This window comes from Apteryx rowi, unplaced genomic scaffold (assembly GCF_003343035.1).
Source record: "Apteryx rowi isolate R43461 unplaced genomic scaffold, aptRow1 scaffold_5, whole genome shotgun sequence".
NCBI lineage: Eukaryota > Metazoa > Chordata > Aves > Apterygiformes > Apterygidae > Apteryx > Apteryx rowi.
In genome coordinates, this window is record NW_020450760.1 from 4,230,461 (window position 1) to 4,374,639 (window position 144,179).

The 144,179-nt window shown below is 38.2% G+C and overlaps 1 long non-coding RNA gene across 2 annotated transcripts; it reads right to left on the minus strand.

Moving 5' to 3' along the window:
- Positions 1-31,869: 31,869 nt before the first annotated feature.
- Positions 31,870-98,894, minus strand: LOC112972728. 2 transcript variants are annotated; one of them, XR_003255768.1, is made up of 5 exons: positions 98,733-98,894; positions 80,400-80,442; positions 49,965-50,090; positions 45,794-48,740; positions 31,870-33,495 (listed from the first exon to the last, which is right to left on the minus strand). It is a non-coding gene; the product is annotated as an uncharacterized LOC112972728 (long non-coding RNA). The 2 variants fall into 2 exon arrangements; XR_003255767.1 differs by lacking the exon at positions 80,400-80,442.
- Positions 98,895-144,179: the final 45,285 nt, after the last annotated feature.

A 144,179-nucleotide genomic window follows, 5' to 3' on the forward strand; every position in this document is an offset into this window, starting at 1 on the left:
AAATATCATTTGGTGGCTAGAAGGCCATCAAGCATGAGGCCTTGACAGATGCTAGGAGGTAGGATTCAGAGCACTTGAGGAACTGTCGTCTGTTAGGTGATGTGGTGATGTCTGATGATTGAACATATAAAAATCATTGTCAAATCATTTTGCATTCACAACTTCCTTTTACTCCTCTTTTGCTACAGAGGTGGTAAATAAACATACATGGAATACAAGAGAAATTCTTAGAAATCTTTCTGTAAAGACAGCATTGGTCCTATGGACCTACATTTCAGCATATTTTCAGGCCTCTTGTGGGAGGATGTAAGGCTCCAAATGCTATCTGCAGGCCAACGGCCACATTGCCATTTGGATAGGCAAGAATTCCTCGGTAACCATTATCAATGAGGGTGAATAACTCATTTTCTGTCATTTGAGATGGGTTGCCTCTGTTATTCTATTATTGCCTCTTTGGTTTATATAATCATATAATTTTCTTTCCAGACTAGGATGATCACATAACTCATAAATAAGGCCCAGTTAGGTCATCTCCCACTATCTCTAATGAAATATATGTATTTAAATACATGTAATACTAGGACTGTTTTGTATGTACTTATATCTATATATGTATATATAAATATAAGCATTTGCATATACACGTGTGTGTACATATGCATACATCTACATATATACATTAGTATAGATACATATGTAAATATATAAAATCTACAAGGTAGTATATCTGGCTTTGTGCAGCTATTCATATCACTTCAAGAACATCACTTACATAATTATTGTCTTTATCATTGTCAGTAGCTGTATCAGTCAGAATTTTCAAAAAACTGAATGTAAATTTTGAAAAATTATTCTTCATAGTATGAGGCAAACAAGATGGTACGTGTTCAGTCTGTGACACATTGTAGACTGTAATATGAATCAAAATGTGAGTCAAATGGTTTCCATTTTAAACTTATCTGACCATGGATTCTATGATTCTAGTCTATGATTCCATGATTGCCTCTGTGTAAATTAAAGTCAAATGGATATTCGCTGAGATATTTCTGGTAAGGCAGTTTGGCCATAGACTAAAAATATAAGATAAACTTGACATTAAAAATATGTGTGTGATTGCCACTTAAGATAAAAATGCTGTAAATAACAACTAAATCAGGAACAAACAGTGCCGAGGAAGGAATCTTAGGACTTACTGCTTCAAAAACGCAGACTCCTAGCACATAACTAAAGAAAAATCTCCATTAACATGTAGTAGCATTTATGAAAAGAGAAACATACTTCAAGAGGTATAATTATATGAGATATTTTATCTTCTTGGGTGGCTGGCCTTTGAGCTGATTTTTTTTAACATATTATGAGATATAGGCATAATTGGTCTAACTACACTATTTTTTCAGTCAAAAGCCCTGTAAAAAAGGATGCTAGTCTAATTCCTTAATTAGGCCCACATTGTGGACCAAAACTACATGGCTATGCTAGGGCATGAGGAGGAGTGATCTCTCTCCCAGTTCCCTTATCCCTCCATCTCTAAGCTGTAGATATGGGAGGAGTGCCCTGTACATTTACTTCTCCATATTCCAGAGTGTGACAATAAAGGTGGTCTAGTGATAAGGAAGTACTAGCTCCATCCCCTCCACAGTCAGGAAAAGAATCTGCTATTTGCAAAGCTCTATAAATTAGATTATATTTTCCAGCAAAGGAAGAACAGTGCAATGCTTGGAATTAGCCTGGGGTTCTAGTCTGATTCCTTTCCATCACACAATCTTCAACAAGTTATTTAGATCCAGATACTTAGAGAAACCTTACTCCTCTTTAAACTGATGGGACTTAGGTTCCAAATAGGTAATATAAGCATGAAGAGCTTAAGGTCCGTACTTTAGTCTCACTATATCTTTGTCCATAAAATGAAGATTGAAGTTTTTCCTACTTCCTTAGTTTGCTGTGAAAATAGATACAGCAGACAAAACTTTGAAATGCTCCAGGTACACTGTCATTAGAAAACTGCATTGAGTAAATTAGTTTTATAGATAAAAGGGGCTGAGTTTTGAGAAACAAACTAGCCTTTCCATTTTTTAGGTGTCCATGGAAATGCATAGGATGATTTTTGATTTACTAGTAAGACAAAAGAACATACAATGCACTCTAATCTGTACACTACTCATTTGTCTTTTCTTGATTGAACTCTGAATGATGGATCCATCATTGGTTCTTGCTGTTAAATGTGGTGTCTCTTTTTCAAAATATCAATGATCATAATGCAGTAGAGCTCTTGGGCCTGTTGAAAATTTTACACTAACTTTGCATTATATCTAAGGTTTTATCTTAAATTGGCATCATTTTATTGCATTGATAACTGGAAGTAGTAAATCAGAAATTAGAAAGAAAGAAAACTGACACTGATTGATGTCCAAGTCTTTCTCCTGATTCGCTGATTAAACTCATCAATCTATATGCAGAAGAGATGTCCAATGCAAATGGAACCAACCAACCTTAACAAAGTGGTGTTGTCAGCATACTAAAGGGAAAAGGGAAAAGGGAGTCCTCATGGCAGACAGGAAAAATAAAACTAAACTAGAGATTTTCTGCTACAAATGATATTTATTTTAAGAGCTTGTAAATCACTATTTAAAACACATTCTAGACATGACAGTAAAACTTGTTGGCTATACCAGATTAGATTGTAGTATACAGATTGTGAAGGAAAAAAAATCAGGATACTTTGTGAGCCCACTGGGCTGTGAAAATACTGCCCTCTGAGCTATGTCTAAGCTCAGTAATCCCCTCGCTTCTTTGGAGAATAGATGTCAGCAGCTCTAGCTAAAGTATCACACTCCCCAGACATACTGTAGTTTTATCAGATTGCTCGTTTCTCTTCCACTCCTACTTAGGCAGAGGTGCTACAGTCTGATCCTTTCTTTGTAATTCTGAGATCATCAAACTGAAGCTGCAACTTAGTTTTCATTAACAGTGAAGTATTTTTATAGGGTTTTATTGTATTTACACTATTTTCATCTAGATTAGAAGAATCAGTCAAAGTTAACTGAAGGAAATGACCCAAAAGCAAAGGTGTTCACATGAGAAAATCAGCTTTTACATCCTTCTTGATAAATGGTGCAAACCGCAAGGTGCATGGAATAGACAGACTTTTGCATCTAGGCATGGCTGAACTGATGAAGGATCAAAGCAAATTAATATACAAGAATTTTATAGAAACTTAGCTGAAAATATTTGGCCAGGATCAGGTTAGCCAGTTTAAAGGAGAATAGGTGCAAAAAGAACTCCTTCACAATATTTTAATTAGAATTAGTTGGAAAAAAAAAATTCCTTGGAGAAGAACTTGATTTTTGATTTTTTTTTTTTATCTTAATGGAAGGAATGAAAGGTTTGCTGGAAATATTTTTCCTTTTTTGATTCTTATGTTCTATAGTTACTATTGCCAGCACAGTCATGTGATGTGTAATTTCTTTTCAACTGTGTGACTTCTGAGATGCCTTGACCTAATTTTCCTTATCATTTCTCAAGATTGTCAAGAATCAGGTGAAGGCTTAGATCATGCTGGATTCTGGACAAAAAAAAAAAAAAAGGAAATGAGTTTAGGATGTTTCAGTGCCTCCATATTTAGAGTAGTCATCAAAATGTCATTATGATTTATAAATCAGTGTTTCCCAAACCATCACTCAGAAGCAACATGCTACCTGCAAGACTCTGTGATGTTAATTGCAGCCACAGGAACCTAAAAAGTTAAGTGTGAGGTCACCACTTGACTTTTGGTTGACTGCAATAGTAAAGTGTAAAATTTTCTCAGGGTACTCTTTGCTCTCTGTGGTTGCTAGTGGGCAGTGATCTCTGTCAGCTGGAGAGAGGGATTCAGAACCCAGTATAAAACAAAGTCCTTGTCCCTGATGCTTTGAAATGTTACATATTGTATAAAAGTACACTACATATTGTATAAAAGTGCACTATCTTCATTATCCCCCTTTTGAATCTATGCTAACTACATTCACATAACTGATAAGAAATTTATTTCAATGAACCACAAAGAAAAAGAAATTTAGTGTTATAAATCAGTCTATCATTCCTCCTTCACCTTTATGCTCCCACCTCCAAACAATTTATTAAAATAACTGCAATGACACAGAATATTTTAATGGATCTTTTCTGTCCTGCCCTGACCGAAAATAAATACCAATAAATATCAAATGTCTGGAAAAAAATGTGTTCCTGAAGAAGAAAATAATTCTAAAAAATATGGAAATGAACACATCCCCCTCTGACTAGACTAAGATGCAATAGGTTTAATTGGATCAAAGAACATTCAGACTGTATGAAATGTCTTCTAACACAAAGCCTAAGGAAACAGCTAGAAAAAGATTATCTGGGAGCTGCGGAATCTCCATCATTAGAGGTGTTTAAGAACAGATTAGACAAGCAACTGTCAGGAATGAAATAGGTATAGTTGATTTTGCCTTAGGAGGGATGGACTAGCTGACCTCTTGAGGTCATTTTCAGCCTTGTGATTCTATGAATGAAAACATGCATCCTCTCCTAACTGCAATATAATCCGTCATCACTCAGCACCATTTCCTTTCAGTGTCATGTATTCAACCTTAACTTTGTCCTTTGTTTTCCTCTATTAAGGAAGTATGCCCTCAGATGTATTCTCTTGATATAATGTAATATTTATTAAGTGCTTTCTAAAGAATTTGAAAAAGACGTATAGTCATGAGGTTCATGGAGTAATCACAAACTTTTACACATTCATATTGCATGATGGAGAAAAAGCTATAATTAATAAATAAAAATGGAATGATAGATCTGCTTGGCTTTATTTACTTCATTTCTCTTACACTATTATGTCTTCTTTATAACCTTGTTCTAATAAATCCCTGTTTAATTATGATCTGACTTATACCACTAAAAAGTCCTAGAAAGCTCTTCATAGGCCCCCAGGTTGATGCAACAAAGTTGAAGTCATTTTCTCTTTATGAACTAGTTGACCACGCATCTCCTTTATGTAGAGAGGTCATCAAAACCCATCTGTCTGAATAAAACTGAAAAGCAATTAAAAATCCTGTCCAAGATTCCTTATCAGGCAATAACCTTGTCATTAAGTTCTGATTTAATACTGGGATAACTCTATGATTTTCCTTTATTGATTTCTCTCTTCCTTCTTCCATAAGTTTTTATTGATTACCTTTTCCCAGTGAATCATTTTATTTTTGTCATTCTGTTCTCCCTGATTTTCTCCCACTCCCCTCAATACACAAACATGACTTAAATTTTCTCATCTTAAAAAGTCCATACCTCTTGCTTCTCCAGTACTGATCTAGGTATTTATTTCTTTTTTTCTTTCAGATTTTTAAAGAGATTACCACAGCATGTGTCTGGGATTCCTCTATTCTCATTCCTACTTACATCTTCATTGGATAATCTTCTTCCTCTCAGCTGAAACAATTGTCACCAAAGATTTTAAGGATTCTCAGTCAAATATCAGAATTATTACTCCATCATTGTCTTATCAGCATAATCAATCATATGCTTGAAGTCCTGTCTTCCCTGGGCTTCCATTTTGCTTGTTTTCTTGTTTCCTCTAATCCTCTCTTTCATCTGTTCTTTGGACCACTGCTTCATGCTCGCTTTCAGCTTATTATTGTGGTCCCACATCCAAATACTTTGTACATAATTTATCTGAGACACAACCTTTCTTATCCATCCACAGTTAAAATTGTTGTCAATGTTCATGTTATCCTATCCCAATTTCTGCAATATCCTTTTCTAAGGCTTTGAAAATTACCATTCTCCCCTGCCAATAACTATTGAGGATACTGTTAAAACGTGTATTTGTATAGCCCATAAATTTGACTTTGATAACCTAACTTACAAATCTATTCCTACCCTATTTATTTTCTTTAATTTACCATTAATACCATTTATTGGCCTTCAGGCCTACTACTTTTCAAACAGTATTCTGGTGATGTGCCATGATTGAAGCATAGCATATCGACTAAAAATTGTCTCATTGTTTTCTTGTTTTCCCCTTCCATATATGACCAACATCCTTATCTTTGACTTGTAACTCCATTCAACATTTTGCCCTGGTTTTGTACAGTGCTAGTGTATCAGGAGTTTGTGTTCATGATAAGAATCTTGACATTTAACAATGCTAATTCTTTGAAATTGTACCAGAGCTACCTGGCTTTAAGAAAGATCAGAATTAGTCCCACTCCACCTGTTTACATTCATGTGGTTCAGAGGAGAGAATTGCTCAACTGTATACCAATTGCTCAACTGTACCTTTAATCTTAAGGTATGGGTAGGGAAAATACCAGTAACACATCATCTCCTAAACTGAATCAGAGAGGACAGTCAGCTACAGAAGAATGTTAAAACAGTTCCAGAAGAGAAAAGTTTCTTGCTTGGAATGCGAAGTTAATCATTACAGAAGGATTTTGAAGCATTCATCCTCAGTGTAATAATAGTCATTAATCTTGAAGAGAAAAGTATGCCCCCATCCTTTTATTCTTTTGGAGGGACTGAGAAGGGTAATAAGTGATGACAAACTACTGAAAACAGTGTGTCATATTTATAAATTCCTGCTTTAACTTTGCCCTGAAACATTTGAATAAAGAAGGAGAACAATATAAAACTTTGACATCCATTAGTTGTGGCTAAGCCAAGTTAAAAAGCATTTTTATTGGCTACTTAACAAACCTACTAAGATAGGAATGGACAGTGTCTAGTAAGTATCTGCTCACTTTGCCTGAGGGCAGCTAGCATAATTGATCAGGCTGGGCAGTCAGATGGTTTGTCTGTGTGATTCACCCTCAGACTGACCTAAGCCCTTGCCTTGTTAAACTGGCCATGACAGTGAAGGACTCAGGTTCAGCAATGTGGCCAGCCTCATACAGCTGCTTCTCAACCGTAAGGCCTGTTTCCAGGACCATACCTATCACTGAATGCAGTGAGCTTTCATACAAATGCTTCTGTGTTTATGCTGTAGAAGAAGATGCGGTAATGAAACTGTATGCTTTAAACCTAATGCCATTCTCCATCTCAGTGCCCCAGATCTCCACACAGCAGTGGGTGATACGTGCAGGTTCTTCAACTACTAAATTTGTGCGTTTACTAATCCCCTGGTATTTGCTTTAGTTCGTGATCTCTGAAGGCCAAATACACTTAGGAAGGAATCAAAGTATTTACAGTGTTGCCAACTTTTCCTTTTTAAAGGGCTGAAAAATGCAGAAATGTTTGTTCCTCTCATCTGGAGAGAAATCCCTACCCTTTCTTACAACAATACTTTAGCTGGATGATGCTGATTGCTGTTGATGACTCAAATACAAGTGTTAAATGATGCAAGAGGTGAGGCATTGCCCCTCTGCCCGCTACACTGATTTTTTTTTTTTTTTCAAATTAGTTTGTTTCTGGCTTCTTTTACATGACTTTTCAGCTTCTTCTGTTTGCCTATCCAATATGTGGTCTGGTCATATCACACACTGTTTCAGATTTATGTGTATGTATCCTTTGAATCTGCTTTTACTGCATACTTCCTCTCCACTTTAATTCCTTTAGGCTTTTCTATTATTAACATTGATATCTATGTTTCAGATTTTTTTCCCTCCAATAATCTATTGTTTCAGTCAGGCTTAGAAAAATACAAGAGAAATACATTGAAAGCCAAACACTAGAACTCATCAGAATTTGTTTTGCTCCTAAAAGTCTATTTTATCCTCCAGTCACAGTTCCACAAAAAAAGAAAGAAAATTATAATAAGAGTTAATGAAAAAATACTTGAAAATCAGCTTTAAGAAATACTTTCTCGTATGTCAATTTTAGCTGGTCAGACTTGAAGCCTAATGTTGATGTGTGTGGCTGACGTTTTAACAGTGATTCTGAGCTCTGAACTTTTGACAATGACTTAATTTTTCCTCTGCAGTTTCCTCCTCTGTATAATAAAGATGTCAGTTTCTATTATTAATTCTGCTGTAACAATGAGAAGGACAATATGACATTTCTACAGGATTTTTGAAGAAGAAATCACTGTATAAGCATAATACATATGATGCATAATATTTACCAGAGAGAAAACATCAAAGTATTTGGAACTTTCCTTTGCATTGCTGTAAATCAGGTTTCAAAATTTCTAAGTTTTCTGAAAAAGATTTAAGGAGAAAAATGCTTTGTATGAATTCATTCAGAGGTGTGTAGGATCATCTTTGCTCTTTTTGCTAGTGGTACATATGTAAATATTTCCTCTCTCCTTTAAATGATTTATATTTCCAGAAGCTTCTGAACAAAGACAAACTTTCAAAACAAGTGCATTAAAAAGTGAGACTTTGCTAATAAAGTCTAAAGAAATAAAAATCTACTTCAGAGAGATTCAGTGGGCTGTCTGCATATTCTAATGATAGCAGTGTGAATTACAGATAGCACACAAGCAATGTAGCAAGGCCACACAGCACCTTGTAATTTAGAATTTGTCAACATTTTGCAGTTCCCCATGTGAGTCACCACTTGGTTGATGTTTCCCATTTATTGTTTACACAGACTTAAGCTTTGGAATATCCATGCAAAACAGCACATTCTAGCTTTAAATCAGTCGCACATAATGAGAAATCTCAAATCATTCCAAGCAATTCATTTAATATTTTATAAGGAAAAGTTGTGCAGTTAAATTTGCAAGAAGATCGGGAAGGACAGCAACAGCAGCCACCCATATATTACCGGCTGATAAAATAGAGATAAACTGGAAAACTGTGAGATTGCATATCTGAAGTCTGCAACAGCTGTACTCTTACTAAATGGGTAGGTTTCATTCATTAAATATATGTAAGATATAAATATGTTAATCTTGTGTCTCTGTCAGTCTGCAAAGAGCATAAGAAGGGTAGAAAACATAATTAAAAAGTGTGTAGGTGTTTCTGTTAAAAGAAATTTACCAGTAGTGTGAAATCTGAATTTCGAGCTTGCCTTATTTTAATTCTGTGATGCCTCGGCCCTAAGTATCAAGAGATGGGATTTCCCTCCCTCCCCCAAGCCAGGCAAAGCCATATATTATGGTGAACACCGAGACTCCCAAGGTACTGGTCAAAATGTCAGTTGAGTAGAAATAGGCAGAATGTCAAGAATTTCCATTCCTATCTTTACCCAACATAATCCGACTTCTCTTCCTTTTTCCCTCTGAAATTGTGCAATCTCCAGTGACACTGTAACACTGTTCCACAATCCGTTGCTAAAGAGCAGTGCATTCCCTTCTTACAGTAGCAGAGCATTAATCAGGAAATTGGAGCAGCCTGTTTTTTTTCACTGAGAGATGTCATTTAAAACATTTTTTTTTGACCGTTGCTAAATATGTCCAAAGTACTCTAAAAATTTGAAAAAGAAATGAAAATCTTGAGTAAGGCTGGCCAGAGTGATCTTAGGACTTGATTGTGGATTTCACCCTGACATTGTTGATTTTAGGGAATACTACATCAAAGCATGAATGGTTAGCTGCAAGCTCATGTTTACTACTTCACACAACACACTTGTTTCCCCGAAAGCCAATTCTGATTCAAATCAATTTAATTAAGTAACAAAGCTGGTTGTCATGGTAACAACGCTACTAATTTGTCATGGCAAATACTCTGTGAGATTGGCCAGTTGCTAAGCAACAGCCAATGGGCTTGAAGACAGAAGATGACAAATTCTATCTGGTGCAGATGTTGTGATCCAGTCTTGAATTAGGCCTCTGTTCAGAGTGGATTCCCAAGAGAGCATCACCTGGATAGCTTAATAGCAACACAGGGAGTAGCATGCCACAACAAATTACATTGTTTTGCACATTTTAAAATGTGTTTGAGGGAGAAGCTAGTAAAATAAGTTAATTTGATGCTCACTATTTTCCTGTTACAGAATATACAGTGATGATTCAATCTTAGTGTATTTGGCTTTGCATATGCAAATTTATATCTCAGAAATACTTTTATCCATCTTTGTATGTATGATACATAAAATTTAGGCATGCAAGCACCAAACAAGCAGATGATGGCTAAATCACCTTGACAAAATCTGTTTGGAATAATGTAAATAACTCACTTCACCACAAACAATGAAGAACAATATTTTTATTTCTAGTTTATTTTTCTTTCTCTCGGGATAGCCTACAAATCCACAGTTTAAAGCTGATGTTTTTATTTGTGAGAATAATTCCATTATTTTTTCACTGAAAGTACTACAAATATTTCCTGCTGTTGGTATCTTCTTATCTGTGCCTGCATTTGATTTGCACAGCTATTATATTAGCTGTAAAGGAATATTGTTTTGTCAATGCATGACTTTCTTAAATTCATCTTACCAGACAACTTATCCTTGCCTAAATGTCTTCCAACTCAAAACACAACTTTAATTGGGAAATAATGAATGCATTCTGTTTGCTGCTATGTCCAGGCCTAATTCTAAAACATAATTGTTAGGCTTAGTCCTTTGTGTCCAAAATGAACTGAATTGGCAACTAACAATGAAGAGTATGGAAATCTGTCAGAATAAAACTAGAAGTGTTCAGAGGAATTCTGTTGGATTTACAGTTCACTGGAAAATAATTCTATCAAAACAGAAAAGCTTTGTGAAATGTGATAGATATTGCTAGGATTTCATTTGAAAATGTAGGAAAACTGTACCAATTTTGAAATGGCTGTTTTTTACATTATTTTAGACATTTCAGTTTTTCATTAAAAGTGACTTTCAATTAGAAATAATTTGTCATATTATAATCATAACAGAGTGATAAGTGCTCTAATGTAACAAAGAATGAAACACTGAAATCAAAACAAATCCTTCTAATTTTCTGAAGCAATATATCTGAATGACCCAAAATTCTCCTCTTTGCTTTACCATCATTTTTTTCTGTGCAATCACTCCCGTCACAAGAAAAAATTTAAAATTCCTAAAAATTCTTTATATATATTCCACCCTCTGTGTATTTCTAATACAGATAGTACATTAGTTTCTTACTAGATTCATTACAACTAATGGATTGCTGACTGGAAGATCCAGCCAAGAATCTTGTGTTATGCTCTACAATATTCACTTGAATATATGCAGCAGTGATTTAGTAGTTTACATAAAACGATATCTAGAAACAAAATAGTCTCTTTGGGTTTTGTTTGTTATATTGGTTTGATTGCAAATGCAGTTGTGAAACAAATGAAATAAAACCGGGATCACTCATTCTGTCGGCAGGGGAGATAAAATAAACCAAATGAATGTTCCAAACAAATTTTGATTTTATAAAATTAAACCAGATCTTTTTAATTAGTGTTTCAATGTTAACATGTACATAGTGGGAGAATCATACCCTTCATGTTTGGTTGTAAGGGGATTTTTTTCTCCTGCAGAAATTTAGACAGGGTAGTTCCCACAAATTAATAGAAAATACACGAGCAACAAAAACATGCAAGTTACTTCACCATTTCAAACCACCTGTTAGACTAGCATTTTTTTATAGTATATAAAATCCCAATACTGAAAAAAGTCAGTACTTGTCACATGTGGCAAGTACATAGGCAAATGGAGCCAAGGGTTCATGTTCAACAGGAGTACATACCCGCTTCAGAGCATGGAAATTATTTTAACACAGGGTAAAGTAATGGCCGACATGATTTTTCTTCTGATTTTTCTTCTTGCCTGAAAGCCGCTCATAAATTCTTTGTTCTGTCAGGAGAAAGGAGAAAAGAAAACAAATGAAAAAATCTTTGAAATATCACATACAAATGACAGCAATTCATACAGAAGTGCTCAGAAGATGCTGTCTCCATTTGCCTTTGGCCCTCAAATTGGCATTGAGGTACCCTAAGAGCACCTTTGGAGCATTCTTAGTGCTTAAATTGAGTCTCTCAGTTTGCGCTGTCAATTTTGCTTATGAAACCCATAGGCAGTCACATATTTTTAATTTCTTTTGAGGGAGCTGACAATAGTTAATGTCTTTTCAGTCTGGCATGAATTCAGAGGTTATTTGAACTCAACAGTGGAGGAAACAGTTATGACTCCAAGTGTTTCTTGCACAAGGTTTGTAGCTTTTTGGTAAGGCAGAACGTATCTTTTGAAAGGTATCCATTTTGAGTTAAACTTCCAGAGCTGGAGAAGCCATCAGATTCTTAAGTAAATTATTCCACTGGTTAATCATCCACTTCTTATTCTTTACTGCCCACAGATCTGAGGACTGATATTCTCTGTCTTATTTTCCAGATCATATGTGTTGCTAGATCATATGTATCCTGTGCAATTTCTAACTCCTTTTGAAAGATACTCCTTTTCAAAGTACGTTTCTCCTCCACAGAGAAATTGTGACTTGCAGTCTTGCCTCCTAGGTATACAGATTTGCTGTTAGCAATAAACATTAAAATAAATCTGACTTATGTAAGTCCAGTTTATTGTAAGATCCAGGTTGTTCTTCATATCTATCTTTCTCATTGCTTACCGTATTGTTTTTATCTGTGTGTGTGTGTCTGTAAACTTCAACAAGACTGATTTTATGTTGTTTTCTCATTACTGGTCAGGATGTGACTTTAATCAGAACAGAAGGAAACCAATTGGAAAAACTTGGCTGGATTATTATTTTTTTGTTAGAGTTCCTTTTAAAAATTATCTGTTAGACAGGTTTTTATAAATTTACTATCTGTAGTATTTCAAATGACTTAGAGAAATCTTTGTCAATGCAATCATAAACTCCATCAAAAAGAATAACAAGTTTACCTGAAAAAGATTATTTTCCATCAAGCCGTGCAGATTGACAGTATGTATATTGCCATAATAATTTTAATTCTTTATCAGTTTCACCCCACAACACCTTGATTTACTTGCTCTATATCCATTTAACTGGCTTATAGTTTACTGAAGTCAAAGTACTCATTCTTCCTAAACAGTGGCGCAACAAAAAGACTCACATTTTTTTCACTCTTCCAAGACCCACCAGCCTGCCAATCCTTTGAATATTTTTGCAACTTATCTAGTCCTATATATTTCAGAATAATTAAGTTTAACTCATTTTTCTTAAAACTGTTTATTTTTCTTCTCCTATTGGTACTACTGGAATAAAAAATGTTTCATTATTGTTGTAAACAGCAGCCTTCTTTCTAAGAAGAGATGCAAAGTATGCACTGAAGAATTCTTCCATTTCTGCTTCATTACTGACACTATATTGTCCCTATTTGATAAATTTACCTCCAGGACAGACTTGCTGGGAGTGGAGAGAGGCTGAAAGTTTGAGGGAGGAAATTAAGAGGATTGCAGCTGTTCGTTCACTTCTTGTGGTACAGGACTGAGGCCTCTCTGCTGTGCAGTATCCTCCTCTCTCTTTTTCTCCTTTATGTTTCAACTGCCCCGGGCCAGTCCATCACCAGGAACCCCTTAGGTGTCTAAGCAATAGCAAGGCTTAATTGTCCTCTTTGCATTCACTCTTGACTTCCTTGATCTCAAGAACCACCAAATATCTGAAACTGGCCCACAGTGGAGAACAGTCTTTTATTTTATTTTTTTTCTTAATAGATCTGACACTGAACAGCATTTGTTTCAAAAGTTCAAAATCTGTTCCTATAACTAATCTTATCTTCTCTGAAGCCCCTTTTCTCTAGTGAATGGCTGTTCTAGCCTCTTTCTGACCTTCTGTCTTCACAAATTTCTCTAAAACTCACCATCTTTCCACCTTTCGTTTCAGTGAGGGTCCCTGGGAAGACTCCTACAAATCCATCATTGAGAATGGCAGTTGGGGAAACCAGCCATTTCCCAGTTCTCCAGAAGCAAACTGTTCTGCCACATTCTCTTAAAGTATATTCTCCTCCCAAGGCAAGCACTGAGCTCCCATCAACACTAATGCACACACAGAGGTGAATATTCCCATTTGTGAGGGATTGTAATTGAATCACCATTAGCTTCAGCTCCTGGCATTGTTTAGAATGAGTCGAGTCCTATTGTCTTTTGTTGCTAGAATGCAATAAACAATGGTTAAACTATTTAAAGGCAGCTTTGTTCTGTCAGACACCTGCTGTACGTTTGTTTAAAATACAGTAACTCCAAAGAGGTATAAGAACGTGGCAAAGACAAAAGGCCTGAATTAACCTTAGCTATAGAGCAGCTATCAATGCCTCTGTCAGAACCACTTCAAAATCGCCTTTTGAGGTTATCTGTGGAATAGTTCTGTTACTAATCCAAATTTACCTCTAAACTGTGTGAATGTACATTTTACCAGTGTTTGAGTGGAAGAAGCTGTAAAGAAAGCCAGAATGTTACTTCGCTTCCTATAAACTTTTTCACAGATCGCAATGGTACAAGAATGCTCCATGGACTAAGTAGTGTTTCGTTGGTTTTTTTTTTTTTTTCCTTTCCATTCCAGAAAACAGAGGCTTCCTGAGAAAACTTTACAGACTTACACACAAAAAAAGTACTTTTATGAAAGCTATCCATCAAATGTCAAGGATAATAATCAATTTTTTGTCACAATGAACCGATAAAAGCTTTCAGTAATAATGTCATGGGGAAAAAAATTTGTGTTGGAACTCGTAACGCTCAGCCCTGATATCAAACGAATTCATAAAAGCTCAATACCACTGTAGCCCTCGGAGGCATGACAAAACACAATTTCTCATCCACAGGATATGGAATAATTCCCTCTTTTTATTTTTTTTTTTCATGGAGAGAGAAGCAAAAGGAAAAATCTGAATTTCAAAAAAAAAAAAATTACACAATCCTGCTTATGCAGGTGAACATTAGCGATCATTTTGGTCACCGATATCACAAACCGTTATGGTGATTTCTCTCACATCATGCAAATGGCTGCATAATGTCTACTCCTCTTGGAATGTAAAATCAAATCAGCATTCTAATGCTACAAGCCCGTGATGAGCTTGGAAATAAATATGCAGAAGCGCATAAAAAAAAAAAATCAAGGCAATCAAGGAGACCCAGCGTCCTAGCTCGGACTATAAATCTTTGTCTGTTTCAATCGTAGAGCTGGCCGAATCAGTGTAAAATTTGAGCAGGGATGTCATCAATTTCTGTTAACCTCTCTATTCTTCTTTGTGTTGGTGGTGCAGTGATGGATTGGTTTTGTCACTTGTGCTCAGTTCACAGTATGTTAACATGGAAGGGTGCAGTCAGGTTATGAAGAAGGGTTATTACTGTCCCAGCTCTGACCTGGACTTACTATCTTTTCTAGTATCACCAAACCTTACTGTCTTTGGGACTGAGAAGTAGCATCCTTGGAGCTGCCTAATACTAAAGAGAGCAGCCACAATTTTTTTCCTCCAGTTCCTTTGCTCTAGTTAATAGGCCTTTTCTTTCTTATTATTTTTAATTAATAAATTAATGTAAGAGATGTTTATTAATCCAACTACCAGTGCAGGAAGAAAAGCAATGAATTACTGGATTACATTAAGAAGACCTATGATTTGCAAACACAAAAAGTTTCATAATTTTACAGTCTCCAGATAATAAGGCACTGGTAATAAAACACAGAGGTAATAATATAAACTTAATGGCATGTAGTGAATATGTAAATGTTTCAATCACTGGACTAACAACTCTTTTCTCATGTTGTCTTGATCACGTGTTCAATAAAGGTGTTTTCACCGGGCTGCTGAATCTTGTCAGTGGATCTGGCAGGCAAGAGTGTTCTTCCTTAGTTCTTGTCTTCTGCTTCACTGCATTGTTTCAATGCACTTGCTGCAATCTGTACTGCAAAGCGCTAAGACACCTGGCCCTGCTTCAGAAACTCACATACTCAACTTTAAGCATCTTAAAGTTCTATAAATGTCAATTGAACTGCTCAAGTGCTTAAGTTAAGCATGTTACTAAATGTTTAACTGGAAGAGTGTAATAAATCCTAATCCAGAGACCACTGAAATCTTTAGGAGTCTTTATATTGACTTCAGTGGGCATTGTATCAGGCTAATAGAGCTCAACACCTTGCAGAACTGAGCCCTTAAACAGTTGGTTCATTTCACCACATAAGTGGTTGTTTCAGTGGTGGGTGAAGTGATCCCTATGTGTAGTATTTAATATAGTGTGTTTCAGCTTGTTAAGTTAGTAAAGTGCTTTGGGATCACTTGAGATGAAAGGTACAATATGAATGCAAGTTATTATTACAGTGCCATAAGTACCATTTTCTGTCAGTGAAAAATCATATTAAAATAAATGCTTTAAAGTGAAGGAAATAATAGAACATTAATCTGTGAAAATTCTGTATCTATTTATTTTTTAAAGAAGGGCCAAGTTGAATGAAACAACTCCAGCAATAGGTAGCCCAAGTTCTGCAAAAAAACTGAACAATTAAGGGTCAATGGCATTTTGTAAGTGATGCTTTTGCTCTTGACAAATTGGACCCAGTATGTAGGAGTAAATCTGGTCACAAATGTCTGCCACTTCTCAGAGCTGTGTTGGCTGCTCAAAAGCAATTAAGTGAAGTGGGTGCTCAAGTTCCATGGAATGTCCCAATTAACAATTAGCAGGACTTGTGCTCATAAGAGTTTTTGGAGATCTTACACAATACAGTACTGAGAAAGTCACATGAAGGAGACCTCAGTTTCCATATTCTTTCTATATGAGTTATTTTTAAAGTCATACAAAAAAAGAATCTGAATTAAAAATAGTAAAGAGCCAAGAAAGAAGCAATTGTTATGTCGTAACTTATGTTGCTTTTTATCACTGAGTTTAGGAATTTAGAATGCACCTTGCCAGACAGCAGGCCAGGCAGTTTGACCAAATCCAAACTGATAGCAGTTACACAAGCAATTTCTTCCATTAACATATTCCTATCTCCTGGCATTTTTAGGATATCTTGAGAAACTGAACTGCTGTATAGTAACAATGAAACCAAAAATGGCAATGCACTTCAACATAAGGTTTTTCTACTTGTCCAGTTATGCTTTTTTCCCCCCAGGTTTGGGGAAAGGGGGGAAAGTTGCCATGAATTTAAACAAAATGACAGATTCAGTGCTAATTATAGAGGCCCCAATATAGGTAGTCAAGTTATTCTGAATTTGACTTCCCTGTCTGTGATCTTTCCTTCCTATGCCATCTGTTACACTTCAGCCTCTTTGGGGGCAGAAGCTACGGTGTGGCTAGCACAATGGGGCTGGCTTACCTGAAGAATTACCTCTATGCTGCAAGATATACACGATAACTCCAGTTAGCCCTAACTCCAGTCTAGCAAGATAAAGCACGAGACAGAAACATCATTTGAAGCTGGAAGGAAGGGCTTATACTGAACTGATGTCTCTGATTTTGGTACTACCTCTGTACCTCTGTACCACCAGTGATGAAATGACATGGTGTAGACATACAGTCAGTGCTTGCATGGTAAAGTGTCAAAATATACTGACTTTGCAACAAAACAAATATAAGTAGCAGGCTCAGTGTTGAATTCTTTTTATTTCCAATCTTGTCTGATGGTTTATAGTGATTACTACCCATTGCAGACAGTTCTCATATGTCTGTGTCAACATTTTGAAACACACAAGTAACTGACCCTGAAGTCAAAGTATTTAGGTGGGAGCAACACAGGGACCTTACAATTGCTCATGCTGCCCCTCTCCCTTAGAAAGGAACCCCATCTCCAGAACTGTGCATTTGCTGACTTTCACCAGCTTGCATGTGCCCTCACACAACTGCCTCCCTCTTACACATGTAAACAGAACAAATACATCCGTCGTGAAAAGACCTTGTGATATCTACAAAGATATGAATCCCATTAAATTAGTTATTGTACTGAAAATATTTTTGGCAGGGTGCCCATTTCCTGGTATATTTGCTTTAAAGGTCCATGTTCTCAGTTACATAATGACATACAAATTAAATGCAATTTCAAATTGTAAACCTGTATGTGCCAGTTAGTTATCAAGTTCCCCTGTTAGGCCCACAAGGCTGCCCATAGCAGCGCTGGAAAGTGCACTGCTCTGCAGAGTTTACATTAGTTAGTCCAAGAAACTTCTATTGAAGGAATAAACTCTAATGATTCTTATTTATTACTGATATTATTGCTTTGTTCAGTGGACTCAGACATGGGAATGGGGCCTGATTTAATAGGTGTTGTGCCAACAGAAAGAACTACCAGGGTTGCATGTCTTTGCCAGATTTTAAGGATAGATGGAAGAATTTTTATCATCTAGTCTAACCTACAAAGTAATGAATCCTGCTCTGCTGCATCATCTGCTGTAGGTAGGAGGTGTGACAATGGATTCCCTAAACTCCATGAAACTTTGATTATTGTAACGGGCACTTTGTGTTATCAGTAAAGCTCAACCTAGATCAAGTAGCTTGATGTTCTAAGCACCTTGCTAATAAAATTTGCTAATACAATAATAAAATTTCATCCACTCATGAAAAGAGAATGCAAATTAATTAGGAGCATGGTCAAAATAATTTAGTTTAAAAAATCCTAAGAACCTTTTTGAAAACATTTCTCTATTTTTCTCCTATTTTCTTAGGTTTTGTTTCATGTCTAGCATTGTTTGAAAGAAAGTGTTAGAGTGAAATCCTTGACTTGTTGAAGAGTTATTTTGCACAAGTTAAGCTAATGAAGGTTTGTTATTTTCTAAGATCCAATCCTGAGACACCTGAAGAGGATCCAGATGATCTAGATGTCTTGATAATTTATGAGGATGTCCTTGGACTATGGGACTTTGGGTTTGGACCCACATACAGCTCAAATATGGACTAATTTCAAATATGGACAAATTAGCAAATGACCACTTTGCAAACTTCATTGACAGTTATTTAAAGCAAATCCACCAAAAGCACAGACAAAAAGGCATACACACAAATGAACGTAAACACACACGCTAACACACAAATGCAAACACAAATAGACACACAGATTCTCTAATGAGAGGAAGAAAAGTTATTTCCTAAAAATACAGAGTAACTTCAAAATATAGTTTTGTGCATGCAAAATTGAATCCTCACCCTTAAGTTTTCCTTTTTTTTTTAAAGCCATATTGATCTTGAGCCCATACTGTAATCAAGGTGTTTGATAAGTCAGCTCCTTCAGAGATATAAGTAAAAGGCACTTTTTAGAATGTTAAACTGGAAACACTCAGGGTACAGTTATTGCTTTAGAGAAATGTCATAGATGTCCTCTAACCCTTTTTTTTAGGAATGTATTTCTTGGAGGATTTTTTCAAGGACTCAGGTCAGGAAGAATCTACCCCAAGGGTAGTTGGAGGGAAGAAAAAATAACAAGGCATGGTGGCACCTGGGGACCACAACATTGTTCACATCCTCTGTAATCATCAGTGCACTGCTCAGCTGCTTTGGTAATTTACATAATACCATCCTGACACGTTCACTTCAGCTATCCATCACCACTGGGATGGTGTTTTCTGTTTTCCTGCTTTATTTTCTTTCTCCCTGTCTTACTCTCTCTCTGCTTTTCTTTCTCTCATTGTGTCTTATGTTTATCTGGCCAAGCAAAAAAAGATTGATTTCACATTGTTTCTGCCCTCCTTGTTCAACAAATATGAATTTGGCAAATGATGAGGCACCGAGCACAGCTAATAAGCAAAAATGCACATATAGAGATTTTATTCTCTACATTTTAATGAATAGTATCTTTGGGGAAGCTGGGGAGGAGAAGAAGAGCAATAATTTAATGGGTACAGAGCTAGGGGAGAGAGTCAATTTGATAAAGCTAAATATTAAGGATATGATGGAATATATTCACACGTAATCAGGACTAAATCTGCGAGACACTAAGTTTAAAGCTTGTGCCTGTTTAGTTACATTTCTTCAAGAATGAACAAATGAAATTGTTCAGTTTTGAAATTTTCATATTGATTTCTCCTAATGTATTTTTGGTTGTCACATGACAGCTGAAAATGAAAATATCACTTTGGCCATCTGAAAATGAGACATTGGCTTGACTGGTTTATTCCTTGTAATCCTACCTACTGAGACCAGACTCCAGGCTTGTTCTCCCCGGTTTTATACCTCTAACCCCTTTGATTTTACTGGACTTATTCTTGATGTATACTTCACTGTAACTGGTATCAGGAGCAGACCTGTGTACACCGAGGGTGAAAAAGACACTTTCCCCTGACAGCAAAGGAAGACTTTAAAACATAAAAAAAGGACCATGGAAATGGGTAACCTGGATGACCCATTTCTTGTTACTTGCTTAGCCTTCTGGGGTGAATTCTTTCCACCGATAGTCCCCAATTCCCTGGCAGTGTGAGCCCCAAGTACCCTGGCTATCAGGATTTCTCACCAGCCCTGGAGGCTGAGACAACTTTCAAGCCAAAACCAGGATTCTTGGGGCAGCGTAGGACAATAGGGCATTCATACTGCGCACTTATAGTAGTGTCTCTGAAAAAGTACGCAAAATGATTCCTCTCCTCCCAAAAGTGATATTCCCTACCAAATAAGGAATTGTTTGGCAGAAAAGACCAAACCCTGCTGAAGTAAAAGAAATTTTCTGTACCTGTGAGAATGACGGTGATCAAAACCAGAGCCTCCAACACCCCCAAAGCCAGTTTCAGACACTTAGGGTTTCCAGAATCTTCCTTTCTTCAAGAAACTGGGCCTATCTGTACAAAAGCATGAATAACCCTGTTTTTAAACTGTTTTCCATCATTATGGTAGATATTTAGCACTTAGTCAATCTAATTCTTTTCCTCTAAGCCTCAAACAGTTAGATTCAGAGTAGCTGTGGCAGTAGGCTTTTTAGGTGGAGAATAGCCAAGAAATCATTCCAGCAAATAACATCTGAGAAGAAGTGTCTGGTGTGTGATGAATCCAACTCATTTATATTGCTGTATCTCAGTAAGTATTCATTATGAATAATTCCTTAGCATCCTTGCTGCTTGTAGCCTCATTCCTCAAGGAAAGGGGACATATGAATTGCGTGTTTATTTCTCACAAATAACTTTTAAATCTTTCTGCCTGATTTTAACATAAAATGATAAGAAGTACAAAGGCCCCAAATACTATGCTCCTATAATTTTCATGAAATTAGATAGCTAGACTGAGGAGAGAGTCTCTTTTAGTGCCTCCACCAAAAACAGAAGTGTCAAATCATTGTGAAGAAGTTAGAGGATCTGCAAGAGGGACAGCAAAGAATTTGGGATGATACAGACGCATATTAAGCTTCCTACATAGTCAGTAGGGAAGAAATCTAAATGTCTAGAGAAGATACAGATTTTAGATCATTGAATCTTCATGCAAATGCCTCTCATTCCTACTTAACTGTAAAAGGAGTTTAAAGCAACTTGTGTCTCTTGTGGGCTCCTCAGTTAAACAGCTAAAGTTAGGTGCGAAGAACCTAAGCATCAGTCTCCACTGTATGGCAGCTTTGGGTTCAGTCCCTATTATGCTAAGATACTGGGACATGTAGGTCAGCTGCATATTTTTGGAAGGACAGATGGGAACATACCAGAAAGGTTACCTTTAGATGAATCTCCATGATTTGTGTTCTAATACGCTGTGTTATTTCAGCAGGAATGGTCCTTAATTTGCCTGGGGATAGCGCTCTGGAAAAGTTGATCCTCTGTAAGTTTAGGGTCCTCTGCAGCCATAGTCTTTGCATAAATTTGTGGCTTGGCTGCATCAAATCCATGTTATGAATATTATTTCTAAAATCCAACACGTAATACAAAATAAACATTATTTTTAATGAGCAAGACTTTCCTTTCAGAACACTTCCCAAGAAAAATGCAAAAGTGTTTATTACAGACTATAGTTGCATTTTATATCAAGATCTCTGCTAAAGGCTCCTTATACTCCTTGATTCTTCTTTCATAAAAAGTTTATTTTGATAAAGAAATACAGGACTTACTGAAGACTCCTTAGAGATATTTCAATTAAATCTCCTCTTCTTATATATAAACTTCATGTGGCAGAAACAAATTCAAGGCCCTATCCTGCAAAAGCTGATACAATGAGACTGCTCAAGAGAGCACTCGAATGATCTCAAGTATAGGATCCACTAGAGGAATTCAGCCTTGGCAAAATCAATTTTTTCCATGTGTATTAACATTGCTTTATGCCAGGGCTGATTTTTTTTTTTTATTTGAGAGGAAGAAGGACTTCTTTTTGACGCAAAAAGTATGTCACCCAAACCACCCTGTATATTAAAAGCCAGCCTTTGACTAGGCAGACCAAATACATAGGGTATTTAAGCACCACAGGCAGACTGGAAAAATGCAAGAACATGGAAAGACTCTTTTGGGGCCTCATAGAAAGACTGTGAATATCAATAATCTCTGGGGGTCTTGACTCAAGATCCTGCAGCAGCTGGTCAGAATACCTTGAGCTACCTACAGACAGTGTAATCCTTTAACTTTTGCAATCTTCAATATTCTGTTGTTATCTGATGTGTTACAGCATTTTTTTTGATATAGAAGACAAAGATGGTATAATGAGATATGATTAATGATCATAGTTTTGATATTCTGATCTGTTCATGATAGTAGCTAAAGTTACAGGGTTATAGCTAAACCTTTAGCAAACTACTGCTATTCACTTGCTTTTATTCTTGTTACAGTTTACTGCTCTATGTGAGACTCATCCATATCTTTACATGAAGCTAAAAATCTTTCAGTCTGCTAAGATGACTATTTTAAACTAGCCCTACTATATATATGTTTTGTGTAAGTGATACTAATTATGAAAAAACTAGCTATGAGACATGATAGCGAGGTGCTCTTATTTTGGCTTCCCCAACGCTGGGCTTCAGCTCACTGTTTCAGGAGCCGTTAATGTGGCTGTCATAGTTCCTTCTGGAATAGCTTCCGAGGGGCTCAGTTCAGGCAGCAATTATGGTGGTGCAGAGGGTACTGCCAGCACAGTTAAAGGAGACCACCTGAGCTCTGGAGCTCTAAATCTCCAGTCACTTGACATTAGTGAACAACATCAACTCTGTTTCCATTTTCCACAAGAAGAAAAAAAAAAGAAACTTTTTGTAATTTTCCTTTTTTTTTTTAACCTGGGAGAGAGGCATGCTGGCAACTGATACCAATGTGACCTTTGTCTGACTGACAGAAGGTTCATCACTGAGCACTATACCTGTCACCTCAGTAATGTATGTAGTCTCAGCTGCCCAGTGATTGCACAGTGAAAATTCCCATCCCTGACCTGTAAGTTGTAACCTTTGGGTACATTGCATGAAATGCAGATTCACTGGTGAGCTATGCAGATGTTGACAAGGTAGGGAAAATGAATAGGAAAAAAGATGAGTGTTTTCCAATCTCCGTTCAACAATGGCCTCTGACCAAGGTTCATTTAGCAAAAATCTGCACAGACACCATAAAGAGATATAGATGTCCTTTTTTTCCAGAAGATGGTCTGCAAAGAATACAGTACTAAGATGAATCTATTCTGGGTCTGGATACAAAAGGTTTCAGAACCCCTTTTGTGTCTTATAAATTATTATATGATAGCTAAAATTATGTGAAAATGTCTTTATTTTCTAGATGGTTTCACATTCCAAATAAATTACTTACTTACTCTCTTAACATTCATGGTCTAATTGTGTATAGAATATATTATTTTTTAATAAATTTACAAAGCCTGGGAAAATCCACATGGGATTTATATCCATGGAGGAGTTCTCATCAAACAACTAATATTGTACTTTTGTCAGCTGAAAGTTGGAAAGGTTCCTACCTATTATCACTTGATTAAAGCACACAGATACTGAATTCCCAAAGAAATTCGGAAATCACATGAGCATTTGGTACTATTTCATACTGTGTTGACAAGGATACAGGTAATGAAGCCAATGAACTACAGATTTACTGGGACTGGATGCCCATATATTAAAAACAAACAACAAACAAAAAAAATCAAAGCTCAACTCTGGATATGTCTTATATTATAAAGTTACTTTATTTGGCCTGGAGTTTATGACACAAATTGAATTAAGGCACACATACTTACAGTCCATTTTTGTCTTTTGGAGGAGCACCTTTCTAACTTTCTACTGTGATAAAGAAAAACATTAGATCCTGTCAGGACCAGAAGGAGGGAAATCATTTTTATTGAAATAACAAAATGATAGTGTCAAATACTGAGTCCAAGAGATAAAATATTGCATCTAATAAACATGTTACATATGGGATTAGACATGAGCCCCTAGAATTACAGAACAACAGGAGTTATAGGAAAACAATAAAGTTAGTATTGAAAAATAATGACTAGAGCTGCTATCATGGTTAAGAAAAAAAATCTGCATTTTTTATTAAAGGAACTTAATCAGGAGGAAACCACATGCTGTTCTGGAGTGCTGGAGTTTCTGTTTTAGGCCTAAGTCTGCCAGTTGTGCTCCTGCCTATCATCTCATCAACCTAAATACAATTATTTCTGTGAGTGACTGGATCACTTAGTGAGATCATGATCTTAACTGACGATATACAGTATTTGAAGGCAAAAAGTAGGTAACTATTCAGCTCTCCTGAATAGTCAACATTTATGTTTTTGAAAATATCTCCCCCTCACTGTCCATTCACAGGAGGGTAGCCAATATGTTGCCTGGGACTAAAAGCATGCTACAAATATATATACACTTCACTACAATTTGATGTGGCCAGCATTGTTTAATTAAGCAAATAAACAAGCACTCATGTCTGCTCCTCCCTCTTGCATCTTTCCTTATCACCTTGTAATTTTCTTATCCCTGGCAACATGGGGTGAAGCAGCAACATATAAACATCCACCCCTTCTTTAGTCAGTCCAGCATTGGGGTGGTTGTTTGTATGACTGTTTTAAAATTATGTGTGTATGGAGGATACCTTGAAATGTTACTTGAAATGAAACTTCCTTTCAGTTCAAAAGAGTCCTTCCACCACAGATTGAAAGAATACTTGTTTTATTTTTCCAAGAAGTTACTGCTGTAATTCCAGCAACTTTTACTTTAGAGGAATGATGAACTTTTGGATGCTGAACTGGAACCAGATACCTGATTCCTAGCTCCACTCCAATTTTCTGATGACCTTAAGGAAAATATGTGGTTTTCCCAATGAGAGAGGAAAAAAAAGAGTTTTCTGAACAGCCCTTCAGTTGTCTCTCACTGACTTTGGCATTCCTATCACTTGCCTGCCTGTGCATCTTATGGTTCAGGGCTGTAGGTGGTGTCAAGTCCTTATGGGAAGGACTCGTGCAAACTTGTCTGACCAGCACTGACAGCATGGTGTCCCAAGACAGCATGACAGGATACGCGGTGTTTGCCTCAGGCTGAGTAAGCCAAGCCACCCTTGTTCCCAGCTGCCCATGCTGCAGGAAGATGTGTTGCCGGGAAAGGCAAACTCATGCTTTCTCTCCCGCTGTTATCAGCACTCCCACAAAGCCGATGCCTGAGCATGGGCTTGTGTCCAAACTGTTTGGATACGAGGTGAAGTTGGACTCAAACACTGCTTTGTGCCTATGCTTAGAATATAAATAAAATATAACCTCCACATCTCAGTTCTCTACAAAATGATGATAACAATCCTTTATTTCTCCCGCCTTTTGCCTGTAATTATCTATTTAGCATTTAAAACTTTTGTCTTTTCCCACATTTTCCAAAGCCTAGCACAATTTGAACCTGATCATAGACAGGATCTCTGGACACTACTCTAATGCAAATAATTTTAATGATAAGAGTAATGCCCCAAGGGTGTTACAAAGCTATCCTAATATCCAAACCTGATTGTAATTTTATTTAGATTTTATATTACTGACTAAGAGCATTTATCTTCTTGTCATGTGTGGACATGTAGTTAGTGCACATTGGTTATGGGTTTCCAAGATAATGTAATGCAAACAAATCATATATCGTCTGAGAATGAGTCAGACCCACATTTCAACTTGATTTGATTTACCCTCACCTGTGTTGCAATGACTATTACTCTGTTGAAATAATAAAAGAAAGAGAATAAGGGTTTTTAAGGCCAGTGTGGGAAAGTACCTGTTATATAAGCATCTTTAAAATACAGGAGGAATAAAAAAAAATGGCTAGAAGAATTAGAGCAGTAGGAATTAAATACATGATGCATCCTCTGAAAATGGACTATATCTTGCCTTGGCACCAAGATGGATTCAGCTAATAAATCTGGTCTGTCGCTAACTTTATTCTTGTCCATACTCAAGACTGACTCAGATGGGGCAGAAACAAAAGGAATTCCAGTCTATGCAGATCTTATACTGGCTTCAGATTAGTGTACACTGTAGGGCAGCACAGGAGAAACTGCAAATTCAGATCTTGATCTGTTTCTCAGCAGTTGCCACTGAAGGCTAAACTGAAAAGAACGATCCAGATCCTCCTGACTAGTGGAGGGACTGACATGCTAATCTGTCTCAGGTGGTCTGGTTTTGATCCAGGCTGCAACATTAGCAAAGTTTTGTAACGTTCCATATAGAGGCATTTTGTGAGCATATATGAGGAAAGAGTGTATTAGATGGCTTTCTAGGATGGATAATCAATGTCTGTTTTCCTAAATCACTGCTTTGGCAAAAACTCTCCTTTCATCCCCACACAAGACCCAACCCTGCTATCACTCCCTTTTGTGCACCAGTATGTGTTTTGCCTACTGGATTTGGAACCGAAAGGTGTCTACTGGCATTCTATTTTGCTGGGTGTTTCTGCTGTGGATACACTCTGAACTACTGGAATACCTGCTGCTCTTGAGCACAGATAACAAGGTAATGTAAGAAAAGATTTCAAAAGAGACGCACAGACATGTTGTCTCATACCTTTTCTGCTGCTCATTATTTAAAGTCTGAGAGAGAGATGTGGGGGAAAAAAGAGCTCTTCACAGGTCCCATGGGGCTGCAAAGACATCAGCTCGTGAATATTTCACAAGTGTATCTCTGTCCTGTAACATTGCTATACAGTTATCTGCAGTTCAAAGGTAAGGACAACAAGGAATACTGTATATTTCATTATTGTGCCAAGCATGAAAGCTTAATTTTTGCATTTATAAAATCTTTTTTTTTTCTTTTGAGCGATTAACATTTCAGTGACAATGAAATACATTTAAAACCTAAATATAAAATCAATTTATGCTCTCAGTATGCTGCATTTTCTCCACATCTAGAGAATCTCTAACCTGTCAGCTACACTGAAAAGTCGAAGACTTTGTTTATTTTAAACTGCCTCTAAATGGCAAATGGTAATCTTCCTTCCTCTTGTTCTATTTTACAGTCCCAGGTTCAACATATCTGAATTGATTGTGCTTGCCATAACATTAGCTATTGAAACAAGTTTCAGATATGCAGCCCTGTTGCAACCTATTCTACAGTCATATCTTTGAAATGTTTTTTAATGGGATGGTCCAAGACTTATTCAGGACATGTTTGCTGTGGTGACTATGACTGCGTAATCTCCAAATTTTGGGAAGCCTTGCTTCTTTCTGTTGACAAGAGTGTTTTTTCCATCTCTTTCTCCTTAGAATTCCCTTCCTTTTTCCTTCTGCCCCTTTGCACATCCCAGAAGGATTTGCCTTCCTCCCTTCAGCTGACAGTGACCTCATTGAACTGGTTCTGATATAGTGAAAAAATCATAAGAAATGGGGCTTTCAGTACTTGCCCTCATAAAAGAGAAAGGAAAGCAAGAGGAACCCTAAGTGCAATAATGACCAAAATGAAAAATACAAATTGCTCTTTCCCATCTTGACTAGCAAACAAAGCAAAACTGCATCAGCATGCATTGGATTGCTTTGTAAGATAGATGTTGTTAAAGAGCCTTGTGTTTTCAGTTAGCTGATTCTGTAATAAAAATTGTTGGTACTGGCAGCATTGCATCATTGTTTTTAGCAAGAAAAAGCAATTTGGCCTATTGTTTCCAGAAACAGTTTTCTCTTATAAAAGCAATATAGTTGTTTAACCTAAATATAAACACACATGATGTTAATAACTTTATATACCATGATGTTAATAACTTTATATACATTACAGACTGTTACATGGTCTTTAACAACTGTTGGTGCTAACAGATAAATCCTGCACAGCTGGTTTTACTCATTTATTACCAAATTTGAAAGGCACTATGGCTGATTTTGGCTTTGTGTAATAGTACATGGTGCCTTCTCCACACACCAGTCTCATCTTTGGGATGTGGAAACTTATTTCTATAGAACTAAATGCACTGTTGCTGCTACTACCTTCCTCCAGTCTGATTGCCTGCAGATCAGTAATTTCTGGGGTACACAGCGAGTGTTTTGAGGAGTGAAATAAACTGTAAAACAAAAAGGGACTCTTTCTCATCTGGGATCTGGAAGTGATGGACTGAGTAAAGTTGCTTCATTGTTCTGCCATAATTTCTCATCTGTCGAACAGTGATGTTAATTTTTTCTCAGTTGCAAGGAAGACTGATAATGAATTTGTTAATGCTAAAGCCATACAGTTTACCATGCTAGTTGTCAGCTGGAGGTCAGTATCCTCCGGATCAGCAGATTATTTGGATGGTTGTCTCCTGACTTTTTTTTTTTTTTAAATAATGATTACTCATGCACAAGCACCTCAGATTTTCTTCTCATAAAGCAGCAGGATGGTAATGCCCTGATGACCCTGTATCACACCCACAGCGTTACTCCAAATGTGACTAAACAAGCTGTAGGAAATCTTCCTCCTTAGCATCCCTGCATTCCTCCCATCTGCCCTGTACCCTGCTGCACGGTCAGCACGGACCACGCAGACATTGGCTATATCTGGGGAAGTGAGGTGAAAAACGCTTTAGCAGGCTGAGTGAAATAAGCTCTGGAAAAGCTGTGTTGCCTATGAAGAGGAAAGCGTTCTCTGTGCACACTGCAGATTTATTCATTCTGTTGGCTGCAAGCAAGCTGGAGCTTATAAACAGTAATAGAGGGGGCTGTACAAATTCTAGAGCCCTGGGACGGAAAAGGGAAACCCTATTAGGGTTAAAGCATAGGTACAGACTTATATAAGTGCTGTGGCAACCTGCTTTTGGACCATGAAGCTAGCATTAGCATCGCAGTTTTCCTTGAAACCTGACCAGAAGGAAACAAAACAAAGCATCATCCTGTACTTTGCCAGTCAATATGTTGAGCTGTTTCTTGTGTCCGAGTGTGGAGGCAGTTCCAACACGCATCTGCATGGATCATCACTCACTGGCCACGCTGGGACACCCAACAGCCGCCTCCCCTTTCGGAGGTTCACTCTGGCTGATAGGACAATGTCAAAAGGCACTTCTGATGTCACCTCAGTGTTTTCGATAGAAAATGGAGCCCCTGAGATGAAAGGGGATCTGGCCACACCTGCACCTGCCCAGCACTACCATGCTGAATGGTGGTTGGAGTCATGTAATTAATGAGACCATGGAAGATGAGCCGTGGTTTGATCAAAGTGTTCCCAATGCATCTCATAGCTTTAGTACAAATTTACTGGAGGCTGTTAATCATTGTAATAGAATATCATGGGACCTGAATACTGTTACTTACAGAGGTGAGTGAGTGCTCATGTGATTAGACCTCCAAGAATAAGAGCACATTGTTCTAGTAAAAGTGGAAGGATTCAGTATTAAATCACTTCAAAGTACACTCATAAGCATCAGACACACAGTTCAATCTCCTCCTCCTTCTTCTCCCAGCCAACTTTTCCTCAGGTCACTTTCACGTGTGTTTTAACAGCAAATCATAAAATGATGTGAATGTATCAAACACACCAAAACTTCAGCTCACTTTCTTTATTATAAAGATAAATGTTAAATAGATAGATAAATTATATAAAGATGACTGGATTTTCCTTGTGATTTCCACTTAGCATTAGTAAGGCTAAAATTAGCGAATAAAAGAACAGTTCCCATAAGTATAACTAAAATAGGCTTACTGCCTCCTGGTTTAAATCAGGAAAACGTGCTCCTGAGTAGAGACAAATACCTTGCAGCTTCTTTAAAATACCTCATTTACATATGACATAACAGCAAGGCATGGTAGGAGTTAAAATGACATTAATTTTATAGAAGAGAGATAGGAGTTGACTGTTTAATAGTTTCTGTTTAATGCTAGGCCACACAGACAAATGCTTCTGTGAATTATCTAGAGAGCTGTTAGGGAAGGAAAGATATTAATTGGTCTGATGCAAACCGGGAGGGACACATAAGAAAGGGAAAATGAAGGGGAATATAGAAAACCGCAGTTGTAACTATCTGGTTGATCTGAGCATTATTTTGGACTACTCATCATTGCAAAATCTTACTTCATTGGTTGAAACATGTTTGGGCATGCTATTGATTTTTGGGAAAAAGGATCATTAGTCTTTTATTATAAACTCTTGATTTATACTACTCTCGGTTCATTGGTTCCTGGGGGAGAAAGTTCAATTGATTGGTTGAGCTCTAGGTTTTGGCTGGTTTTATTTTTTTCTCTCACTCTTCTTTTTAGCTCTTTCTTTTCTTTTTTCTTTTTCTTTTTCTTTTTGTGTCTTGTTTGTCTGATGTGATCAATGCAGGGATTTTGAGAACTCCTATTCAAAAGTATCTCAGTGTTATCTAGCTTTTATTCTTATAATTTAAAGAAAAAATATGTTTTTATCTGCAGTCAATACTTTATTTGAGAAGCTGAGTCTCTGTCTCAAGCACGATTATAATTGGCCAAATCCTAACCACTATTAAGAAGTAACTCCACGTTTACAACAGTGCTAATGCTCTAGTGGAAATACTTCCAATGACCTTACTGAGGACAGGATTTGACACAATGTCAGAGATTTAGGTGTGAAGATACCCGCAAGTTCATACAACTTATATCCCACCATTAGACAATTGTTTCTAAAAGTAAATTTCCCAATGTTTTACACAAAACAATTTTAAACATGGCACAAATGCCAAGGGACTTACCTTTGTTGTTAACATATTTTTCACCCTCAACATAAATTTTTCCTCTCTGATGCTTAACAACTTATTTCATACTGAGATTCACTGCTGTAATGTGGAGGAAAAGTTCATCCCCCCATTGTGAACTCTCATTACTGTGCATTTCATAAAAAAGGGGTGAATTTCTATTGCTGCTTATTAAAGCACAGGCCTTTGCATAAAGATGGCCAAAAGTATGATGCAAATGTCATAAGGCTTAGTAACTGCTCAGTGTGCTATGTTGTGCTCCATTCAGGGATCACAAAGAACAGTGGCTACAAACACATGATAACTGAAAACTGACAGAAATTCAGCTGTTGAGTTGCGATGGAGTAAAGATGATTGTTCATGCATGAGTTTAGCAAAATACCTTGCAAAAAGGACCAGAGCAACTGTCCTTTGGACTGTAGGACTATGCATCTTTTAAGGCACAGGCTATTCCTGGAATTTTATTCCTCTTTTAGTTCGCATTCTTAATCTAGAGGAGCTGTGGAGAGAAGGGGGCAGAAACATGTCTTGCCAACAATACCATAAACAAATCATGCAGAATAATTCTGTAGGCTCTTCTTAGATGCATCACCCTGCTTCCTTTGATTCTGATAGTCCCATTAGTAATGTTGCCATTGTTGTGTGATTTATTTAGGGCCTTTGTTTTTGCAATTGAGCTGTACAGTATGTGGCTTGCTATGATCTGTACTAAGGGATACGGTTGAGTACATCTGAATAGTGTAACCATATGGAATGTGGAGGCAATGTGTTATAACTTACGTATCTTCTTTTCTGGAGAATTATATTACAACTTGATTTAATTTTTACCTGATGTTTCACCTATTAAAATGAGACATTTAAGAAGGGGGGGGGAAATTTGCAGCTGCTTGCTTCTCAGAAAAGATCAACTGTTTCTGTAATTAATATGGAAGATAACAATTTAAAATAATGAAACACACATAATATGTTTGAAGAAAGCAGCTTGTTGCTATAATTAGAACTAGAATCAAATTGTTCTGATGGCAAACACCATTTATTGAACTCCATGAATGGAGCAGCTTCAGCAAGCAAATAACACAAGAGGGAAAATATCAGAAACAAGTACATGACATGGAAAAATGAGGCTGACAGGAAAATCCTTAAGTTGAGCTTCCTGAGGCTCGCTCTCCAAGAAGAAGAATAAAACACTCAGAGCAGGGAGCTTATAAACTGAGGGAGGCCAGTGTTTATGGCATAGAACATGGACCTGTGATCAAGTCCTGACAAAGTCACAGATTTCATGCAGTGATATAAGGACAATAGACTTGTCAGTATATTGTATTATGTCCTTTCCACTGCAGTACCGATATACAAGGTGAAAATTCATCTCCCATTCCTCTGAGTCTTTTGCTATTGTTTCAGTCTGCCCTGTAGAGTTAAGACAACTGGTCTGCCCTCCCAGTGATTTCTCTTGTGTGCCTTTACTAACATTGGCTCTCTACTGTGAGAAAGCCTCATGTGAGAATCTCTGTGTTGGCCCAAACTTGGCCTTCTGCTTCTGGTGGATTTGAGCTGTTGATTGGTGATTTCTCAAATCTTTATTCTGATGATGAAGTCTGAAAACGTTGTCTACAGGACCTTGGGGTCTCAGTCGGGTTTGTTCTTCCCTGGGCTTTACATTCTATGCTATGTTGTACTGCAGAAGACACAAGAGAGAGAAGTGTGTCTCCTCCTCTATCATTCCAATATGCAAAATATTTGCTTATTCTGAAAATGAAGCTGTGTTTCACTGGTCAAGAAATATGTGAGCATAGGGGTAGAATAAAGTTTGAGATTCTGTCCCTGACTGAGCTATGTCACTAGCTGAGGAATTACCAGACTAAAATGAAGTGTTTAACCACTGCTGGGGAGCAAATCAAGGCACAAAACAAAACAAAAAAATATTTTGATACTGTTCCCTTGGTTCAGTTTCTGCTAATTAAGAGTGAAACTCTTGTCTGAGATTGATAATGGAGCTGTCAGTATTTTAGGCTATGTATTGTGGAGCATATCCAACCATATTGCTATTGGGAGGCTGGGCAGCTTCTCCCTCCTGTCATGCTGTGGAACGCTTACACGCTGGGCAGTGCAAGCAGGGTGGAGAGACCCCATCCCTTAGCCCTCTGCCTCCTCCTCCTCCAAATAAAACTACGAGGGAAGAGCCAGGGAAAATGTGCTGCATTTGCCTTACATTGTGCTGGTGGCTTAACTGAGATGAATCACTTCATTGTAAATTTGGAGTAGCAAAAGGATTTTACTGATTAATTTCTTCATAATTTAAAAAATAGTTTTTAGCATCATGTCTGCTTTGGGCTGGAACATTGCAACCAATATACAGTGTTCATTACTGGTAAGCATTTGCTTTATTAACAAGAGCATATCTGCATTAGTACTACAGAAGAGAAATAACTGCCATTAGTTAGAGCAGATTACTTTTTTTAATGTAGTTGCTTGTTTTAACTACATTTTCCACATACAGCTTAGACTCTTCAATACTCTTTTATATTTGTAAAAGGTTTAGAACATATCATTTTTTTAATGAAATTGTTGTGTGTTGTTACAGTTTTGCTGTAAGTTTCAATCTGTCCTTGGGCACGTCAGCATCTGATATAAGGGGATCCTGTTCGAAAGGAGACAGCACCATTCCTAGACCTCCATCTTGCTGGCTGTCATTATCACTGAATCTGAAACACACAAGTGAAGATTTAAAACCCAGGATCAGTGAGCAAAAGCAAGGTGCTTAAACCATAGTGCAGAGCAAGTGTATTGCAATGCTTAGGAAAACAAACCAAATAGGTAGAAACTTCATCTCTGAAATAGCTCCCCAGCTTCCTGGAGTGCAGAACAGCTACATGATAACATCTGAGCATATGATAAACTTATCAAACTTCCCCTGTTTGTCTTTTTCCAGTAACCTATTTTTTATTGATGTAAAGTGGTATCAGTAGCTGAATTCCTCCTACTCCATCCAGATATGTACTCACTAAATGGCCCTTGTCATCATGGTATGTGAATGCCTCACACACGTTAATGGATTGTATCCATAAGCTCTCCAGTGAGGGCAGCAAAATATTAGCCCCATTTCTACAGATGGAAAAAAAGGTAGAAGTGATACTCTTGTCTAGTCTGTGAAAACATCTCAAAGGAATAACAGAAACTTCTGAATTAGACTTCACACCCGGACAGGAACTCAGAAGGGAGTGTTGTCACAACCATCTCTTTAAGGGATAAATAGCCCTCATTGTACATAGGGTAGAAATGACTTTCCTGAGCTTATACTGGAAATCTGTGACTGAAGACAGAATTGAACCAAGGTCCCTTGAGTACCACTACAGTACTGTATTCAGTGAGGTTATCTTTCCATTATAATTTCTCTGTAACAGTTATTTAGTTAATAACATGGAGAATTTTCTGTTGTTTTTATTTTTAAATGCATTTCATGCTCCAGGTTCACTGTAGTTCAAGAAAGTCTAACATACATTTTTAAAGCCAGACAATATATAATGATCCTGGAGACAATATTGTTGTCCATGATGTATGAAGCAGAAAAAACAGAGTTTGATTTTCATAAGCTCTAATGACCCTCCTGGGCAGTTGGAAATGTACATTGTTTGAGATAATCAGACAAACTGATTCCATTATAAAAAGATGTATTGTTTCCATTTTATGTTTTCACAAGCATTTTGCCTAATTATTGCTGACATTTCCAACCATATTGTGAAGTTTTTCAGGAGGAAAAGGAGTTTATCTCCATTAAAACTGGAAACAAACTGATGCTAACTGTTTTTATAAACTGAAAACACTAAAATAAAATGAAATGCATTAGAGCAATTAGGAAGAATTATAGCAAAGTCTGTCTCGCCTATATTTTCCTTGTGAAAATAAGATACACCAAAGATTACTATTTTACAGTATGAATCTGTTGTTCTAGAAAAGCCCCCTGAATGTTTTGCATTAAGTTATCTACCACAGGAAATCTGTTATTGTTTAACCCTTTCATATTCCTAGGTATTGAAATATGTTCAAATGTTGAAATACGAATACAGAGAAATAATACACAATCATTTTGAATTCAGTTATTCTTCATGCTCCTAGTTATTTTTTATAGATGTAGATGTACCTATGTAAACTTCTTCTTGGGCTAAAGTACTGTGCAACATTTCTCTACAGTGTGCTTTGTTTAGTTGCAGTGGTTTGAACCCAGTGGTGCAAGATTTTCCAAGTTGTATGCAATGATACTTTTCTGAAGTGAAAGATGATTCAGTAGTTGTTACTGGTTAATCAGCATATCATTGGCTAATCCTATCGTGCTTGTAAGTCATGYTGAGAGCTTGATCACAGTGATATTATGGTAGGGAAAGCACTGTTACTGATTTGTATTACTTGGAAGCAAATTCAGTCTTAACCAAAACAAGACACCAAAATTTTTTTGTTTCCTGTAGAAGGTTGTATGTCTAATACCTGGTTAAAACCAAGGATGGTTCTGCAGATCCTACTTTATTCTAAATAATTTTGGATATAGAAAATTTCAGGAATCAAAACAGGGTCATTTTCCAGGCTTAGCTGCAGCAATGACCAGGTGAGGGAAAGCCTGTGGGATATCTGATATTTCCTATCACACATCCTAGAGCACACTTACATTCCTGCTGGTGCTAATGGGTGAGCCTTAGCTCTTTTACTGTACCAGTCTCCTCTGTCAGTTGCAGAAATAGGCTGCTCACTAAAAAAGGGACGTTCTGGCTGCAAAAATAAACAAATAAGTAAATCCTCCACAGTAACCACAGGCTAGACTTAAACAAATGCTCAGGAGTTGTGTTAATCGCAAAAGCTGACCACTTCTGAAGTTGTCCTCAGATATCAGATTATGTCCTCAGACATTTCTGGTTGTTTGCATCGCCTGGTCCCTGATCTTCTCTGGAGATCAGATCTGTTTATCAATGCATATTTTTCTCATAACAAATTTTCCTAGATTTTCTACTGTTTTTCTAGAACTAAATTTGTTAACAAGAGTTGATACAAGTGTAATGTACTGCCTGCTCAAATGTAACAGCTGCCATTCTGACTAGAGTAAATCAGCTGAAATACCTATTGAAACTAATTACTAGTCTTGATGTTAACTATTACAATGCTCATCTCCCTCAAAGAGGCTCGCAGAGCTCATTTATCCTATTTTTTTTGTAGCTCATGTAGTCAAATGCAGTTGTGGGAAAAGGACATAATCTGAGTGTCTTGATATACCATATACCTTTAAATCTTGCGAAATTTCTATATAACTGGGTTACACAGGACACGCCAGACTGGGAGCTAACACAATTAAATATATGCTGTTAACACAGTCTTGTTTAAAAGTAGGGKTTTTTTTTTAATCAAAATGTGTTTTTTCTTTTCAAAGTAAAAAACTGGCTGTGGTTTATTTTTCCACCAGGCCAAATTGAAACAAGGTAGTATAATTTTAATTAGGATTATTAATCTTAGCATTTACTCAATGTATTTCAGAGACTTTTGACAACTCTATTTTGAGGTCCTGGACAGTCTGTCAGGTTCCTCTGTGGGGGGCTGTAAAGGATAATTCCTCTGTAAGTCCAGGCTGTAGAGTAACTGTGGCTGGTACATTACTGGAGCATTTAAAGTTGAAATGTTCTCATTTGATAAGATCCCAAAGATTTCTTTTTACCATTTCTGAATTGGAATTGAGGAAAAATTTCCGTTTGACAAAATGTTTGTCATTTTGATTTTTTTCTCGATTTAGTACCAAAGCAAATTTAAAAATACTGACATCATTTGGGATGGATATTCAATTTTTTGATCAGCTGAGTAGTGAAAAACTGCAAATTGGTCCTGATTGCTGAGAGTGTTATTGATTTTTTTTTCTGTATCCTTCCTGAATTATATTAAAAAAAACCACCAAGAGTTAGGAAAGAAAAGTAGCAGAATGTAAAATTACAGAAGTAGAAGGCTAATATTTTGTTCCATGTTTTTGTTTTCTGCCTCAGGAAATGTACTGTGTATGAAGCATAGTTTAAAAAAAAAAGATTGTTTCTTTGAAGACAGCAGACAACACAATTTTAGTAAATATAATATTTATAGGACCTTGCAATTAATTTACAAAAATTTTACATCAAAAATGCGTGCTGATGATTTTAGTCTTTAGGGAYGACAATTGTCTCCTCAGTCATGTTTTCATACACTAAAGGCAATTATTGTTGCTTCTAGCTGTAATAAAAAAATAACCGAAACAGATAGAAGTGTCTTGGTAGAAACTGAGCTGAAACTCCCACTGTGGAAATAATCAGAAAATTAAAAGCTCTGCAATCTTGCAAATAACATTGCAACTTAATATTATTGGAACATAACATTATTATCTCTTTTTATAGGGAAAACAAACATAAATATGTTTTCAAACAACACTGATGTTATGGTTTCACTTTATTGGCTAAGAGAAAAGAAAAAAATTGGGGGAAAAAAATAACTTTTTGGAGTTGCATATCAAATGACCAACTGGGAATTTGTGGAAAATGATCAACAGTGGCAGGATTATATTTCTGTCACTGTTGGGTCAGCATCTTCTCCACCAATATCAGTCTCCATGACACCTATGAGACATGGCACATCTGCTATCTTATGGGCTCTAAACTAAATATTATTTAAGTTTGGTTCATTTATCCTCTTATTAGCTACTGTTAGCTTCACAACTGGAACCGGACCATTGAAAACTCAAAAAAGGAAGACATCAAATCATTTCTGTGCCCCACTTTGCTTTAGTACTTTGTCTTTATTTCATGAGCAGGGGTACCTGTTTGCCCTGTTTTTCCTAACAATGATCTTGTAGGACTGATGAGCAGCTGTCTATGATTTATCCTCAAATGAAGAGAAACTTATATCACTAAAATTTTTTTTTCTTCCTTAATGACAAGTCTACTCTTAGATCTCTTTCTGCATTCATGCCCGCTGAAATACTCCACCACCCATAGCGGACAGACTCCTGATCTCATGAGTGTACCAAAGAGAGAAGTGGTACGGCACAGTGAGCTCTGGGTCGCTGCAGCCGCTCAGCATGAGTTACAGCACTTAGCACGACTCCAGGGTGCTTGGGCCACGTGCTGGGGCAGGGGTGCAGGAAGCTGATTGCAGTGGCTGACTGCATGCATGCTTTCACTTTTTGGTTCGTGATGGTTTGCTTTACTGTCGTGAAGGAAATGTGTGCCCACGTGGTTATCTTATCGCAGCTTACAGGAGTGTAATTTCTAGTGCAGGGGTGGTAATTGCGAACTTGATTGTTGATGATCATATGAGCATTTTCCAAGAATCAGAAACAGAATTGAAATTCCTCTTATGGAGGGAGGGGGGGGAGGAGGAGAGGAGGTTCACTGACTCTTTTCCCTAGAGGAACATCAACATTTTATGAAATATTTTAGGAGAAAAATGCAGTGCTTTGGCTATTTTTGTTGACTCTAACCTTGAAAAGAAGAGGGGAGTCTAATCAAAAACCAGCAGCATAAGTCTAAACCTACTGCTTCTGGAGTGGGAGGATCTGGATTTGAGATGAAGATGAGGAGGTAGGCGAAGTAAAAGGTGCAGATGGGATGCTGCTATGAGACTATGGACAGAGTGAGGGGGTAAAAAAAAAAGACCAGGTGCAAGTGGTGAATCACAAAAATATAATCCTGTCACCTTTGCCTGGACATCAACATTTTTTGAAGGCTGTCCAAATCTACTCCTACCATAAAGTCAGTTTTGGAATGGAAAGGAGTATCTTCTATTCCAGGTTTAATTTCCCAGTAACTGGCAATACCTACAGGCACTGCTATCTAATATCTGACAGCATCTAGCATCTAAATATGATAGATAAGAGCCTGGCAGACAGGCAGGGGACTCCCTCCCTCTGTTTATTCATGTGAAATTGGGAGGAGAGAAAAACCTCCACAGGATTTCTGACCCCCTCTTTCAGCTCCACCCCTGTCAAAAGCTGAAACTAATGAGCTGGAAATAGGAAATGTGCAAAATAACTGACACTTCCCTATCTGAACTGCATTCCTTAAGAGTTGTTTTTTTTATTACTAGATAAATGCTTTGACATGTGTATTTATGTGAAGTCTGAATGTGATTTAGATACCAACTACCTGCTGAGCTAGGAATATTTGCTTCCTGCTTAAACCAATATTTTTATTTAAAGGATCTTTAAGTTTTAAAATGCTCTTGGCTTCTAGCTCCATAAATGGGTAACCTTTGTATATGGAATGCATTGTGCACTCCATTTGTTATTAATATAAAGTAATATTTTCCTTTTGCTCTTCTCCATTCTTTCCTTTGTGAGTCCTTTTACTGTAGCAGACTCATGTGAAAAATGTGCATATGCATGTTTGGAAGTGGATGGAAAAGGCTGATTCTCAGAGCCACTGCTTAAAGATGATGTCCACCCATTTGCGTAAAGTAGCAAAGGGTCTTTGTTACTCTTGCAACAAATTATTTGGAGAGGTAGGATATTTCCTTTGTTCTGTGTTTTTTGTATAGCACAACTGAGCTAGAAGTTGTGGATACTGCTTTGATATAAAGAATAAATGTCAATGGCAATGTACAGACAAAACCAATATAATTCAACATTTTTGTTAAAAATAGTCTCATAACTAAGTTCTGTGCTTCCATGGGTGAATTCCTTGACTTTCCACTCGTTGGTTATTCATGCTTAGCTCGGGGAAGGCTTTACTCAGGTGAAGCTTGCTTTAAAATCAGTGGAAAAATCTGAGTAAGAATATCCAGATTTGGCTCCAAATGCAAAAATTATTTATTTTTACATTGCAAAAGAAAGTACTATTTTGGGATCTTCTGATCTGGAAATGTTTGGGAAGCAGCCAGCAGTTAAAAGGCATGGTCCTAATTTGAAATTTCCAACCGAAATCAGGACACCTTTTTCAAGAAAATTCATCTTGTAAACAAAACCATCAGTATAACGCAGGCTAATCCCTTCTAGAATGAAGTCCTCTGAATGCAGATGCATACAACAGGATATTTAGGTTCCTGTCAGCAACACCACTGACACATGTGCTCTAAGGCTTTCACTTAATGTATAGAAGAGGCCAGCAATCTGCAATGCAAAGTTTTGGAGGCAATTACTCTTTCTTTTTAATTTGAGTCCACATTCAATTAAGTGGAGCTGAACTACTCACATCCTTTCAGCCAATTAGTCACAGGCTTCAGATTTTGTTTTGTTTGTGCTTCTTTCCTTCCCCCCCCTCCCCGCCCCAAAGAAATTTTCAGTTCTCRGATTCCCTAACGAACATAACCAAAACTGTCAAAACAAGTTTCTGGGTGTTGATGCTTCAGACAGCAAGCTCTAAGCACCAGATCCACAGCAAAGCAGGTGCGCTCTTTGGAAAACCCGTGGCATTTCGGGTCGGGATCCATTCCTGTGGGCGAGCATCACTGCAGCCACGGCAGTGACAGACCGTACAGCGGCAGGGAGTGGGATCTTTGTGCCGGGGACACAAAGGCATTCACAGCTGGGCTGAATCAGATTGAAAGGGAACTGTCAAGTGTTGTGCGTCCCATAATTAACCTTTTTCAGGTTTCCTTCCCATCTTTTAACCAACCCTCCTCACAGGCTATTGTGCCCTAAAGCCTATAATGATATAAAGCTGCGATGATAGAGCATTGACCTCTCCACTCTGCTAGGATCTGACCATAATATTTTGAGTAGTGGGGATCTGAACATTTGCTAATATTTTCATACCTTTGTGAGATGTAAAAAAGAAAAACCCTCTTGACTTGTCTGTTACATATTTCCACAACAATGAAAGTTAAATGTTATTTATTGGGGTGGGGGTAGAATTCCAAGGTTCATTTTTAATATAATGGTTAGTCTAATAATTCCTTGAAACTGTTCCCCTGTGGTGAAATAATGAAAAGTAACTGAAAAGAGCTGCAAGTACAACTTCTGAGTGAAGCATTATTTTGAAGTATTCCTCTTCTTATGATAGCTTCAAATATTTGTATAAGAGAATTTGTTGTCCTGTCTAGAGTTATAAATTATAAACATAGCTATAGCAGTATCCCTGAATAAGACCCCTTAGGCTTTATGTACTGAGTCCACAGAAACAGCATGATATTGAGCAGGACATTAGTAAGAGATACTTATTCCAGAGCAAATATTTCACTGGTATCTGATATCTGCAGACTGATTAAAAAGATTATTTGCAAAGATATTATACAGAGGGATTAAAAAAACAGGTGGAAGGGGAGTCAATTTTAGGGTTTTTTGTTCTTAAGTTTTTTTTAAGGAAAAAAAACAATGACCTAGATGAGGTTGTAACATGCCTACGTCCTTAGGCACATACATGATTATAAGCCACTAAGCCCAATGAAACAAATCTCATACTTAAAGTTACCTCAAGGGCCGTACTGAATTGGACCTAGAAAGCTAGAACAGTTTAAAAACTCAAGGTATGCCCAGAAATAACACTATAGGAATGGTCTTTCATAGAGAACAGAGATCTAAGCTGCCAATGGGAGTTTTGCTGTTGTTTAAAATGTAATAGTTCATAATAGTTGATTAGAAAAATCAGCATTTTTCATTATAGTCATGAATTTTGCGTAATTTTTTTACTGAAACCATTACTGCAATCCTATAATAAACCCTACTAGTTTTTTAACAATTCCATTCTTTAAGTCTTTTCTGTAAGGCCAATTCAGAAAAAGAGTGCTGTAATCACATCACTTCACTTTTTAAATTCCTTCTCTGACTCCTTTTACCACTACATCAAATAAAACTACCAGCTCTTATCCTGAGCTTGAGCAAACGCTGAACTTCACACATGTGAGTAATCCGACACAAAGGACTGTTCACATCCACATGGTATTGCAAGCCCAGGGTGTCAGCTATTCATTAGCTCCTGCCCTCACGATTCCCCCAGCCTTCCTCTCAGTTCATGAATGCAGGCTGTCCACCCAAAATCAGCTGGGAAAACCACTGTCCTAAAACTGAACCCCCTCCTAACACGATCCCTATATGAAACAGCCAGCTAATAATGTCTAAATAAATGGCCTGGAGGAATTCTGCAATGAAATCTTAGTTCCACTTAATTTAACAGGGTATCCACATCGCTGGCCCAAAGATTTTCCGCTTGATTTTATTGTTTAGTGTATGTGTATTTTACTACTCTTTCCCCYGCTACACAACTTTTCTTCTTCTTTTCCTTTTAATTGTTTTTACACCCACTTGTTATATCTGCATGCATTCAGCATGGCTGAAACTGACTGTATTAGTTCCTTTCATGTCTTCCTCTTTCCCTGATGGATTTAATCATAAATAGCTTTTTCAGAGAATATTTTCCCTAAGAAAGGCACATGTCTAAGGATAACTTTGTGGCTTCTGATAAAGGGACATTGCTGCAAACTGTAAAGACTTCATGAAATCAGGAGGGCTGACAGCAAAGTCCTTTGTTTTTTTGCAAATATCTAAGACCACATAACTGATATATGGCTGGCTTCACATATGGCTTGTCTTTCTTGCCAAGTCTACTGGAAGACAAGAAGACTGATCCAAGAGTTATTTTTTGCATGTGCTTGGAAGTCCTGATCGCAGATTTCTCCTACAGTAGGGGGACACTATTTTAGTATCAGTTTTATTGCACCATTCAGAGATTTAACCCTATGTGCAGTGGCTGGTTTTAAAATAAAAATAATAAAAAAGCCAACAAAAAAACAGTTAAAAACATCTATTTTACTCTTATTGTTAGAGACAAAACTTCCGTTTATTAAAAAGGGAGTGAGGTTCAGCTAAAGTCCCAGAAGGGAAGTTAAAAATAACTTTTTTTGTTTAATATAATATTCTCTTTAAACTGTGTATGTCATAGCCTTCTGTGCTTTGCCTTCCCTTTTGCCCCTGTGAGCACACCTTCTGGTTTGGTCCACTAATGAAGCACTGGGTGATGTGAAAGATCTGACAGACATTAATTCTCACTGGCAGCTCATGTTCTGAGTACAGCATACTGTTCTAAAAAGTGCTTTTCTATATTAGCTACCATGTGATAGCTGTTCGCTGCATCTCCATGTCTGCACTGCATGATAATAATTTGGGAAACAAAGCAGTTCTGTCATGTTTTTTCCTCCTCTTTTTTTGTTGTTTTCATTTTCATTTTTGTTTTACTGCACCTGCACTGCTGAGTGAGTTTTGTTAATGTAATCTTGGTAGCAATTGCTTTGAGGCTGTCATGCCAAAGTGTGAGGTGTGAGAAAGAAAAAGAAAGATCTGTGAGCCAACAAATAACACAGAACTGTAAAAAAAATCCAAACGAATAATAAGTTATTCCTTATAGTCAGACTCAAAAGCAGAGTCTGATACATTTGCATCCTTTTGTCTTGACTGCTGTATGAATATGGGACAGACTGGGAAAGACTTGATCAGTTTTCCTTGAACTGATGGAAATCTCACTGATGTGCAATGGCTCCTCAGCCATTTTTTTAAGTAATTCAAACATCCCAAATGGGTCCAGTGATCCTAAAATGCTGAGCACCCTTCCTAGGGCCAGCTTATTAGAACGGCTATCCAGACAAATGCACAAAATATCCTTTCTTGCCTTCTTTCACTGATGGAAAAGTGAGATTTGTTCTACATCATCTTCTAGTTCCCATAAGTCACTCACTCTAGTGCACTACTCTCCTGACACTACTATCACCAGTAGTGAGCTCTAGCGGGCTGCTATGTCGCACACCTGAAGGAAATGGCACAGACGCATTGCGACTCAGACTGCTTCATAGCATTTCTTTCCTTCGCTATTGGTTGCACATTAATTCAGGAGGAGAAAGGTCTACAAAATATATGACTATTAAGTATAGTGCCTGCTTGCCCRTTTGGGGAGTGAGAGCATCAAAACCTTTTATGACCACTTCTTTCAAGGCACATGTAATTCAGGCCTGTACAGCACTGTGCCACCAACAGCGTTCCTACAGGGTGACCTAAAGACTTTGTGCGACTGGTTGAAAACGCCATAATGTCAGTGGCAGTGCTGGAAGCACAGATCCAGAATGTAAAATCTCATTCATCAAATCAAACCCAGGATAAGCACAGAAATACGAATGAAAATAGAGATTTGTTTCATTCTTTTTAATGGATAAAGATATGAAGAGCCACACATACAAGAGGAAATGAAGAGATAGTGAAGCTGACACTAACTGCTATCACATGTGAACAGGAGCAGCAGGAAATGCAGAAGACACTTAATGTCAACTGCTGTGGAAAAAAGAAAACTACAGCCACTCTAGAAGAGGAGGACATACAGCTATACTTGGCAACTGCTGTGAGAATTGCTAATATGTGTAGCTGGCTGAGACAAGAATGAACCATCTTGTTGGCACCTTTTATGTCAGGGAAGGCAACACAAGCCAATATAAAATGGATTAAGAGGACTTAAATTACAAAAAATATCCAACAACCCTACAACAAGCTTTTTTTTGAATGCACAAACAGTAATTCAGAGAAGCATTAATTGAAATTTCTCATTTAAAGGCTAGTGTCTCAGTGAAAGAAGAGTAAAGGGCGAGATTCTTGACTGTGCATCCCAGCAGACAGGAAAACCAACAGTGGTCTGTCAGACTGGACACCTGGATCTCTGCCTTCACATCCTCATCTCTGAGAAAGAGTTAATAATTTCCGTACCAGCATTTCATTGAAAACAGCTGTATTGAGAATATGTTCTGTATATTGGCTGCTTAGGAAGGACAGAGCACCTTCATGAGATTACCTTGTACATCATTTATTAATTATTATTATTACTACAGAATTAGATCCAGGAGTTCTTGGCAAAGGTGGGAATGGGACTCACAGCAAAATAAAACTGATGGAGTAGAGAGGAAAAGGTTGTATGCGGATAAAATTAAGTGTTTGGCTTGGTCTTGAAAGGCAAAGGTATTATATTTGGTCAAATACATCTATGAGTTACTGATGAAGAATTCAGCTACCCATATATTCATATATTCTAAAGATTTGTGTTGATTCCACTTCCCAAGCATTGATACTGAAATAAACTTTTACTACCTCACCAAAGAAGTTCGGTGCAAACAGCCTGCATTAAATAAGGACAGGTTGTTAGTATGTTAATATGATCTTAAAGGAATTTTGGCTTGATCCTGCCTTTTTTTTTCCTCCTCATCCCAAATGCAATATATTTTTGGAGGATGGTGCTTATTTCGTTTGGTTAGAATTGGAATAAGTAAACTGATATTACATCGTTGTTGGKTTTTTTTCCCCTTTTAATTTGAATGTCTTATAAAGTATTACATGTTATAGTTCATTAGGTTCTCATTGATTGGACACTTATTAGCTTCCTAAGCCTGTTTCATTGTTCTGCTGCTGTGCTTTCACCATTTGGTATTCGGCACTCTGCATAATGAATAAATTACAGTTCAGAGAACGGACATCACCATATGGGGGTAATTTGTACTTTGACAGAAGGACAGGGCTCCTGGACTGGTCCTAAAGGGAAGCTCTGCAATCTTCGAAAATCCCTCTAATTTTTTCAATTATTTACATTCAAAAAGCCTTTTCCATCCCCAGTGTATGCAGATAGGGCTTTTGAATAGCAGCAAGCTGGGGACCAGGCATAAAAGTTCTGATTTTAATTGCAGGGCCTCTAAGATGCAGATGAGACAGTATATACACTGATTAACACCTTCACGGCTAAGGGTRCTTGTAAGCACTTTGGGTTTTTGGAATCCTATGATGATGTAGGCTATTTTAAACCTCAGAAATTTCATGTTCCCTGCATAATATCAGGGAATATGAAAAATAAAGTTTGGAAACAACTTAAATTTAACATTGGCACTGACATTTAGCTGCTATCTGGTCATGCAATCACACATTTTTGCCCACAAGACAAGAGTAATGCAATCCTAATAAATAAAATCATTGATTTATACAGAGAAATGACATACTCCATACCAGCACTGTAGTTACATCCTTAAGTCAATTTTATAGATAAAAATCCTTACCTTTAAAAAGGTTGAAGGAAAATTATGGTCAAGCTTGGAATTCGTAGCACAGCCCCAGAAATGATCACGCACAGTCAGTCTAAGCAAACATCATGCTTTCATCCATCCTCTAGCTCATTTTTCCATAGCACATGCTGCCAGGTCCCTTGAATCTGTCTGTTCAGTCCTGATTAGATCTGCTTGAGTTCTAGAACAATGACTTAGAAAGGGGGATTAGCAATATTTTAAGCAAAACTTTCTCATAATAATTTCTAAACTAGTCTGAAATGTTTTTTCTTACCCGTGTCCTATTTTTGATGTCTTTCTTAGTCAACATCCTGAGGATAAAAATAAATACAGAGCCAAAATATCCAAGCTATTATATATCAAGTAAGTTTTTACACAAACTACTTTATGACATCAGAGAGGTATATTTTAGAAGAACATCTTCTTTACCTATAGGAGGATCTCATGTTTTCATCTAATCTCCTTGACATGCTAAAGACAGCTTTCTGTTTGTGGTTTTTCTCTCATCTTGGAAGTGGGTCCCAAGTTCCTGTTAACTTGGTGGTATCCCAGAACATCTCACATTCAGCCACCCTCACCTCCTGCAAGGAGAAACTAGATTCTTTCCTGAACACACAAGTGGTAAAATTCAGACTGCAGACTTTGCTTTAGGAATGCATCTTAACTAACTTTGATTACTGAGTCCCAACATAATTACTTAGAAGAAGAAAAAGTCACTGAAGAGTGAAGTCACCAATTCATCCTTTAAATTCTTTGCAGATTGTTCACATTGGTTGCCTCGTCAAGGAAGAATACTTGTGCAACAATCATTTCTTCCTTTTTTCCCCTCACCACCACCAGGACCACCTGCAACATGATATCAGCTAAGTCTGTTCAAGCAATTGCTTTAGCTCTTCTTATAAACAAGAGGAAATTCTCAGAAATTAAGAACTGAAGTGTTTAATTGACATCTTTTAAACATGGGATAATCCAGATTGACCCCAAGTGTTAATACCACTGGAGCATGATCAGAGAGAGCAAAGCAAGCAACCTATATTCACATCCATAAGCTCTGGGTGTAATCCACTGCATAGTGAAATAGAATGTATTCAAGACTGACATAAATGACAGCAGAGAAAAAAAAGGGATACATATTTCCAGCCAGACTAGCCACTCTCCAGATGTTCTGTGGCTAATACCTTATTTACTGCCCTTTGCTTATTGACAAACATCAATGATGATTACTTGTATTTCATGGTTCTGACTGAATTCTCTTCCCAGGTAAACAGCAAGCTTCTCTAAAATCACAATAAATAGGACAAAAAATACGGAAGATAGTACTGAAGGCATGGAGTCCTCAAGTACTAAAGGAGTGTTCTGATCCAGACTCATTGTTGGTGCGGTTTCTTAATCACTCTTTGAAGATCTCCCATTTGCTGCCTAACACCATTAAGGGCCAGTTCTGCTCTCATTTAGCAACCTCACAAAAAGCTGTGGATATAAAGTCACAGAAGGTAAATCCACACTGAAGAATAGAGATATTCTTTGATAAACTGATAACTCGCCTGCTGGCCACAACTGAAGGCTAACTAACCAGCAGTCAGAACAGCACAACTACAGTTGCCACGGAAGTCGATGAGCATTTTAACTACATTCAAAGTGGCAGGTTTAACTTTTTAGGTGAAATTAAAGAAACTATAAACGTTCCCTTTCTATCTTTAAATGTCAAAGTAAGGCTAATAGAAAATATTTGACCTTTTTTTTTTTAACACTGTAGCCATTTTAGTTAAAAATGCAGCAAACTGAAGAATTTGATAATTTCTGTAAAATATATTTTAAGGAAAAATAAAAGACCTGACATAGCCTTATGGACATACTTTTTGTAACTTTTCAGAGATCTATTTCTCATAATGTGAAGTGTTCTTTTACATTCTGTCTGTCTCTGTGGAGTTCACAACTCTCTGAAGCTTTACGTAATGGGAGTAARAGAGATGTAAGCCCCTTGCCTGTTGGCTTTTTTACTCAGAAAGCTAAGTTTTAATCTAAAATGCAAGCCACGTGAAGTGTGTCTAGGTGGTTAAATGCAAAGATGCACCAAGGTCTCATTTTTGAACACCTCATAGTAGGTACCAGCATGAAGCTACCAGAAGAATATGCAGGGACAATATCATTTATACAAGAGAAGATGAGAGGGTGTGAATTGCAAAGGCGTTGTGAATAAAGAAAAAAATTAAGTATGAGAAATGAATTTGGGAGACCAGTCACCCACATTGGACAGGTCTCCCCCATAACAATCTTATCTCATACTTTAAGACTCTGATCCAGCTGTCTGCATTAATATGTTCTTCGCTGGAAGCATAGAAAGTTAAAATTAAATGAATATCCCAAGTCTCTAATGCTCAGAAATAATAATAATTAAAAAAAACAAACCTCATTTCATATTCTTTCAATTGCTTGCTGCTGGAACAGTTTTACTAAGTTAAAGTATTGCATAGAAAAAGGATGATGGATAAAAAAGGGTCTGTCCACAAAGGAAATACCTAATTTTTCTGGAATGGGATGAGAAATTTCTTTTGATTCTTGTATTCTTTCATCTTAATATTCAACTTTATTTATATGATCTTGCGGATATTGATTATTTATCTGTCACAGCTCTATCCTCTCAGTTACTAGGTGCATTACAAACAAGAACAACATAAGACACTGCTCACTTAAAATGAGCATACTCCCACACCACAACTATCTTTAAACTATACTTTAAGTTTATCCCAAATATTAAAATAATATGAAGCTTTTTCTTTCTTTTTGTCTCCACAAGTGGCTAGTGGGGCATCACCCCTTCCTGCCCCAAGGGTTTGCCTAGGACGGGCTAGGGTAACACAGAAAGTGAGTCGTTTTATACAGACCAGAGTGGAAACTAATGTTATTATGACAGGACTCTCTCTTCTGGACATACTTCACCCTGCAGAAGAACAGTGTTTACTGATACAGCATTCCTTGTCACATCATTGTTTTAAAATCAACTTAATTTGTGTGTGGACAAGTGGAGTAGATATTATTACTGGTGCAATTAGTGACATTAGGYTGGTTAAATCCAGAGTTCAAATGCAAATTCCCCCAAATGTGGGAATGTTAAGGTTGGGAATTTTGTTTCAAGCTAATTTCCACATTTATGGGTGACTGGTATCTCAACCAATTGAAACCTCATGTTATATCTGTAATAAGAATATAAAACCTCAATTACACTATCATGTGTTATGATAACTTGTAATGAATTAGGCAATATATACAGCCCTATATAGTTATTTTTAAAATAGAGGACATCTTGGTGAATCTATTAGCTACTTGATCTGAGCAACATGCCTCATCATGCGACAAAAATTTGTATCACTTGCTAATCCAGGTACCAAGTGTGGCATTTGAAGAGATCATGTTGCATTAAAAAAAAGTATGAATATTTTACTGCAACACCGAATGTCCTGGGTAACCAATAATTAAACTGTTAATGGAATTTTTGGTTTTACAGGAATAAAATATAGAATCTTATTTGCAAATTATGAGTAAACTATTAATTACAATATGAATATGAACACACAAATATAGCTGATAGCCATGCAGTGGTTTTCACTGAGAAACAGTGTGTTTAGTTTCCCTTGGTGCAATAAACTCAGATCAGACTAGACAATGAAAAACGTGACCTCCTCCGCTAAAGCGGCCCATTTCTCTCTTACAGATTATGCAGCATTTTATCAAAGATTGTTATCAATTCTTCCAAGGCAGAGACCTGACTTTGTCAAAGACTGGATTGCATTAACTGAAGCCCTCACAAGTGCCTCTTCTGTAGCAAACTCTACATTTTAGGGTCAGGGGTGAGCTCTTATTTGAGTAGGAGGAAAATTGTTAATGAAATTTTGCTCAGTGAGCTGTGTCATCCTTTATTCTTCCTGTGCTCCAGGCAGGTCCATACTGTCAAATATCAGAAGAGGCTGGAAATGAGTGACACGTCTTCAAGACCAGAAACAACAGTAACCTTCCAGCTCCTTTTTGTGAAGGAGCAGGGGTGTTGTACATTGCTGTTAAGACCAGAAGTGAACTCTGACATTTTAATACTGTTCTGTTTTGTTCTTCACTGCTTCTTATGGCAGTGGTTCAAACTCTATTTTTAGTTTCCCCAGTGCACACTCACCCCAATCCCTTTAAATTCCAGGACACAAATCCAGATTTATGTTGGAGGGCAGAAGTCCTCTGGTTAGCTCCGTGATTTGTGTTCTGTATGTGCTGAATACTTGAACAGAAGTAAGGATTTCATCTCCTGAGGAAGGGAAAAGAAGTTGCCATTTTATCACTATGTTTGAGATCAGAGATCATCACAGTTTATCACTGTGTTGTTTTTGCTTGTTTTCTATTGCTATTTTGTCTTTTCTCTGTGACAGTTTAATTTTTATAGTACTGCATTCAACTCTGCATAATATCATCCATGCAGAAATGAAGAGACATTTAATGGAGGTCCCAGACATTGCACCRGGAGTAGGAATAGGAGGAAGAAGGTGAAGTGTGTGTCCCTGCTCATTTACATAGACAGAAAGACAAACAGAAGTGCTTATATCTTCCCTGTCTTCAGCTCCTCAGGTCAGCATGGTTTAAAGAACATTTGCAGAAGTCAAACTGAGGGGAAGATAGCCAGAACAGCCCAGGTAAAAATCTCAGGCTGAGCTTGATGCATCAAGACAAAGAATATTTTATATTTTAAGATACAACGAGGCTGAAACTAGAGGAAATGTTCCTTATTTATAAGCCTCGCTTGAGTATGGCCAGCCATTGTTGGTTTGGATAGCAGCCTCCGTGAAGTTATTTTTTCACTCACATTTAGAATTGGTGCAGACATTTCTGCTATGTGTGAGCTTTACTGCAGTTACTCTTGCTTTGATTACATTAAAAATGAGGCTCACGAAGAGTGGTGTGCATGAAGCTGTACCTAGAGAGATCCTAGGAATTGAAAACTAGTGCAGAAGGTAGTAACCATCTGGGAAGTCACATATCAAAATATGAAACAGTGAGGATAAAATGTCTGTGCCCATTTGTCTTACAGTTTCTCAGCAGCTCTGAGTGGCTTACCCAGCCACTCAAGCTGTTTGGCCCTTGGAAATCCCTCTAGAGTTGCAACAGGGAGGAGGGGCAATCCTGCCTAGTGTGACTGGAGACTACCCAAACATATACAACAAGGCCACATGGCATGGAGCATGCCAACATGCACTCATGCTATGGGCTGGCTCTCTCCCTCTCACAGAATCCACCTCAGACAAGAGACCCAGACATACCCTTTACAATTAGAGGGTCCCTCCACATCTACATCATCTACGTCATCTACCTGGGAGTTAGGAGTTGGTCCCGTATGGAAGCACATATCCTCATATGGCCAAAATACAGAAAGCATGATCTGTCACTTATTTGAGGAATTTCCTCTCTGACTGGCTTTGTAGTTTGGTATTCATGTCTGTATTAAGACAAAGGTGCTAAGGGGATACTACAGCAGGAAAACAAAAAGTTTGGCTTCCAGAAGATCTCCTGGAAACTCCTTTTTTTAATAAGCTGATATTTGGGAGTATAGAGTGAAATGCAAATTTAGCCTTGCAAATGTAAATTTTATCCAAGTAACATCTTTCTGAAAAGTAAATTTATGTTCTGTTGATTTGTTCTTTGGTATTTGGCAAGATTGTAAATAGAACCTCTGTGAGACATGACCAGAGGGAAGTTGTAACATAAATAAAATATTAACCTAATTAAAGCGTATCTTTTTTAATCTTGATAAACCTTGTGAGGTCTTACACGTAAGTGCAAAGAAGATCCAAAATAGACCCCTTTCACAGAAGGAATGGATGTTAAGAGTTCCAAAATGGTCATTTTCTCATGCATCAAAAATATCTGATTATTCTTTAGTAAATATCTAGGACCAAATCAAACATGCATCAAATCTGAATTCAGTGAAAGGAGCTGAAACCAAGTTTTTATACGAACTTTGCCATTCTTACTTACACCGAGTACTTGCTGCACTATTTAAAAGATTTTGTGTTTGTTAACCATGATCTTGTATTTAAGATAGTCTGCTTGCTCTGATAGCATTTCAGAATATTAGAGAACCATCTCCATTCCCCAACCAGCTGACTTCTCATATATTTTCACTGGTGTGCCATTTTGCCAGTGTACCTCATGCTTTCACTTCCAAAAATTACTGTGCAAAGTGATAGTTGCTGTCCTTGGAAGAAAGTAGTGTTTGTTGCTTTAATTTTTGGTGGGAAGCTGGCATTTTGTCGTTTCAGCTCATCATATTATTATGCATGTAATCATGTGACATGCTTAACTGCTAGCTTCAAGTTGAACATTTAATGTGGGATACACCTACAGTGTTTTTAGTCCAGATAGCTGCAATCAGTCCTCAGAGCAGCTTTCTCATCTGGAAAGATGAAGTCCATGGCATGCACTTTTTTGACACGGACAAATTTGTTCTTAYATGTTCAGAATACATCAAAATGTGTACAATAGGATGCCATCCCATCTTCAAGTGTTTCAACAAAAGAAAAAGATCACTATATGGATTATCATGTCTGTGTAGGCATGTATGTTCGTGTGTGCTTGCATGCATATAAGTGTATGTTTCTATGTGAGAGAGAAGTAATAAATATAGTCTTAAATATTGCAAGGTATGTTACGGAGATGATTTGCAAATCCATTAGCAGTGTGCATGTTAAGAGTGCTGACATTACAGGTTGTGAATATGCCAAAGAATCTGATAGTCTTTTAGAATGGAAAAAAAAACCCCAAATACATTGTATAATTTTTTTCCCTCTTTCTTTCTTTCTTTCTTTGCAATTAGCTTCTGCTAAATTCCAATAGTTCACTAATCTGCTGATCAGGAATAATTTTAAGCATGTTGAAAATAACATGAGTGTTTATTGAATTGATATTTGTTATGAGGTGATAGTGGGAAAATGAATTCTAAAACATCCTCTTCCCCAAAGTGGATTGTGGTGAACATACACATAAACACTGAGCTTTCCAGAACACTGCAGCTGCCACTGCACTGAATCACTGAGAAATCACTGCAAAAGTTCCATGGAAGCAGCATAGCAAAAGACATCCGCAGACACAGGTGTGTGAGGTCTTACAGTGATTCTAATGAATTTAGGGCAATTTAGACAAGATGATTTCTGCCTAGGTTTGTGTTTGTAGCTTGGGTAAGTATCTGCACCTGACTATACTGCTTCATGGAAGAGCGCTATGAAAGAAGAATAAAGGCATCAAAATATTAGAGAAACCATGTAGTAGGAAACCAGAGTGGTTGTACAAGTCTATATTTGTGATCTTGAAGTCACTGTTGTTGTCTTTTTGACTACTGCGATAACAACTACATTCCATGATAGACATGCAGACTCTGCTATGCCTAGCTTCTGTTCAGACACGTACTACCAGGCTTGGCCAATCTCATGAGCTGAGTGTGAAATTTGCTCTGCAGCCTCCCACTCCTCTCCAGCTAGGTCTCAGCCATCATGCTTCTGCAGCACAGCCTCACAACCACTTCTCTTTTTCTGAGAACACTTTGCAGATGAAGATCACTATGTCCACTCCCTCACCATATCACCCTCCCTTATCAACACTGTCTCTTGCACTTGGATCTTGAAGGATCTTCTTACACGATAGTTTTTAGCTGTTAAGAATCTCACAACTCCATAAATAGTGACAGGTAAAGAACAAGAAAAATCACAGGGTCACACAGTGACTCTGGTCCTGGACCCAGCTGAGACTGACTTTCTTTTGATAGTTAGCAGGAAACAAGAATGGCTACAGAGGTATGGCTCTCCCCTCTCTGCTAATCATTTGAGGAAAAGGATGAAGGCTACTTACAATGAGGTTTTTGTAGGACTYGGGGGAATCTCTTAGTTCCTGAGATTTTACATGCATATATGTAAACTATTTGAATTGCCTTTTCGTCAGTCACTTGTGGTTGACCACATCTAACCGAGTTTCCAGCACTGGTTTATCGGTTTACCTAGACAAATGTATCCTAGCTACTTTAAGAGTAGCAGTAGATTACAAACTCCTTACATGTGTTTCTTAAGTCAGATGTAATGCTTTAGAAATAGATATAATACTTCTGAGTTATTTCCCCCCCACACACTCAAATCATGTTTGATTTGGTTAATCTAGGTTGAACAGTAGATTAATACTGGAAGCTCTTTTAAGTAAAGTAGTTCCTGTATTAATGAGATCCAGTCCAGTTCAACTTAAAAAAAAGAAGGATTTTTTTTTTTTTGAGAGAGAGGAAAATGCCCTCTCTCTTGTTATTAAAATGAATGAGAGCAGTGAGATGATTTTTTAAGTTTTTTTTTTTTTTTTATCCTAATTGACTTGGATTTTGCTCATCTATGGTAGGTTATGTTTTCTCATTGTAGAAGCTTTTTCCTGGTAAAATCATTCCCTTCACTAATGAGATCCATCCTGATATGACAGGAAGACAGCTCTTAAAACACCCACCGTTTTCTCCCATTCATTTGAATAGCAGCAAAGGGACATCTTTTAAAGTAATTTTTATCAGTGAGATTGGGCTCATTAATAAAGAAATGATTTTACTCAAAAGAGCCTTCACAGTTGAGCTATAACCCAGATTAGTGAGATGCAGCCTGATTATAACTTTATAAGACATTGTACTTCTGCCATTCAAAGCATGCATCAGCTATGTAGAGATCACTGATTCAGTAAAGGCTGTTTTAGAAGGGCAGGTATGAAAGGTGAGGAAGGTGTCTGGAGGTGTCTTTTTCATCATGCCAATGTATCCCGAGTGCAGAAAAAAGACTTCTGCCTTTTGTATATTAAGATTGATTTTCAGTATATGTATTTTTATTTTGCAGAGCATAAGAGGCTCGGATAAGTGGAAGTGTGCTAGAACACTGCTGTTTGACTTTTACATAAGCCCTAGTCAAGTACCCACTTCTCTCTAACTTTGTCTCACAAAAAACAGAACAAACATATTGCTTGTCAAAGGTCAGCCTAAGCAAGAATGTCTGATGTTTTTGTTTTAAAATGCATTTGACTTTTTTATTTCTGCAGGAAAATGGGAAATAATTGATGAATGAGAAAGAAAATTCCCCTCAGCTAAGAGAAAATCCATGGTGAATTGCTGAAGCTGTTAGTGGACAAAATAGATTTGGAAAAGTTCAGCGCTGGAACTGAAGGTAAAATAGTTTTAATTTGCTTCATGGGAGAAAGAAAAAAAAAAAAGAAAAAGAGCAGCCACCATAGTTTTCTTTTTAAAAGTGCAGTTTATCAAGAAAGATCCTTTACAAATGGGTAAAGACTGTTCTGAAGTGACTTTTCACCCATATCTCCTTTTTCCATACTATTTCGCCATATTTTTTTYCAAAAGAGAGGCAGAGACAAAAGGGAAGGGAGAGGGAAGAGAGACATACTTTTGTATTAGATTTGGAAATCAAAAATAAAATAATTTGCTTGTATTTGAGATTTTTTTCTAAAACACCCAGGAAAAATGGCAGTGAAAAAACTATGGAAGATTTCATTTAAAAAGATTTAATCTTCCATTGAAGAAAAAGTAAACTAGTTGAATCAAGTATTTCAAGCAGCTGTAACGGCACATAAATATTTGGGAAAAATTGTTCATAAGGAGCCTCTGGAAAGTTGATACTTTGCAAGTATAAGACTTTTGTCACCAAGACCAGCTAGCTGGGCTGCACCAATTCATTAACTTTGGGGCACTGTAGAATCAGTGTACTAGAAAGTTGGGAATACTTGCCTTTTTATGTTAGGCTGTATTTGACACACAGCTTAGATGCAGTTGCCTTTTTGGATAGTAAGGAGTCTGCTTCTCTGACAGGACAGTTCAACCCAAGTTTTACACATACTGCAGTCAATGTATACACTGCACACTGAGGGACAGAATTCAGCTAGCTGACAGGTTAACTCCGAGAGGTATTTCAGAGCAGTTGTAGAAAGTCATAGAAGCAGTTGAAGTGTTAGATGTGCATGGTACAAAATAAAAGTGTAAAAAGAAAACATTTCAAATGGATCAGTATGAGTAATTATTTTCTTGACACTATTGCACCAAGAACAGAGGCTTGCAATAGAGACCTTATTTTGTTTCCACAAGTCATAACTCTGATATTGTAAGACTTTATATGAATAGCCTCATTTTTAGATGTTGGCTCTCAAAGATTTTAGGAAATAGAGCTGAAATTTTTGTATTGGCCTTTCTCAGGACCAAGAGCTTTCTCTCTACAGTTTCTCTGGTTTTAATTTCCCATTGAAAGATCTAGGGACCTATTTACTTTGCCTTCTCGCTTGCACATTTGCTTGCCTTAGCATAAAGTTAGTATGAATTCACACCATCCCAGTATGGTAGCAATTTTTCCCCACCCCATTTTTGCACAAATAYGAATACCTGCCCTCAAGTGTGAGGTAAGAGTGAACTGGACCACTTCTTTGAGGAACTGAGTACAGAACCCTGCTACCAAATTAGACTGAACAATGTCCTACTCCAAACTGGCAATCTGTATGCAAAATAGCATAGCATCTTGCCTGAATATTAATGGACAGTTAGCAAACAGCTGAACACTCTCTGTTGTCCTCAGTGAAGATTAAATAGGTCACCATACCGCTGAAAGGAAGCAATGTAAATCTTGCTTCTATTTAGATCAACTAAAGGGGGATACAAGATACGAGAGAGATCCTAGCACCTTACTAGTACCTGATTTCCCAGGTACCAGGCAACCTCAGTTTCATACAGAATTCACTATGTTGGCATTTAATTTGCAATAAACTTGGTTAGCACAGGGAATGCTGAATACGCTTGATAACAGCCAGCTTGCAGAAGCCAAACAATTACAGCAAAGCTGGGTGTGGCAAATAACACCAACAAGGCATATCAAAAAGAAGAGGTGATATATTAGCTCTTGCCTATCCTTCTGCCTGCTGAAGTTGACTTCTTATTAGCTGTTTTCCTAGGAGCAGCTGTGTCTAACCTGAACCACAAAGAGCTGCATCAAGCTGGATTAAGGCCTACTATTACTAAAGCACAGCAAACTTAAGGAAGGGCCACCATTAGCCTAGCAAAGCCTTGAACAATATTTTGAGAGTGCTGTCTTCGCAGACATACTCTCTACCTTGAGATATAGCTGCTATTTGAAACCTTATGTGAACATGGATGGCTGAAAGACCAATGAGCACACCTGGGAAAACTTAACCAGAGGTTATAATAGGGATAGATCACAGGAGGGAAGGAAGGGATTGGTCAGAGTGGGCTTGAGGTGTTAGGTAGTGATACACTCTGCAAGAAGAAGAGATTAGGGGAAAGATAAGGAAGACTTTGTAGTTCAAATAGACTGCATTTGAATAAACGTAGGCAGTGGGTGACTATGGTGTTGCGTGACACATCAGCTCTAGGGTTGGGGTTAGTCACTGAATAGTTTGTTACTTGTATAGCAACACTTCTACCAACACTTTTCTGCTCTAAAAACTGCTGTGTAGCATACCCTATGCTCTGTAGGGAATGTGGAGTCTTTGCAGGGGTTTTCATAATTGCCTGATTCCTTCCAGAAGAGTGAGATTCTATTTGTTCTACTATACTAACCCCTCCTGCCCCGTCTGCACTATGGCTGAAGGATTAAGCCAGTCTTGTCCTGAATGCCCTCCATGAGCTCACAAACAAATTAAAATTGACTCAGGTTATTTATGGATGGCTCAGGTTATTTTTGTTATGAGCTTTCATTTCATAGGTGAGGATCTCTGTTCTATATAGAGTTGCTACCCTATAGTAATAAACTGATTCCTCCTGTAGTGAGCTGCACATACCCATGTTTTTTGCAGAAGGGACCAGGAGTAGCTGAGAAGGGCTGCGGCAGTTCAGAAACAGAGTATGTTTAACTGAAGCTTGCACAGCACCTGCTGGCTTTATCAGCTCCTCCCTTCAGTGCACAGTAAATTCACTCACGCATTAAAAAGTGAAGTGTAATATTCTGCTGCCTGGTCTTCTTAGATTGCAATGTCTTTATTCATTCTCAGTCATTGCCAGAATGTGCCAAGCAATGAAATGTCAGTCCTTGAAATATAGTTCTTAGGAGAATTTTTCCTCTTAAGCAAGTTTAACTTTACCTTATAATAATATTTAATGATGCCCCGCTTAGTATTGTTCCCATTTTGCTTCTATCAGCCTTCATTATGAATGCCATGTTGCATCTCAGCCCTTCTGCCTCTGGAACTCATGTCAATGCCAATATGTGGGTATTGCTAAATACAGAGAATGCATAAGAATCAATTCAGCCAGCCCTCCTCCACTTTCTCTGAATTCATTATGTCACCTCTGCCTCCAGTGGCCTGTCTTGAAGAGCCCCTAGGTAATTCTTGAATGCATGGCACTGCTGCCCCCAGGCTCCCTACAATGCAGTTGTGCAAAGTACCCGTTCTTTTGTATGTGTGTGAGAGTATTTGTAAGCCAAGCAAGAAAAAAATGCCCGATATTTTCATGAGCGTATGAACATTTGATCCAGAGGGAAGGTTCACATTTTCCACCTCTACTTTTTATAGTGGAAATTTTCACCTCTGGGCTAAATAGTTATGTTGTTGTGAACCTGCTACAGGCAGTAATTAGTTGTGGAGGAGCCTTAAAGGCCAAGCTTGGGTGAGTATTCTAAAAGACTGGACATTAAGCTGAAATCTGAATTGTTTTCAGCAAAGAATCTCAACATAGAGCAGCACTGAAACCCTTTGTGCTGCCCAAGCCCACAAATCCCATGAGGTATTTTCATTCCCACCTACCTACTTTTCAGCCTGCTAATGTCACAGTGGGTGATAAAGATCTTCTATCAGAGAGTCAGAAAATGAACGCAGGAAATGTTAAAAGGGTTTAATTCCTTGCCTCCTGTACCCTTCACAGTTTTACATTTCTGATGCAAATAATGTCAATCATAAATAGGGACACTAAAAAGAAAACAGGATTAGGATAAGTGACATCAGTCCCAACAGAGGAAGGCTTTGGGAGATGTTCTAAACTGTCTTAAAATCCAGCAACATACTTTCCACTTCTGTAGTCTGTGGATGGTGACTGGTGTACTACAGTCAGTACACGCTATTTATGAAGAGTTTGCAGATCCATCATTTCAAGGAGGAGCAAAAAGCAGAAAGGGGAAGGCACAATGTACTTTCTAACACTTTAGCTGTATTAATCCTCATTCCAGCTATCTCTTATGAAGAATGAAAACATTCCTATGAGGCTGTAGGATGATTTTCTGCGTTTCTTAGGCCCCAATCCTGACTCAGGACTTTTGGAGTGCCTTTATGATTCGAACCTTTCTTCATCACAGCAGATGAAGTTACACTAATTGCCAATTAGTTTACTCTGGTTTCCACTAGTGTTTCCCTCAGTCCATGAACAAGAAGTGACTAAACACATTAATTCCATTCCCTTCCTCATTTGGAAGGTCAGTTTTGTTTGTACTTTGTTGACAAAAGGAATTTTTAATTTATCTGAGAGAAATTAGAGACCCTATTTTTTTTTTTTATAATCTTGATAAAAACAATGATTAACAACTGCATGGTTAATGGAGATTAAAAAGCTCATTTAAGGTCTAATGGAAGTTAACAGGGTTCCTTTTACTAATGTTTCTAATTGATTCTTGATTTAAGTGGTAGCCATTCTTTTAAGTGGCCTGTTATTGAAATGGACTTCTGGTAATAAAAAAATGGACATTAAATCTTTGGGAAACTTTCATGTATAAATCTGCACTTGAGCTGAACAATTATTCTAACTATTGATTTATCAGATCACGTGTGTAAAAATCTGTAAAAGATAAAGAACAAAGAAAATGCCTCAAGTTACATATTCTTTGCACCTTTTTCTAGATTCTACCCACCATGAGAATCAAAGGCCTCTGCCCACCACCTTGCTAGCTAATGCAGATGTCATTACAAGTTGCAATATATTTGTTCTAACATTTGAATGTATGTTGAACTTTTAAAGGTAGCCTGTGTCTTTTAGCCAAATTAATTGCTCTACAACATAGTTTTGGAATTATGAAGTAAAGAGTTGTGAAACTCAAACTAGTAAGTAAAGGAACTTTTATGGGCAAGCTGCTACACTGAGCAGTTCTGGTAATAATGATTCAAGGCATATGCTACCATTAGTATGAATACAGTTCTGTATACAATAGAAATCATATTAATTAGGGATTCATCCTCAACACACAGTTGATATTTTGACCCCAGCTTCTATGAAGCTTATCTGAGACATGAATCCCTAATATTTTTTATCCACCTACTCGGTTATTCCTTATAAAAATTATAGTGTGTTTCTATTCATACTGTTATGAATATAATTCCTATATATCATGTTTGTTTATATGGTAGTTGGCTTTAAAGAAAAAGATCATTATACTGTCATGAAAAGCCAAACCTTCAGCTGTTATATAAAAATGCCACTGGCTTTCAGTGAACTTCCCTGATTTATGCCATTTGAGGTTCTGGACTGCAGCATTTTGCAGGCATTCATTGACATTACTGACTCTTGTGGAAGCATGGGAACATCTTGTAATACTCATTGCAGTGATTTTGGAGCAGAAAAGAGACAGGACTACTAGAAGTAATATAAAGGAGACCAGGTAGTGATGAACATATACAATTCTCATGTGCTTGCATGCAAACTATCAACACAAGGCTTAGACATCCTACAGTTTCCTAAAACTGAAGCTTGAATGACACAGCACGAAAAACTGGTGATTGTGCTACAGTGTGTTTTTTATTTGATTTTCATATGCTTTTTCCTCTTGTGTGTAATTTGTTCAGAAACATGTTTCAGAAGAAAATCTGTCTTATCTAGAATTAGTCTGAAGGATTTTGTAGTGATGTCCACAACACCAACTCTAACTGCTTTACTTAGTGATCTTCAAGTAAACATAATCACACTAGGAGAATTATTTTATGTACAGATTATATAGCTGTTTAATTAAAAAGTAGTTTGCTACTCGTCAAGAAATAGTTGGAATTGTGATATTGAATGTGGAGAAGGCTGCCTAAAAGATAAGGAGAAATAAAAACAGTATTTTAGTGCCACCAAACTACCCAAATGATGCAGATCAGTATTACTCTTTGATTAATGTTAGATCAGAATTAGTCTTTGTTTAATGTTAGTGGTTCAAAAAAGGAAGGGAGTAACTCACTGTTCAGGTGAGACATTTACCAAGAGCACTAAAGTGGTCTCCCCAGCTGATATTGCCTGAGAAAGCAGATGCTCTGGGTGATACAATGSGGAATCTTCCTTGCCATGGTGTAATCCCCCTGCAATGTCGTGGCTACTTCCAGTCTGCTACTGACACTCATCAGCATATGAAAATGAATTAGACATAACATAATACGAGGCAAAGTGGAAAGACTTGGGGCAGAGTGATGGAGTCCCTGACCTCATGAGGTCCCTTCAGCCATGTTTCCCTGGGATGCAAGGAATATATGGACAGCTGGGGGGATGGGGGGGAAGCAAAGGAAACTGCTTGAAGGATTTAGTTTGTAAATATGCAAACTAATGCATGGGTGGAAAAGCAGAATGAAGCAATGTGTATAAGAAATGGAAAAGAGGTAAAAGCAGCAGGACCGAAAAAAGGCTTAAAAACCTCAGAGGTCAGAGATGAGTTAAAAAAAATACCCCATTTGTATGAGCAAGGTTTAAAGTAAGGGAGGGAGGAAGAGGAAAACAGTAGTCTGAGAATAGCAGAATTCCCCCTTCTTCCCTGCCAACAGTTTCCTTCCTCTTTGCTGGTGTAATGAGAGCTCGCCCTCTATTTATTTCAGTCTCCTTTAGCCACTGTTGGTATGGCCACATTACAGCTAGGAGCAGTCTGCCCTGTTTTTCCTAACCAGGCTAGTAAGTGCATACACAATGATTTTCTTTACTTTTTTAAATGTATCAAAGTTGGAAGATCCTCCAACTGTATGAGACTTTCTTATTTATGTGAGAATATTTTGGGAAATAAAAGTGGCTATGTAGCTAGTTATAATTAAATGATTGTAATTGCTAAGGATTTAATGCTTGCATATGCTGTACATTATGACCATGTATAAAAACATTTTAAAACTGCTGTATCTCTGAAAGTTCCCAGGCAGCATTTAAGAATTATTATTAAGGTTATTTACACCAGATAAAGCTGGGACAAAAAAGGGAATTAAATAGCTTACATACATACCTATTGCCAGAGCCACTGGTTATGTTCAAGATAAACCCCAGTTCCTAATTTCCATTTTTCTTCTCTAACCATGAGTTCACATGACTGACTGACATGTTCTTTGTATGCAATATAATAAAGACTACAGTGAAATCTTGTTTCCTCTTAAAGGGTAATGTGTGATATCATGGCAATGACAAGCATGAATGAGATGCCAACATTTGGCACTCTTTGGTGAGCAGTGAAAATAACATTATCAGTGAGAGGTGTCCAGGAGCGTTAAAGAGTAACTGATTCAGGACAAGTTCATGTCTGAGTCAACATCAACTTGATAGAATTTCTGCTTTTGGCAGTTCATGTCGACAATTAGTACAGTGCCCTTATTGTATATGTGAGGGACTTGAGTTCCTTTAGTGGACACAGAGTACAAAAGCCAAGGAAACAGCTGCTGGGCACATAAATGTCTTGTTGGAAAGATATAAATATATTTAGAAAGATAGATTTGTGTTGCTGGCCTTAATCCCTTGCCTTAAGTGTCTTCTTACTGATGGTCAGAGATAGCAGTGCAACTGAATAAATGGAAGCATTTTTAACTGGCTAGTGTACATCAGGTCCCATACACATACTGACTGAATTCACGTTACTTGTCACTTGATACAGTTATGAGATCTGAATGATTTTCAGTCACTTCAGTGAAGGCTGTATTTGAAACCTGGTCCCAAAGCCGCAAGGCAAGTGTATTACATACCTGTCAACTAACAAGGCTTGCCAAAATGAATCTACTCATATGAACACATGATCATTATTGCTGTTCACACTGTGAAACACTATACACTGTGACAAAAGTAAAAAGCTAGAGTATTATTATGCTAGACAGTCACTTACTAAGTAAATTTATTGTGAATAAATGAATACTCCTTTTATAACAAAAATGTGAGCTTTTGATAAATTTCTAATATTGAAAAACATGATATCAGCAATTTAGTAAAACTTGACCTTTTCCTCTTGTAAAGAATAAGAAAATATTTACATTTCCTGTTTGAACAAAGACTTTTGTGCTCAAGAATACTAAATAATCCACACAGCAATCACGAACAGAAGCAAATGAATTCAGCTAGCAACAGGACTATACAGACCAAATTTCTTCACATTATTTTAGAATACTTAATTGCTGATCAGACCCGAGTTATAACCGGCTTACTAGTTAACAAAGCCCAGCCAGTATCACATCAGGGGATTGTATATTGTACTGCATGCATTCTCTAGGTTTGCATGAGAAGGATGGATGAGTGAGTAGGTGAAGGCTGACAAGAAGTTCACTGAAAAAGAATTGAAACAGCTCCTTGAAATGGAATTCGGAAATGTACTTTCTTATATAAAACTCCCACAGGAGAGAAGAGAATCTGAGGGTATAGAAGAAGATTTAGAAGTTAGTTCCACTGTCAGTTCTAGAAAATTGACTCTGTCTTCCAGGTGTCTTCAGTGACCAAGGACTAAAGAGCTGTCAAAGATTCCAGCTAGCCGAGTAAGAGCTAATGAAATAGAGATAGGTACCAGGCTCTCACACAATGTTAGCTGATCACATTTCCAAAAACTTTACTATGAGCAGAAAAGTACCAAATGCTTTATAGTGCCTCAGACAGAATATTAAACAGTGTTTTAAGATCCATACTGCAAACTAACTCAGTAGTAAGCACAATGTTGCTTTATCTGCAAAGTGCTAATCTATTTCTTGCAATTTCCTCATGTGCTTTTTATTAGTCTGAAGACATATTACCTTCCTCACCCAGGGAAAATATAGTGAAAAATGAACGTTGCAACTAATTTAGTTCACTAGGTTTCCTACTTGTTAAGTCTTATCATTCTATGTAGTGTCCAGGTATTGGAAGCATGCTTCTTTCTGGAAGCAGAAAGTAAAAAGAAATCTAGCCGTTACTGTTAGAAAAGATTATAAATAGCTGTGAATGGTCATGTTTGAATGACATCTGGTTTGAAGGACAACTTGAAAAAATATCCAATACTGCTAAGTATCCTCAAGAGAAAGCAATGGTTTCTGTGTTAGAATGTCCAGTAATTACTTTAGAAGATAGAAATTATACAGCATGTGCAAAAGCTGGAGTGGTCTTTGAGTTACCAGTTTAAAGATGCAATATGAGACACATAAGAAACTATTATTTCTGATCATATAAATATTATGTCTTCCTTTCCATTCTGTAAGAGAAAACTTCACCAGTTTTTCTGATTCAAACCTCCTATTTTAAAGGAAAGTTGTTCGCCTCATGATCATGGCTCAACAACAGCTCTCTTGGCTTCCATGATCTTCTTTGATCTCTAACAGATTATGCTGACTTCTTTGCATCAGATCTAGACTGAATGGGCAACAGTGACTAATTAGCTCCTCTTTGGTTGGACAGAGGTATGGACTGCTTCTCTCCTGCCTGTAGCTTTTGACATCATGGGACACAAGTGGTGAAGGAGATTTTCATTAAGTTTAGATGTTCTTCTGAGAAGAAAAGAGCTGGATTAATTTCCAGGTAGTTAGTTCTCCTCTCCTGACCTTTCCTATTCAGTCAACTGTGTTGTCTACGTTAAGCTATGTACAGGGGCTGAGAGACACAACAGACAAGGGGCTATCAAGGTTAAACAACTAATATTCAGTTCCTCATTTTCTTTTGCACAAGACTTGTATTTTAGTCTCATACCTTTCTGTATTCTTAAGTGATATGGGCATTTGGATAAAGACATGTGCTTGTAACTCCACCAGAGAACATGCAAGTGGTGCCAGCTGCTAACTGGATGGATGAGGTGATTTTCTGTACATTGGTGCTGAGTACATATCTACCTGATGCCAGACTGGCCTACAGCCTCACTTCCTTCTTGATTCGTTTTCGGTCTCGCATTGTCAAGTAGTGACATACGAGCTAAGTTCTTCTCACACCTCTCATCGTTTTGCCTTAGGGAAAAAAAAGAAAAAAAGTTGACCTTCCACTCCAGCATGTAACTTGTGATGACTGTGTATGAATTAGTCATCTTCTGTCTCTGCTACTGCAAAGTTTTCTATGCAGTATCACACTGCCTGTGAGAGCTGCTGCTACTCTGGGCCCATAATACTGCCAAAAACTGTTAGGGAAGTTTGGAGAGTTGTTCTTGTCAAAAACAAAACAAAACAAAACAAAAACAAAAMAAAAAACAAAAAACACAGAAGAAACAGTGGCAGAACTTCTTCAGATGCTTTGATTCTTGAGCCTTTTGCCTATTTAAACTGATTCTAAATAATTTCAGTGTTTGATGTAATTGTTCTTACCTCCTCAGAGGGTTGGCTAAGTATTATTTTACTTTTGTGTATTGTTTTGGAAAAAAGGACATCTGACTGATAAGTCCCTTTTTTTACTTAGAGTTGGTGAAAAGATATATCTATATAGAACAGATGAAAGTGAACCCTCCAAATTTTGAAGATATTGATTTAATGTGTCTAAACAGATGAGTAATCACTATGGTCATAAGAACGCTGTACATGGATCTAATCTAACAAATATGTACATAAGATTCCCTTTTAATCTTCCAGAGGTGAAATATCAGATTGGTCTTGGGCTTGAGGTTGGCAGGGGAGGAGGGGAATGGGTTACAATTAGCTGCTGTTCACCATTGATTTTTTTTTTTTTCTCCTCATCTTTATAAATATTTCAGTGACCTTTTTTTGTCCCTTTGCATTTGCACTTTTGAAGAACTATATTTAGGACTAGTGGATTTATGTGGCAAAATCAGATTTAAAACTTTTATAAATAAACATCCTGAAAACTTCAAAGTCTCACCATCTATATATTGTGCTAGACATGTCTGTGAAAGGGGAGAGAGAAAGAATACAACTAATAAATGATTTAAGAATGCGAAATGATTTTAAATTGGTCCAGTCAACAAGGAAAGCTGGAATTTTACCCAAGGTATCTGCTGCATAAGTATTTCAGATTTCTCTTACCTCTACAGGCAGCTTCTCTTAGTCAGCCTGCTATCAATGTATTCCTTTTGTTTGTGAGACAAAAGGCTTTTTGCTATTATTTAACAGGTTTTATTTCCAAAGAAAAATCCTACGTGTCCTTTCTCCCTTCATACATGCACAATCTCTCCGAGGAAGACTTTTRCTTAGGTTTTTTAATTTTACATTTACTAGTAATATGCTTCTCAGAAAAAGCAGGTACTTTTACAGCATCATACAAGTGTATGTTTTGAAGGAGCAATACGTAGCTTGTTGCCCTTTGATGTAAATTTGMGAGGAAGATAGATTATAGCATCAAGATGTTTCTCTGTGCATAATAAACTAGAGAGGACAAAGTTCATGGCTGAGAATTGTGTGGGATACAAGTGACTACCTTCACTACAATCAATTATTAGGATGATTATATTGTGTCTGGAGAATATGATGCTAATGACTAGCTAACTCTTAGAATACACACTCTCGACTTGAAAACCAATGACAGTTAAATGCAGCAAGGGGAAAGGCCTATATGTTGAGCTAGCAGCTCTCCAGTGTTGATAATGAATAATTAAAAATAACAGTCTTTATGTGAGGCCTGACAGTATACATGTCCTTTAAGTATATTCTGCTTTGTAAAGAACTTGGCACAATGACAGCCTAAGAAAGGCATCTTACTGGATCCTATACAGAAACAGTGCAGGAAAGCAGGGAGTTAAACACCCTCGCTGTTGGGAGGGCCTAAGCAGGATTAGCTATGTACTTATTGCTAACCTTCTACTCCCCCGTCTTCCAAACAAATAAATAATTGAAACCCATTACCTCTTTTAGGGGGGTTGCTCACATGCTTTCTATATTCACATCAAAGCAGAGATCAGTGTCAAAGAGGCAGCCACATTTAGCTGAGTCTCTCAGAGACTACTGATTAATTAGTTTTGCATTTTGGAAGTGCATCCAAAGATGTTGTAAAATAGTGTTTGTTTTGCTTTTGCCAAAACTTGTTTAGGAGTGCTCTGGAGGATGACGGTGATGTACTCAAGATGGTTGTGAAAGAAAAGGGCAATCAGTTCAGGTGTGCACGTGCCAGCATTTTTTTTTTCCCCCCATATGAAGTTTCTGCACCAGTTTTCAGAGGAGTAACTAAATAAATCACATGCTGGTATTAATAGAGGGAGAAGGATGGGGTACGAATGGAAATTCCAGCATTTCCCTTACTTGAGCCAGTATATAATGAAAGGTACACCAAGACTAACAATTTCAGATGTTAAAAAGAACATKCTGACTTGGATAAGGAAGATGCAGGGGCTGTAAATCCTGCATAAAATGTTTCCTTTCAAAAGTTGTCAGGCCCCATTTCTTGCAGGACTTTTTTTCTTTTTCTTTTACTGAAGTGTGGTAATATGATGTATGGTGGGTACTCAGTTATGGCAAATATTGCCTACAAAAGTGTGCTTCATACTGTTATTTGCCTTTCTGTCTCTGTCTATATCAACTCCACATGCTGCTCTGGTGGCCTGCTTTGTACTTAATATAACTTGTCAAAACACATCTATCAGATATATGAAAAGGCAAACCTGGGTGGCCAGRCTAGTCCAAGCCTGGCGTGGATTGCATTTTACCAAGACCACAGAAATCTCTTCTCCTCCATGAGATTAAGATGAAAAGCAGAGTTCATTGTTGTGCAACCAGATTTTAAAATAATTACACACATGCTAGTGCATTAGTAGGCCATTTGTGTTTATTTGAATCCCACATACTGTACTTTTATGTGGATTTTAAGTGATTTTTAAAGCTGTCAGTACAAAAAAAATAAAAAATAAAAGTGATGTTACCACTTGTTTTAGGCTGCTTTTTTTTTTTTTAATCCCTTCCTTTATTTGCTTCTGCATACTGAGCTGCTACCATCCCAGCACCTTATCTCTTTCCAGGAAAGAGGGTATGTGTTTCCCTTTGGCAACTGACTGACAGGCATCTGGCTTTTCTTTGAACCATGACCAATGCCACTGGAATACCTTACATCTCTGATGTGCTCAGTATTCACCCTCCAATAGCCTGGGAGCTTGAGCTATGCTCTGTAAAAAAGAACTTGCTGTTATTAACATACCTCTGGATACAGAGTGGAACATACTTGTTGATCCAGGGGTATCTGCTTATGCTCCCAGCACCCTTTCATCTTGAATGTATATTGTTTTGCGGTATGCAAATACGCTTGGTTGTTAGTCCAACATATCCACTTTTCTTTTAGATTTTTACCTCAAATTTCAAGGTTAAAATTCCTTTTGGGGGAATCAAAAGTGCTGAAAACATTTTAAACCCCACTCCATTGAGCTCCATTTGCAACACATTGCAAATGTGTTTACCTACTAAGTGCACAAGTAGAACAAACTATTTTAAAACATGACTCTCTGAATAAATTTTGCTTGAATTTCTCAAAACAACCTGCAGGAATCATGTTCCAAATCCCAATTTATGGGCTGAAAATCACTTTTCTCCCACCAACATGGGATGCAATCATTCTATAAAATTGTTGCAACCTGGGATCCCCTTGGAAGTGCAAAATGTGCAAAAGAATGGCCATGAAAATATATTAACATTTTTATCCTTTTTAAGCAGTTATTACACTCATATTCAAAGAAACGCCTGATGCAGGACAGTTCAGCACAGCTAGACTCCTTACGCTCTTAGCTTTCCACAGTGTTTAAAGATAATTTCTGGGTCTGCAGAGTGAAAAGCATTGAAAAAAACTGAGTTTCCTTGGGAGAGGTAACCCTTTCCTGCAAGGCAGATGTATACTGAAGTTCTAGATGCTGAGGGGAGAAAGGATGCCAGGAGCGCAATGGTACACAGTAGCACTTCAGAATAGCTCCATGTTCTCCTGGTTCACTGGGTGGCTTCAAAAGTTGGCTGTGAAGCTAGTGACTATCACTGAGTACTTTGTGTGTGAGGGGGATAAAGGAGGAAACTGGGGGCACGCTGCCAATGTCTTTAATGTCTATATGTTAACCCCACTGGGGGACACCAATGTAAATGAGCTGCTTGGGAATGGGTTGCTGGATGTCATTATAGTAACACTACAAATAGAAAATAGACACTTGGAGGTAACTTTTTAAAGTTTAGTGGTGATATTATAATAAAGTGGAGTGTTTCTGGCTGTACTGGCACTGAGAGAGTCAGCGGCAATCATCTTTTTTCTTATAACCAAATGTGCTGAACACAAGCTGGTTATTGCAAACACAATTATTCAGTAATTGGATAAGCCTAAAATATCTTGGATACACCCTTGATCCAAGAGCTGGCAGCTTATTGATTATATCATTGTTTGGCAAAGAGGCCTGCAGGCTGCAGGACTCATAAGATCCATACCCAGAGCAGACTGCTGGACTCACTATCATAGAAAAGGCTCCAAGTTACTGATTCAACTACATTGTTGGAGAACTGGCACAAAGCCTGCTAGGCATAGACACAAAATGCTTTAAAGATCTAAATATTAAAGATCTAAACACTAAACAAGAGCTGTGTAACAGCATTCTTGTGAGGCTTGCCTGCCCAGGAACATGTAACAGCACAGAAGGGTGAGGGGAAAGCATTGCAGGATTGTGTGGCACACTAGGGCACTGCTGATACAATTGCTTTCTTCCAATGTCAGCATCAGGACCAGTGTGATGACTCAATGAAAACCTCCGCTGAGCTAAAAAAAGGCTCAGCCTCTCCTCCGATTTCCCATTCCAGGGCAAAGAAAACATAAAAACATTAGTCCTAAGCTCAGGCAAGAGAGTGTAAGATCATCAGTAGGGTAAGGAAGCAGTAGAGTAAGGATGAAATGTAGTCCTTTTCAGACTAATATCATACTGAACACTTCTCTTAAGGGAAAGCACAGCAAAGATGGACAATGGCTAGGTAATCTGCAATCTGTATTGGGAAGCTATTATTATAATTGAATGTGAAATTAGGTAGATATGAACAGGTATATTCTGAGGTAACCCTTAAAATTCCCTGTTTTAGTTAAGCTAAATATATATCTAAGCATCTCTGCCAGATTTATTTTCCCTTTATGAGTGAGGAAAAATAGCTCAAATTCAACAGATATTGAGGATATCTAATTACAAGCACATATTTCRTTACCTAAGGCAGCTGACAAGATTTTAAGTCCCACCTGTGTAAAAACCTCAAAAGATTCAAAGAATGGGCTCAATTTGGATAAGWCAAATGCCTAAGCAAAGTTTATCCAACATAGTACTAACTGAGTTTTTTTCATATGTCTTTATTTATTCTAGCTTCAGATCTCAATTATGATATATGAACATGAGTGAATGGGTCTCCTTGCCAGGTAAGGTACAGTTCTCAATATGAGTAAGGTTGGCAGAATCCGGATTTTAGCATGATGGCTGAAAACTGATAATAGCACAGATTCAGCTGACTGCTGTAGTGATCCAGGCCTATCATGCTGCAGCTTCAGTAATGGTTTCTAAGTTTTAATCATTCTCTTCCAAGCTGTAGACTCTGACTTACTTGAAACGGCTGATCTTCCCCTGAGTGACTTGTCTGGTTATATCTGTGGTACCTGACCTACTTTGCAGCACTTCCCTAGGTACCACTTCATCATCTGATGTCCCATGAAAGCACTCAGAATTGGAACTCACTTCCAATAAAGACTGATAATTAAATAAAAATAAAAACACATTTGACAGACCACAACAAAGGCAAATCTCAGTGGCTTTTGCATGTGTTTGCCTGCTGAATCAGACAGTAGTTCCTGTCCCTACAGTGCCGCAGGATGATGGATCACCAAAATGACAAAAATCAGAATAGTATTTTGCACTGTATTCTTTCTCCTTTCTGGAATCTCAGCGAACATCAGACACATTAATTAACTCTTGGTATTTTCCTGAGGTTTACTGTTAGACCCGTTTAACAGGTGGGTAAACCAACGCACAAAAGTGTTGTGACTTGCCTTCTCTGAACTTTACACCCACTTTGGGTCAAGATGCTCCAGCACTCCAGGCTTTATTTAGAACAACTCCATCATATCTTTAATGGTAAGCAATTTCCCTTCCTTTAGGATGAAACCTATATCCTCTCTATTTGCAATTTAAATATCATGGGAGATGACTGAGTCAATGGTAAAACTCCCATTGAGTTTAAGTATACTTTGAATGTCTAAAGATATGAGATTTAGTTCTGAAGAAGGACTTGTGTGCTTGAAAGCATTCCTGTTTTTTTTTCTCCCCCTCCCCCATGTTATTAACCAGTTTAATAACAAGTTTCACCCCTCCCTGCAAATACTTCCTCTCCCAGGTTTTCATCCATTTAGCACAAGACCACRTTGCATTTGAAAAGGAAAGGTTATTGCCATGTGTACACCATACACAATAATATCCAGTGAACTGGAATACTGTCTTAGACACTTCAACTTTCCTAACCAGTGAGTTCACGTTGCAGTGAAAAAGAACATTCTTGTGCAGGTGAGTAGACTTCCACCTGCACCTGGCATGATAACTAGCATGACCCCGATTATGTCTGCTGATTGCAATCCTGTGGCATGTACCAGTAGAAATTACCCTAAGCTCTCCCAGCTTTACAGACTTTCCTATAGTGATGCCATTCTACTAATCAGGAGATAATACAGTAGTTCGTGCCCACAGTCTGGGAGCTGCAATCAATGGCGCACATGATTTCAAAAGCCATATCCCAGCAGCTTTCTCACCAGTCACAAGTGTATGGGGAAAAGTCACATCCCCTTAATCAAACAAATTAGTCAGGTAGATAAAGGAGATTTTATTTCCATTCAGCGCCAAAATACTGAGGACATTGGCACTTCCATTCTCCTTCTGTTGTCTTTTTGGCTCATTTTCCTGTGCCCAGCGCTGGCTGACGGCAGACGCCAGTTTCAGCTAACAGCCTCTTGGACAGTGCCTAGGACGTTTTCGCAAAGAAGATGGGGGAAGGGGAGAAGCTCGTATGTTGCTGTGTWACCCTTCTCCGTCCCTCCGGGATTGGCTCTTGTTCTATCGTGGACCTGAGAGKCTGCCTTTTCACTCAGTTGATTTAATTTAATTAGCCTCTGTGAAGCAGAGGCTTAAAGTTGCTAAACCAAAGCTCACAAGAATCCAGTTGACAAAATGCAAGGCGCAAAATCAAAAGCTAATTTTTTGCAAAGTTCACTTGTGGACCAGCGCGAAATACATGGTAAAGATCGAAAAGTCTTAGACATTTGTCAAAAATACGAGGCTTCAAAGACAGAGTAATTTAGCTTAATTCTGAAGAGCATGAGCAGACCCGCAATAAAGAATTAAGTTTTGTCTCTGGTGTTTCAGTAAGATTTTCAGATATGTGGTTCTGTAATTTTACAAAATACTGCATAGCATGTGCAAAATAATAAAAAAAATCCTTGACTCATTTTTTAAGCTTTATTCCTAACTATCTTTAGTTGCTTCTGAAAAAAAAGATTTTTTTTCATGTATGGAATATCTACAGCTGTTGTACTTTCAAATTTCCTCCAATTTTGAAAGAAATTACACTATCCAGCAGTATTTCCTATTTAAATCTATCACTCTTTGATTGTATCCAGAGGGTTCTCCTCACTCTGATGTTAGCTGTTTGAATCCATTTCAGTTGACTCGTTTATTTTCTTGCTGTCTTCTGAAGTTTGCACCAGCACCGGATGGTCAATCAAAAAACCAGCAGGATTTAAACTCTTCACCTTCTCAATTGACTTTCCTTCCTCTTTAGAAGAAGCCAAATACTGGCATACATTACAGTTTTTACCTCCTTCTTGACAAGGTTTTTGAAACAGTGTCTATAATCATAGATTCCATACAGCCCCAACAATTCCCTATCTGTGAAATTTCACTGAGGATGGACAATGATTGCCTCCTTCTCTCATAAGAATCCTTTGTAGCTCCAAATGATCTTTCTTCAGCAGAAAAAATCATCCTCTAGAAAATGTCTGTCTTGCATTAATACAATTCTTTTCATGCTACATTTTACACTGAGAGGTAGTAAATGAAGTGCCAGGGGCTGTTCAGTAAGTCAAAAGCATGATCAAGAAAACTATAATTTACCAAAAATTAATCCAAACCTTTTTTCCCCTAGTTTAAGTGCATTTCTCTGAAACTCTGGAAGTTGAATGCCCTGCTTTGTCTACATTGTCTTCACACTAATTGATTTCATTTTTATATCACTTTCTTCATTGTGATACCTATCATGCTCCATCTCCTAACTCTGGATGTAGAGCTGATTGTAAAAAGCAACAGGTTAGACCAGTATAGCAAACTTGTCTTTCTCTGGGCTCGGTTGCTCAGCATCTTTCTCTCTTAGCTGAATTGAATTATGTGGTGGTCAACTCTCTCCCATACAGTGCGTTTTGCAAGACTGCTGAATGGTTGTTTTCAGCATGGTCTCATTTAGCAGATATTCCCATGTGGCTTCCATGCATCCCCTTACTAATACTGTTCTCTGTGTAAGCACATGGATTGCATTACTTGATGCCCTTTTGATCTAAACATTAAAAAAATATATATCTAACACTAATAATAAGGCAAGTTTCYTTTCAAGCTACTGGGCAACAACACAATTCCCTTCTTTTGGCTCCTGCACCTGTAGCTGCTGCTTGCAGGGGATCATTTCTCTAACCCTAGTTGCATTCTGAATCTGTTTGTCTTTTGCTGGCACTGGTTCTCTTGAGTTTGTGTGTGTGCTTTTCCCCCTTCTCTTATTTTTTGGCCTTATAACCTCCCTTGAGTCCTCAAGCACTGCTAAAACACAGTTCATCAGCACTAGCCTGCCTGCTCCTGCTGGGTGGGAAAGCATTAAAACTTTGGGAAGGATGGTCATTCTCTCTTTGCCAGCCTGTTTTCTGAGGCAGATTCCCCACTGGTGTAAATAGCTGAGCTTCACTGAGTTCATGTTACTTAAGCTGAGGATCTGGGCCTTTGATTTACTTTTCCCAGCTGTAGCCATACTGGCTTGTTCAATTACTTTTATAACTGTGTCATTCAATTCCATCTGAGCACTACTATGGCACTGTGATTTAGCTTAGACCCTACTTAACACAGAATTTATTGTCTCAGTAGATAAATGATGACTGTGTACTATTTCTCCTAATAACTTGCATGCTACTGATAACATAATGTGTACAGCACGTTTGATGCGGAAGGGTCCCAGGTGCTTTATAACATAGTATATGAACTATTTAAAAAGATAACTTTGCTCCCTGCTGAAATGCAGCCATCTCTGCTGTGAAGCAGGCATAACCACACTACAGAACAGTTTGGGATGCAAAGTGGTGTCCGACTGAAACTGCAAGGGGAATTTTATGTAAGTAGAATATAATTACCCAAGCTGGATGTCAGCCAGGACTCAGGGAACACCCTGGATCTTGGAGGAACTGCCAATGGGAGATGGAGATGTTACTACAGGCATACATGCTCTTGTTTCTTGATCAATTCCAAGTGGATAACTTGCTGTCTTTTAATTTCCTCTTTAATGCTTATCTTTTTTATCAGCTGCTCTTTCTGTAGCCTTATTATGTGTCATGTTCTGATTTCTCTCTTCTTACATTTCCTTTCCTACATTTCACACATCCCAGTCTTTCCTCTCCTCTCCCCCCCCCACCCCGCCCTGCCACCTTCTTTCATCCAAAGCACTCCTAGTCCTAGCAAAAAGGACAAAATTAGCTCTTCACATCACAGTGTTCAATAAAAAGTGTGCTATATGATTGTAATGCTTTTCACCATATTTGTACATACAGAATTTGCACAATCAAAAATAGCTAAAACATGTTTGTTTGTTTTCTTTTCCCCCTGATACTTAAATGAATTCTCCCCCTTTGCCAGGATCTGCTATTGAGAGATGGTAAAATTCACCCTAAATGGAGTGTGCGTACAAAGGCCGGTGACACACAGCCCCYCCCTAACTCCTTCAGGCTTACACTAAAATCAATGGCAAAATTCAGTCAGGATACGGTTTGCTCCTGGAAAGCCATGTGATGCTGAGGGATTTGAGCAGTGCTGCGGCGAGTTTGAATGCTTTCAGTCATAAAAATGAACACTATTATTTTCTAGTTCACTTCCTAAACCAGCCCTCCGCTGACTTCCGAGCTGCGTCAGAGTTGTAAGTCCCATCGCGCCAAGGCAGCTCAGGCAGCACAGGCTGGCATGGCTGGCCTCAAGCAACGCTTTCACTCTGAAACACATCAGTGTCACAGGGCATCGAGGGCTACATTGCAATGTCCGCTCCACCTCTTCTCAGCTGGCCCACATTTCCTTAGTGACCTTGACCAACCGGTGAGATCTGGAGCAGCCTTCGTGCTGCTCTGGGGTAGGAGTCAGGGTGTCCTGAGTCTGGTCAGAAGGGCTGGGGGTACTGGCTGCATCCCTGGGAGATCTCCAACCTCTCTTCTCTGACTGCATCAAAATTTTGGTCAAACTGAGAATCTGCTCCCATATCTTCAAGTATTAGCTACTAAATGTGTGAAACATTTAGAGAACAGTATTCTGCCTGGCCCTTACCTTTTCCCTTTCAATGCGGTGTGCTCCCCTTCTCTGCTCAAATGCAATTTTTCGTTATGTTAAGTGAAATCAAATGTCGAAGTTCACTAAACTATGCTGGGTGAAATGTGATTTTTTTTTCCTGACTTCATTGCAACATTGTCTCACTTTCTGTGTGAAATGTTCCACTCAGCTCCACTCTGTAATCAAAGGCTGATGAAATATCAAGGCTCAATTAATTATTACAGTGCCTAGCAGCACTGCTAAAGTTCGTGGGTGGAGAACTCATTCCTTTTAATTTTGCATTGAGTCCTATCCTGCCACATGAGTTCTCAGGTCAGGATCTCAACATATATTTTGTGGAGAGTTTCATTCGACTTCACACATCATGAAACATGCTTTTCCATTTCTATACAGTGGTAAAGTAAATGTTTATTTGTTTTACTTCAAATACCATAATCTTTTTTCCCTGACCTATGCACCTTGAATTGCTTTGAAACTTTAGTGTTCTTGTCCCTTTCACTGAATTGATTTTGTTTGTCAGATGGTTTTCTGTGTACATGATGAATCCCTAGCAAACTGCCAACTAACCATGCAACTATGTGAATGAGGGGGATAGTGGTTACAACAAGAGCTAGAATATTTTAGAATGAAATGTAGAAAAATCTTCTCTGTCAGTCTATCCCTTTCTTTCTGAAAGTGAGAAAGAATCAGAGCTTTCTTTTTGGCTGGAAATTTTGCAGATGTTCATTTTTGCATATTTAATTGGCTGCATAGCCAGTGACACAAACTTTTGCTATGGGAARCTAAAAATACTTGAATAATAAACAGAAATGTAGTGTAATAATTATACTTGTTATTTACTGGAAGGTGTTGAATTTATTATTATGGACATCATTGTCATGAGGGATGTTGTTGTATCTATGCTGAGATACATCATTCAAAAAGACAGTGGATCTGACTGTGGCATGCACTAAGTGAACACAGAATAAAAATCTGGTCCCTGCTGCAAAGAGCTTGCAGACTAAGGAAAGAATTGGTAGTACAGTTCTTAGTGAAAGAATTCATTTGTTACTAAATATATTTTATTTTCTCCCAGATGATTTATAGATGCTTTAAAAACTCTGAAAGTGTTCTAAACTCCATTGAAATCAATGGAAAAGCACAGCTAGGACTGATTTCTTTCTTGTCATGTGGAATCCTACAGCTTATGTGTATTGCTTTGTGTAGCACTAAAATGCAATCACTTCTAGTGTGGAATATAGCACTTTTACACAGTTTCTTCCAATAAAAAAATAATAATGAGCTTGACTCCTTAATGACAGAAAACAAAGATGACTATCTCATCAAGCTTCTTGGCAGAGTGTGAGTAGATCTGGCCTAATGCAATTATTGTTGTCTTTTGAGTTTGCTGAGGATACTGGCGTAATATCTCCATTTTTTCCATGTGATCTCAAGTGACCACAACTGTTCAGAGCTTTGGTTTTCTCTGATCTAAACGATTGCAGTGCAAGCACCAGAGTGTCCCCAAGCACCATGCTGGGAGGCTGGCTCCGCACTGACTCAGAGGGAGCATTCCCATCTAGCTGACTCACCAGCACTCAAGTGCACTGCCAGCAATCCAGATATTAAACTGATCCGCCATCAACATGGGGGGAGGGGGGGGAGAGGGAAGAGAACAGATTAGTTTTAAAAATGAAATACTGATGGTACTGAGTGCATCAGTTGAACCTTTTTGCCATATGCAATAGACCAAACAAAATGACTTAAACGGCCAAGTTATTTAAGTTTGCAAAGCAGATGCTGTGCAAGCTTCTGCCTTCTTTTCACAGGGTTGTTTATTACATATTGCATCCAGACAAATTCGTCGTCCTTTTGGTGGGGCTTTGCTAGCAAGGCTTGCAAACTTAATTTTTTCCCCTCTGTCTCTAGCTAGACTGTGTGAAATGTGTGTGTAAAGGAAAGGTTTGTAGAGTCATTRTCTTTTATTAGATCAACTGATACAGCTGGTAAAAACAACAAGCTTCAAGGCACACAAGCTCTTCTTCAGGTTTGAAACTGTATATAAAGTCAGTAGTGATGAAAAGTATACAGCGTGACTTATTTGTATTTTTTACAAGCTAAGTTTATAAGGTTTCTTCCCAAGTAACAAATTATGCATTTGCAGTAGACCCCATTACTGGTGCTGGATGAGGTAAGCTTTTATCATCTCCCCCCCCCAAAAAATCACATTTCATTTATTTTCACATAGAAACTGAAAATCAATATTACCCGTTATCAGCGTCAAAATTCTAACGGCAGTAGGGTCAGAAAAAATGTTCAGGTCAAGAAAGAGACTTTGCTTTCATAATTTTGACCATTTGAAAATTTCAAACAGCTTTTACTCTAGTGAAATAGCAGGAATTCACTTCTAAGAGTAATAATTCTGTCTTGTCAAAAAAACTTTTGACTTGAAATAGTTGATAGGACTGACTGTTTCCCGTTTTGATTTGACAAAGGTACCTACTCAGATGGGGAAGTGGTTTTCAAAGAACCCCTGAGGAGCACTGCACATGACAATATAACTGATTTCTGTTTTAGCAACTTTTAGAGGGGAACTTTATTACAAGGCTATCCCTGCCTTGATCATCTGCATTCTGTGGCTGATGTTTTCCAGTGGGCGGAAAGTCAGTCTTGTTTTTGCAATTCTAGTGGAAACATTTAAGCAATGTACAAGACACCAGGCTGGCAGGGACACTGGCAACCCTGAGTTTCATGAGGGTGATGCTTAYAGTCATGGGATGTAGAAAAATGCCTCACTTAATGGTGCAAATTAGAAGGGCTTCCTCAAGCTTCTTTCCTTCCTCTTTCCCTTTCCTTTTCCTTCCCTGCCAGTGGGATCCCACTAGACTTGTGGTGTTTATTATATATTATCCTTTGGCTGAAGTAAAAGATGGTTGTGTGATGGTGTTTAGCTGGAAAGTCCTGTGTCTTCTATTATTCTACATGTTTAATTTAGCTCATGGACAGAGGTCCAATAACTGAACATGGATACATTATAAATCAATCATTTTGTTACCTTCTCAGCTCCTAGGCACAGGGAGGTGAGATATGAGAAATTAACAGAATGATACTTTTATTTTTTGTTAATTACATTTTTTGCTGCATATTAAGAGAGATTTTAATATAAAATTTACTTTGTACCAGTGCTGGAACATAAATCTTTACTTGCATTCAAACAATATATAATAATGGAATTCTGATTCACAGCAGGAGAAAAATACTGCTGAAGCAAATAATATTTTAATGAAGTACTTCAGCGGAAGGAAAAAGTATTTTTAGGGCAGATAAGAAGGAAATGACAGTAGCCAATGAAGATAGTGTGAGTCTGGCCATTCCCCCATGCCAAGAAAAGACCCAAGCTTGATTGCACATTAAGGGGGAAGATGTGTTAGTTTGATTGAGAAAGTGTGCTTAGTCTTTTAACAATAGACATTAAGCAGCTGTGGGTTTTTGTGCTAAATCTTATTACTGGAGTTAGATCGTTTAACCTTTCTTTGGGAAAAAAATTGCACAGAAAAAGGAAGAAAATATTTGAGTTCTTAATACCTCAGTGTACATTGGAGAACCATCTTTCTTTCTGTAATAACACATGAAGTGCAGTGCACTAGATTGCATTTTTAATGCTTCAAGAACATTACTTTGCAATGAATGTGCTTCAGAAAAACAGTTTTGCTGTGTATTTTATTGGCTGAGTTAACACAACAAATACTATAAATCCAGTAATTACTAATTGCCTCCTCCATTATAATGTAAGAAATGAATCATAAACCTTTTATTACTTTAACGGTGGACTACAGGAAGGATTAATCTTCCAGTGAAGCATTTTTCATATTTACCTGGTTCCTTCTGTTATACAGTACTCATTTTCTCTTCCCAGTCTTCCTATTTAATGCTCTGTAGTGGCCCCTACTGGGAAAGACATGCCTGGAACTTATCAGCAGCCTTGGCATCTGGTGATAAATCTGTTTAGCTGTTGGTGGTTTAGCAATTACCCCTTGGTGGGGAGAGGAAACAAAATTAGGAGGCAATTCTATGTAACCTTTTACCATCCATTGCTCTAGTTGTGGCATGTTCACTGCTGCTATGCCTGTAATGCACCGTCTCAGGGTGCATGATAGCTTGTATAAAGCTGAGCCTGACGAAGGGAAACTGAGGAGCAAAAAGCATTATGTGAATGAATACTATCAAGACAGAAATATTATAGTCAAATATTTATGCAAGTTTTGTGTTGAAGCCCTGACATAGATTTAATTTTCCAAGTGGATTAATTTTCTTTTTGTAAAGTGAGATATGTTAATAAATCTARGGATTGCTTTTGAATTTGAGATGTTTACAATAGAGAGGTGAATGGCTTTTTCATGTGGTATTTACCTTATTATTGTTATTGTTGTTATTATTATTATATATTATTACATATTATTATATAGCATAAATGTTATTATATTTAATCATTTTGGATTAAAACGCCATCTAGAAGCCCTAATGGAGATCTGCCCCTTTCTGGTAGGAAATGTACATGAAGTGGCAGTTTCTGCTTCTGAATATTACAAGTTTAGGTGGGGAGGGAAGAAGTTTAACTCCTTTACTATTAAATCAGTGGCTGAATCAGGCAAAGAACTAAGACCCTGCCTCATTATAAGTTCTATCTGCTCTATACTGTCTCCTTTCAAGCCTAAACATCCAGCTGAAGTCTTTTACACTGCTCGCTCTCCACAAAGGATGCTATCCATCATATACAGCAAAAAGTATGTAGCGTTATTTGGGAAGACACTGTCCCTATCTGACCCTTATTCCTGGCTTCCCCTGCTAAATCCAGGCTTGTAAGTAAACACACAAGGAAAGGGCAGTTATACCAACAGGTTAGTAGAACATCTGCTTCACCCACTTTCATGTCCAAAAACTTTACACACCTCTAATGAGACTGAAGATCTCATCTTCTTAGCCCAAATGGTCCTGTTTTGGAGAGACATTCATTATAAGTATTTTATCTGTTTCAAAACTGGACTCATTTGTAATAGGTGACTTGGGGCAGAGGACTACATTTTGGGGGGAGACTAGATCTTGAGCACCTCAAGGCATCTTTCCGCCTTTCTGCCTGGGTAACAGAGCCTTAACTTTGTAATGTCTTATACATACCAAGATACAGACAAGTGGTGTAAAGGGCCAAAGTGTAAATGGGAGTTTGTTCTGCAGATTAGTATTCAACTTTGATCTCACTTTATCAGTGAAAATCAGAAGCAGCTCCCCCAAACCAGTGGGTTTACAGCATTTTACAGCTAAAAATCTGACCCAGAGTCCCAAGGGAAGTACTCAAATTTGGAAAACGCTATGAAAAGAAAGTAGAGGAGCATGAGAAAACAAAGCTTGAGGGCTTGAATTAACTTAGGAGAATTGATTTGGGAATGCTTTTTTCCTTTTCAAATGCCAGAAAGGTGGAAGCAATTAAATTAGTTTGAGCACATTAGTTTTGTAGCTTCTMGGGTCAACATATTTCAAGGACAGACTCCATAGAGACAGCTACCATGACATATGCTATCTTATAGAGTTTATAATCTGGACCTGTTCCTGAAAACACCTTATTCATACAGAATCCTTTCTTCTCCCTTGCTTTTCCAGAAATGAATGGTCCATATGCATGACAAAACACATTTTTGAATCTCGTAAGGATTGCAGCCTTGATGTCTGTTGAGGTGCAACAGGTGGATGAAGCAACCATGCAGAGTGAAGCTGGGTTGAGGATAAGATTACAATATAATACAGAGTTTAGCGACAATAACAACAGAAAATCCTCCAGAAAGCTCAGCTTGATACTTCTATTGCTGCACTGTCCTGGCATTTGGATTTTTATATGTAAATAGAGCAAATATTTTCATTGGTGATGAACTTTTTAGTCCACATGGATGTCACCATTTTCCTCCTTGCATTCCAGTCCCAACTCCTGCATTCCTCTGGATGTCACACTATTTCAAATTACCTGAGCCAAATGAAAATATGACCAAAAGAGCAGTATTGTTTACATTACAGAGAGACTTATCAGTGTGATGATGTTTTTATTTAAAGTCAGCCCCTATTCGTTTTTGTATTTCAGCAACTAAGCTTAAGTGGACAACTTAATTTAACTTGATCTGTATTTCTCTCTGAGAAGTTAAGCAAAGGAATATATCCATAGAAGTATTCTTCATCAGCATCCAGCTACAGTACATAAGAATACTGGGTTCTCAAAATATCATTCATTTCTAGAACTTTTAATTTTAGTCTGTCCGTTTAAATTTTGAATGTTTTGCAGTTCCTTTCTGATTTGAAGACCTCAAAATATTAGAAATAATTTATCAAGCTTCAAAACAGTCTTATCACATGGGAAAATACAGTAACAGCCATTTTGCAGAGGAGTTTGGTGATATACCAATCATAAAATAGTGACATAAACAGAGATAGACCACAAGGTCCCTAATGCTTTTCTAATTGTTTGCTTTATACTCCAGGTTAAGTCAACTTTGACACTGAAATGTGTCATAGCTCTTAACCCTGGCTTACAGGTGCTGTTGTTTTGTATTTTACTTTCTGTTACACCTGCAGCAGCCCAGCCAAATTCCAGTTTTCAGAAATGACAAATCAGCCTCTTGCATAGTCATAAGAATGTAACTGGAAGGAGAGAGGGAAAGGAAAATGATTCTTACTTGCTGTATGACTTCTGATCTCATGAGACATCACTTTTACAGCCTTTTTCTCCACAGCCACTAGTGTTTGAAATCTTTCTTAAGGAAGAATAACCTTCCTTTCCCCATGCTGAAATTCTCACATGATTCCAGAAGCCAGAACATTAAAAAAAGAGTAATTTTTTAGGAAAAATGATTCAAAAAATCCCCAGTTCCGGTGCCACTGGTGAAGGAGATTAAGGAGGGCAAAGAAGGATATTAAAGGCTAAATTCAGTCCTAGCTCGGCTCAACAAAAGTCTGTGGATAGTCTAGCTCTAGTCTGTTCTAGTCTGTTTTGTAAAGTATGGCGTTATCTACAATTACAGCTCTATAAAGAAGCTTTATATGACTGTCGTTCATCGTGCCCATCTCAACATGCTATAACTGTCCTCAATAGCTGGCTGACCATTTATTACAGACTCCAGTTTCTTCACTAAATATCTAGCTGATGTAGAGCAGTTTGAGTGAATGTGGGCAAATACAAAACAAAACAAAACGTGAGGAAGCAACAACCGATGTAAATTTTATGCATGTCTATCTAAGGTTTTAATGACAGCTCCAGCACTGTTGCAGGGTTAAGGTTCATGAACAAAACAGTGATAACGGACTATCAACTGTCACAGCTGTTAAAAAAAAGGAGGGGAAGAAGAAGAAAAGAAAAGAAAAAAGTTTTTGTTAATTAAAAGAATTTTGCCTTAGAATCAAAGAGGCTGTGGATGAAGAAATCTGCAGAAATTATCTAAGGCCGCCTCAACCTTAGCATTTATTATTCAACACCTCACTCATTGCCCTGATTATAAATATTTAATCACTCAACAACTGTAAGTGCTTGTGTCTTCCTGGAGGACCTGCAAGCATTAGGAAATAAAGGGATGGGGGAGGAGGGGGACTAGAAAGGCAGAGAGCCTAAAAGATGTGTCGAGATTATGCGGGGACAAGTGAAAAGGTGTGAAGGACGCCACTGAATTGGGCCTTTGTAATCAGGTTGCATGAACACCTGAACGCTAATTCATTTTGTTTCTATTCACTGGACTTCAAAGCCATATTTTTTTTTATTGCGTGGCAGTCTCTGACAGAGGGTGCCCTTGGAGAACAGGCAGAAAATGTTCTTAATGAAAGCAGAGCCCCGAGCAGTGAGAGGTGCCATCCGTGTACCCTCCTTTGTCTGTCACAAAAAAAGCAGGCTAGCTTGGCAGGCTTTTGGGCCTATCAATAATGCATGAGAAGAATTACATCCACCCTGATGCCAGGAGAAGGGAACAGCAGAGAAGAGGGTTGTGTCACACTACCCTGAATGCACATTTACTTCCTATACATTCTCCCTCTCCATACATAGAACACATGCTTTTTGTGAGCCCCTTTGAATACAGGTTGTGAATGTATGGCTTACAYACTCTCTGAAAGGGCTGTGCTACTTTCTGTACCTGTAAAGGGTGTGTAGCTTTCCCTTCGATGCTGCTAGAGTGCTTGGAGTATGCAGCTGCAGTCTGAAATTCTGTGAGTTTAGTTATAAGATTTGATTTTGTACTGTGCAGGGGGAAAAAAAGACATTAAACCAATAGGGGGAAACCCGCTTTGCTTCTTAATACATGACATTGTTTGGAGTGTTCCCAATTTGCCTTGATGGTGAGGATTCCGGTTTAGACATGAATGTATTTCATGTTCTTCTCCTTTGGTTCCCCCCCCCCCAGCACTGGAAAGAAAAAATAAATATCTTAAGAAGAGCAAGTTTTGAATGTATTTTCTTATAAGAATGAGGAACTTTCAAAACCTCAACTTATCAAAGGTACAGCATAAAATTAAGGAAACGTACTACAAACTATGATTCTTTTTTAGTTTCTCTCCGGTAACAAGAGCTGCACCCTTGAGGGCTTATTTCTTTCTAGACAATATTGTGCACTTTTCATAATTTCTTGTATAAACACGTCCTACACAAGCACAGCCACCAGTGATTTGGCAAAGTACTCTGAGGCCCGTATTTGCTTCTCAGGGGTTTCAGGCTACAGTGTGAGCATTCTGCAGAGTAAGGCCCAGCCAATTCTGGTGCAAATTTTCTAAGAGATTTTCCCCAAAGCACAGCTGAGAGTTAAATGCCTCCTTACATATTCTGTTTAGTTCAGTTCAATCAAAGTGTTACTCCTGRAGTCTGTAAAAGGCCTTGGCAAGTGCTTCAGCCTCCAGCTCTGAAGTTAGACTTAGGTGGCTGTGGTGAGCTGAGCTCTCTTGTGTCCTAGGGTGACTGAGGAAGGCTGAGCACGCAGTTAAGTTTAGTACCTCACGCTTATAAAAACTTCCCTGCAAAAAGTGAACTAACCAGGCAGCCAATGGATGGATTTGAGAATATAGGTCTTCCCCATGCAGGCAAGGAGAGCATACCAAGCATATCATTCCTGGTGGAATGGGCTGGCATCCAGCCTTACCGTTCCCRCTGTGCCAGCTCTACTGCACAGAGCAGTCCACTCTTCCACACAGTGGATGCTGCCACRTTTGTCATGATGGAGCCCAATGATCAAATAAAAGTCCCAGGGGAGGAAGATAAATTCAAGGTATCTAAATGCAAATGTTTTATGCTCTTCATTCTAGTGCCACTGGATGGAGGCCAGAATGTCCAGAAGCTGTGAGCAGTCTTATGACCATTAACAATGGCCTCAGGAAAACAGAGGAGATGCCGGGCAATAAAGAAAGAAAGAAAGAAAGAAAGAAAGAATCACTTTCTTTACAAAAAAGGACTCATTCTTTCAGCAGGTATGCATTTTTGTGGCTTCCCTGTGAGGGACATCAGGGATTTGCAATGGGAGTTGTGAGATATTATTTTGAAGGGATTTTTGAAGGGATTGTGTCCTCCAACATAGATAAATAGGAGAGTACTAAAGTTATGCTGTATCAGCAAGCTGATACCTCATCATCTGACAGTGGAAGATTCATAGCCAGCCCTGTATACTGTGTTTCCACATTTGTAGCATACACTATAAGAGAAAGGCAACCCTYACTTTAAAAAAAAAAAAGAAAAAAAAAAAGGTCTTCCTCATAAACTGCCTCCTTCCTTTACGATGCTTGTTTTGGAGGAATGCAGTCTGAAAGAGCCATAGTAAAGCGAAATGTATTATCACAATGAAACTTTTTGTGATAGGTGCTTGAGCTGGAGCTTGGGGTGATCGGAGCAAATCTTTCAATAATGGCAATCAAAGTCTACAGCAATCAGCTATTCCCCAAAGCCCTGGAAGGCTGGCTGGCCATACCCTGTGCTTTCACAAAAACACCCAGGGATGGGGTGCCCAGCGCCAGACTCGAGAGCAGTGCAGATACAACATGGTTCCCTTCGCTCACGGCTCTCCCAGACCTCACAATATTCCTGGGAGATCCAGCTAAGGTGTGTGTCCCTCTCTATCCTTGCAGGCATCGTTACCTGCTTAGAAAGCTAACCTACAACCTGTAAATCTTGTTGCAATAATGAAGCTTGGCACTGCCTGTGGGCCGCCTCCTCCACCTCCTCCTCCTCCTCCTCTCTTTCTCCTTCTCTCTGTGCCTGAGGTTGGCCACAGTCTGAGCTAAGAGCATGCTTCTGCAGCGGTGCCAAGCAGCCCCGGGCTGCTGCCAAGCAACTGCCTGTTTTGTCTTTGGCTGCTGTGTGTAAAATGGCAGATCTAATGAGACAATGTGGAGCAGCTGGTTTTGGCTGTTCCTCTGGCACAAGCGATTATAGCCACAAGTTGGGGTGTGAACGATTTGTACCTCAAAGACCATTTTCACCCAGGTGAACTCCTTTGAAAATTCCTTAGCAGGAGCGATTTCTTGGCCTGGCTCCAGCACTTCTCCTGTGCCAGGCTCAACTCTTTGCCCGCCCTCCCACTGCTTCCTTCGCGAAGGCATGGTAGGTGCACAGCCCCACATGTCCTTCAGCATGTGAATGATTTAGAGTTGGGGCTGCCTTTTGGAGGCTCCCTAGCACTGCAGTGGGGCAGACCCAGGCAGCCAGGCCTCCCCCCCTGCCTTCTGCAGAGTGTGTATCCCAAAATGTCAGCTGAAGGATCACTTCTCGTTCGTGCTTCGCAAAGACATTAGCGGCRCCCACTATCTGCAAAAAGACATAAGCCATAAACAGTCTAATGGCAGATTGTAGTTCTGGCTTCAAATGTGAGGATACAATTAACTCTAAGAGGTCTGTTCTTCCCTTGGTTTATGCGGGTGAGTAATACTAATGGGACTTACACATATGGACATCAAGGGGAAGCTTATTTTCCTTGAAATTAATACATATCAAACATTTTTTTGACATGACTATCTTCAAGCTACACTAAAGTACACAGTGCCCTGAACTGAACTGGAAAAATGTTGTAATTGGTATCATTGTTAGTGCTTCTTTCACCTGCCTTCCCTTTGCTTTGCTCTTTTTTTTCAGAGAATGAAGATGACTTGTRCAATGCAGTTTTGATAAATTAAAGATTAAATAAAAACAAAAAAAAATTCTACATATACTATACTTTTCTTAGTAAGATCAGTGCACAATGTGTCATCTTCCTCTCTCCTCCTTGGAGAGATAAAAAGTGACTCATTACCTTGCTTCACTTTAATATTTTACATATATGAAAAGACAGAGACAGTAACAAGAGAGTCAGTGAACAGGAATAYGAATGCTGGAGGTGTAGGAAGAAGGTTTGGAATGATACATAAAGAGGAGAAGTTGAAGTGAAATTATGTTCTGGAGAAAAAGCATATTCACTTCTGATGGGGGAGGTAGGGACAAGTGCACTTCTGTTTACTTAATTAGCATGTGGAATACTTTAGAATAAGTTATATGCATTTTGATCCCATATGAGTTATTATAATAGCTTGCCAACATAAAAACATTTGGAAATGCCAAACAGTGTAGTGAATCTTTAAAAGAGCCTGTTTGCAATCAATGGTTGTTTTATGTTCCTGTTAGAGAATGGAATGATATACGATGTTTCCGTGTGATATACTGTACCCCAGTTTACTGAATTTATCAGAGAAACAAACAAGACTATAATGACTCACAAGCACTGAGGGTAGTAGAGACCTGTGTGGGCTACCCAATAGTTTAGCTAATCCTTCATAGCATATTGTATGTTGAAACACACTATCATCTTTTCACTCCCTACTTCTAAGTCATTACATAAGGACCCTTTTAACATACATTATTGAAAAATCTCTATTACAGTCCATCATTTTAGTGAATTTGATTAAATCTCCATGACAGAAAATAAGGTATTATAACACATGCACTTGTGTTGCAAAGGTCCTGCTGTAGTTGAGGCTTGGATGCCCTATTATGTTCAGACGAACTGTCCTGAGAAAATAATTTAGTGAGAAATGAGCTTAGAAGAACTAAAAGCATTTAGATCTGAACAAATTACTGAGCAAAACTGCCTTACCATGAAATCTTAGACTCATTGTCAAAGATGTTTAGTCTACTCTGAATGTTTGATCTATAAGGGCTCTATTCAGAGCAAATTTCGTTTTCCACGGTTTTGGCCACAGAAACTCCACGAGGCTTCTACAACTTGGCACTTGTAGATCCCTAAGCTTGGTTTTAGAGCCAAACATTTCTGGGCACTCCTCCGGAGAAGCTTTGGCTTAAGACTTTGGCAAAGGCCACTGACTAGAGCTGAGCAAAAAAGTTGTTGTGCCTACCTTTATGCCCTTCTATGGCAGGACCCCCTGCCTGATAACCTCGGATCCACTCAGTCACTTGTCCTTGAGGAGAATACTGATATCTCAGGACTCAGAAAGTCCTTCCAGGCAGACTGACAGCACCACTAGTACATACACAAATGACTTCCTTATGCTTGCCTGTACTCTGTTAGAAATATTGGAGGGGGCTCTGGCACACAGGATTGTCACAACTTGCTATGGATCTACTTGTATCTACAAATTGACTGGCATGCTAACAGATGGTCTTTCTTCTGTGCATTTATCTTGCTTAAAAATGGCACTCTCCCTGATGCTGAATGGCTGCTGGCTTCCACCCGAGAGGTGGCTACATTTCAGTGTCAGATGAGGGGATAAAATGCTCTAGGATCCTTTAGGAGGAAAGAAGAACTTTCCAAATATAAAGTGTTGGTCATACACTGCTTTACACAATTTATAGAAGCTTTTAATGTTGATTATATGGTAGACCCTGATCCTTCTGAGACAGCACAAGATATATATCTCATCTGGTACATATCTGTCTCAAGAACTGATACTCGTACAACATCTTTACGAAACTAAACTTTCCTCACAGACTAATAAAAAATGACCATTACAATCATATGTGGTGAAACCTATCATAGTATTAATCTCCTTGCTGGCCTCAGAGTCGCAGAGTCATTAGCAGCYACAGCAGTGGTGGTTTCCACACGACACAGACACATGGCTGGGCATGCATGTTCTACCAAGGAGGGGAAATAAAGGGCTAATTCCTTCCCCATAAAAGCTGGCTCCAGGCAAATGACATCACGTCCTACTTCACTGTTGATGTCTCTCAGAAGGGCCAGCTTTCCTGAGCCATATTGGTTTTCTCACCCACCATGCCTCTCAAAGTGTCTGCACAGCATATGGTTGCGATGCAGCTAGCCTGTTGCCCTTGGAGATGCACCACAACTGATTCTGGCAAAGGCTCCCCAAATAGCCATTCGGCTAGGGCCTCTTCCTCTGACCCCTTGGCAAGGCTGCCAGCTTCTCAATCCAGGTGCATCCCCATGTGGAACTCTCTTGGATTCCAAGACTTTGTGAGCAGCTCGTCACTTGATACATCTGATTACTGTAGTTGTACTAGACTTTACATAACACCTCTACATACATGTTGACACCTCACATGATAGTCAGAGAATTTCCCAGACACCCTTTGCAATGTAATGTTGCACCAAATTCATCAAAGCTGGCACAAGGAGATGTAAATCCTAGCTCCAAACCCTACTCTGGGCATTTGAACTGCAGAGTCTCCCTAGAGCATAGCCAAACTTTCCAGATGCTGTTGACCTCCCTCTCCCTGCCACACTCCAGCTTCTCTATCAATGAAGACACTCTTAGAGAAGACAGGGCCCCTGCTTGCATATGTTCTAAATCACTATAGCTGACCTGCTGTGAAGGTTTCAACCCTATTTGTGGTTTAGACCAGGTGTGTCAGATATGTGGAGTGTAACTGAGCTATTGGATATGTGTCAGGGCAGAAAGTGTTTTCCACCACCTCAGAGAAGTGGGATGCAACCAGAACTTTTACTGTAAAAATCATCCAGGCATGTTCATCCCATCATTCTCCTAAGACAACTGTTCTGCAGCTAATTATACTCGATATAAAGGATATTGTCCTTTCTTATTCAGCTTACATTTTACTTTCAGTCATATCTTGTTGTTTTCAGTTATATCTTCATCTTGAAAAAAGTTTGTTTTCAGCTATCATCAACTGTGTACAGAATTGTGACATCCATTTTCATATTTCTTAAATATCAAGTATCCTCTAGCCTTTGCCCATTCTTTTTCCATGCAGCTCCCTTCTGATCATGTGTTTACTTGTTGCTCTAGATGGCATGTTTTCTTATCAGCTGTCCAGAACGGGGAAAAAAAAAATTCCATTTGAGTTGAAGAGCACAGTCATGTAAAAAAGGACTATAACCTCATTATTCTATGACATGATTTTTATGCATCTTCAGACCTCAAAGGCCTTGGTCTTTCCTTGCTGCTGTGTTATAAGGAAAGCTCATATTTATTTTTAATTGTCAACCGCCACTTCTGGATCATTTCTCAGAAGATCTTCTATCCCACAGATTATTTCCTTGCTGTATTCCTTGTATCCAGCTGTAGTGCTGTACATTGAAACAATTGGAAGTTTCTTTTGTTTACTCTCTATTCATGCTATTATAATTAAATCATCTAATTCTTCATTCCTCTCCTTTACATCTCCTGCACATTAGTATCATCCACTAATTTTGTCAATATGTTGCTTACTCTGTATTTGAGATCGTTAATAAAGATGTTACATAAGACCAAAGGCTGATCCCTCTGGTGCCCCGGTAGGCACCACTCCTCAATCATTACACTGCGGTTTATCATTATCCATTCTTTGCAGTCTTGTTTACCCATTTATCCATTAATGTTTGTTTTCAATCCACATAACACTGTTCTTCTCCAAGCCAACTTCAATTAAGTTTTCAAGTAAGGTTTTGTCAGACACTGTATCAAATGTTTTTCTAAAATCCAAATACATTACATCTGCCGCTTTCCCTTCATCCATTAATTTTGCTGCTTTATCCAAATATGCAACCAAGGCTGTCTAGCAAATTAAGGAGGAATTTTTCAGAGGATGCAGACCTATGCTCCATGTTCATGCAATTTGCATATATTAAAGGTATAGCAATATTTTTGTGCCCAAAAATAAATTACAAGGGTAAATCAAAGTAGTTGTTTCTCTACCAACTTATTTGTTCCAGCTCCCAATATTTAGAGGACAAATGTCTAAATTTCTGCCTGGAAGTCAATTGCATATGCAAACACTTTCAGATAAAAACCCCAAAAGAATGTTAGCCAAAATCTGAATATTTTTACTGATATTAGTAGCTTTTGATTATCAAGAAAATATCCAGAGGTACAATTTTTATTGCTTAAAACTTAAATAGATTGTAAAAATGCTGGCAGAAAGTTGTATGCAAAAGGAAACCTCTGATGACATACTCATTACAGTAAACTTCTTGTAGTTAATGACAATGGTCCTGTTGTTGGTTGGATAATTAGAGATTTTTTTTTTTAAACCTCATTTTGTAAGATTTTTTAATTTTATTTTAGTGTTCATCCATAATTCTAGTAGAGAATCTACTCTACTAGAAAATCTGCTCATCTCTTTTGGATGAGAATTGTCATAAACAACAATTTTTCTATATTCAAAAACAGTTTCTAATTTTATTTTCTTCAGTCTACTTGATTTCTCTAACCCTTCCTAAATATTTTTGTAATGACAATAGCCCAATATGCTGGTTAGCAAAGATGATCTGTCATTCACTTTATTCTGGTGTCTTGGTATCATGGAAAAAGGASAAACATTTTTTACTACTTTTTTTTTCCTTTTAAAAAGGTGGAGAATCTCTGATTGCCCTGCATAAGAGATTTGATCAATGTCAGAACACTGCGATATCGAGCTTGACTCTTTCCAGATGTTACAACCGTGTGCTGCTTCTAGCTCATTGAAAAAAGGATCAGAAAATTGACCAGCCTAAATAGTGAGGAGTTTATTTGGTGGGGTTCTACTCTCCGTCCATCCATCCATTTACCCATTCATCCAAATTTCTAAAGCTACTGTCTTTTTCAGCAGTTAGAAGCAGCTGAGTTTCTTTCCTTTCTTGCACTGCATATGATTAGGGCTAAGAAAAACATGTAGTGCTAAAGTGGCAGTACAGACTCAGAGGAAAACCTGTCTCCGAAGAGCTGTCACGTACCATTTTGTCCAGGCTGCTCATCTAAACTCATGGAGCTAAATTTATTCCTGTTATAACTCCATGTCTTCATTACAATTTTGGCCCCTTATGCCTTCTTTCCTCTCCAGAGGAAGAATTTCTTCCTGGTGTATGAACAATCACAGCAGTACTGCCACTGATCTCTTCTTTTTCATGTAGTCCTGGAAACTTTTACTGCTTGTAAGAAAATTTCTCTCATCCAGACAACACATCCTGAACTTACATAATTATTAAGGTTAGAGCATTACCTTCCACAAGAGATCTTGATGTTCGTTGGTGATATACAATCTTAATCTGGATAAATAGTCAGCTTGCAGCTGGAGAATGATGGGCTTCTGAGCTTTCTGCACTGACTACTTCCTCAGCAGAACGGATGCATAATATTAACCATAGATCTGAGCAGGTTAAAACGTGTAGAATTTTGAAATTTATCAATGCAGTATGGGAAGATTTCCTTTTCTTCAAAATATTTACCTCATTTTCCCTCTGATTCAGTTTACTGGCTCTAAAAGGTTAGAAACAGAAAATAAATGAAGTTCCACTACACCCTGTAGATATTCTGTATCGTCTTAGAAATATTTGAGACTCACAGGGATCTAGTAAGTTCTATGCACTGACAAAAGAATCGGCCCTATTTTCACGAGTTGGTTCCAAAGCTAAATTGAAATATGCTACATGGAGTTTGGGGAAACAAATAAGCACACGAAACTCAATAAAGATGACAAATGAAGAGCAGTCACTTTTTATATTGAGAGCCCTAGGAGGTGTTTTAACACAGAAGACATAGTCCAAAACAAGAGGTAAGAAAAGGGACTCTTGGGCGAGCCATAGCAATGGTGAGTGCCATGTGAGTGAATGGATGGAAGACAGTTAGGATTTTTAATTCCACTCCTTCACTGCTTATGCAGCTTTGAAAAATCTCACCCAATTAATATCAGGAAYGTGAGTGCTATTTTTGCTTCAAATAAGAATAAAAAGAAAATAAATAATTTACCCTATTTTAAAATAAATAATAATAATAGAACATATTTAGAAATCCTTTGCATTCATAAGGGGAAGCAGGAAGCCTTCAGACTTTTAGACAAGGGAGATACTGTGCACTGTCATCAAAGTCCTAGGGAGGTACTCAACTTTGCCTTTCATTTATCAAGGACCAGATTTTGCGACTGTCACTCTCACTGAGGACTACCTTATTCCACAAGTGATCTAATTGTCTCAGTGTCAGAATTTGCCTCTAATTAAGGATGTTCTTRTGATTAAAGCACAAGGTGCATGTCAAGAGACTTGTCTTTTCTGTGGTTGTTCTGTAGGCTTGTGAAAGTCAGAAAATATTTCCAAACCAAATGTTAAAATTTCATATTGAAGCAGGATGACTCTCTTCTCAATTGCCCAGGATGAAAAACAAAGAGCCTAATTTCCAAGGGCCTTAGCACGTTAAAGTGAGAAAACTGAACTGTGTGTACATATATCATCATTTGTCACTTGAGAGTAATCTCAAAACCTTACGCACCAGAAACACAGCCTGCTTGCTGAGGTGATAGAGAAGAAATAGCACTGAGAAAGTAATTGGCCAGGTATAAGAAGATGCCATAATTCCAGACTCCAGATTAATGGAAAACTGTGAAAATATCAGTTGGTGACTACTTGTGTCTCAGTTTACTTTCTGTTAGATGCTATTAAGAATGAAGCCCACAAATATATTTGGAAATATATTTAACTGTGTTACCTATTATATTATCTGGATATCCAGTGCTATATTCAGTTACAAGCATTTTAGAGGAGAGACTGTTTTTGTCTCTGGAATTACACAGTTCAAGTATGAAAAAATTCTAGGCATGACTGAGACTGATACTGTAATAGAACAAATAATAATTCTGTTATTTATTTTTATACTACTCTTAATTAATGTAAACACTACAAAAATTAATATAAACTATGTAAAATAATATAAACAATAGTGCTAGTAAATCGGTTCTCATTAACAGCCATTCCTGACCAGAATTTCTGCTAGCAAACAGCTATTCTTTGTACCACACAGGCAGGGATTTCCCCCTTCTTGGTACATGCCACCTCCTACTTGCAGCTTCAGCTAGCAGCATGAAGATGAAAATGGTGAAACCTGAAAAGAGGCTGCAAGTGTTTAAAACATGCCTGTAAGCCAGAAAATTGACCGGAGATCATAGAGCTAGGCAGAGCTGCATAAAATGTAAATTGAAAGATAACATGCATGAACAGGAGACGACATGCTTTATGTGCTGAGAGGATGTAGTTTGTTTTATGTAGATCATGCTACGGGCTGATTAATGACTTTGACTTTTCAGTCTCAGGATCTGTTTCTAAAACCAACGGAGGTATTAGGTGATCATTGATTCTCCCCTTAGCTGATGGTAATAATTATCAAACATTAGCATGCTGTCAGTCTCTATTTAAACCTCCTCAAGAATGAATTAAGCATGGAAACTAAATAACCTTGACCCCTCCTTTGAGATCCCATTAAGATACAGTTGCATACGAGTTACAGGTAAACAGTGTGCATGCCCTGAAATGAAGAGATTCAATATTCCACGCTAAATCACATTCCAAAAGAATGAAATAATTGGGGGGTGGGTAGAGGAAAGGAAGAGAAAATGGCCATAAATATACAGTGGGTTAAATTTTCAAAACACTGGCACATTCGAGCAATACAATATACTGATGTGTATCTTTAGTCTCACACGTTACTATGAGATCCACAGTAGTATAGATTTATTTCATCCTATTAGATTGTTGTTTATTCAGTTGAGTCTATTAGGTGTCTAACCATAGATCTCACATATTTAATTGCTTAATTTATGAGTAGAGTTGCAGAGGTACCAGATATTTCTGGTATCTTTTTCCTTCCCTGTTACATTACGGAAATACTGATAACCAGTTAAAGGGAACCTTTCAAAGACACAAATGGAAATTACCTACCCAAAACCTACTCGCTCACAACAGAATTTTTGTTAATCACAGACCACTGGAATCTGGAAAACTTACTCCTGAAACAGCCCCATCCTTTGATGCTATCATCTGATTTACAAAGTAGTGGCCACGTGTAAGATAGCTGCTGGCCCAAGTTTACAGTGAAGTAGATTTATCAAAGCTGCATCTTGCCACATTGTTGGAAACTAGATGTATGTATAAAATCTTGCTGAACACAGAGAGGAAACCAGAAGGAAAATAGTAGTGTTGGTGTTGCTCTGTAGAGTATTGCTGCTTTTCTTTCGCATTTGCTTTCTTTCATCAGAGTTTTGCATGTGTGCACTTGACTGGAGATTAATAGGTTTGTTCAACTGAGCCAGGATGGAGAAATGGGGGGGGGGGGGGAGGGAAAAAAAAAAAAAAAAAAAAAAAAAAAAAAGGAAAAAAAAAAAAAAAAAAAAAAAAAAAAAAAAAAAAAAAAAGCCGTCCCCCCCCCCCCAAAAAAAAAAAAAAAGAAAGAAAGAAAAACAGCCTGCAGACAACTTGAAGATGTGAATTTTCTTGGCTCAAGCTTTGAAGATAAAGCAGTGCCCTAGGGACTGTGGTAAAAAATAAGCTCTCGCTTAGGCATCAGGCACAAACTGACCAGCCTCCAATCAGATTTGTTCTACTGTGTTTCATTGGAGCAGCAATGTGTTAATGTCTTTGTCATTTTAAAGTCACACAGCTTTATATATTTATTTATTTAATTATTTATTTTCAGTTCAGGAGATTGCAAACATGCAATCAGCCATTTTAGCTCAGATGGTGATTATTTACATTGATTATTTATTCTACTATTCCATAAATGTATTTCACTCTCTATATGCAAACCTATTAAAGGCCTTTATCGCCGTTTGCTGTCATGCCACCTCTCTGCATTCCCCATTAATCTGGGATATATCTGAAGCTCAGAGCGTTACTGTAGCAGAAATTCACCTTCTACCATCCCTCATTTCCGGTGTGAATTTCACATGGCACCATGGACTTAATAGAGGGGCTGTCACCATAGTAATCTACCTTAAGCCAGTGTCACCCATCCAGTTGCCACCAGAATCTCAGACCTTATGCAAAGGCTTTGAGCAATCCAAAGGTTTGGTCCCAGCTTAGCACATGAGGGATCAGTGAACCAATGGCCAAGAGAGCCTGATCTTTCTCTACTCTTCTGGGCTTCTGGAGGTGAGGAGGAATCGAGGAAGAGGAGTACAAATGTACAAGCCTGCTTTCCAACAGCTTGGAAAATGGTGAGAATATACTGAATTGCTTGAATAAGTTTGATTAGTAGCTGTGGTGGGGTGGAACTAAAAAGCTTTTCTACACGCAAATTTCTACTAGTTTAATTATTGGGCTCTTTTCTTACTAAATACTTAAGATGCATCAGTGCGTGAATGCCCTTAGTCTGCACTGAAAGACAGCTTAGGTAGGTCATATTACCTTGCATTTTCCATGGGTAAAGCGCATATATGAACAGAGGTACCACAGCACAGTGGGTGCCCAGTAATTTCTTAAACCATGGTGATTTGATTATGTAGTTGAGCCCTTTCAATAAAAGCACTTTTACAAAACACTTATTTAAGCCCATTCATTTTGCACTGGGAGAGCTTACTGATATGAGCTAACCTGATATAACCAGTTTTATATTGATGGATGGGAATCACCATAAAAAAACTGTTATGGTTTAAGTTAGACTGGGGTAACATAGACAAACATTAGGAATGGGAAAACCAAAGGAAGAAAAAAGACTCCCTTGGGATAATAATTCATTCCACTATATGATATCATTATCTAAGGGTGATTTCCCTCTATTTCATCATTAATTTATTGAGATCTCCAACTAACATAGACTTGATCTGCTTCCTGCTGGCCCTAGGATTAGTTGAATTTCAGAGATATCTAGCTAGCTTGGCCGTGATCCTTTAGGTCTCACACTGATCAGATTTTGGTAAGGCTCAGGCCCCTGTTCTCAGGACTTAAGAAATTAATTAGTGCCTGGAGTAGTACTGTACGACTGAATGATTCCAGATGGTCACTGCAAAAGGGCTATTGGAATAAACATTTATGAAAACTACACAATGGGATATGACAGGGCTTTATTTAAACTATGGGACTAAAGATTAAAGCGCTGTTTGGGGTTTTCAGTCATATAATGGAGTTTTTTTCTGTGTACAGTACTTATCTTGTCTCTATCGCTGTAGTGTTTGAGCACCTCCCAGACTTTGATGTTTATCTCTCACAATACCTCTGTGCAACGTAAAGTATTTCTAAGTCTATTTTACAGAATACCGAGAAGTGGGATAAGGTCCAAGGTCACACAGGAAGCATGCAGCTGAGGGAGGAACTGAACTGTGGCACAGGCTTAGCACACTACCCATTAGCCCTTCTTCTCCCTTTTTTTTCCCCATGCCCAGAATTTGAGATTGCTGCTGAGTTTTGCTCTGAGACTGATCACTAGAAAAGACAGGAAGATATTTGTTCAAAATTTAGTTCTAAAATATCATAAAAAAGAAAAGAGGAGATTGGGGGGGTAAGCAACCTTATCACGGGAATTCATCAAACCAATACATCAAAGCATAATTGTTTTCTGACTTAAAAAAAAAAAAAAAAGGCAATCCGTGCACTTAAACATTTGTAATTGTTTTATGAAACTAAAACCAATAATATATGGGAGGAAAAGCTGTAAAGATACATGAAAAAGAATCACTTTTCTAGCAAATGGCATACGTTCAGCCAAATGAAGATAAATAAAAATTGTCTTTAAAAGTGGTGATGCACATTTTCAAGTTTTTTTTCTTTAAATACAAACAAAAAAAGTTTTGATCTTTCTTCTTTTCAGCCTGTGCCAGTAGTGGCTGGCAATGTGCCATTTTCACTTATCCCTTTACGATCCTTTCCATCACAGTGCCATGCAGTGCCAGAGATTACAGGGAAACAAAGACGTCTTTATATGCAGTGAAATAACAAAAGCAAAAGTAAATAAAAGGAAGATGGGTCTAAAAGATGATAAGAAACCTAAGTCAAATATTTGTTGCATTTAAGAAGCACTGAACCAGGTGAGACACTTATCGACGACCACTCATGCTCACTCAGCTGTCTTCCTCAAGACTGTGGATTCATTCCCACTGTAATGTGCATGTTCTGCATTTGTACCTCCCAGTGCTGATGTGCTGGGCACTATATGATCAATTTTTAGGAGAGAAAAGTCCCAGCTTTGAAGTGCTTATTATCTGAATAGGTTCAGATCATCTAAGCTACAAAACAGCTTCTTCTTTAAAATGATTCTACAGACTGAACATAGCAGGTCCCACTTTTAGTAGTGGTTTGCAGTCTATTGAATTAATTATAAATTTCAGTGTTGTAAGTGAGAGGAAAATCAAGTCCAGTATGCCTAATCCTACACTCATTATTGACTCAGGCATAATTCATATTGGTTTGAATCAGTCTGAGCGGATACTTTTACATACTACTCATCCCCTAGTCATTTCTATCACTAAGCTCTCCAAATATTAGTGAGGAGAAACTCTTCACAACACTTTCTATAGGCAGCATATGTGATTCTAATAAGAATATGTTACATTTTTCTAGTGTTTAACATTTCCAAACCCATACATACTAGAATGAACAACTTAAAAAGGTCAAACAACAGGGGCAGCTCTTTTTTGCTGCCATTGCAGCTTCATATGTTCTTTTGCATGTTTCATTGTTACATTTCTGAATTTCCCTCCCCTTCTAAAACTCTGAACTCTTCCCATTCGCAATGAGAGAATCACTTTCACATCTTGTCCAGCTCCACTGAACCACATGAATTCCCCTTTGCTATAGTAGATCATGATTATTATTCACACCCCAAAGAGTTAAAGTGTTAAATAGACACACATTTTCTCTTTCAGTTTGTGATTTCTCTGACTTCCYTTTAAAGGCCTTCTTAAGACCTCAGAGTGGTCTCAAGAGGTGGTATAGCAAGAGAGGGTCAGAGGAAGCAGAAGACTCCATCTCTTGAACTTGGGGTTGTACTTCCATAAGATCATAATTTCCATTTAGGAAAATTATCAAATGTCTTAATTTGACAGGAGCACTCTTTTAAAGATCTTCTCCTTAAAGGGGTACTGAGACCTTACTTACCTGTTTTATGAATTCCTTCAACAGTGTGGCTTACAGCAGAAATTGTTCACCATCTGAAAATATACATCCCCTCAAATTAAAAGTTATCAGTGCATCAGTGTGTATAAAACTCTTCRAATAGGAAATTCTTCCCCACAAGTCATAACACAACTCAAAAAAAAAAAAAAAGAAGAATCTTGCATGCATAGACTGATGATAGCTGAGCATTAAAGGAAGTTGTAGCCATAGGTAAGAGTTCTGTTACTCATAGTGATATAGCTGAACCACAAGAATACAAACAACCAGAAGACAGAGCAGCAGAGAAATTGTTTTTTTAGAGAGGAAAGAGAATGAGCATTTGCACACTGGAAGACTTACAAGGGGTAGGTGACTTATTTTGCAGGCAGATATGCACTTATTTTGACCACGCTTTGAGGCGTTATGCAGTTTTATCTGCAAAATGATGAATCCTACCGAATATATCCTGCCTATCAGCATTGTATTTCTTCAGTCTCAGTGCTGCTCACTTGAGGGCATGAGCAAAATGAATGCAGCTGGAGTGTGAACAGAGTGAGCCGCAGAGCAGGTCCTCAAAGGGCCACATACAGTGCTAAGCTGGGATAACACCTTTGGCTTAAAAAGTACCATACCTCCACTTCTTTTGGTGAATGTTTTGAGTAACAGAGCCTGTGGGAACTCCAGGGGTTGGAGGAGCAGCCAATTGTTCATAGGCAAGATACCACTGAGGCAGTGTCTCCCCTTTCCTGTTGAATTCCCTCCGGATCCACCGCCTCACCCTGAGGCGAGGTGCCACTGAGCATCAGCATGTGGCAACAGTCTCTCCTGGCTTCCTATCTGAAGAAAGAGACAAGCAGGACTGAGATAAAACTGGGACCAGAGGGGCAAAATACCACCAATAAGCTGGTCAGCTTTCTCCTGCTTTTGTGTGAGGCAGAACGTCAGAGCTGACAGGGATTTGAGCAATATCCCCACAGAAGTACCGTATCCAGCTCTCTCTCCCACGAACATCCTTGAAGAATATAGATATATGAAAAGCATTGTTCATTTATAACAGACAAAAGGAAAGGGCTTGTTTGGAAAAAACATAGTCACCTAATTAAACATTCTCCAAGCTACATGTAGTTTGCCTGAATGTAAGCATATAAGTACATCAAAGTTATCACTTTTTCCTTAATGCTGAAGGGTTAACAGCAATTTGTCTTTCCTGCTCAAGAGTTTCAGGGACGGTTATAAGAGAGGCTGATGGAGAGAGAGATGAAAGAAGCAGAATGTGTGAGGAAGAGAGGAGGGAAATTAGGAAGGTTGGTTGGTTAGCTGACTTTTATCCTTCACAGCTCTGAACACTAGGCAAGTATTTTTCCTCCTAGTTAGCTGTTCCATCAGCAGAAAAATGCATGAGTGTGACTTCTTGAACTAATAAGTTTTAAAAGATTACTTATTAATTCTCATTTCAGGAATGTGTCCACATTTCCTTGGGGAGGGGGAAAAAAATCCCCCACACACTGAGAGTGAATAACAAGTTATTAGCAATTGAGACAACACTAATTATTTAACCATTAATGTTGATGGTATATAGCAAGCGAAATTAATTTAACATAGACATTCAAAGCATCTATAATTCAAAGAGACATAAAGAAGAGGAATTAAGCAAATGTCTCTTTGACCTTGTTTTTCACTGTCCTAAACATGAATGCCCACCTGGGTAAGTGAGTGGCTGACTGGCTGCTGACRCCCATGATAACTGAGGTCCTGATCTATGGAGTTCCTGAAGAAGATCCATAAGTTAAAGGGCTCTTACTGAAGACAGTAAGGATACCCATGTTGTTAAAATGAGGCATATACTATAGAAGTCTGTGGTGTTTAAGAGCAGCAGATCTACATTTGCCAACTGAATCCACCTTTTTGTTGTCCTCCTTAGGCTACTTTTTATGGTTTATGCTTGATTTCATCACTTCCAGGTTTCCAGGATCTGGAAGATGAAGGGGTGGGAAGAATTACTAGCTCATGCCTGGTAAGGAGGAACAAATAACAGATAGAACATCCATTATTTCCTTGTGCTAACATGGCCCCTTTCATCAAATTCTGTCACTGTTTTAGTACAAACCTGTTTTTAGAACAAACCTTTTACATCCATTTTACAGATGAGAAACTGGGGACCAGCAGACCTAAAGTCTTGTTCCCACAAGGCAGTTCAGAGGCCCTTAAAGATGGCCAGCTATAATGGAATTAGCTGGTACATTATAACACAATTGTGTGCAAGGTCCTGCAGCTAGGATAGCTGCTACTGGCACATCAGTGGATCAGGCATATTTCTTAATGAAGTGAATTAACCTGGGCTCAATGACCCACTGGTTTAGCTGTATTCCCTCCAGTTCTGGACCTAGTAGCGTGAAGGTGAGCTGAAGTATCCTCAGTCAGCACTGCATTGCTTAGCAATGTGCTCATGTGAAAAGACTCTGTAAGAGTGACAGGGAAACTGAGATTTCAGGTGAGTACCTGACTACTCTCCCACCAGCAGACTGCAGCAGGCACGAAGGGACCACAAGGGTCGTGGAGATAGATTACTGGCATTGCAGAGCCTGTGTGACCTAGCTGTGGTGAGAGCTGTGCAGGAGGCTTGCACAGCCTCCTCGTTTGCAATGTGGGTGAATCCAGCCTTAAGCCTGGATGCTGGAGTGGTGTTTCCAGAGAACCAGGTAGTGTATCTGAGGCTAAGCCTGAGCCCTAGGACAGCTGAGATCTGACATCTGTAGTGTGTTCAGTTCAATCCACAACTGGCCTGTATAAGTCAGGGGTTGGGAAGATCTTTTGTGAGGACATACAGATGTATAGGGCATATAGTCTCTCTGGCACCTAGAGAACCAAAGAGTCTGCTTCTGTCCAGCAGTCTGAATAGTGTTTTATCTTCATCACAGCATAGTCTTGTCTCTTTTCTATGGCAAGAGAGACTTTAGTGACAGGGTCAAACAGCTGTCATATGTTTCACAAACCTACAATGGGTAATGGATACAGTTATACTTCATGTAGATTAGTCACACCCAAAGAAAATGACTTTTAAAGTGGTAATGAAAAACAAAAAACATTCCTTGGTCCTTTTTTTTTCTTTCTTTCTTTTTCTTTTTTTTTTGAATGACCAAAATGATCATATTAACATTGTTCTTCACAGAAAGAATGTGCTTATAATGCTTCTATAAATCCTGCCTGGTTTCCACTGTAAGCGCAGGGAGCCTTAAAAATGATTTCAAGACGTAAATCAGGTTAAGAACTAGTATTTGCAATGGATAAGAATCTGTCTAACACTTTGACAAAGAGTACAGTACTGTACACAAAGTGTAATGCAATAGCTCCCTTATTTATTTCTGTTTTGCAGAAAGCAGAAACTGTTCTTGCCATGCATTACCCCTATTATGTTCCTTCTTGGGAACCTGAGACCTTTTGAATCTATCTTCTGAACCATTTTAATATGCAGCAGAACAAAAGGATCACAGTGTCACTGATGAATACATTGTAAAGTCAAAGCCATAATTACAAATAGCAAATGGAAAATGTATGCATATAGATAGATAGATAGATAGAAAAAAAGTACCATATGCATGCACAAAAATAATATTTTTCACCATATTTATGTTATTTAACCCTCTACCCCTCCCCTTCTTTCCCTGGCTCCTCTCAAAGAAATCCTTCTTTCAATAGTCTCTTCAGACATGGAAAGGGACACCAAGGGGAAAGAGGAATCAGCTTTCATTGATGCAGTGTCTAAGGGCCATGGTCTTGGCCTAGACCCCTGACCCTCATGTCTGTAGCATTGTACACAGTGTCTGGTGTGATCAGCACAACCTTGTTATTCAGCTTTTGTACTGTGCATATTTAATTTCAAAACACATTCCAATGGCAGCAGGGAAAAATTCGCCCTCTTTAAGTGTATGATTCACCAGCTCTTTAGAGTCAGTTGGTGGCAGATGGGCAAGTGTGAAAACTTCTATTTGTGATCTCACACTATATAATGAGCACAAGCCACCACTGGAATTGCAGTTTCTGCATGGAGAGCCCTGTGCGCTCACTTTCCGCTCAGAACTGGTTCTCCGAACTTGCGCCTCAGTGGGAGCCATGCCACGAGGCTGGGGCACGGGCACTGTACCCCACGGCACCCCAAGGAGCATGCCCACTTTTGGAGGCTTTTCTGCACATGGTCTTTACCAGCCCGGTGCAGCCTTCGTGGCCTGGCACCCGGACTCGGCCTGTCTGCCTGGGGGGGGGGCCTTTAGTGGGGAAACTTAGCACCTGCTCTCTGCAGCTGTTCATAATCCAGATGATAAAGGAGCAGTCCAGGTTATAAAGTGCTTCTTACTCCCTATAACTTTTGCATGAGGTAGTCACAATCTATACAGTAGTCTACAAAACAGAGAGGCTTTCCACTAGGCTTAGGCATCCAGCTTCACCTGGGAGTGCAACTTCTTAGTCTACACTTTCTGTGAATCAAGGCCTGACTTTCTGCTGAAATTTTAACATGAAAGATGAAAATAAAGAGATTTCTACAGAAACTACCCAGAGTAAAATTTGTAAGAAGCCATATCTTAAAGGCTACCAGCATACTGCTTTGTTCTTACACCTGAAGAATGCAAACTTTCATTTATGCAATTTGTCCACTAGAAGTGGGTTAATTTTCTCCAGTGAAAATAAGAACCTCATAGAAATTTAAGCACTGATGGGACATTACAATTTCTGAAAATGAAAACTATTCAGGTTGCTGGTCTATTATTATTGCTAGCAGTTATTACTATAGTGCACTGGTTTGTAGGGGCTAGTCAGGAATTAGGACTCTGTTTAGCAAGGCACTGTACAAATAAAGAAAATATTCTCCATCCCAGTGGTCTTGATACTCGCAGTGTTTGATAGGATCCAAAAAATGAAAGTGATAAATAAGGAGAGTGAAATGACAATAAAGGAAGGCGTTATGGCAGCTGCAGAGAAGACTTAGCTTGCTATATATTTGTCCAATTTCAAAGAAGGAAGTTTTCTTTTCTTTTTCTTAGTCCTCAACTCTTTCCAATTTTTGGCAGGGACCAGAGACCTAATCTTGTGAAGTGCTGAATGCCTCCTGTGATATCATCATCCCCTTAGTGACAGCCCCCAAAGTAGAAGGACTAAAAATACTGTAAAAGAAGAAGAAAACAAGAGGTGCCTGAAATTTGAAGAGGAAGCTTGTTCTTGAAGGGTTTGCAGCCTCATTTTGCAGACCGGCTAGGCTGCTTATGGCTATGAGAAAGCATAAGGAAGGTCAATGCAAACAAAGTACAACATCCAGGGATTTGGTACAAGCCCGGCATGAACCAGACCTCACTCTCTTTTTGATGTTTGCCCAACACATTTCTCAAWAGGTTCAGTGCAGATCAGCACAGGCCAGTAATAAATTTAATATCTAATAAAAATCATAACAATGAATAACTGTACAAACTGAAGACAGGGACTGTTGTACCTGGACAATTTTTAGGAACATCATTTGCACTGCAGGAGTAAGATAAAATACTAGCTAATCTGAAAAAAAGAGCAAGTTGTAAGACATTAATAAAAATATCCAGTAAGCTCATCTATAATTGCCTTAACATTGGGAGTTCCTCCTGCAACTTAACGGGAACCTCTTTAGTATATATTCTTTTCCTTCTTGCTGTATTTTATGTTCAAAGGCATGAAATATAATTTCTGATTTGCTTATGCCTACTGTTATTATTTGTGGTTGCACCTCAGATGCATAAGGAGCTTTTTATACAATCACAGCAGGCCATCTCTAGGGGACTTAATAATAATAATTAAAAGAAAAGACAGACAGATAAACCTGAGGAAACAGAATTAAAGCAAGAAAGACTTGACTGTTCTTATATGTTTGTTTGAGTTAGAGGAGTTTTGCTTCTCCTTCAACTCTTGCCTTTAAGAATGTAGACTGACTGGATTCATTCTAAAAATAGAAAGATATTGTGTAAGGCATCACCATAATTCTTTCTTTCAGATAAAGTCAGTCCTCTTAAAGTTTGTCATATTCTGTAGAGGCACTGTGGTATATCTTTGGGGATGAAAGGTCAAGGTTCAAGACATGGTTCAATACAATAGGAGGTTTTCATTGTAGGTTTTCATCCTTTTTCTTGTTTTCATGCCACCCATAATCAAACTGTGAGTGTTTGTCTTCAGTTCTTAGGATAGCTGGGGCCCTAACCAGAAAGTCAGCTACAAACAGTCCCTGGGATGTCTCGTGTTTGAAATCCACATTGATTCTGGATTCCCAATAGTTTGAGCTCACCTCCAGTTTTCGGTAAGCGCAGAAGTTAAAAYAGACATTTTTATTTAATTAAGCAGCATAGATTATGAGTAATGTAGAGATTATTAACAAATATTTTTGAAGAAAGAGAAAGCAGTGTGCTCAATTTCCTTCATTCTAAAAAGCCTTGGCCTAGAGCCAGTTATTATTATAAGCTGGCTGAGTTGGCATGAAGCCAAGATACTGATAATTTAGCATGAAGCCAAAATGGATGGCTTCTCTCCCATTCCCCTCTCTCAGCTATAGCTTGTGGGTGTGGCAAACATTTCTACCGCCCCAATTTTCAAAACTGCTCAAGGACCAAGTGTGTGTATATCCRTGTGGACAGGGGTGGAGCTGAAGGAGACCTGCCACGTATTGTGTGTTTAGAAGAGGATATGATGCCCTATTTATAATCTTACAAGAGTTCAGAGGCTCCCCCTTTTTATTTAGTGAGGCAGGTCACAAACTCTGATGTCCACTTCTCTTGGACACACTCTCTGTGTTTGTTTTTTTTCTTTGACACCCAAACAGACACAGGTGGGAAAGAGCGAGTTTGGCCCCGAGGCTGCACATGACTTTGGGCACACTGAAGTCCTGGGAGGACTTTCTCAAGCTCAGCATTCAGCAGAAAAGGGAAACAGAGCTGCTGCTCAGCCTACCCAGACTTTTATTTTTTTTTTATCACTGATACCACTTGCGCCAGACAAATAGTGGCAAACCCCAAGTGGCGTTTACCCTACGAGCTCTTCAGCACAGGAGGGCTTGCTTGTTGCCTCTTTGGTGCGGAGAGCTGTTTTGGTAGCACGGTCATTTGACTGTGCAGGGTTTGCCAGGGCTAGCGGGAGGCAGAAGGGATCGACCAGCCCTGCAACACCGCGAGCGGCAGCTCCAATGGGGAGCGGAGGCAGCCCGGGTGGGCAGGGGGCTTTTGTGCGCCTGGAGCATTGCCATGGTAACAAGCCATCACCYGGTTGTCGTGGTGGCTACAAGAGCACGTTTCGGACAGAGGTCCGACAGCCGATGGGGTAAACTCAGTGGAAGCATTTCTGAGTTTTGTCCTCCTGTTTCTTTCCCTGTAGGTTTAGTGCAATAAGGTGTGGTGTGACCCATGGTGGTTAGGTCAGCAAAACAACTGAAAGCAGGCACAGATTTAGGCAAGCATATAATGCCTGCGGGAAGGCCCAGGAATCTCTGAGTTTTGCTTCGTGTAAATCCTGGCGTGCAGACAGGCCAGGGCTGAGTTTGCACACATTAGAGACCTATCTATGTATCTGCAGTCAGCCTGGAGAAAGCGTGGGGTTGCTGTCGGATCTGCCCACTCCTGGACTCGGTTATATGCCTCTCCTTCAACGTCTTGAGCCAGAGATCTCATAAGCAAGGAAAGAATTCCTTGAATCCAAGAAAAGCCAGAATACACTACAGTGATTGCTCTCCTCACCCACACTGATCCTGTCCAGAGCTTTCCACCCCTTTCCTATACATCGCAACAGTGTGCGGTCTTCTCCACAAGTCCTCAGAAKCATATATTTTGAGCTTGTCAGTGAATTTCAGCTGAACATAGTTTCCAAGTTCTTTCAAACTGAAATAGCTTAACAGTTATCTGGCAGAACAGGACCTTAGGGTGTAAATAAGAGGGCAATTAACTGAAAGATCTTTAATATAGAGAAATCTTCCATGAAGCATTGTCTTACAGTCAACATTGCAATTCTRTCTGTGATGCAAGATGTAACTGGCAACTGCTGTTTGGCCCCAAATGGTAGGATAATAGGTTGAACAAATTTAGAGCTAGTATGGCAAAACCCTGCTTCTACAGCCTTCCACATTAAATGAACTCTGTCTCTTGCCCAGTCTAAGAACTCCTGGAATAGCACAGGGTTTAAACCCATTTACCATTGCACCAGCTTGCAGATGGAAGAGGTCAAAACTCTCCTTTCAACCACTCTTGGCCTCCTCAGTGTGCTACATATTGTGGGCAGTACTCAAGAGGTACAGAGGGATCACAAACTAATGCAGCATGAACATGCGGGTGACCTGATCTCACACAAGTCATCACACATGTGGTTACCAAATATCCCTGCTCCTGCCACAATGCATGCATTATGCATAGGAGCCAGCTGGCCATTTATCTGAGCAGACACAAAGAGAACTTCAGATTGCTCTTGAGTAAATAGAGATGTGAAAGACAGAGACTATACTGAGTCATTACATTTCTTTCTTTCCTTTTTTAAAGCCAATGATGGATATTCATTGGAGATCTAACATAAAATAACCCGTTCATCTAGCCTGCATAGTGGAGATACCCTCTAAATGAAAATTTACAGCCAACTAAGCATAACTAGAAACTCATATGTCAGAGTCTCAGGACCAGGTTCCAGTTTGTGGATAATTATTTAATGAACGTTAATACATTATTTCTTGCAAATCAAATACAATCAAATGGAAAGAATTGCTTGGCCAGATTTTCAGTGAGATTTTCAGTGTCTCTTAAATGTATCAACACAGGCTTCAGTTAGCAACAGGACAATAGTAGTAATATCAAATGCAGCTGATTACAATGAGAAGGCGTGATATTTTCTTCAAGACTACATAGAATTTGACTGGGAACTTTTGGCCTGATTCTCTGCTACATTACTCCAACTTTTCACCAGTGCATTTCTTCTGACTGTAGTGAAGTTATTCTGGCATAAAACTGGAGTAACACTGCAAATCAAGCCCATGAACTCTGGAGGGCTTCTATGACTTTATTTTTCCAGTGCAGAAAAAGGGTGTGTTTTACTGTAGACAGATTTCAGTTGCATGATTACAAAGGATAAATGCCTGAGTAAGAGTTGCGGGCTTTGGTCTACGGGAGGTAGGCCTGGATTCAGCAGGGTGCTTAAATACTTGCAGAAAGTTGAGTAAGAAGCAGCTCCATGACTCAAAAAAAGGTCTAACTATAGAAGATGTGGTTTAGTGGTTGAAGGCGAGATCTGGGATTCAGAGCTTTGCACATTCTAATCCCAGCTTTAGTGGTCTCTGTGGTCTTCTCTATTTTTAATGTGCAAATAATAATCCTTAACTCATGAAAAGTGCTAAGCTGTATTACATAACAACATGATTCACTTTTACTTTTGTTATTGTTCAGTCTCTCCAAGTGTTATACTTACCCCCGAATGCTCTGCTTTTGTAACTTGCAGTGACTCTCTGGTTCATGTCYGGTACTGCTCTTAAACAACCTTTTGTTTAAAGGGATAAGGGGAGGCTTCCCACTGATAACTCTYTGCATACTACAGTGGATGGTAGATTTCCCCAGTTATCCAAATAAAGCTGGTAATGGCAAAGAAATACACCTCTCCTTGAACAAACAGATATAGCAGATTTCTGTCAGTTGTACTGGGAACTCTGTGAAAGACAAGGATTGATCAGAAAAGAGTTGCTCTCTCCATAAAGCGCTCTTACATGAAGATAGGTAACTCCAACATGAAAAGGGATACTTTTAAGACTAATCCAGATGGTAAGGCAAATGCAGCTTACTTCTAAGCACTGGAAATGATAATGTGTCATCATTTCATTTAGAAAAACTTTTCTTAGTGTTCTAACAGGCTGCTGCTGTATATCGTAATTGTTATTCTACAAAATATGCATTAGAGTCTTCTAAGACATACAACCCAGGAAAGAAKAGAAATGTTTCTGTACCTGTGCCAAAGGTCCTGCCATCAAATCCCTTCTTTTGATTTCAGTGTTCCATTCTTTGGATTAGGCTTGTCCACAGTCCAGGTAATAGCAGAATTCAGTGACACTATGTAGTCCAAATATAAGAGGTTTATTTACAAAGAAATGTACACTGATCCTGAACAGACATAGTCACAACTATTACCAACAACTAAGACACAGACATTTTCCTTTTTTTTAGAAACTCCTATGTGCTACTGCAAGTTCTCAGAAAGCTACTGAATTTCAATAATTACTGCAAGTTTGGTAAATAAGATACAAAGCAAATTCTGCAATCTAGCAAACTTTCCCACAAACACCACTTTATAGCAAAACCTTAAATACAAAGTATTTCTTCAAAGACTAAAAACTTGCCTGCACAGTTTATAAATAAATGTTAATGAAGATGTGGATAATAATATTGTATTTTGGTTCCTCTCAAAAAACAAAGCAAAAGATGGATAAAAAAATAACACTGTTCACTGCAAGTATGTTGTAGAGATTTTTTATGTATTTCTTAAATAGAATTTGATGCTCATTACCCTCAGCCTATTAGTATAGAATTTTCCAATGTCTTGGAGCTGGCAAAAAGGGAACAAGGTAAACAAAAGTTGATGGAATATTTTGCCACTTTTTTGCTTGCTGTTTGCTGGAATTCTCTGCTAAAATTCTCGATCGTAAATGGCGATGAATGGGAGAACGTGATGGAACAGCAAACCAAGTAGGATATGGATCTTTCTTCAAAGTTGAACTTGTCCAGCTGACCTACTAGGATATTGGTATACTGCTGAAACCTCATACTGCACAGGTTTGTTGCCACAGGAATGAAGAAACATGAGGCCCTACAGAAATGTATAAATACTGTAAACTGGAATTTACTCTCAGAGAGGAATCTGAGAAAAGAATTCAACACAAGTTTCAACCATTTTTCCTTTGGGATTGTAAGAGGAGGCCTTATTGCCTTCCAGTCATGTGTTAGGCAGAGCCTGGTCTGAGAGATGCATTATAAGTAAATTTACTGGATGGATTCCTTAGGGAATACACCTAGTGTGTCCAGGCTGAGTGACTTTAGGTGGTGAATTAAATGACAAGCTTTCTTGGTAATCCCAAGAAAAAGAGGCTTCTGAAAGTGTCCAGCTGATGAGTAATGGACATGTAGGTGTGAGACTTGGGCTTTACTTCACTACCTAAAAGCTTTTGTGGGAATAACCAGTGATGTCTCTGGCGACAGCTATAGAGCGAAAAAGGAGTTGCAATGTGGTCAGGCTCAAAGCTGAACTCTGCCATAGCTGTCTGAAGAAGGATAGTGAAGTCAAGGTTGCATTTATCATTCTGCTCTGCTTCCATCCACTGCACCCACTTGATTACTGATGTCCTGTGACTTTTGCCAAGCAGACAAAATGGTCAGCATACCATCCTGAACAGGCCTCGGTGCCAGTTACTATTAAGACAGGTGGGATTTGTAGGGAATCTGTACTCAATTGCCTGTGAGGATAACACAGATTTCAAATCACAGATTTTAAAAGCAAAAACACTCCCGGACAAATCACTTCAAGCTCCATATTGACAAGTTTCTTGAAACTTCATCTATAAAACAGGAATATAATACTTCCTGCTCCGCAGGAGGGAAGTACGTACTTTGTCCATAAATACTTTTATTTTGGGACCTGTATAAATACTTCAAAATATTCTAGCTTTTCTAGATCATATGGGAATATATAATTATGACCGACTTCATGCACATTTTATGTGGATCCTTGGATTCCCATTCCTCCCTGTGCTACCAACATTTTGTGCAATTGGTATCCTGTGCCTGAGTAAAGGTCAGGACTGGATCTTGGCTATTTGACAACTCTTATCAAACTATACATAAATTAATTGTAATTAGTTGTAACAACATCACCAGTGCAGTCCAGCAACTTGTGCGTTGCACTATGCATGAACACAAACCATGAAAGAAAATACCTAAAAAATAGAAGTTAAATAATTGAACCTTAATACTACTTGCTATTATGGCTGTGTATAATGCTCCAGTTGTCCAGCCCAAGGCTCTGTCTCCGGTCACCTGCCTGGTCACCTGCCTGCATATAGGTCTCATTTAAACGTGCTATTAAAATGTATTCAGGTTAAACACAAGGATTAAGGAGCAGGAAGTTCTCTCAGCTTCACAAGCCAAGATATAAGAGGTAGAACCAAAATGTTGACATGACTTCTATGTTGTTCAGCCTCTTTTTCTTCCTCTACTTTCTCCTCTCCTCCACACTACAAACTGCTGTAGGAAATGAATATGCAGAGATTTTTTTAACTTCTTTTGTTGATCAAGTTTATAGTGTTTGAGTGATTTTCTCAGGAAGATCAAAATGGTAATACTGGGAAAAGTGCAAACAAAAGTTTCATTTTGCAGTGAAATAACAGTTTATTGTTTACATTAAACTGAAGGAGATTTCTTTGCCTTTTACAGTCTCCCCTTGATCCAAAGCCCTAGCTTTGGATCATTAGAAGCAACTCCTATGCATACTTTGTGCTGCAGTAGTTCTGTATTATCCTGTAAAGAGCATTTGTGTTCTGTTTGCTTTTGAAACCTGAGTATAGATCCCCCAGGCATTCTTTGTGCATGCAATCCYATGTGAGACAGTAGCAGCCGGGGACAAAATGAAGCAAGAGAATTGTATCTGACAGAGTCCTTTAAAAAGAGTTTTTCACTTGACCGGAGTAGTGGGCACCTGCCTATGGCATCTAGTCTAGAAAAAAAAAAGAAATCTGTTTTCTTCGATGTTTTTGTCTGAGTTTTTCCTAGATTTCTTCCTCTTAAACATCTTTGATCATACAGAGGATGGTGGAAGATAAGTGCTCAGAACACAGAACATCTGTCTTAGATCTAGAGAAAGATTTCAGAAGCATATGTGCTTGTACAAAGTGGATTGCAAAACCCTCATGATCCTGAGCCTGAACATGGCACCGATTTTTGTTCAGGCAAGCATGAAACTGTAGCATGAACATTTTCGTATAATGCAGATCATCTAAAGTGGTATCATCAGATGGTCAGTGGGAATTTTCCCTGGAGGGCTGAATACAGTTTTACCTCAGCCCAGGTGCAGTTGAATTACTGACAGAGTCTAAAAGGGAATATGTCCATATGTGATCTAGGAAAGTTCAGAGAAGATTACAGAAATACTTGCTCTAAGGAGAATAAGAACTTGGAAGACAGCAGAGGGAAAGAGAGAGAAGATGACAGGGTGAACATTGTTGTAGTTTTTGTAGTTAGGTGTAAATATCATGTTCACATAGGAAGGTCCTAGCATACACAGCCTTAGTCATTATTCGTATGTTATCTTCTCAAAATCATTATGCCACTATTTGTATTCCACAAAGCTTTGCAAATATGAGTGTTCTTGAAATTAAAGGTTGATGGTTTTGCTGAAATCYAGCACAGTGCTTTTGGAGTACATTTTTGCATCTGTCAGTCAGCATAACTTGTAACTCAACTCTGCTAGCACTAAAGGATGCTTAAATGAATTGCCTTTACTGTAGCATAGCAACTTATTTATCCAGTCTTCACTCTTTTTCTGCCTATCTCTTTATCTATTCCTTATTACATTTAGTATCTGAGTGCCTGATACTCTTCTGTGGATTTTAGCCTGACAACACCCCTGTCAGGTAGGAAGTATTATTCTCCCATTTTAAAGATGTGGGGAAAAACGGGACTTGCATAAGGTCATGGAGAAAGTCTGGGGGTGAGCTGAGCATTTAAATGCAGGCCTTTTGCGATCTGGATGTAGTAATATATCTACTAAATTAGATTTACTAATCAGGGTGTGTAGAAATAGCAAATGTGGATAAATAATTGACTTCAACTACTTGTAGTGATTGCATCTCGGATTTTTATTCTTTTCATATCTAGTTCCAAAGACTATTTAAGCATTTCATGAATTACATGAAACTTGATTTTTTAATACAGGGAAAAATATTTCTTCATCTATGTTATTTTAGTTCCATAACATTATATTCCAAGATTCTTGTGTAGATTTGCAGAGAACAAAGCACAGCTATTCTGTATTTACTTTACCCAGCATTTCTGTAAGACAGAACAAAATATGTAATGAGTCTGGCAAGGCATTCCAAGCTGACGTAACAGTGATGAAAAAAAAGACATTTCAGTGATATCACACAAAATGATGAAAACCATGTTTTGTATTTAAGACTGGAGTGGTGTTTAAGAATTCAAACGGCTGGTTTTGGCAGACATCTAATTGTAATACTGTAGCATCGCTGCAGGCAATTTTCTTTGATTTAATTAGATGAACTGTGGTTTTTTTTCTTTTTGCAAAAAGGCTTTATTATGTAGAAATGAAATATGTATAAATTTAATTTTTAATCTTGTCAGTACAGAGTAGGAAGGAATAAGCTGATTCTTTTAATTTACCCTCTTTGTTTAAGAAAAAAAAATAAATTAATCTTATCACAAATGTTTATGAGTAATTGGTTTGAGTTTTGCACTCCAATCAGAAGTGATAGAGTTAAGATTGCTCTGTGTTTCTCCTGAATTGAATCCAATGCATCCACTTTTCAGTGTGTAAACACAAACAATTTGAGGCCTCAATTATGTTATTTTTCCTCTAGACTATGATAATATTAGCGTTTAAATCAGAGTTTGGACTAGGAGGAAACAGATCAATGCAAAAGAGTTACTCTACTTTGTTGTTGTTGTTTGGTGATATTTGTTTGTTTTTGCGCATATTTATCTATTAAGTCCAAAAAGTAACTGATCTCTAAAGATTCTCTTTAATACTTATTTCAGGGTTTTGTGGGCCAAATACAGAGGGGATCATTTTGGATAAATTTTAAGCAATTATAATCACAGATAATCAACAGTACTCACAGGGTCATATGCCATCAGTTTTCAGACAACCAATTCAAATTAGTGGGCTATTTCAGTTTTCCCAGATCTGAGTTTGATCTTGAAATGTGCAATTACTAGATCACAGTATTTATTAATTTTTCAAATATTTATTGATGTGAGGTAGCTTCAGAATTCTGCAGAACCATCCTTGTGCTTCTCTGTAGGATCTACCAAAATCCATCTTCATGGAAGGTAATGAAAAATTTCCACCAACTTGGGAGCCCAACTTGGGGGCTTCTTGGGAGCCAATATTTTGCTCTGTGTATTAAGATGGCTGATCCAGAACCTCTTGAAATAAATGATAGAACATCTACTGGTTACAGCACGGAGGTCAAGGCTTTACCTTATATGCTTAAACCTCAGTGACTTTGCCAACCTGACAAAGATGTTTTCTTTCCAGTGGCAGTGAGGATGGTGGGAAGAGTTAACTGAATTRCCATTTACCATCTACTGTCAAATTGCTGCAAAAAGGGCCTAAGACTATTTGTACTTTTTTTTTTTTATCATTGGAGGACATTGATGCACTTGAACTTAAGTTCTTGTCTGATATCAATTTTTATAGCAGAAGAGTCCACAGTGATTAACACAACTCAGTTAAGGTTCTACAGGTCAGATCCATACTCAAAGTCAGGTTACCTAATGATTATTATCTAAACTTTTTCCTGTCTGAAAATACTTTTATTTTAAGGAGTGAAATGATAGAAGATTCATCTAGAATTGTGTATATATTTCATATAATGCTGAAAGTGATAGGATCACACTTTAGACAGAGCAGAAGGCTTTTTTTCAGATGACTATTTTATTTTTTTCCAGAAGAATTCACTTTCCAGTAGACTCAAACTATTTATAATTGGAAGAATTTTCCTCACTTAGCTTATGGGCTTTTTTTTTTTTTTTTTGATCCAAAACAATGTTACTTGACATTTGTTACATTTAAATATTCTTAAAAAATAGATCTCAAAATAAAATTCCTTATTATGGTTCATTTTTTTTAATAAGAATTTCAAGTTGGTCTGAAACAGGAGTATTTTTAACTGGTTTGTTTTCACTGAAGAACTTAAAAAGTGAGTTTATTCCCACTTCTAATTCTACATAGTTAAATTATGAGAATTTTCCTTGTTTTAGCATTTTGGAATTTGTTTTTTATTTGCTGTTTTTTTCATGAAAAAATCTTGATGATAAACACTTTTTGTATGTACATATTTTTATTACTTTTTTTTGATTTAGTCTCATGAAATGTTAGATGTATTATCAAAAATGGAATGCAAAGATGGAGCCCAAACCAATTTTTCACCAATTATGAAGTACCAGCTGTGAGCCTGATTCCCACATGGGATAGAGGCTCAAGGTAGAGCTTATATGGCTATCTATTCCTAGAGTCCCAAACAACAAATATAGGATTAAGCTGTCCACTAAAGTAGCTAAAGTAAAGTAGCTTCAAAACCACTCTTATCTGTGCTGTAATACAACCACCATCCAGCTCCATATTGCTCAACAGCATTCTGATCATGATGTTTCTTACAATACAGACCCCAGGAGAAACAAGAAGTCATGATCTTGTAGATCCACAAGATACTTTCCTTAGAGAAGAGAATGCCTGATCCTCTGCTTAAGCCAGTTTCCTCAAGCCTTTGCTGCTGCAGGGAGCACAGCAGAGAGCAAGTGCCAGAGCAAATCCAGCATTTTAAAAATTAGTACAGGGGACAGGGAATCAGGACTGTAGTTTTGGTCTGGGGTCGCAACACCTCTTTTAGAGGGCATTTCTGCTTTCGTTTTTATTTCCGAAGGAATCCAGACTACATTTGTAGCATAGATAGTCTGTGTGTGCACTGATGTGGACTGAGATCAGAACCTGAACYGTTAGTAAAAAGTACTATAATATAACCTACTCTACTGAGGTGTTGTAAGGAATAATTATTGTTTGCAAACCTCTTTGAGTTCCTCAGAAAAAAGATGCTATAAAAGTGCAAAACCATTATTATTATTTTAAACTTCTAAATGCCAAAAACTAGGCAGTAATAGAAGTGCTGAAACAACTTTAACAATAGTGATGTGAACACATTAAGCTGTAATAAAGCCAGAGTCAACTAAATCAATCAAGTAGGCCTTGCAAACTGCTTGTTAGGACAAAATTGCATCTTTTCTAAAATAAATACAAGAGCAGATTCTCAGCTGGTGTAAATTAGCCCAGCTCCACTGGAGTCAAAGAGACTTGGATTTAAAACGAGTTGCATTTTTTGTCTTTTCCTGCTGCCATTGTTCATCTATGCATGTGCGTGTGTGTGTGAATGTGTGCGTGTTTGGATGTGCATGCTGTAGAAATACCAGTGCTGACAAAATTTATATCAGCTTCATTTGGGAGAAGGGACAAAGTTATGACAATTAAATTTTATGTCAGACAGGAAAAGCCTCTTGTGTTGCTACCCATGCACAGGTGAAGTTCTGAAATTGTTTCTTTCATCTGACTTGTGCTCTGCGGAAAATCTCTGTATCAGTCTTTGTGGGTGTTATGTCAGAAGAGAGGATGTTTGTGTAAAGCAGAAAAGGGACCATGGGAAAATATGTTTAACTGTGTAAAAGCAGGAGTTATACGCTGCTGCTTAACTACTCTTTTCCCCTCTTTCATTGACTCTTGCCCTATAAGATTACCAACAAAACTACTTAACCATCAAATGTAAATCGTAAACAAGGAAACTGATTTCACAGACAATCAGACTGAATTTTCAAAATATTTTGAAGCAGCTTAATTATTTTTTTCTAATTGTTTTTAAAGCACTTTTACTGTTTCAAAACCTACTTAGATTTTTGCTTTTAAAAAGTACCTCAGACAGCGTGCTAATGTCATAATCTTACCACACCAAATTTGTGTATCACATCGTGTACTTTCAGAAAGAAAGCATATAAAGTATAAGTGATTAAATACATCTGAATTAATATTCTACTGTCATGATGAATGACCTTTTTTACTGGAAACCAAATATGTTTCATGCAMCTACTATGAAGATAAAATTTCATATTGGCTTGAATTTTCAGGTAAACTTCTGTAGGCAAGAACAGTACAAAAGAAAAGTAAGGAAATCACTGTTTGTYCCATCACTGACTTCCTTGTTGTTAGTCCTCTCAGCCTTTATGGATCATAACACTGTAACAGTCATTGTTACACTAATTATAAAGGGAGAGAGAGTTTGAGTCTCTGTAATTTCTGAATAATGTTTCTCATCTTCCATTTCACAAAGTTTGGACTGGGGGAAGAAGAAGAAACATGGAGGGCAATTGAAATACAAAAGAATATGTATTTTAAACTGTGTCCCTGCACCTGAAATGGTCTGAACTCCCTCTCCAAGTCCAAGCAGATGTTTCAGATCCATGTTTGAATGTTGCAGCTTGGGACCCTGTCTAGTTCTAAAAGACTTATTATAATTTATTATTAATAGGAGTAATGATTGATATTGTTGCATTATTTAATAATTGCACTACTTTCATTATTTAATAATTATTATTATTTGCACATGCAGATCAGGTAGTTAAGGCTCTTTACCATAAGAAATGCAAACAGAGATTAATGAGTGATTCATAGCAAGTAACGTAATTTGATATTTTTTTTCTGCATTTGAGCATCATTTATGATCCTCAGTATTATCATAGTGTGCTCGAGCGCTCTGTAGTGAAATCACTACTGAAATCACATGGAATTGTTTCTTTGTCCTGATTATTGGAGCATAGCTTACACAATGCTTGTTTGTTCTTTGTCTATCTTGTCAGCTAAGACTGTAACCCCTTCAAATCAAGAATAACATTCTAGTCAACCTCTGTACAATACCCAGCAAAATGGTTCCCTTGGCTCTTTTAAATAATTAGATTTCTGGGGCAAGTTAGTAATAATTTCTAGAAAACAAATATTGACAAATGCATTGTAGGAGTATTTGAGCAAGCCTTTGGAAAACTAATCTCTGCAAATTAGTACTATGGCTAGTGAACGATAGGTGTTGCTTGAATAAAACAGGGAGTAAAACAGCCAACCAATCATAAACATGGTCAAAGTTTCTTTTTTTTTTTTTTTAATTCATAGAAGTATTTACAGAAAACTTTTTGAATCATTTACAGTCTCTAATTAGCTTCTTGGAACTTACTCTGGTGATCTTCCCATCTCATGGTTGGCRTTGTTACTCTAAGATTTTTGTGCATCAAAGACATATATGTGTTAAAAAATAATGGGATGGATATAGATTTATATAATGTGTGAGTTGTTTTTTTTTTCCTTCATCTATAAGTACTTACCTAACATCACTACAACTAGACTATCCAGGTACTTGCTGTTAAATCCTTCCTCAAATATTTGTGGGATTAGAATCTTACAGAAAACCTGAAAATAAGTTAGGTTCATCCCCTCTGATTATCTTTGTTAATTTGGCCCTAAATTTGGGGTAAGGAGTCAATCTGTAATCAGTTTGTTTTKTTTTTTGCTATGTGGAAAAAAATCTGTTTCAGTTTGGTAATAGAACAACAAGCAGCAACAAAAACATTTTGAAAAAGTTCTGCTTATGTAGAAGATTTTCTGTTTGGGCAGACACTGCTCAGTATGTAATTAGCAGTGTCCATTCTTGTTTTTATAAACTGTATTTCAGCAATTAGGAACCTTTTAATTAAGTCAACTGTGTTCTCAGCTTGAGCTTTTTTTTGTTTTGTTTTGTGGGTGCGCTCTTCCTCAGGGAAGTGAGATAACATGCAATAAAGACTTTCTTTCTTTTTCTGCAGCAGTTCTTCTTCCAGCTTCCACTCCCTAATAAGTCAGTGTTCCCCTTTTAAAGATTTTAGTGCAATTTTTTAAATTATTTTTTTATAGCCCGTGTCACCACTGCTACCATCAAGATTCCTCTTTCAATAAGATGCTGATTGGATGAATATGGCTTCCAGTAACTCAGCCTTTGTTTTGTAAAAACATTATTACAACATTGTATAACACTTTAGAAATGTTTCAAATTTAGGCTGGCGTGGTGACTTAGCAGACTAGGGGGCTAACATATGGAGTCTGCTACACACTAGAGACTGTGGTTTTATTGCTGGCACCACTAGTCAAGTCAGGATTAGCAACCATGGTATTTTCAGCAAGATCTGAGATCGTAAGGCCTCAGGTGTGGTTACCTAACCCTTGCCAGAAGTAGGAGAAATATTGACGGGTGAAAATAGAGATTGATTTGGTATAATGGAAGGGATACTTTCACTATAAGGACTACATTTTTCTTGGGATTAATTCATTTCCTTTGTTTTCCGTTAAAATAATCAAGTGGTTCAAAATTCAAAACATACCCCAAATGGTAGCCCTTGATGGTTGCAGAGCCATCCGTTGGGACAGTGACCCTGAGTAGGATGCCATTGCCATCTCTGCTTGTCCTCTGTTGCTGCTGTGAATGTGCCAGGCCTTGAAAAACAAATTGAGATGCAAACAAACAAACAAAAAATTCCTTTTCATATGAACTTACAGTGCAGGCAGGATCCCAAGCAAGATGTCTCTCATCTCAGCATTGTCTCTGCTGTTGAAAAGCARAGAGAAGAGGAAGAGCTTTCTTGGAGAAGACAAGCTGGCTGAGAGTAGAAATAATACACTTTAGGTGTTGATTATAGTATAATGACTAATGGTGAGATTTCATTAGAAAGTAAAAGAATGCATCTGTAGGAGAAAATGGATCCCATTAAGAAGCTGCACAGAGCATTATTTTGTTTAATGGCAGAAGTACAAAGTGACAATATCAGAACAAAAATAAAATAAGAGGGGGAATGCATTCTCTATCTTAAAAAAAAAAAAAAAGTGGTAGTTAAAGCCAATAAAGTCCTTTATTTGAATGCCATTAGTGGGTTTGGCAGCCATCCGCGCCATCTACTTCAGAGGAGCACTGCACAGATTAAGAGAGGCTGGATGCTAATTTGCACATATGGAAATGCTTTTTCTCGCCGTTCCGATGGCTCTGTTGTGGACAGATGGAATTAGTGAGCACTCCAAAGCCGTGAAGGCAAACACATTAAAAAAAAAAAAGAAAAAGAAAAAAGAAAGCTCCCTCTCCTCCTTCCTTCTTCTTTCTCTCTTTCTTTCTTTCATGAGAAACTTCAGACTTGAAATAAATAACATTAGCAGACTGCTCTCCCTGGCATTAACAAGCTATTTTATCATATTTCAATTGCAAATCATTTTTTAACTGGGAGTTATAGTCATCTTAGCTAGAACCAAGYGTGCCAAAAAGGATTGGCAAATTAAGGACAATCTTCAGACAAATTTGGCCTTATATACTGTATATAGATCCCTCTGTGCTTTAGACTGTGTGCCTTGCAATGCTGCCTTTCCTGACAATGTTCAGTAACTATGAATCATATTTTCTCTTTCCAGTCCTCACATTTGTACGAGTGACACTTTCACTCATCTTAGGACCGGAGCGTGTCCTGCCATTTTGCTGGGATATGGGGCAGAGGGTGGCCTGAGGGAGKAAGATGAAAATAAAAGTTAGCTCCTGAACAGGATCAAAATCCAGTCCCTGCATTTCCAGTGGTACAGAAGCCATTTCACCTGCCTTCCTTTGGACCACAAGATACCCTCTGGGACAAGCTGCAGGAGGTGGACACAACAGCCTGGACTCTAGCCCAGGAAGGAAGGTGTAGGGATTCTTCCTGGGGCTTTCCCCTGAGCAACGAGGCTCCCCACCAACTCCAAAACAGGGCTGTGCCTTCAGCATGATTAAAACATTGGAAAAAGGATCAATCCAAGCAGACAAGAATCACTTTTATCTTGCTAACTTACAAGGGGAATTTCATATTCACCTTATCTATTGGCAGTCAAACAAAGCAGATGCATCATTCTTTAAGGCAGCYGAAAGTCAACGACCTTTGTTGCCAAATGTCTGTCTAGCCATTTTTTTAAACTTCTTTGAAATCAGCTGGCACCAACAGTTAGCATCAGACCACCCCCCAAACTTTGGATGAAGTGAATGCTGGAAACCAAATTAGGATTCAAATATGATAAATAGTACCTCTCCCTCTGCACTGTGACTGTGGCTCGCTGCCACTAGCAAGAAGGTCTGTGCACAGTTCAGCCTCTCAGGGCCCAATTCTGGTCTCCTTTAAACTGCATAAATCCATTGAGCAAGACTTTACACCTTTCTAACTAAAGGGGAGACCATGACTTTGTAACCAGCACCTGACTGGGATCTCTCTATTGCAATGTGATGAATAACTCAGAGGAGAATCTAGGTGTCCTAAAGTTCCCTTCAGTCTGGCCTTTTTCTTTTCCATTCTCTTCACCCAACTTCCGAGAGTGCTTCTGTGATCTTAGTGGGTGCACAGGTGAAAACAGTGATGAAACACATCATTTACTTGACTCTCACTGAAGAACCAACTATGAAAATGCATTTTGCCACCAAGTGATTTATTTTATTTATTTATTTATTTTAAGGGCAGTATTCTGAACATGYTTCTTTGGTGGCATCAATCATGGCTATCAAATGAATTGAAAACATGTATACTTCAGGCAGAGGAAGAAAATGTTGTTTGTGATCAGGTCCACTGGGTTATTAGCTTTACTCTAAAGAACACCACAGTTTCTATAGAGGATGGTACCAAAGAAAATATAATGAATTGCTACCAAAAATGGTGACCACACTCCTTCCTTCCTTCCTTTCTTTCTTTTCCTTTTCTTTTTTTTTCCCCCTCCCTCCCCCCCCAATTCTTTCCCAAGCGCTCTGATGCCAGAGGCTGGAAGAATTTTGCTTCCAAAGAGCAGCATGTGGCTCTGGAGTGACAGATCCCTGACTGCTGCTCCAAGGCATTGTTCACAGTGAACAGGGAGGCTCTGACCTCTCTGATCACACAGCTGAGAGAGGAGGAGAGCATGCTACTGTTATAACTCTTACTCCTCCCTTTGTATACAGTGTGTCTAATGGGGGACACGCATTATACTGCTCTCTTCCTTTAAAGAACAAGGCCCAGTCTTGAACTCTTTATTCAGGCTAAACTCTCACTGAGGTCTATTGAAACCAATGGGATTTTCGTCCTTCAGGATTCTCATTCCTCCTGTGCTTCCCAATACATAAAGAAAGTATATCTTCTCATTGTTATCAGAGTTGTTTTATACTCTTTCCCTCCACCTTGCCATGCCAATATCTACCCACTTTGCCATGGCAGAGCCCTGATACTGCTCTCTCCCCAACCACCTCTTGTTGTTTTGTGGGTAGTGTCATCGTTCTTCTCTGCTGTAACAGCATGAGGAGGAGGAAGAACTTGAAATTCTCCTGTCCCTATGTAAATCTGGTTGCAAATATATCTTTTAGATACATTATGACATTTTTATCAGACAATTAAACTGAGACCTCATCTCATTCTACATAAGACACAATGGTAGTGATTAAAATTCAGCCCTGGAATCTAGGAACTAAAGGGAAAACCTGCACTGCTACAATAAAGCTGGGATTTCACTCTAGTTCCTTACCAACCTGACAGTAACCCCTCCCTACTTTTCCACCAAATGCATTGGCATTTCCCAAATGATTTCAATGGCTTTGAAATTTAATCCTAACAGAACAGATTTTAAATTGCAGCTATTATTCACAGATAGCAGCCCCTTAAAAAATCTGAACTTCAAGGAATTGCATAAAAAATAATAAATGCATAATGATCATATAGATTCAGTTGAGGCTTGTGATATAAGATCCAAGTATTTGTAAAAATTAATGCTTTGGGGAAATGCTGGTGAAGATTCTTAAAACTAGAAACTTTCATTTTTTTGCAGAGACTTTACAGGAAATTTAATAGAAGTATTTAATTTGTAAGAAAAGTGTATGTTTTCTGAAAGAATTACACAGTTGAACACATGGCATCTTCAGGGGAAAAGATAAAAGACCCTACTTGGGGAGGATAAGGGGACCTCTAAATTAAAAGAAAAAAAAAAAAGAAAGATTTATATTTAGCTTGTTTATTTTTTTCTATTACAATTTTACTTCTCTTCAATTTTAATTAGTGACAACTAAGAAAATGCTAAAATGGTGACTTAGATTCTCCCCCCCAAAAAAGTGAAAATTGAGTAACAAAGTTGGAAAAGAATTCAGCAGCAAACTACTTCTTTTTCATTATTTTACCATAAACATAGGTTCCGTATTAATGATAAACAAGCACTTAGAAATCTTTCAGTAAACCCTGCATATCCAAAAATGGAAAAGTGAAGAGCATCACTCAGAAGAATTACTAGCAAAATAAAATTAAAAAGTAGAACAAGGATGAAATTTTCGGCCAGCAAAGTCTGCTTTCTGCTCTTTCTACTTATTTCTGCCTAAGAAATCCTGTTAATACTGCTTGGGCTGCTTGTGACAGTCATGCAGCAGGACTTTCCAGAAGAAAAAGGCTAATAGAAGTAGAAGAAACTCAGTGGACTACATAAAGCCTGTGCTGGGAGGCTGTATTGCAGGCCAGCTCACCCTTTTGTCAGCTACCACTTAATTTCTAAATCCTACTGGCATGGTAAGCTGCTTTATCAATCCTGAGTGTCTGCAGCCTGCACCAGAAGTGAGAACAAAGAGCTGTGATAAATTGTCACGACTCCTCTGTGAAAAAGACTGCACTGGTCCTAGAAGCCTTRTTAAGCAACATGCATCCAAGCTTCTTGTGTCCACCAGGCAACAGGACATCCGCACTGAGGTTCAGGGTACTTGCTGGCCTAGAAATTCTGCATAGCCTGAAGGAGTCTTGACCCCTTTCTGCCAGGAGTAACCAGTGCTCTATGAAGTAGCAAATGTACCACTCTGATATGAAATCTTCCTGAGTTTTCAAACACACATATATTCAAACAGTGCTGAAAAATCCATACTAGTTTTAGCTATCCAAACCAGTCCTTTATTGAGGAAATGCATAGAGGCATTATTCTGAGATCAGCAAAAAGTTCTTCCAGTTGAAGCTAATAATTTACCCTGAGATTCAGGGCAGCACTTGAAATTTAAATGACTTCCAAGGCTCAAATGGTGAGGCTCTTCCCTTGAGTAGGCAGGGGACAGATGCACAGCTTTATCATCCTTTGGGCCTCTGATACATTTGACCATGAGATATTGTTGCCCTTCCTGAGAGATATGGCATGGGGCCAAAAGACTGCGTCAAAATGGTTTGAATTCTTCCTGGAGGGACACATCCAGTCAGCTGTAAGCACAGCGTGCTCAGCTTCCTACCCTGCACTGACTCATGACCAGCCTGGAGGCAAACTGTCTGAGCATGCTTGATAGCATGATCCAACAGGCAGGGTCATGTGCGCTCCCGTTCACTCGCTTTGGCTGCACCAGGAGCCGGTCTCTTGGGCATAGGAGGCACGTCTGCTCTTTAGGGTATCCTCCACAAACAGGAAAACCAAATCTTTCATAACAGTCCATACATGACATGAAAATGTTCAGATACTGCAATGGAAAACATGTTATAAGGACCTAAAGAAAAAGGAATTCCACAAATACTTTCCTACCTGGATGATACTTTACAAGAGTTTGTACAGATACAGACTAACTCTGTGCCCTGTACGCCCTCTCCCTGTCTGTGTGTTTCTACTGATGACTGTGGAGAATAGCTCCAGTTCAGTTTCTTTGTTTCTGGACTCTTTGGGTGGTTCTTTGATTCCAGACAGCTGTTCTTGCAAACAGAAATGTGGCCCTACTGCGGGGTACAGAAAATATGGGGTATGCTGGCATGAGCTGCTTCTTGTGCTCTTATCCCATGGCTGATCCCAGCCAGACCTTATTTGTGTATGTAAGTTTATCTTCTGTTAATAATTTAAATCCAGTCCCCAGAACAGAGCAGTGTCACTTTCAAAGATGAGAGGATTGTGAACATTTGCCATTCTGTCTGTCCACAGAAAGCAAACAATTAAAATGTTTTAAAAGAAGCCTAATTAGAAAGCTACAGAAAAGTAAAAGAGGAAGCATAAGTTGAAGGACCATCTATTACAGAAATAGTGAAGGATTCTTGGAACTGCACTGACCATAAGCTCCTGTAAGCTGCAATTTCAATACAGAGTTTTAAGTAAATTCCCTTTTCAGCTTCACTTGTCCCACATGAAAGAAGAGCTAACTTTAACACAGCAGACAAGAGTCCTTAAAACGAAACAAGAGGAATTTTTACTTTAAGTGGAACATCATGGGGCTCATCACAGAATTTAATAGTATTTTTCCCTCCAGCTGTTTTTATTTATCTTTAAACTTCCAATAAAAGTTATGTTTTATTTCAAGAAGCAATCCATAATAAACTTTTCAGCTGATGGTAGTGGTTAGTGTCTATGCCACCAACAGTGATGATTAATTCTTTGGAGAAGAAACAAAAATGACTCTTTGCTATGCAGCACCTATCACAATGAATTTGAGTAGGGGCATTTGGGCCCTACCACCAATTAACAAATTAAAGGAAACAATAATCTCATTCCATTGCTGTATGATAATGCTGGGAACTTGAGATGGGGTCAGTTTCTTACTGGAAGGCAAACTCAGAGCAATTCCTGGTCTAGTACATTATTACTATTATTCCATAGCAATAATATGCCCCCTGGGCTAGGCATTGAACAGGCATGGAGTGAGGGACAGTTATTGTCCTAAGAACATATTGCCCTGATTCCTTATGGTCATACACATCGTTTTAACTCCAGGCACTGTCAATCAAACCTTTGACTGGAATGAGATGTTTTACGTGTGCCAAGCTAAGCCAATGTTGAAATCTGTATGGGATTTGGGTCTATACAAGCATGGACCAAGGGTGACGTGTTTAAGTATTGTTAGTACACAGTAAATACACCAATACCCTTTACTTTTGATAGAGATGGCAAAAACAGCAAGGCTACACACAGAATCCTCGGATAAGACATGACTTCATTCAGGCCTGTAGCCACAAAAACAGTTCCTCTTCTGACCCCAGGTCTCTGTCTTTTGCTTTCAGCAGGCTGTCTGTTATAGCATCCTGCCTACTCCTAAAGGCCTATCTCATGGCTTCATGGAAACTCCTCTTCCCAGTACTGAACTAGTACAGATGGGCTTAGGCATTAATTCTTCTTCTGTCCAGCTGCTGACAAGGAAGAGGAAGCTATTGAGACAAGCTCGATTAGAACCAGTGGCCTCTGGAGCTCACATCACTGCCAGTTTCCATTGAGACAAAGCAGAATACTTATCCTGGTCAACACTCTTGATACTAATTTTGTTGTGGGTCTTCTTGGCCAGGCTCTGAGCCTATTGTTTGATGGAGGAAATGTGATTATGCTGAACCTTTTCTGTGTGGAGTTTCATACTAAAACCTCATTTTGACACTTGACAGAATATGTTTCATTACTGACTGTGGTACATGTCCTTGGAAGAGGAAGGAGCTCCAGGAAGACATTTTTTCAGGAAGGATTAAAAGGTGATGTTGAGCTGGCAACTTTTACTTCACTGTGTGTTAGAAAAGATGACATTAAAGACAGACTTCTTGTAGTCAGGGAAGAAGGTGGTGAGGTTGTGCTGATGCTCAGTCCATTTCCACACTTTGTGCCAGTTTATGCAAGTTTTGTGTGAAGTTCCCTATTCTGTGCAAATGACAACTATACATCCTCCTCGTGGAGAATCCCTATCAGCTGGGGGGCATGGAGTTGCCAAGCTCAGTCTGAGGACTGGTATTTCACTGATCTTTTAGATAACATTCACCTTACTGCGAATTAAGACCTTCAGCCTAATGCAGAATTCTCTGGAAAACCATTGGAGGAAGTAGAGGACTTTTTGGAAAGGTCTGCAGGAGTTTGAGATTCTAAGCAAAATATGTAGCAAGAACCAAAGTTTCCAAATTGCTGAAATTTACTGCCCTTGGATTTGTTAACGCCATTCAAAAATAATAGTGCTTCCTCTAAAAAATTATTCTATGCCAGAGACCTATTTATTTCCAAAGAGTTTTTCTTGCCTTTTTCATGGTTGTCCTGTGTCCAAAATTAGACACTACCAGAAACTCACATCTTTATCTCTCTGTGGTCAAAAGATAGTTTAATAGAACAAGCTCATACAAGATAGTGAAGCTAAATGTTTTTAGCATGGACTGGCTTCAACTTAGAGATTTGATCGTATTTGCACAGACAGACCACCTTGCTTAGCTTTTGCATTTGTAAGATCATTCACTGTTGCTGATATTTAGAGATAACACTGCCTGAAAAAAAAAATTATATATCTATATATCTATATATCTATATATATATCACATTTTTGCAGGAAACACTTTTTTGATTCACAGCCAAATTTGTAGTTGCTTTTGTTTGTTTATTTTGGCAGTTGTATCCCTTCATAAAGTGCACTTCTGTATTTTAAAATGCTTTAGGGTATCCTTTTAATTAAACTGTTGTTTGGTGCACATAGTAAACCCTTTTTACCTGCTGAAAAGCAATCTGTTGAGACACAGGAACTCCCCTTCTGCATTGTGGCTTTAATAGTAAGAAAAACAAATGGTTTAGCTCAGGCTTTTTCCTAAAGTTTGGCTGTGCCTCAGTTTCCTRTCTCAAGACTCCTGCCTTATACCTTTAGATTCTCCATCTCTAAAAAGCCAGGCCCACGCTCCATCTAATTTGGGTGAAACAAAATTAAACAATGCTAGCCTAGCACTTTCTCAACATCCAAGGAAACTCATGCAAAAAATTCACAGATTGTACTAGGTGTTTCAGCTTCCTGACAAATAGGAAACTTCAATTAAAAGATAACAAAAATTACCCTTAAATTCTGTTAGAAAAATTCCAGTTTCTTGGAATTAAAAGTCTTCTGGAAATTTCCTAAGATACCTGCCTCTTTCTTCCCCTTATAACCAACACACACACACACCTCATTATGTTTTCTGCAAGTGTAAGTCAAAGGAACCCTCTGCCATCTCATTTGCTTGCTTGCTTATTTCTTTTGATTTGGAGTCTAAGAATATCATGGTGGCCAAAGCACATTGCAAGTTCATAGAGAGCACACAAGTCACTTTTTGTGCTATGGCAGTTCTCAGAGTTTTTAATGTGCCTTAAGAAGTCAGTATGAGTGTGAGGAACCTCAAGAAAATGTTCAGTATTGATCAGTAAACCCAAATCAAGGCATTTCTGATGAAGTGTAACTCAAAAGTAACTTGAAGGAATAACTTATTTTCTTCAAACTGCTTATCTCCAGTGCAGTGCCTTCTGATTAAACCTGGCAATATTTCAGACCAAAATAATACTATAACCAAAGTTAAAGAGCGTATTTGAAATAAAGGGAGACTAAATAAGAGTTTATAATGGGACTTGATTGCGGTTTTAACCATGGACAATAATTATGGTTCCAAGTCACTATTACTGCATCAGTCCATCATTTTGCTTCATCCATTGCTTCCGTGGTATCATTCTGATGTGTGGCATTACCAGAAAGTGTTCAACTAATGTAAAAGATAGTGGTTATTGGCACAACAGTACAACAATTCTGCATGATAAAAAAAAATACCACTTATCTAACCCTAGCATGCATGCAGGCACAGGACAAGGGAATAGTTAGATTTTTAATTAAACTCTCCTTATGTACTCCTGTTTCCATGTAAAAGGTGTATAGCCAAAATGCTATTTACTTGCATAACTAGTTTGTTCAAAGAAATGAGTCTCTGGGAGTGCATTTTCTTCAATTAACGTCTGAGTTTAGTATTAACCTGAGTGCTTAAATGAATTTGCTGATCGCAGCTCAGAYTCACATAGACCTTATTCAACATCAGTTACACACACCGTTTGCCACCTGTAGCAGTGCCTGCTTAAAGAAAACCTAACTTTAAAGCAGTAGAGAGAGAGATTTTCTTTACTCTTTCCAGCAGAGTTTAGTTTCTACCTTGAAGTTAGGTTTAAAGTAAATATACACTGAGCACAAGAGAGAATACAAGCTTGGCCTTCCCACTCTCTGGCTTGCAAACAGAATTTTAGCCTCCAAACTTTCGTCTTTATGAACTCTTTACAACAACAGCTTTGTGTTGGTTTAAACAATGTTCTTTTTTTTTTTTTTTAACCATTTAAGCCAGAGGATATCTCCCTACATAGTACAGATGTTTTAAAAATGGCCCCTTGTTCAAATGGGATATGATAGCCTGATAGAATAGCTGCTAATCATCTATAGGCCAAATCCGGCAGCACTACATGTGCTGGATAAAATGTCAGCAGGACTACACGCAGAGTAAGGCACTACTCAGCATAATTAAGTAGTCTCAAGTCCTTGATGAGTAAAAAAAAAATCTAGCTTAGTTAGGAAAAGAAAGAAAAAAAAACACGTGCAACACTGAATTGTGGTAACTGGAGACAGACTGAAGCTGCCAACTTTGGATTCAGAGAGCTAGTTGGAGACATATTTAATGTTTTAGCATATGCCAACCTCAATTAAGAAATGAAAGGAGAAAAACCTGTTTTTTCACTGAATGGAAGGTATTTTCTGTATAATACCATTATCTCACATAATGTTACTGGCCTATAACAGCCAGTTGACCCAGGAAGGCAGAAGCCATCATTTTGAATTATGGATCCCTTGAAGATGTTTTTTCAAATAAAGATATAACTGCTTTTCAAACTGTCATAACTATTTTGGATTTTAATTGGATCAGGCCTCTATTTCTAACTTAGAAGAATAACTGCAAACTGTATGAACCTCATCCCTTCACAAGTAGGCTAAAAAATCCTATGGATCTAATCTGAGGCATCTGGCCTCCGAAGTTTCTCTGTGGACACTGTGAGGCTGGAATTTCACTCAATACATGATAACTGCACCACTTTATTTCCCTCTCTGCCAGTCTCTTGAATAATCAGCATGCAATCATCAAGATGGCATAGCAAAATAGGCAAGTTCCTTCACAAAGGAGGAAGGAAAACCAGGTTAAAATATCTGCTGACACAGAGGGTGCAGTCCCAGTGATATCAATGGAGTTTTGTTTATTTACATCATCAGAGAATTTGGAATAATCTTTCCTGCTTTGTAAAAAGCATGCTAAACAAGTTTGAAGATTGTTTAAAGACCCCATTTTAGCTTTGTTGATTACTCAAGCTCTGCAGTCATTTATTGCTCCAGTACTACAAAGTAAGAGAAATTATCCCTTAATTAGGTGATTTTTATCCTTGTAACATCTTCAACTGCACTAGATCTTCATTAAGTTTTTTCTTTCTCCCCTGCAACTTTCTTGAATCAGCTTTCATGTTTCTCTACCAAGCCTGCTCTTTTCCCTGATGAGTTGTTGATCCAGGGACCAATGAATGCTAGTAATACATCTATTTATGGCCTAATCATTATGAATATTTTTAAATGTACTTCAGAAAATTATTTGTAGGCTATGCACTCAAAAATGCGTAATCCCTGCAAATGTTAAGAATGAGTAGTTGGGAAGTTCATGTGTGTATGGAGAGAACACTCATTAAAACCTATGTCATTCTTTATATAAAACTTGTGTATGAACATGGAACAGTATCATGTGCAGTTGTTACAATTCTATGCAACTAAGAACTATGCACATTTTTAAGCAGTTGTTCCTGCGTACAATATGATTTGGAAAAAAGCTTTGATGACATGTTTAAGAAGAAATATAGCCAATAGTACTCAAAGTCTTTGTAGGTAATACAAAGATTACTCAAAGTGATTTTGATGATTTTGACTAAAAGAGAATAAAGTATTCAACCACATTTTTAATGAGTAGAAATGTTCTGTGCGACTTTTCCTTGTCTCACTATTTGAAGCACAGTATGTACATTCTTAATGGAATATAAAAATCTCCAAACATAACAAAATATATTCAATTCTTTCCTCCATTACCATTAGTAGTAATAATAATAATGTATGTCAGATAACAGTTGAAATAAAATGAAAAACTTCCATTCTCCARTATCAAGAATCAAGGATCAACTTTATGTCTTAAGGATTAAGGATTTTTATAAAAGCTGAAATCAGCACTAGACATGTCTTGCATGACCACCCGGAAAAAAAAAAAAAAAGAAAAAAAGATCGTGAATGTCTTACCATTAATATCCCAAATCAACCTCACAGTGCTTCTTTCTGCTGCAAGCAAACAGACTGGACATCTTTGTAAGTCTTTCAGAAGAGGTTAGACAAAAACCCATGACACAGACATCACTGCATGGATCCTGCCTTGAGACATGAGGAAAGACTAGATGACCTTTTGAAACCCTTCCCAGATTTATTTTCCAGGATTAGATGATCCCATTCATAATCATTGCTACTATGGCAAAAGGCAGGTAAGCAGATTCTCCTATCCTGGATGACAAGTTCATGGCCAATTTGCATGACATGGTATACATTTATGATCTAGATAATGATATTTTGTCGTTATTGTTATTATCAGGATGTCTCATGGTTGGTGCATGTTTGTCATTCTGGCTGACAAAACTGTTATGTGCTAGGGGCCACCTTAGCATCTCCTGCAAAAATGTTGTGGAGGAGGGCACTTTTAAAAGTCTAGTCAAAATGACAAAAGAGCAGCATAAAGGGATAGGATTCTCAGTCTCTTGTTTCCAAGTGAGTGAGGAGCAGAAGGCTTTTGACTTGGAATTCTTGTCTCTGACAACCCATATTCTCCAAAATACTAGCAGTATCGGGAAGGCATTTCCCTGACAAACGAAAGTATAGAAAAGGAAAACATGCATGCACCTAAACTGCTTGGGATTTTCAATAGAAAAATTTCTGCCTGGGGTGCTGAAGAAAAGCAATTGATGTGTGTAGGAAAGGCAGTCATGTAGGGCAGCAATATTTTGGGGACAGAACAGTGTTTTGTGCCTGAGTAAGTAAACTTGTGCTTGGAGGTACAGAAATCCCCCAGTTTCCCCAGGGCACCAAAAACTCTGGAGCCAATGCTGGATGTGTGGCAGAAACTGCAGATGGCTCTGTGGGAGGAATGCATACAGCTGTGTACAGCTGGCTTATGGCTGTTTGGCTTCATATTGGCAAGCCAGTTAACTAGATAGCTTGTTGTTGATGGAGGTACAAAAACAATATCCACAGATGCTAATATCCTCCCCCTCAGTGTGGTTAGCATTTGAACTGAAGTCAGTGAACTTGTTCCTTGCTTACCTTGCTAAAGATTTACTGCTAGTTTATGCTTTCCCTTCAAATGGGGGAAGAGGGTGCTTTGAAATAGGGTTGTTAGCTTTCTTTAGTTCTAAAACATGCTTTGAATTAGTTCTTTCATTTCTCTGTGAAAACACAGGAATAAGACACCAGGAATAAGTTGAGATGGGGTTATTCATTACTGTCTCTTTTGGATTACTTCTAGTATCAACCATGAAAATGTTGAGATAGATGAAGTCCAAAGTTAACATTGAAGAATGACCGACCTGATCAAAATGCTAAATTTCTGATCTATGGTAAAATAGAAATATTTTAAAGTTTATTCCTATTCTTAAAAAAAAATCATTTTTCTGAAAAAATGCCGTTTTAGAAACATTCTTATTTTAGAATATGTAGAAATTTTCTGTCCAAGCTAATTTTATATCCTTGTATTCTTTTTATATTATATCAACACATGCCAAAAATAGCGGTGCATAATCTGCTGACAGATTATAATATGGCATTGGYTAAAACATTCTATTACTTTTAGTTTGTTCATTGTTTTTGTAACAAAACACAAACTTGTAAAATTTGGGATCAAACAGAATGTTTCAATCAGTACTAAGTAGCATCTGCCATTAAGTCTAAAAATAATTTATTTAAACATTTTCTTTTTTTTCATGAACCTAATCATATCCATGCAGTTTTTGAAAAAAAACACTTGTCTTAAAAACATTTTTCTAACAAAATGTTTTGAATTAAAATATTCAGTCTAGATCTATTCAATATTCACTGTATAACTGACTAAATAAATGTAATATACACTCAAACAAGGCTGCCCAAAATTATAATCAGTAATACTTGTTACCTGACATCCCCAATCCCCGACCACTTTCAGTTCAAAGACTCCAGGTCACTGACCAAATACTTAATGATGACAGACTTTTAAACCAAAAATGATTTCTGTCCATGGGAACCTTTCCATTGATGATAATAGATGCTGAGTCTGGCCATGAGTAGAGAATAAGTATGACATAGCACCTTCATAATTTGATTGTATAGAAGATGGATGATGGACGTATAACTCCCACACCAACTGCTAATTCATGCTATAAAACAGTCTGATTTTTGAGTGTTATAAACAGATTTCTTTTTGCCAAACCATGAGCCTCCTCCAAAGCCCAATGGGACTGTAAGACTCCTATGTGTGATTCAACAAGAGCAAGACCATTGGCATTCCTCTTCAGTGTCATGTGTCTAGACACAGTTCTTTGGCACAGCTTTTCCGAAAGTAAATACATCCTGAGACAAGGGTGCTAGCCCTATCTCAGACCAACCTACCCCTGCTTTGACACATCTAGATAATCGCTCAGGAAATGGCACTTAGCTGTAAGAGTGTGTGTGTGCGTGTGTGTGTGTGTGTTAATAAAGAGATGCACATGTCCACTGCAACAAAAATTTTCTGGTGAAAAGGTGAGCTGTTACATAATAGCTTGGTTATAGTATATGGAACAAAATCGAAATGCACTAAAGTAATTTCTCGGGAATATAACATAAATTTAACAATTTGTCTCTGAATAATTTAATTTGCAGTTTTAAGCCTTTAGAGTTATATTCTATTTATAATTGGAGCCACAGTCTGCATGTATTTTAAATGCAAAGAGAGGTTCCAACAGTCAAGTTATTATGTTACTCGAGAGTTTAATTAATAACACACTAATTGTAGAAGCCAACATCAAGAGCCACACCATATTGTTTCCATTACATTTTGAAACTGTTTGAAGTGATTTCATAATTAAAAAAAAGAACTTCTGAATAAAGTGTTATCTTCTCATGAAGATGTTGTTTACTCTGTATGTTCTCTTACTTTGCAGTCTGTAGGATTCTTAACCAGATTCTATGCTAGAGCATGCGTTTAAATCTAAATAGTACTGCATATTCTCACATTTATGGGGGAAAAAAAACAGCTCAGCCCAAATCCTTCTGTTAAACTCCAGCTAAGCTTTCCCATTGCATAAATGATTAGCATCATAAGATCATTAAAAATATAAATGAATGAATGTTACAAAATTCTGTAAGAAAGATTAAACATAAACAATCTCTCCTGAGAAAATATGTATCCTAAACAGTAAGTTGCCTATAATTTAAAGATAGTATGTAAATACCGTTCTCAAATATTCATTCGTCTTCCATCAATGGATATTTCATCTACTGAATTCTAACCAAACACGCAGGAAGTTCAGAAGTCGTTCAAGACATTGTGAAATCACTAAGATAGGTCTCTTTTGCCATTCTCACTAGTAATCTGCAACCACTAGGAAGCTTGATACACAGCTGGGTGCTGAAACGTTGGGCAGGAAGGAGGTCAGTGCCCTTCCTCCACCCATAGGCCACTCCTTGCTCCTTGCTCCCCAAAGCCTGTTAGACAAACAGCTGTTATGGCAGTGAAGCACTGACTAGCAAGTAGGATACATGCAACGGGGTACCTTCCCTGAACATTTTCTCTCCCTAGCCATCTTGCACTGTCTTGTTCTGCACAAGTAGGCTGGTTCCACTGCCAGCACCCCTCCGCTCCCCCCTCCTCACCAACCATATTGCATAACAGTAGGATTTTGCCCTGAGCTGTTGCGCTGACTCCAGAATTTCCAGTCTTATAAACTMTCTGTAAATTGATAAAATATTCCTCCCCCTCCCCCTGCATATCAGAGTAAACACCATACTAACTGAGCAAGATCTTAGTGGCAATTAAAATTAATAAATACTATGACAACCTGATAGCAGTGCGATGCAAAATCAACAATAAAAATAATACATATATCTTCTTATTGGCTGCAATACAATGGGAGCATGCTCTAAGGATTTAAAATTGCAGATATTATTGAAAAGATTGATACCATAACAATTTCTCATATCATATTAGCAAACAACAAATTCAATAACACTATACATGCAAACCCACTAATAAGATTCAAAAATCTAGTAATATAATATTTGCAAACCTACAAATCTGATAGGATGTGTCAGTAGTATTATAAAAATTAGCTGTAAGTCTGCTGCAATAAATGCTGATATTTTATTCTACCCTTTAAACCATACCCTAATGATATAATTTGCAGTACCCCCAGTGAGGTAACATTCCACACTCACATTGTGCTTTATGTGTGCAAAATCTTAAGCTTTATTTCACCATGTCCATAGGCATGTCATGTTATCATTTACAGAGAAACAAGGGTGAGCTATGTTGAAACTCATAGTTCACAAAGGGTTATGATTTTAGGCTTCTTCCTGGTGGAGGATCCAGATGAACTTGTGTTTTGTTTGTCCAAACAGTAATGTGTCTATTAACGCAACCAGACCAGTCAGTTATTTAAAAACCAGGTACATATTGGTTGGCTTCCCCATTTAGCGAATGCCAGTCCATCATTAATTATTTCTTCAGCCCGCTCAGCTTTAGTCCCCACTGTTCTTCAAAGGCCAGATGAAAGAAATATACTTCTGCAGTATATATGACAAGGGACTTTGTCTTACCAGCAGGAGCAAAATGGATCCATGTCTCCTTTAAGATGTTTTTTCCTTTCCCACAGCAGATGAAGGACATATTGAATAGGTCAAGAGGTTAAATTCAAATTATCATAATTTAGCAAGAGTTCAATGCGGATACCAGTTCCGTAGAAGGTCTGGTTCATTAATAAACTGGAGGTGGAAATAAACACAGGAAAGGCCCCTGGAGAGACTAAAGAAAAGAGGATTGGTACGATGTTTGGTGGGTAAGAGAAATGATGTTCCTTTTTATCAGCTTGCTTCATCCTTTTACCAAGGGAGGCCACAGAGGACCCAACAACAGTTTGGGTCCAGCTTGGAAATTGAGAATGATCAAGGAGAAAAAGGTATCTTACCTTGTAGGATGGATAGAATTTTCCCAATTTAATGAAGTTGCAGCCTAATTAAACTACATCTAATCTATGCTCCTGTGTGGACAAAACAACGGTCCTTGCATTATCTTTTAACTAAAACTGAACTACTCTTGACTGGGGAATCATGGCCTTCCATATCCCAGAGCCAAAATCTGTCACTGATAAGCCACCCTATCTTAGTAATATGAAGCACCTTGCAAAAAAATCACTGCTTGTTACGTATAATGGCAATATTTCTGGTGCAGGGTTAGAATCTCCTAATTAGGTTGGGCAAGAGAAATCTTTTGCATATTCTTCTGACCCTGAATGGTGATTTCAGAAGTGCTCCATGGTCATCCCCAGCTCCCCTTATCCCAGAGCTTCTTACAACTGTCCTCCCGAGGCCCCCGTCTTTCCTGTTGCACAGACTTCTGGCTCGTCCTGGTGCCCAGCACAAGCTCGCTGTCTCGGTTGCTCAGCTATTCCTTCTCCCAGACCAAAAACCCTTCAACCCAGCGCTCTCCAAACATCTTTCATCAGCAGTTGTCTTCATTCCTTCAAACCCCAGGTCTTCACATCTAACCTAGCCTTTAAGATTCCTGCTAGTATCTTCCTTCTGAGGCTTTTTTTTTTTTTTTTTTTTGCCTGTAGCATCAACCTGTTTCATTCTACACACTAGTTTTATCCTCCCTGCTCTCACTAGTCACAGGCATCCGCTGCCACATCCTCACTGACTACTACAAGAGGGATGTGGCACTACTGGAGCAAGTCCAGCAAAGGGCTACAAAGATGATTCGGGGACTGGAGCATCTCTCTTATGAGGGAAGACTGAGAGAGCTGGGCCTGTTTAGCCTAGAGAAGAGAAGGCTGAGAGGAGATCTTATCAACGTGTACAAGTATCTGAAGGGAGGGTGTCGAGAGGATGGGACCAGACTCTTTTCAGTGGTGCCCAGTGACAGGATGCGAGGCAATGGGCACAAACTGAAACACAAGAAGTTCCATCTGAACATGATAAAAAACTTCTTCACTGTGAGGGTGACAGAGCACTGGAAGAGGTTGTCCAGAGAGGTTGTGGAGTATCCTTCTCTGGACATATTCAAAACACACCTGGACGCGATCCTGTGCGACATGTTCTAGGTGACCCTGCTTGAGCAGGGGGGTTGGACTAGATGATCTCCAGAGGTCCCTTCCAAACTCAGCCATTCTGTGATTCTGTGATACCATGACTCGGTGGACCAGTGTCTCAGCTAGGCCATCTCTTCCTGCAACAGCAAAGGCTTGGTTCTGGCAGGCTTTTCAAAAGTATGGAAGGAAACAGCACTCACTTGAAATCCCCCTGGAGTATGTTCTGGGCACAGAAAAGAAACACATAACTGAGAAAAATCACATGTATGGTAGAGCAGAAAGCAGCCATATGTGAAGTGGAAGCGTATTAAAAATAGATGAATAAAGAGCTTTCTGTATATGTGGGGGAAAAAAAAGCTTTGGAGGTTTCATTTTTGCACATCTGGTATGAGCTTTTTGTTATTATTGTTTGACAACTAAATATTTCAGGTAGGACAATGAAAGACAATTACAAAGTTTTCCTTTTTTTCCTCCCAATCCTCCTTCAACATGGATATAAAGAGGTTCAGTACATGACACTGAATACTGGAGGAAAAAAATAATGGTAAGATGTGGGAGTATTAACTCCCATGGCAGGAAGAATCAAACTCAGTAAATGGTCTGAGGCTTAGTAATTTGCAGTGAGAACTGCAATTTGGACATGTGTAACAAGGTGGTTAATTCTCCAGCCTAAGTTCAGTTAACAGAATCTATTATTTACAAGTTTTGCAAAGTTTGCAGGTCTGAATGTGTATGTGTTTTGCTTGCTCATATGGCCCACGCCACTGTAGACTCTCCGTCTCATTTCAGATGTGCACAGGCAGAGTTATTTGCTCTGAAATCGTTCGCACATTAACAGATCAGTTAACTCCTCTGTCCTCTGGTGATTCAAGTACTGAGTTGCTTGTTTTAATGTTCATAACCCTCAGTTATGTGAACACAGTTTAAATATACTCGATCAGTATTCTTTTTTAAATTGCAATTGACCTGCTTTTTTTTCTTTTAATGAGGAATAATAAGATTAGACTTTAATTTACTTCATGGCCTAGAGTCCTCAGTCTTCTCTCTTCAATTAGCCATAACAATAACCTACTGGAGGTTTTTATGTAAAAGGCAGTCTTCCAATAAAACTTCTCAAACTTCTCAGAACATCATAAAACTTGGTTTCTAGGTAACGAACTGCCCCTACAATCTCCCCTYTCAGTCTGATATATAAAGCCAATTCATTTTATACTCCTGGGCCACAGACTGTACCTCCTACATAAATTTTTCATATTAGCAGTATTTAAAACTATATTTAATTGTTGGCCCAACAGTTCTGCAGTTAAGGTGTCCACCAACAGTGCAAAGCCATGAAACCTGACAGAATGGCTAGGGAAGAGAACAAGTTTCCAGAACAAGTTTGTGTCTCAGTCCCAAATGAAATATATTTGAAGGGTTTTCTCACCTCAGCTATGAGCTGGCAATATCACAACTCTAACAGTAACTTGGCATAATTTTATGTCTTCATTTGAAGGAGGCCTGGGATTAATGGGCAAAAATAAGCCCCTGTCACATAATGAGTTGTTGAAATCCTGTAGTGAGCCTTTTCCCCTTCACGTTGGTGCTGAAGCTGTTGGCAGACCAGAACAGAAAGGAGTGATGTACTCACACTGGCAGGAGCCTGTCTGTAACAGAAGCAAATGTGAATTTTGCCACTTTCACAGGAATCCACTTAAACATGCTAATAAATGCAAAGGCATTTCTTTTTGATGCTTTCACATAATATATCATTTATGTTTTGGTGAACTTTGCTTTCAGATAGCAAGTTTTTGGGGGTCATAGCTCCTTTTCTCCCTCTGCATGTTTGTTCAGGACCAAGCACATTTTATGCAACTAACAAAATCAAAATGTTAAAAAAGACAGTTGGAGGACACTGAATAAGACCATATCATCATTTTTTTTGCACCATTTTGTCTTAAGAAAGGATCAGGCAAGCAAAGAGCACTGCTTTGGTTTTGCAGTGCAACTGCATGGTTACTTATTCTTTAACGGAGATGTCCATTTCTATTACTACTCAATCACTTCAACTGCCTCTCACAGAAAAATCCAATATAACTGGACAGAGGATGATAACTTGTCTATAGCATTTTTAAGTCAACCCAAGAGAATCTATAGCAGAGATAAAATGTTCTATTAAAAACACATATGTTGGTTTTAAAATGTTTTAAGAAGACGACCATTGCTATTAAACTCAACAGGCTTTTTTTAGTCCTTTCTGTGAAACTATATAATATTTCAGCATCATCTAACTGGCTTCAACCCTATTAAATTCTGTAGGGCTTTGCCCATAACAGGGCAGCAGCAAAGTGGTGTCTATATCCTAAAATCATCTGAGGCTCCTGCCTAGCAGGCCATTAAAAGGATTTGCAAGCACACACACACACATCCCCATGCAGACATGCTGCCATCCCCCCGGCTCCTCTCCCCGAAGACACATGTGTGTGTGACCTCCGCGCTGCACCCTGCCTCTCTTGCTCAGGGCAAGCAACCTGAGTCCACCGCCAGCCCGGGCTGCAGCGACGTGGGCTGTCGCGGCTGCTGCTGCTTTGCCGGGCAGCAGGCTCGCCAGGCTCCTGCACGGGAGCAGCAAACCCTCCTTCTGGCAGGGTTTTTTCTTACTGTGATTTGATCTCTGCTGTACCTCGGCCCCTGATAAAAACATTTGAAACATTTACCTTATGCCTATGGAATGAAAAGGCTATTCATCTCTATGTGATATAAACTTTGTGGAAGTGCTCAGCGCTAAGTATGCTTTTTTAGGCAGAGACTTCTCATAACACTATCAGGAACCATACCTTTTAGCAGCACTCTACAGAAAACTGTCCAGACCTCAGGAATGTCTTTATTCACTTGAAGTGGATTAAGACAGAATGCTTATTATTGCATGTGTCAATAATTGCTTATAACAGATCTTCAAGAGCACCATCAATACAGAGTTCCTCTGTCTGTACGTTTAACAGGAGTCTGCCACTGTCTACCAGAGGAGTCAGTAATATACTTGGAGTAGGTCTTTACAATCACAACTGCTGGCGCCTTTGAAATAAAACTATTTCCAGCCTATTTTGACTAAAGTTCTCATAAAAAAAATATTTCAAAAGGAAAAAAAGGAGGTTGGATTCCCTCCCCCCCCTCCCCCCAGAAAGTTCTGACATATTGTTTCAGATTTTAGAAGAAAAGTTTAAAGTTCTAGAAAAAAGTTTTAGAATGGGAATGTTTTTATCTGAGAATCAAGGATTTCGAAATTTTCTGAAAAATGCAAAATCTGAATTTTGGCAAGCTCCACTACCAAACCTGTGAAATTAACACTTCCTAAATCAGCAGCTTGAACATTCAGAACATTTGATTCTTCCAAAGTCTTTCCCATTGTTTTTGTGTGAGGGTAGGGATGGGACATATATTTGTTTTTCCCTGAAGAAGGGAGAAGGGAAAATATCTCCCTTTTCACTTCTAAGTATGTTCAAAGTTACATAATCCAACATGACTGATATTTTCAGTCCAAAAYGGTTGGATGCTTCAGGCCAGAATTTAAATGCTTTGCCAGAACCGTGGGAATACTGCACAAATGATACCTTCTGTGGCCATCCATTGCTAGTGATGCCATAGAAAGGCTCTTCACCAGTCATCTCAGAATACATTTAATCTAGTCCATCTATTTTTGGAGATTATAGTGAATTCAGTAGATCTGTTAATAATACCATAGTCACACCACACCTTTAAATGTCCTAGCATTTCAGCTTCTCAAATTTTCCCAGAACATGAAAAGATAGTGGGAATTGTGAGAGCCAGTATTTGATAAATTTTAGTGAATTCTGAATTTCAGAAAGGACTGAATTTGAAAACTAGATCATTTCTAAGGTCTACCATTTGGGGCACTGATAATCAATAGATATATGTAACATCTTTCCCTTTTTTCTCTGTGGATTGATAAAGTTGTATGTTCTGCCCAGATACCAACACATGAGTGTTAGAAGGCTTTACTGCACATCCTGGATGTACCAGAAAGTGTAAGGAGGCTGAAATATTTGCAATAGCACTACTTGATTTACCTACTCCAACAGCAAGTCACAGGCAGGTGACCGTAATTTCACAGAGCATGTGAGAGGATGTGAGTCCTGAAGTTGTGTGATGGTGTGGATTCTCTTCTGTCTGATAAGGGTTGAAAGACATTTAAATGCCCCTTCTCTGAGAAGGGGCACAGATAGGATCTCTCTCCTCTGCCAGCTGTCTATTTTGACAAGACTTGCAGAAACTTAATATTTTTGAAATTTTATCCTTGTCAGTTTTAGCTTAAATTGACCACTCAGTTCAAGGTTTATGGGGGAGAGCAGGGAAAGGACTGGGAGACATAATGGATAAAGCTCCATTAGAAAGTCAGATGTAAAAGTTCCTAAACAGCAACACAGTTTGGTGTTACACAATATAGTTAAAAAGTAAATTCTAGTGTTTATTTAGATGTGGATCAGAGCAGGTCCATAAACCCTGAAATGGGGCCAATGCATGGTTGTGCTGTCCAGGATCAGGCTGGTGATGACACTACCACAGAGAAAGATGATTTGAGAAACTACTTTAACAATACTGCAGGAGGGAGTAAACTGGATCTGAACTCTGCCTGGTGTAGCTCATAGTCCTCTTTCATGCTGCCTTGGTAATGCTGGATGCTTTCTGTCCAGCAAATGTAGACACATGATATGATTACTCTTACACAGGGGAGTAAGGAGACTTTTTCTCCCCTGTAGTGGCAAATGATAGCTTTGCATCCTATGGTAGAAAGGATCTTCCACAGCATCGTCTTTTGATCTTACGATCTATGAATTTTTGAAATCTGTGTCAACTGAAAATCACTACCCCTATGAAATTAATGTTTTAATTGTTTCTTGTTGAGAGTTTAAGTACAGTATATATTTATTATGCAATGTTCCAAAGCTCAGCAAAACTTCTATGTGTGTCAGCTATGCTTAGCTTCTCCAAATCATTCAAAAATCAACCTGTATTCTGTTTACACAGCAGAAATGCACACACACATGTTCACCGAGTGATTATACATATAATGGGTCTATGTCTTCTCTGGAAGGTTCTTTGACCCACTCATCATATCCTGCATTGTCCACAAGCCAATTCCTCTCCAAGAGAAGTACAATTTTTACTGCTTGCACTGACCACTAACATATGTTGAACTTTGAACAGTGAAGTTTTATCCAAAGAAGACAGTTTTGGGTGTCAAACAGAAGCTGAATTACTTAGTAGCATACTTCTGAGTCTTTTCCTATATTCAAAAAGTAGAATTTACCACAGAGTGCCCCGAGTTTTCCTGTTACACCATTTTTCATAAAGCCAAGTTTCCCAGTGGATGCATTAATCATGTGTTTTACATGCTGTCATATCACATAACATTTTGAGTTTGGCTTAACCTGGTGTGATATGTCACAATCCTGCAGTATGTGTGCCCCAGGGAACTTTAAATCACTTTGCTGAAGAACACAATTAAAGACCCGCAGTGAATTAAATTTTCATTAAAACTATACATACATGCACAAACATACACACGAAAACACATCTCTTTCTCTGAAAAATAGTACACTTTATCTGTGAAAATATTTATATCACATACACAGTCTTTAGAATTTGAAGAAAATTAGAAGTACTATTTTCTAATTGCTAAACCTTCTAATAAAATAACTTGTATATTCAATGCAATACAATACATTCAACTTAAGCTTGCACTATTCTTCCCATATATAGGAATTACACTGATTTTCTTGTGCAGCTGCAAAATAATATTGGAAGTGGCACTGGGGAACTTATTTAAAGTGCTTTATCATACCCAGATACTTTGAATTTATTCTAGTTGAGAGAAACATATAGGTAAGTGCTTAAAGCACAGAAATGCAAGTCAGGAAGGTTCTGGGAAGAGCTGGAGGAATAATTTGTTATAAGAAACTTATTCCACCTCTTAGTTTCCAAAAGGTGTCTTTTGCACCTATTTGTTAGCTGACCAGAAAGTAACCCGCAACGGTTTTGCGCAGTCAGACTTGAAAGGCCTCCTACTGACCTGTGGATTGGTTGATTGACCTTCATGGGCTGCGTAGGCCTCTGTCCAAAATGAATGTATTTTCTCCCAAAATGATTTGAAACTCATCAACAGGCCTGAACAATTATTTCCAATATAATAATTTTATTTGAAGAAATTACTGTATTAAGTTGTGTGTTTAAGTTCTAATGGTGGTTCCCACATCTTTGGTTTTCTGTCACGTTTTGGTGACAGTCTGAGTGACAAAATACCTAAAATGCTTTTTAAGTATGTTAAGTGCTTTTCTTACAATTTCATTGCCCATGGAAAGCTCAGTTTTAAACACAAGGTACTACTAGTAATGAGAAACAAACCTACGTGATCTAATTTATTTTGCTATGAGTCTTTTTTTTTTAATATAAAACTGGATGTTTGATCATATGCAATAGTAATAATGAAAAAAAAGACTAACAAGACAACATACTGTCTAAGCATGTGGCCAGGTTTAACAGTACGTATTTTGACACACATGTAAATACAGGCAGAAGAAAACAAACATGTCTTTTTCACTGTATGTGATAGATAGACAAATTCTAAAGGGAAATGACACATTTTGTTATTCATTAACATCCAATGATCCTTTCACGCAACACCCTGGAGGCTGAATGCAGTGACAGCATAAAAAGGTATACGCCCACCAGTACTTGGCATCAGGCATCAAGCAGTTTGCTSGAAAAGAGCTGGCATATATTCCTTGATAATATGTCTCATAGGTTTGTTGGATGGCAATGCACTGAAGTGTCTGACCATTAAATGACATACCAAAATGCTGACATTTAACCATGTGTGCCTGTTGCCAATCATTCAAGTTTTCCCCAACTTCTTTTTCTGCCTGGAATGGTTGAAGTCCACGCTGGCAGCAAGAAGAGACTGAGCAATGTGTAAATATGTTTCATATGTGTTATGAAAGACAAAAATGTAAATTCACAAGGTAAGCATGGAGATGAGGAATTTCCTTACACTGTTACAGATTAGATTAGACTTCACTGAAAATAACAGCTACTCTTTATTGATATATATATATAATAGTTATATATAGATAATATAATAGCTAAACCTCATTTGCAGAACCAGACAGCTGCTTCCAACCAAAGCCTAGGCATGCGTCTTTACGCAGTGAAAAGGTACAAGAGGGTAGAATGGATTTGTTCATACTGCTTTGTAAGAGTTTGTGTCTCTGGCTGTGAAAGAGACGTAAGTAAAGAGAAACTAAGAGAGAAGCCCTGGTTACATGGGCCTGGAAAAAGTACTGAAATAAAGCTTTTAGGTCACATTTTAGCTAAAAAGGGCTATGGAGCTGGGGGGAAAAAGAAGCTATTTTCTTCTTTAACCTTTCCTCTTTTCAGAGGAACAGGACTTCATATAGTCTTCATAGCTAGACAGGTTACAAAAACCATCTTCCATAAAGAAGAAAATTAAAACTAATC